Genomic DNA, 129,212 nt, shown 5'->3' with positions numbered 1-129,212 from the left:
AGTCCTTCTGTCATACAACAGTTCCACTGGCCTTGATTCACAGAATCAGGGTAACAAAACTTTATTCTTCCTGCCCCAATAACAGAGAAAACTGGGGATCCCACACCAGCCAAAGTAACCACTTTGAGTTGCTGTTGTCTCATGCCAGGCGAGTGGGTGTGCCTATGCAAACAAGATCAGCCCCTGGAGTTCTTTTCCACACTCGCCATAATTTACCACCAGATGTCATCCTGACTCTGCTTATATGTAAAGGAACTTTAGTGCAAAGAGGAATCAGACTTAGCAAATCAGAATGGTAGCACATTTTATACCAACTTTGCAAAAGCATAAGTGACTAAACAAACAGTAGGCAGTGGAGACTCTGGTTCTTCATTTTAATTATTGTGGTGCTAATAATTCAAGAAATATGTTGACAAATTGATAGGGTTCAGAGAAGATCTGTGAGAATGATTAAAGGTTTTGAAAGCTTGCCTTGTAGTAAGAGACTCAAGGAGCTCAATCTTGTTTAATTTAACAGGGTTAAGGGATGACTTGATCACAGTTTAGACTACCTACATGGGAACAGAAATTTGATATAGAAGATTCTTCAATTTAGCAGACAAAGGTATAACAAGATCCTATAGCTGGAAGCTGAAGATAGACTAAAAATAAAATTCAAAATTTTAACATGTGGATAATTAACTAATGGAACAACCTACCAAAGAGTTGTGTTGGATTCTCCATTGCTGGACATTTTAAAATCGAGGTTGGATGTCTTGCTAAAAAAAAAAAAAAAAAAAAAAAAAAAGCCCTATTGCAAAAAGGAATTAAATTAGGTAAGTGTTATCTTGGAGGTCAGATAGGATGATCATGGTGGTCCTCCCTGGCTTTATAATCTGTGAATATTAATAGTCTGAGCCAATGTGTATATATACCTCAAGGAGCATATGGGTACACACATCTCTTGCTAGTAAATTTGTTAGTCTCTAAGGTGCCACAAGTACTCCTGTTCTTTTTGCGGATACAGACTAACACGGCTGCTACTCTGAAACATCTCTTGCTAGTGTAACTTTAGCGCCCTCATGGCCAAGATGGAGTCTGCTCTGCAGGCAGCTCTGGCCAAGAGAAGGCACGCACAGGAATGCAGCAGGAAAAATCCCTTCCACCCCAGGGGCACCTGTTCCAAACCCCCCAGAGTGAACACCCACACCCACAGGAAAAGTACAATGGATATAAGAAAGGGAAATATTTATTTACAGAGGGTTGAGAGGAGAAAAATAACAAGGGGAAATATAGGGGGAACAGTAAAACAGGGCTGCATCCAAGCCAAGGCCCCACGGGCCCAGTGATAGCACAGTCTGGGAGGTCAGACACTGAGCAATGTGTCTGCACACAGAGTTCAGGAATCCCGAGCAAAGTTCCAGTCCAGTGGTGAGTCTTGGGTGTTCCTGGTCGTCTTCGGCGCCAGTGAAATTTCCCCCAACAAACCCCTCCGGTGTCCTCTTCTGCCGCTCTCTACAAAGCCACACAAAGCGACCACCTCCCCACTTAACTATCTAGCAACCTCCCTCCTTGTTCCCAATGCAGAGTTACAAGCCCCAGTACTCATAGCCCCATGCAGCTTTGGGCAGCAGTCATACTGGGTCTAGCTCCGGCCTGTCCTTCTTGGGCGATTCCTCCCTGGCATAGTGCTCCTTCTGGGTCCTGTCCTGGGCTGTCCCCGAATGGCCGCCCTGTCCTTCTCAGGCTTCAGGCAGGTACTCTGTTGCTTCACTTTTCGAGGGCCTGCGGGCTGCCCCTCTCTCTCCCTCGGAGCTCCAGTGCCACCCCCTGGAGTTTCCCTCCTTTTTTCTTACTCTCTCCCTCCCCACTAGGAAAAAGATTTAAAGGGGCCATGCTCTCTAAACCCCAAAGGGGTTACACTAGCATTAATGGGAGTTAGTCACCTTTTTCAAGATATACCCATTTTTCTAAATTAAAATATGACAAGACAGAAGACCTCTTAGTAAATTGTACAGGCAATTGGTTGATCACAGTTTGGTTCATTATGAAATATATTCAAGAGATCAAATAACAAGTGGCAGTCAGGTTTATTGCTCTAAGCCAATAATAATATAGTACAGGAAAATGGTTCTATATGATACCAGTCTCCCTGAGAAGCCATCTTGTGCAGCGATGTTATATTCATCTTGTGAGGAAGGCATGATCCCAAAGTTACACATTTCAGAAGGTATTATTTATATGATGATTTTACAAGTTACACATCTCTTTACATGTCACTGAAATCCAACCCATCAGTTTGTCCCAATTTCCTAACTTGTTCTGTTCCTTGTCTTTTTGTTTTGGATACTAGCATTCCAGGTACTGGTTCTAACTTACATTTGTTCTAGAACTTAATCCATCTTGACTCTGATAAGTTTCCTATCTGCTTATTCCAATGCTTACATCAGCCAATGCAAGGAGTTATGGGATATTTAGCATAAATGAACAGGATTATGGTATAGGCCATTTTAGGCTATATTATAATATTTGTGCTTAATACATCTCTCTCTATATATAAATATATGAGAGGATAATACATAATATGATTGATATATGCTGGCTAATATATATTTTATATATATGTCAACAAACATAAGATAATAAATCAGGATAGGGAAGGCCAGGAGGTTATTGTTAAGTATAAGGGAAGAGTGTTTGAAGGAGGGGAGAGGATGATGCCTGGCAGAGGAACACAGTAAACAAAGTTTTGATACTGTAACATTTCAGTTATATTTAATAGCATAACTGAACAGAAGGAAAAGTGAATACTCTACCTTGTATTAGTGATTAGCTTACGTGATTGCTCAATTCTGCTCCTGGTAAAGTCGAGTCAATGGAAAACTCCCACTGACTTTCAGTGGGTGCACTTTAAAAGTTCATTCCAGGTCTGGTGATATTACCAGATGTAGCAGTAACCATGATTTTAAATGTAGGGAATGTTACTGGAACCAGTAACATAACTAAAGCCAGAATGAACTTTTAAGTGCATGCGCTGTAGGTGAAGTAGGGTTGGGGGCCCTACATGAAAGTCCTTAATAGGATTCACTACGAAAGTATATTTTCATTAACACTGGTTTCCTGGAGTAATTGCCAACAAAACTTAAAGCTGTACCATGAAGATATGATTATGCTACCCCCATGAAGAGGTTAACCAGTTATTGTAAGTTGCTAGACAACAGTATGCACACTAATCGGAGCTAATGGGATTTTTTTTCCTTAACATAATATCCTTGCTCATGCTTTTGTTGGTGTAGCTCTGTAAAGGCTGGTTTAAACGGGTTCTAGCTAGTTCACAAGGAATACTCGTGTCTTTCCTGCTTATGAGATTGAACAAATCTCTCTTTAAAGCTCTTACTGTTTGTATAATTGATCACTAGACTCTTCGGTAACTTTGCTGGCAACAAGCTCCTTTTGGTACATGCAACAGGGAAGTATTTGATCCTCACTTCCATCAAAACATAGGGACAGACTCTGAAAGCAGAGATTACCTACAGGTTTAGGTACCCAGGGCCCAGTTCTCTGATGCATTAGGGCTCCTTAGTGGCACACCAGCGCATAAGGCAGACCTAGACATGATTTAGCTGACCAGTGGAGGACTTCCCCTGTGCAGGAGAAACTTCTAGTGTGATAAAGCCACTGTAGCTGTTCCAGTCTTCCTCCTCTGTGTAGGGGACACAGCTGGATTTAAGGATACAGACTGTGTAATTGCTGCCTCATTAACCCTGGCGGATCCCTGGTCACTGGAAAAGCCCTCAGACTGGGACCATTGCTAGTTGGTATGCCCTGATGACTCCATGAATGGGGGAGTGCAAAAATATCTTAAAGCCACCTTTGAACCTCTCCTGACCTTGAGCTGCTACAAGTCCTCCTACAACACAACACAGGATCTAGGTCGTAGTTTTCAAGACACTAAACATTTTGTTAAAGGCAGCATTTCCATATTAAACACTGAATTCCTGCCACTGTGTAAGATTATTATAAATGACATCTCTTTGCTCCTTTACTTTGCTCACCCACCTTGCTTCTGAAATAGAGGGGTAACTGTGTCGCACGCCGAGTAATATTTTTCTCATTCTCAGGCAGTGTTGTTGTCAATCATGTCTGATTATTTGTGAGCACCCCTTTTATGTGAAATGTCCTTTGTATAATGGAAAAACGTACAGCAGTGAATCCCATTATCAAGAGGCATATCTATTGCCATTGGGAGTCCTGTGTATGCTAGAGTTTTCTGCTAGGAAAGTGGAAGCATAATAGTCCTCATACATGTTTGTGACAGACCGATCATTTCCTGCAATATCCTGATTAAACTTCACTGAATTAAATCAAACTTTACTGAACTAAGTTTAACACATTTGGAGTTCATTGTATTAAATGTAGAAGAGATGTTGAAAGAGGCACCTAAGCTTTAACTAGGGCACTTCACCTTCTTTAATTTATTGATTTCTGAACATTTTACTACATCATCCTGTGCTTTAGTTGCATAGAAAGATGTTTTATTTTTAATAGATTTTTTTTTTCTGCACCATGGTCAGCTCAGTCTGAATTTGACCTGTTGGTGCTCAGTTTCTTTTCCTGATAACTCTATTAGCATGGGTGGCAGATATCATAGGCTGAGGGAGGCTGTGCCTCCCCAAAACAGCCAGGCATGGCCCCACTTATGCTCCACCACCAGGGCCCCTCCTGCTTCCCACTCTGCAGCTCACACTGTGAGGTGGCCCCAGCTCAAGCTGGAGCCACGCAATCTGCCTTCCCAGCACTCTAGGGCGAGGGGGTTGGGATTGTGCCACGTGGCACTCAGGGCTGGGGGCACTAGCTTAGGGCAAAGGCTGGTGGCCATGGGGGGGGGCCTCTGGGCTCTGGCGGGGGGTGGTCATGGAAGGGGCAGGGCCTCAGGCAGAAGGGGTGGGGCTGAGGCTAGCCTCCCCGAGCCAGCAGTTCACACGCTGCCCATGTCTATTAGCGTATTTGGTTTAAATTAACGTAAGAAAGAATCAGAGCCAAATCTTCATCTGCTGTAAATTGCCACTGACTTCAAAAGAGCTATACCCAGTTGATATCCATTGTAGATCTGACCCAGCTGTTTTCACGTATCTTTTATTATGCAGTTGGCTACTATAAATGAGTTTCAACTGTGCTTTTTGTTTAATAGTTTGAGCCAAAGGAGATAATCCTGTCAAACACCATGGCTAGATATTTAAAGAGGCAGGATAATTTTATGACAAAAAATAATGTGTTCTTATGCAAGTTAAGGTTAATCAGATTTCATGCTTCAGATCCAGCATGTAAGCAGGTTTCCTGAAAGGGTCAAGGAGGGTTTTTTCCCTCAATGTACAGAATCTAAGTTTGGCTGGAAGGCAAAAATGCCCTTTGTTGAGAACTTTTGAGATTTCAAAAACTTTTCATTCCACACTGGAACAAAATCAAAACTTTCTGAACATTTTTCACAACATGGAGTTATGCTCTCTCTCTCTCTCTCTCTCTAATGAGAAGTGTCCAGAGAATCCACCTTGGACCTCAGACACCTTGACATCAAAAACATTGTCAAAATCAATACATCTTTTCAAAACATTCTGACTTCAGCAAAACAGCATATTGCTACAGAAAAGCATTCAGATGGAACCTACCAGCTCGGACAGAACCACACCAGCGAGATGCTACGATCAGGGCCGGCTCTAGGATTTTTGCCGCCCAAAGCGAAAACAATTTTGGCTGCCCCTCCCCGTTCTTTAATTACCCCATCCCCGGCCCCGCCTCAACTCCGCCCCTTCCCCATATCCCCAGCCCTACCTCCTCCCCCCAGGCTCTCAAGCCTGGGAGGGAGAGGGAGAAGCGGCGCCGCGCCGCGGCCACTCAGAGTCTCCCCCCGCTCCCAGGTTTGAGAGCCTGGGAGGAAGGGAGGGAGAGACTCCGAGTGGCCGCGGCATGGGCGCCACTTCTCCTCCTCCCTCCCAGGCTCCCAGGCCTGGGAGGGAGGGGGAGCAGCAGCGCGCGAAATGGCCGCTCGGGATCTCCCCCTCCCTCCCAGGTTTGAGAGCCTGGGAGGGAGGGCGAGTAGCGGCGCGCGAATCAGCTGTTTTGCGCGCCGTGGCAGCAGCAGTGGAGGTGAGCTAGGGCGGCCGGGGCACATTTTTAGGGGCGGCATTCTGGCGCCAGCCATGCCGCCCCTAAAAATGTGCCGCCCCAAGCACCAGCTTGTTTTGCTGGTGCCTAGAGCTGGCCCTGGCTATGATGTGGAGAGAGGGAAAGGCTTTGCTTTGCTCTGAGCATGAAGGCGTAGGCAAGTGTTTGATGTCAGATATCAAACTTGACAGGCCAGCGGTCTCCTCTGTTCCCATGAAACTTGCATTTCTACTATCTGGCTTTGAAAACCGATTCAATCTTCATCCAGAAGTCGGTAATGTGACAGTCACTTTCAAATCTGTAATCGAAGCCAAACGAGAATAGAAGTGTTCTATGCCATGCATAGTGCACTGCTGTAGTGTGCATGTACTCAGAATGGAATTGGGTTTCATTTTGGATCTCACACTGACATGTAGTGCACAACACCATACCAAAGTCTAACTTGGTAGGGATTAAAACAAAATGTTGTCCCTCCCTGCCCAGGGTGGATGCAAACCTTTTGGATCCCAGGTAGGGGTGAAGCTCACAAGAGGGAGCACAGTCTTCCCTGTATCATCCTCTCCTTCCCCCAACCCCTTGGAAACTCCTCCATACAACTCAAACTGCATGGTTAGGGATAGGGGAGGCTGAGCACCAGCCCAGGAGGACTACCATTCTCTACAGAATAGGCCATGCCGTGCTGTAAAGCTCCCCTCACATATGAAGAGAGATTCCTGACCCAGTGATGGGAGTTGCTGGCAGAATGGCTCTCTGTAGAAACCATGCTTCCAAGGGGCTTGATGGGATTCAGGGAGATCTGGAACCTGTAAAAAGATACAGACTTCATGAGGGTGGCCTGTGTGTCTGTGGATTTCAAGATCCACTGGTTTTAGGTAGTGAACCCTTGTTAGTTCTATGGGGCCGGGGGGAACCATGCCCCTCCCCTCAATGGGAGATTACATTGGAAACTTTCAGAGTGTAAATGTTTGGCATTTCCTATCTCCCGTGGGGCACAGCTTGCAGAGGGAATGGTGCTGCACAAGTACACTATTATGTTCTTCCTTCCTTTCAGATGAAATAGCATGAAAGAGTTGGTGGAAAAATCAACATTTCAGTGCAGCCGCCTTTGTCAAAGTGCAGTCAAATATCTGTAAGTAGTGACGGTGTTATAAAAGGAAGAATTGGCTTTGTGGTTAACATATAAGACTGGACATAAAATCTGAGTTGGGCAACTTCAGCAAGGTGAAATTCACCCCTGCACCGAAAGCTGTCACAGACTACATGTCTTTGTCTCAGTTTCCCCACATGTAAAACGAGGCTAAAACTTCTCTGCTTCACAGGGGTATTGTGTGGCTAAATTCATTGTTTTGTGAGGCACTCAGATACTGCCCTAATGAGGCACCTGGTAATTATTAAAAATGAAATCAATGTAGGAGTTCATGTATGCTTCGATTGTGTCATTTTAATGACACAGCTTGATTTTTTTTTTCTCTTATCATTTACATCAGTGTAATTAGATTTACTCCAGTGTGAGTGAAAAGAGAATCAGGCCCCCAAATAAAGTAAAACCCACCATCAGCGAATGGGCTTCTTGGTGACTTTGCACCAAAACAGAACAAGGAAGCAAAGAGGAAAAGTTTTATCCGTGTTACATTTTATAGAGAAGAGAATGCCGTGCTTACAAAATATTCTTTCTACACAAAGGTGACATTTGAAACTGGTGGCCAGGTAATGCTATCTCACTGGGGGAATATTTATAGACAAAGGCTCAGATTTTTCAAAGGTAGTTAGATGCCTAACTTTCATAGGAGTTAGGCCTTTGAGGATCTAAGCCAAAGTACTTTTGAGATGTGAATGAAATTGTACAGCCTTGGGAGTAGACTAAGCACTGCTTAACAGAACTGTTGTTGTCTGGACGATTCTAATGAGCTTGCAGAATCAGCAAAGCATCAATTATTATCACTTGGAAATGCAGCTATACTGCTTCAATTCCTTTCTTTGTGTATGCTATTGATATTATTGTCCAGATAAATTAATTACACTATATGCATATCACTTTTCTGGCCTGTTGATATTAGAATAGGCAGGAAACTTAATCCAGTGTCTAAGGCACGAGACTTTGAGCCAACAGAAATGGGTTCCAGTCCTTGCTCTGCTGTTGATGGGCTGGGTGACCTTGAGCAAGTCAGTTAAAGTGACATTATGAAAGCCAAGGAAGGAGTCTACTTCAGTGGGGTTTGAATTGTGCTCTTAGTCTTAGTGCCTCGGTTTCCCCATCTGTAAAATGAGGTTTATAATGCTTCCCTTACAGGCTGATTTAAAACAATTTGTTTGTGGATTATGTAGTTTTGCATTTAACTTCTGGAAGACAAGTCTGAGATTTTTACTGCTGTGAGGCTCTATTTCAGTCAAAGAAGTTAGCAACTGCAGTATGTATAAAAATGACCATACGACTCTTGACTACCTACCTTTGTGATAGATTGTCACTATTACAGAAGGCAAAGTCAACCTCAGTTTATGTAAATGGTAAAAAATAATCCAGTTTAACTGATAGCTTCAATCCTGTTCACTCTGTCTGAGCCTACTCTACCTCGCAAATATATTTATAATACAATATTTCCTGTTGTGGGCTTGACTGAGCCATTCACTGTGTTGGGGTGGGGTGGAGCTGCACTGTCCCAAAGAGAGTACCTTGAGGTATTCTAGTGTGCTTGTGTGCACACTCTGCTACACCCGATGCCAGATATTTGCCCCCATTTCTGCTGATTGGGCTGTAGTAGGGGCTGATCACAGAGTTTCACCTGCACTCCGTTCCCCCGACTCCTGTGAGGCACCATGCACCCCTCAGGGCATCAAAAGTGGTCAGTCTCTGCACTCCACTAAATGCAGGCACTGTAATTTTACCTAGCATTCACACAATCCACACTTAGCCAGAGACTAACAATTTTTTCTGCTTCCTACATTCCTACATCCCTTTCTCTGTAACCCGTGTAAACCCTTCCACAGGAATAGTATCAGAATTGTGAACGTGTGTGTATATGATACTTTCATCAAGAGATCTCAAAATGTTTACAAAAGAGGTGATCTCTAACAGATAGAGATGTGTGTGTATATAACTATCTCTGCTAATTAGAAAGGTTTTCATCACCGATTGGGCAGTATGTGCCACTACACCGGGATCTGAATTCAACGCTTGAGCTCTCCTACTTGTTCTTTAGGCTAGCTGAGACTGGGAGCACTGCAAGGAGAATACACTCTGCCCTTTGTGGTGGGGTTTGTATGTGTGCCTTGGCACTCTGTAGCAACTTCTCTGACCAGCTGAGAAGCAGTGTACAGGGGAGCCCCATCCAATTCTTTCCATGCCAGCAGGAGAGTTAACTCATCATGAGGGCTCTTAGGTCGGGAATGCAGTTGATAAAGGAGAGAAAAGGGAAGAGATCAAAGAAGCTCTTTAAGTAGCATATGATACCATTCAGCTGCTGGTTGCATGCACAGTACATCATGAGATGCAGTGACAGCTATAGCAACCCTTCTCTTGTAATGAGGCACTACAACAAGACAAAAGGTACATACATGCCCATCTTGAAACTTGTGCTTGCCTGAGGCATGTCCAGTTTATGAATTGGCCTTTCAGAAAATGTTCTCTTTTTTTCCCCCTCCCCCTAATAACTAAGATAAACTAGGTCATTTGAGTTGGTATGCTTCTATTTCCTGTGTTGTCCTTTACATTTCTGGTTTGTACATCTGAGAAGCATTCAAGAAACATGGATTCGAGGATTAATTGAACATTTTCCACCACCTTCTATTCAGTGGTGTTGTGAATTTAGTGTTCATGGAAGAGAGCACTGATAATGCTACAGGCTTCTAGATCTAGCTGTACCAAGGCATTTCATTACTGGAGTGCAGTAAGCCTGCTCTTCTCACCCTGTGCCTCCCCTGTGTGGAAGGAGAGACATGCTGAATTGTGTGGTGACTGACAAAATGGGGACTAGAGTGAGACCCAGCACCTGTTTCCAACTCCTGGAAACATTAGTTCAGCCTTAGGCACGAGAAAAGTATCCACAAAGTTGCATTTATCTTTCTGCAAGAAAAATAAGAGGACAACTGAATAACAAGTTTCATCCCATCCTGGCCTCTATGCAATTTATTAGATTATAAGGGGCCTTCAGATTGAAAAGAATACCTTCTATAGCACTTAATTAGTCTAATGTGCTCATATCCTTCCCCCCGCACACACACATATATACGTGCTTTGTAATAATCTGACTAAAATTATGTTAACAAACATGTATGATGTAAATTACTATCTGGTAATAGAAATATATAGTGATAAAGTTCCAAAATTTCAAGTGTTGGTACCTGAAGTTAGGTGCCTACATTTGGATTTAGGCACTTTAAGAAACCCAATAGGTACTGAGCACCCACAAATCCCATTGAAGTCTGTAGGACTACTCACATGTTTAAATTTGCTTAAGTATCTTGCTGAATCAGGGCCATATGACAGCTGAGAATGTGCAAAAGATAGTAGATGGGATTCTTTTTAAAATGCTAAACTAATCACTAAAATGTGCATTTAGCATCATGACACTAATATACCATATTGCTATTGTGAGACCACTAAAATTACAAATGTTTAATTACCAGTTATTGTGCTACTTAGTATTGGCAACAAATACCTTCATTTTAATTCTAAATAGATTTATTAGAAAGTAATTTAATTTAGTATTTTTTTAATCCAGTGACTATAATTGTAATTTCTCTTGCCTCTTAAATTTGCTGACAGTATTAACCTTAGTTCATAGTACCAGAACCACTTAACATGATTGTGTAGCTAGTAATATTTTTATTTTAGCAGTAATGTACTATTTGTAAAAAGTTCAAAGAAGTCTCACTACGTAAAAAAGAGCAAATACACGCACAAAAACATTTAGCAACATATGAACCGAAGCCTCTTGAACAGCCATTCTGCAGAAAAGTCTGCCATCTCTGATCCAGATTTCCTATGACTCACACAGCTGGAGTTATGTAACTGTGTTACTAACATTAGAAATGATGAACGGTGGGATTATTTTTTTAAAAAAAATCTGCCTAGTTGTTTCCCGTTTTACATAAACAATAATCCCTGTCAGTGCAGGTTTTATCCCAGATTGTGAGGAAGCACAACTCCTCTCTAACCCAAGGCAAGGGGCATTGTGCGATTCTAGGGCCTGCAATAAAAACCAGTCTTTAGCGCTTAGAAAATATATCCATTATTACATATAAATCTTGGTACAAAGCCCGGTGAAATCAATAGAAACCTTCCAACTAACCTCAATGGCCTTTGGGTACACCTATAGTGCTCATTTCCCAAGAAAACTGGGAGTTTTGCCTGAGTAAGGACTGTGCATGAAATCTTTGTTGTCTTAATATATTTCTTCCAGAGTTATGTTTCATGAAGTATACTGTAGAATACTTTGTGTCTATTTACACAACAATTAGTGTACACAAGTTTAGACTCCTGATGGATACATATTACAGTGGCTGCTATCAGATACCCAAGAGAGATAAGATTTGGGTTAGCACTAATAGTACTTATAAATTAGGGTTACCATATTTTAAGTGTCCAAAAAGAGGACACTTCATGGGCCCCCGGCCCCGCCCCAACTCCGCCCCTTTCCCAAAGTCCTTGCCCCAACTCCGCCCCCTCCCCTGAACACTTCGCCCCCCTGCTCCTCCCCCTCCCTTGCTTCCCGCAAACATTTGATTCGCGGGAAGCCTGAAGCAGGCAGGCAGCAGGTAAGCTGGGGCTGGAGGGGAGACGCGAGGAGGCGCGGCCCAGTCCGGCCCCCCCAGCCAAGTGGTCCCTCCGGCGGTCGGCGCCGGCCAAGAGGCTCTGGCCCCAGCATCTCCGGCCCAGCTCGGCTCGGGCCCTGGGGCACCGGCCCCGGCCTTGGGTGAGCGGCGCTGGCCGGCGGCCGAGCAGCCACAGTCCCAGCAGCTCTGGCCGGCTCGGCTCGGGCCCCGGTTCCGGCTGAACAGCTTCGGCCCGGCCCTGGCCTTGGGTGAGCAGTGCCGGCCGGCGGCTGAGCAGCCACAGTCCCAGCTGCTCTGGCCGGCTCGGCTTGGACCCCGGTTCCGGCCGAGCGGCTCCAGCCCAGCCCCGGCACCAGAGTGAGCGACGCCGGCCGGCAGCCGAGCACCCACCAGCCCCAGCAGCTCCGGCTCCAGCCCAGACCCAAGCCCCATGACCCCTCCCTCCCTATTTTCCCGGACATGTCCGACTTTTTGGCAATTCCCCCCGGACAGGGATTTGAGGACCAAAAAGCCGGACATGTCCGGGAAAATCCGGACGTATGGTAACCCTATTATAAATCAGCCAGTGCACATCATGGAACATGTTTACTTTATTATTTATTTGTTGAAGCAAATTCATGATAATACTAGAGTGCTTCATGGACATTTGGCCCCAAAGTCACGATTTTGAATTAATCATAATGGTTGGAACTGTTTTAATAGTCAACAAATGCATCTCATAGTTTAAATTCAGAATGAAACTATGCTTGGAGGTTAGTCTAGATGATTACAATTGTCCCTTCTGTCCTTGGAATCTATGAATTTATGAATTTGCCTCAGTGATAATATTTGAAATAATATGTAGTAGACAGTTTTAGAATCATACCGGTATAGAAATGTAGGACTTCATGGAAATTGATTTTATAACAAAATATATGGTATTTTAATAATATTTTAAATGTTTCATATACTCTGACATAAGTGTTAAATACATTCATGTAGTGCAGGGATCAGCAACCTTTGGCAGGCGGCCCATCAGGGAAATCCACTGATGGGCCGGGACAGTTTGTTTACCTGCAGCGTCCACAGGTTCGGCTGATCGCAGCTCCCACTGGCCGCAGTTCTCCGTTCCAGGCCAATGAGGGCTGCGGGTAGTGGCATGGACCAAGGGATGTGCTGGCTTCTGCTTCCTGCAGCCTCCATTGGGCTAGCATGGTGAACCGCGGCCAGTGGGAGCTGCGATCGGCTGAACCTGTGGACGCTGCAGGTAAACAGCGGATTTCCCTGATGGGATGCATGCCAAAAGTTGCCAATCCCTGATGTACTATATAAGAGATACGTGGAAAATACGTCATATGTTTGTTTCTATGTGGAGTATGTGTGTGGAATAGCCTGCAGAGTAGCATCAAAAACGTTTCACACCAGTACAAGAAACTCGGAAAGATAATATCAAAACTTTTGGGAAGAATTTTAGGAAATTAGATGAATCCCAGGTCTGTGCCCAGGACTCGTGCTCCTGGGTGCTACACCGCACTTAATAGTGCTAATACTAAAACGATGCAAGATGCAGCAACCCTTTACCTACTGGTGTGTTCCTGGTTCTCAGTAGAAATCAATGTGAACCGCAGCTACAAATCCAACCCCCCTGAACTTTCAGGAAGTTTGGATATGCGTCTGAAATGTTGCAGCTATGCTCCATTTCTCTAATCAAGCCAAACCAAAATCTGGACAGGATACAAATACCAATAAACTTTGGGGTGGTTCAGATCCAGATTTGAACTTTGAGGTTTCCAGACAGATTCTGCCCATTTCAGGTATATAGAGTTAGAGTAAAAAGGATCTGAGTGCACCTCAGTGTTACAGCCTTCAATTCTGACCAAGAGGAGAGAGCCATCAAACAATTATTTTTCAAGGGAATTTAAATTAAACTGAAATGCTGCTTTTACTGACCAAGCCTTGGAATTTAACAGACTGTGCTCTTACCCCAAGCATTGTTGCTAGTAGCAGAGCCACCTGTCTTTTACTACATGATTTTTTTAAAGTATTTATAAAACAAGTAATTATATTTGCGCTTTTTAAAGGGTTCCAATTTTCCGTTCTGATTTGTGGCAAGAAAACACTAAGGCATGAAAGCATGATAAAGTATATCCCCCTACTCCTTCTAATGAAGTGCATCTCTCCTGCAGGAAATTAGACATTTTTAAGTCTTTACCACACTGGAAGCAGAATCATCCTAGCTGCAAGTTGTGCTCAGAAAGAATTCTTGTTCACATTTCAAAGAACTCCAAGTTACTCTTGGTCATTGACAAAATGGCAGCAAGACAAGACAGGGAAATGAAATAGGGCAAAAGGGTGGGGAATGCACATCCTCATTCAGTAAGGGTTGATGATAGCCTGTAGGATTATGCGGATGTTTTATGTTTATGTTTAAGTGCTCAGGATTCAGATTAATTTTCTGAGCTCACTCAGTACATGTTGTAGAGTTGCTTGCCTTGACAGGGGAATGGTAAGAACTTTGATAACTGAGTGGAAAGGGTGGGCAGTTTCAGTGCAAGTCCTGAAGTGCCTCGTTGACACTGCTGTAACTAGGTAACAATTTCATTCAGAGAATTACAACACAGGAGAGATGGGCCAAAACAGGGAGACCTAATCCAAACCCCTTACCACTTTAGGTGGAGGGAGGTGACACTGCAATCCCTGGATCCAAACCTGCTCCTATGGTTTTGATTTTATGTCTGATCCAAAACCAGAAGAGACCTAACTACTGGTTCTGGTTTCTAATCTTCTGAGGCAAGCCAACAATTAATTATTGGTATGGTCCCCAAAGGTGCGAAGCACTTTGATAGACCTATTCAAAGAGAGGGCTGCCCAGAAGCTTGCAATCTAATTTCAGAAGTGACACAAGATTTCCACTAAATTGGGGCCAAAATCTCCAGAGAACAGTTCACAAGATTTCAGTCCCATCATATCCAAGCCTAAGGCTCCAGATTTGGATCTGATCACCACTTCCTTGGATCATTGGATCTATTTTACACTAGTACCAATAGGTTTTGCTCTCAAAGGTCCCAGCATATCACCCATGTTGGCAAGTCTAAAGTTTAAACAGTCTTCTCCTAACTATTACATTACTTTTAAATATACCTTTGATACTGGAAATCTATGCAGCCTTCCAAACTGAGGCATGTGACAAAAAAATCTCTGCTTTAGTGCTTAGTAACTCATCTGGGCACTGAGGAGATCTCCAGTTTATTCTTCTCTATGTATATTGGCTTCCAAACTTTTTCTTTAACTGATTTATTTTGTGAACATATGATAGATGAGTTATGTAATACATAAGACCTTTCTACATATTGGTCCTAGCTCCTTTGTTTTATTATTTTAAATTTTTTCAGATACTTTCCATAAAAATGTTTGATCACCTATTAAAAGATCCGACCATGAGTTATTTGCATACAAAAATACACCGTTCTGAAAGCAAATGGATGTTCTTGCTTCCCATGAACAAAATAAACCCTTAAATAGAGTTCCTGTGATTTGAAGCCTGTAACCTTGTATATAATCTCTCTGCTAAAATGTAGCCTTGACATTTTCTCTCTTTCTGCTGGTGCTGCAGAGGTTATAACCATCTGTAAGAGAAGTTTCCCAAGTTGGTTACTTAGTTGTATTACTCTACTGCTTAGGGACTGTCAGCATTCAGTTCCTTTGCAGAGGTGGTGCATTCAAGTTATGGGAGTGTAGAAAGAAATGTTGTTTATGACAGTGGTCTCTTTTTTTCTAAATGATGTTGCAGCATAGATGGCAGACTACATTTCTATTGTGTCATCCTGGCAATTGTTGTGCGTAGCTTGGAAGAAATGGGGGAAATCAGAGCCCAGAAGTCTTAGAGTAAACTATAAGGTTAGAATCTAGTCCTATATTACTTTGGCAAGACCTGCTCAGTCTTGCCAAAGTAATATAGGACTAGATTCTAACCTTATAGTCTACTCTAAGTGCACAGCTGCACTACCCAAGGGAGTAGCCCAAGGAACAAATTCTGACTCAGACTCACAATTCCTCCCTGGCTCCTCTTTGCTCTGGGGGAGAAGTAAGTTATTTCACCACTTTTTGTGAGCAGCTTATTCCTCCTGATGTGTCCACAAACTACTTTGGCTGGTAAATCTAGTCATGGAGTTGGGCCTTATCACACTACCCGCCACCATCTGCAGCCTCTGTCTGCCCCCTTGTTCACAATGGGGAAAAAAGCAGGTGAGAGGCCCCTATTCTCATCTGTATTTCTGGAGTCACCATCTGAGCAGGGAAGTAAGAAAGGGACTTACTCCCCATCACTTAGGGTGGAATTTCCTATAAGGCTGATCCACATAAGAGGATACTGGCCTACTACTGCTACCATCTAATGGAGTTACTATTTTAGCTCAAGCACTAGAAGCTCTTGGCTTATAGCACTGAAGAGCTGAAGTTCAAACCCTGCTGATAAGCGAAGTGAGAGTCATCATAAATAGTAATTCTGATTGGTTGCATTTTATACCCACTTTGCACAGCTGTAAATAACTACAGAAGATGCAAGGCAATGAAGAATCAGAACCATTTTGACTGTATCTCCTTAAAAAATGTTTAAAGCAAAAATCTTTATTAATATACACCTGACCAGTGTCTGTGACTGTTCTAATTAAAGGCTTGCATTAAGACTTGGGTACACCTGGAACCCGTGTGCAGAGTGTTCATTCTGGTTACTTGACCTATTGCCAAATGAATCATTACTGCTTAACCTAAAATCAGACACTGTATGATAATAACTTCATAATTACCAATGTGAGAAAAGTTGTTCTGTTCCATACCATGCGCTTTCACATTTCACTTCTCTAGAACTTAGAGGTGGCGAAGACTTCTTAGTTCATCTACTTTATCTGCCTGTGAGTGAAAATTTGCATCCTATACTAAATATTGTTTTGCTAGTTTTTAATGCATTTGAGCATGGGGTCTCCACCATTTCTCATGGAAGACTATGCCACAACATTACAGATCTCGCCATCGGGCAGTTTTCTGCTATAACAACAAGCTTTTCATGTTCTTCATCTCATCAAATTACTTCTGGATATAGCCACTTATACAACCCTAAATAATTCTTCTCTTTATAATTGAGTATTTATACCCTTCAAATATGTATAGACAATATATTTAAACCTGTGAATTTCTGCCCCATTAGTCATGGCTAAGCTATACATACTATTTTTAATTTATATTGCTATTATAGCAGGTCTTAACAGAACAAGGATGCCAGTCTTTAAAGCTCACAAGTGCTTCCCCAGTTTAGACTTTGGTTTGTATGGTGACATCTGTTACACCCTTGTTAATGAGTATCCTTTTGGTTGTTAAGTATTCAGGGGCCTCGCCGCAGGATCTGTATACAGAGGCTCCCTCCATGAGCAGCTCACCCCCATACCTTGCAAAAGAGGGTCAGCCACCTCCATGGAACCATTCCTTCTTGTCCTTGGGCTACTGAGGAATTCCTCCCAGGCTCAAGGATCAGCAACATGTGTGGACGTGAAGGGGATTGGAGAATGAGTCTCCCACCTGGCCAGCAACCAATGGTAAAGGCAACCAAAAAGTTAATCAACCATAGCTTATGTTTCAGACTTGCTCCCTGTAGTGTTGGTAATATCACTACTTTTCCAGATGTCCAATGAATCCGCCGGCAAAAACAGACTGGTATTTCTCATGTAGAAAGCAGACTTGAAAATAAAACAAACCCAAATCATGACCACCTCTTAAATACACTATAAAGAATCTAAAAGAACACAATCACAATCTTCTTTTCTCTTTACTTTGTTTTCTTCAATATTTGCAAAAAACAGTTCTGAAGTTTCTTTTTTGTATAGACATATCCAAAGTGAGATCTAGCATCACAATAAATACATGATGGCCAAAATACACTTGTGCTCTGTATAAATACATTCCTCAAGATAAGCAACCTAATAGGTTTTTATCATCATTGTATCTAAGCATCTTCCATGAAAAATAAACACAAATATCTCCCATTTCCAGCCTTGTTTAAGTTGATACAAGTATACAAAGTGCAAGTATGTTGTGTTTCAGAGGGTTACTGTGTGGAAACTCAGTCTGAGATGAATGTTGCATTTAATTTGGATTGCACCAAGGGCTCACTCTTATTTTGTCTAGAAGTGAGTTCCAGAGACTTGGTTTGGATGCTTTGAAAGTTCTGTCATCAGAGGATACAAGTCTTCCCCTGTTTTGTTAACCACTTCTTTTTTTCAGTGGAGTGAAGCTATTGTATGAGGTCATAATCACAGAAGGACAGGGTGCTTCTCATGTAGCAATGGTCCATACCAAGCAGGGCTTTAAAAATTAGTACATTGACCTTGAACTGGACTTTGCGCTGAATGGGGAGTCAGTGTAGGAAGCAGCAAAAAAAGGTGATATGTTTCCAGTAACCTCTGAGCATAGGAGTTGCTGCATTCTAGACCAGTGGCTCTCAATCTTTCCAGACTACTGTACCCCTTTCAGGAGTCTGATTTGTCTTGTGTACCCCAAGTTTCATCTCACTGAAAAACCACTTGCTTACAAAATCAAACATAAAAATACAAAAGTGTCATAGCACACTGTTCCTGAAAAATTGCTTATTTTCTTATTTTTACTATATAATTATAAAATAAATCAACTGTAATATAAATATTGTACTTACATTTCAGTGTATAGTATATAGAGCAGTATAAACAAGTCATTGTATGAAATTTTAGTTTATACTGACTTCGCTCGTGTTTTTTATGTAGTCTGTTGTAAAACTAGGCAAATATCTAGATGAGTTGATATACCCCCTGGAAGACGTCTGTGTCCCCCCCAAGGGTATGCATACACTGTTGTAAACCATTGGTAGTTGTTTTTTCTCATAGATTCACCAATAAAAACTGTCTGAAAATAGTTTTTTTTTTAAATAGCTTTTAAATTCTAGCTATCATAAATTATTTACAAAGAAATTAATCAAATGACAATTCACATGCTGCATGCACTGCAATTGCAAATGAAATTTCAAGTACATAAAAATCTCTAACGCAAGATTCTGTTGCCTGTGAAACTTTGAACTTGGAGCAATAGAATTTAGAATATATTGTATCTGTTTTAAAACAACTAGCCTGTGTAGTACTGTTGGTCAAATGCAAAGCGTGCCATTATTTTTTTATTAAAAGGAGAGGATGAAACTGTCCATATAAAAATCATAACATCCCAGTGACTTTTGTGGGACCAAAACTTCACAGAATATTTTAATTGTATAAAAAATAAAGCACAGCACAAGGAAGAGGGAAGCAGCTGATGACTAGATACTGTGGAGTTGGGGAAATACAGATGGACTCAGGAATACACAGTAGAAACAAGGATTGAGAAACAAGAGAGGGATCACATTTTTCTTTCTTTCTAATTATATGGAATAATATAAATTATGGTTTGGGATTATCTTTATGCAATGCCCATGGCAGTGTACACTTTTTTCAGGTAATTATGTTTTTGGGACTGATTTTTTGCAACCACAGTGAATAGTGAGTACAAATATTAGCAGTTAGATGTCTAACTACTTGACTTTTGGGTACAAATTGATAGTTATACACCTATACCATGAGTCTGCTTTGTCTCTATTTTTGTGAATGCAATCAAATGGGGATGCAAAATTGTATTGGTAAAAGTAAAGGCTAGGTTGAGAACTGGCTAAAAAACAGACTCTACATATTTTAATGAAGTTTTTGTGTGATATGTTTGAATATTCATTATATTTTCATGCATATTTTTCTGCAATCATTTTGTTGTCATATAATGGTGAAATTCAAGCAGGCACAGTTCACAGGCATGTATCAAAGCACTACCTCCAGCAGTAGCAGCACAGAGAGTAGTTGACTTCCTCTGGCCTTTCTGAAATGCCATGGAGAAGCCCTCCATAATAGCAATTTTTGAGGGGTGTTATGGTTGTGGTCTACAGGTCAGGGGACATAAACAACATGCTTGTGCCCATGTGCTTGCTGACTTAACAATGGCCTCTGTAGGAATATATTTCCCAAGTAGGCTGCACAGGGGACTGATCTCTTCCAGACTAGATACAGACATTGATGCTTTTGCAGCATATGTGTACACTCACTTGGGAATACATTACACGTATTTCCAGCCAAAAGTCAGAATTAGACTTGATATCTATTTTCTACATTGCATATTGATTTAATAATACTGTATCATGTGGTTATTGGACTGTACTGCCTGTAGCTCTTGTTTTCTGGTGTTACAGTAAATTTCTCAATTTCTCTACCTATGTTGGGGGTTATCATACAGTTAAAATTTGATGGTCCCCCGGCTGTTGGAAGACTAAATTCATAGTGGTATTTCATTGGGAACCTTCTCATCGGGGCTGTGTGTGTGTGTGTGTGTGTGAATTAAATTTGCATACTTGTCATAAGCACTTCCATTTGCAGAGCTCTAGTGGAAAACATATTACAATGGGACTCCATTTGTCTTCTTCCCTCATCCCCCAGGGTCACTAAAAGGACAATGAGCAAAGGCTTGCAGGATTGGTAGTGCCATCCAACATTACAGTTTTACATTTTTGCATGTTTGGCCACATGTGGAGTAAGGAATTTGGGAAATAAGAAATGTAAATCTGTAGCTAAGCCAGGAACTTACAATAATGCAGCCTGTTTCTCTGCTTTTGCCGTGAGAGGCTGGCACAAGAGCAGCTGCGGCTAGCATTTGCTGCCACTCTGCACAGTCAGTAAATTTCCATTCTTTAGCAGCATGAAACTTGCATTTCTGCCTTCAGAAGCAGGAACTTGATAGCACCGTGTGAATTGGATTGCTGCAGTCAAAAGGGCTGAAACTGAGATTGAGTGACAGTGACTAATACTCAGTAAAACAAAATACTTGGAGTTGAAGAAATTAAACACACATATTAAAGGGAAAATAGTTTCACTTATCAAGGTGCTAGGACATGTTTTTTATTAGCTGAGAAAAGGGAAACATTGTCAGATCCAGGAGTATTCTATAGGTCAGAGATTCATTCAGAACTGTAGTGCCTTTTTTAAGGCCAGAAAGCTTCATTTATGAGATTAAACTGAAATTAAGTTGGAGAAGTGATGCTAAACCTGGGCTCCTGTGTTTCATTCTGTACTGCAGCATGAGAGTACTGAACATTTTATATAAGCTCAGAATCTCTGAAAAGCTGTCCAATCCACTTATCAACTCTTTAGGGACCAGGATTAATAATGATCAAAATGCAGCCAGGGGCTCCAGTTAACTTCAGTATAAAACCAAACAAATGGCTAGCCTCTCTCCTGTATAAGACTGTAGAACCTTGTTTTTTTCCACCCTAGAACTCAAAAAGGCTTTTAGATTTTTTTTTTTTAAATCTAATATGGTGTCCCTGCATACAGTTGAGTCCACAGGTGCTGACTCCGTGGGTGTTCCAGGGCTGCAGTACCCAGGATAAAATTAGGGGGTGCTTAGCACCCACCAGCAGCCAGTCTCCCTCCCACCCACCCACCCACCAGTGCCTCCCCCGCTCCCACCCAGTAAACCTACTGATCAACTTCTCACCCTCCCTCCCAGCACCTCCCTCCTGCTGCGGAGCAGCTGTTCCATGGCATGCAGGAGGCACTGGGAGGAAGAAGGAGGAGCGGGGACAGGGCATGCTTGGGGAAGGGGGCAGGAAGAGGCAGGGTGGGGGAAGGGGTGGAGTGGGGGTGGGGCCAGGGGCAGAGGGAGGGCAGGAAGATGCAGGGTGGGGGTGGGCACTTGGGGGAAGGGTTGGAGTGGGGGCGGTGCCTGGGGCAGAGTTGGGGTCGAGCACACCCCGGGTATAGAGGAAGTCGGCGCCTACGGTCGAGTCTGTCCCTCAACCGTCAGTACAGAGGTTCATAAATGTTATGCTTCCAGGTCACCTTGGTATATAGAAGAGCTTTGGCAAACTAAATCCATGAGAGGAAGTTGGTGGCAATTGTACGCTGAGGCCAAAGATTTTAATGAATTTTTCTTCCTATCCATAACCGCATGCACAAAGTCTTGTCTAGCAGAACTGTTCCAGATGGCAGACAGCTTGGAGAGTATGGGCTGCCATCATCTGGGAGGAAGGGCAAATATTTGTTGCTGTGGTTCTTTCTTGTAGATAAGACTGATCGGCTGTGAATTAGAGTGGTTGAATCTCCTGGGGCAGATCCGTATCTGGAGGGAATAAATATCACATTTCAAGTTAAGTTTTGGCCCATTTCACGTAATGAGTTCCTGGATGTGTGTGGGGAACTTTGGACTGCTACATGTGAGCTGGACTTTATGCTTAGTAAAATCAAGTGGAAAGGTGTTGAATTCAGTGTTTGTCAATATTATTAATTCTTCCTAAAGGCCTGCTGCAAGCTTCCCTCATAACTGGCTCTTGTTACTCTACAGAAATGGTTTCTTGAACAATCTCATTAATTCTCTCTCTCTCTCTCTCTCTGTCTCTGTCACGCTGCCTGCCATTTTTGTGTAACATTACTGAGAAGATGACAAGTTTGGCATTTATGGGAGTCTGTAGATTTCCTTGAACCCTATCTATCAGATTTTCAGGCTGTGATAATGGTACAAAGACTACACTGGTTGTCTTGGTTGATTATTTCCTAGTGATGGGACAAAGAATAACTGGGCATGCTAGTTATCTGAGGCCAGTCAGCAACCTTTAATACTTTGTCCCATTAAGTGTTATTGACTTGACTAAAATCATTGGTAAGGATGGATAGTATCACAGTTGACTCACGTGGTTTCTATTTTTAAGAGATATCCCAGAAGGTGGTGCTAGGAAATTACTTTCTCAATGGCAGAGATTGTGAGATGATTTTGTTGTAATGCCAACACCAGCTGTATGTCTCTCTTTAATTGAGTCTGGATGCTTGAGTGTCTTATTTTTGTGATTAAAATAGGGACTCAAGTGGCAACAAGCTAGCTGAGACTCAATTCAGAGAAGATACATGTTACAAAGTCTGTATTAGGGAAAACTCTAGAGCAGTGGTGGGCAACCACTGCTCTAGAGAGAAAGGCAGGTGTGGTTTCTGGTCCCTTTGATAGAGAGAGCTTGTCAAAACTGCTTTATATCCTCTGCATTTAGATGACTGGAAGTGTTTGCTTCTGATCTGGATCTAGACGTGATTATCAATGCACTTGGACTCAAGATTGAATTCCTATATTACACTTTATATTGGGCTATGTAGCAGGGTGGACACCCACTCCTGCCCTAAGGGGTTGGAAAAGCCCTGCAGATGGCTGGGGCTGGGCAAGTTAAAACCCTGGCTGATTGGGGGAAGTTGCTGCAGCTGGGCTAAACCCTAATCAGAGCCCAGATGGCCAGTATAAAGAGGCTGGGAGCCAGGAACCCAAGAGTCTCTTTCTGTCTTCAGAGACAGAAGGGTCTGGCTGCAAGGAGCTAGACAGAGTACCTGAGTGGAGCAGGGCTGGGGAAAGGCTGGGGAGCTCCAGCCTGGATACCTCCAGGCTGTGGCCTGGTAATAGGCTAAAGAGTACTGGGGGTTGCAGAGGGCAGCCCAGGGCTAGGCCACGGCAGCAGGTCCAAACCCAACCTTGCTGATGAGTGGCCTATACTGCAGTTTGCCCTAGAGAGTGGGGGCTAGATGGGGACTGGCAATGGCCTTATCCTGAGGTGAGGTGGGGTTAGTGGGTGGGGGTTCCCCAGGGAGGGGATACCCAGCCTGTGGGTATTGCCAGGGGGCAGCACCCAGAGCAAGGGGCACCGGGGTCCTGGGAGGGACACGGGGCCAGTGCAGAGGACAAGGCGGATCACCGGCCTGCAGAGGGCGCTCCAGAGGCTGGTGAGCTAATTCCCTGGATGACCAGCAGGAGGTGCCGCAGGGGTGAGTCCGGACTGTCTACAGGCTACTATTGAAGACCTCTTGTAAACTCTAAGTGCTGACAATAGATCAGGCTTCTTCAGCATTCAGGTTCCCATATTTTCAATAATTATTTATTTCTGAGTTGTACTAATTTCTATCTCATATGAGTTCCCAGTGGCAGAACCCACTCCACTGCAGTATCTTGAAAAAAAAACTACAGAAATGTTGATAGTCTAATGGGGTTGAGCATCTGCAGCCCTTCCTGACTTCAGCTGGAGTGGTGGGAGTTCGACGTTTCTGAAGATCAGACCCCTATTGAGCATATGTGCAAACTCTGCACAGCTTCAAGGCAATGGCTGTGAATCATATGGGAGAGCTAAAAAACAAAATTTGAATAACACACATGATTCATTCTAAAGGAGTATAATTTTGCACCTTGCCTGGATGTTAATAAAATTTAATGTTTATGTCCCCCAATGATCTTATTAATATTCATTCTAAAAACCACTATTAAATTATTGTAGTGCTCCCTGGGAAGGAAAGCTCTATAATTAAGGTTGTAAACACTATTTTCCACCTGTAAACCCCTGTTTTCAGACACAAATTAACTTCTTAGATTTCTCCCATTAGACAAAATTTCCATGTTTGGTTTCAGCACAGGGTTTTTTGGACATTTTGAAGAAATATCTGGCAACCATTTCTATATTCTGACCACCAATTTTAGGGGTTGGGGACAGATTTACAAATAACTTCAAAAGGTCTCTGAGAGGCTGATTCACTATTGTACTATTCCAGTTTTATGCTGGTATAATTCAACTGATTTCAGCGGAGTTACACCAAGATGAAGTTGGAGTGACATGGTGGTGAAACAGACAGCATCCTTGAGGGGGAGTTATGCCTTAGCTTAGGTTAGGTGGGGAGAGGGACCAAAAAATAAAGTTACAACTAAAAAATCTGAGCAGCGGTTAAACTTTCAATCCAACCCTAATGACTACTGTCCCTTTTAAACATCACATAGGGTTAGATGGTCTCACTCTCAGGATTGTCCCATTGCCCTATAGATGTGCCCAATGCCCTGTCTATTGCTGGCTGGTGCCTGAGGGTTATTAGAATCATTGTCAGACAGCTGCTACTTGATTCCATTCTATTGAGCAGGCAGGAGGATAGCTAGTGATTGCTTAATGCTCTCCCTTCCTCAGCTGCTCTTCTGTGCTCCAGTTGGTTGTCCCAATGTAGAGATGTGCATGGCTCAGAAGCAGGAGATGAAACAGTTAGCGCTTGCCTGCTCAGCAGAGAAGCAGCCCCAGTCCCGTGCATACCCCTATTGCAATGTGTGAAAGAGAAGGTAGCATATCTTTCCACACTGACACTTCCCAGGAACTGGGAGGCAGAGCCACCATCGGTTCTTGGGGATGTGGGGGCGGCAAAGCCATCATTCCTTAGAAGAGAAAGGACACAGAAATGGAAAACTGAAAAGAAGGGAACCCAGATTGCTGAATTCAGAACTTGCTTTCCATAAACATCCTCCAATATTAATTTAGCATTTGCTGTTCTGTGAACATTCCTGCCAGTAAACTGGTTCAGTAGGCAATATGCAGAAAGGAAACACAAAATGAGATACTAATACAGTCAAAGTGAATTCATTTAAAAATCCAAACACCTCTTTTGTGGATAACTTTAAGTATTTCATTCAGCTCTAGATCTTTATTGCAATCTTATATTGAGGTGTGGCCACACATGGTAGCTCTGACTAACTTGTCTTGCATCTGGCTGTGACCTCTTGGGTACACTTTGTATCATAAGTGTTGCAGAAATCAGTGATCACTCATCTAGTTGACAGATTAATATTTTTGCCCAGTTTTGTGGTCTGGTGTCCACCTATATCTTGTGGACATCTGCTTCAGCACAGACATATATGCTGTTTCAGAAACACATCTTTCAGTACCGATGCAGTGTTAGAGCTCCCTGTAAGTTTTTCCATCACAGATCAGACAGAAGTGTTTGCCTTTAGGAATACTGAAATGTGCAAGAGCCAGCCACCACTCTGTCTCCTGAACAATCCTTCCACCAACCTGCTTCCCTTGTCATTGGACATTCTGGTTTTCAGTGGATGAGTTACTTATTAAACTTTACTGATTTACACCAATGCCACCCCAAACAGCACAATCACATCATAGTACTGTAGGCCTTATCACTTGAGATTCCTAGGATGGAAAAAACGCTAGAAAACTATGGGAGTGAGGGGAGTAGGGGAGAAGGATAGAACCAAGTTCCCTTTCTCCTTCCGCATCAGGCAGTAGACTTAGAGTGCACTGTTCTAAATGCAGCTGCACAGCAGGGATCTTTAGCTCATGAAACAGAATTTTTCTTGGAGCTCTAATAGAGATGGGCTGTCTCTGCACCATCCCCAAGAAAGGTCTGTGGCTAAATGTTGCATATTAGGCCTATGGAAGGAATTGATGTTGTTGAGAATGACGCTGAGGAGAAAATGTATTTGTCCCATTTCAGATTTAAATTCCAAACAACTGAAAATAACATCACACGGGTGACTGTTTAAAGGTTTACAGTAGAATCTCAGAGTTACAGACACCTCGGGAATGGACGTTGTCCATAACTGTGAAATGTCTGCAACTCTGAACAAGAGGTTATGGACTTCAGCCACAGGTGGGGGATTGGGGCTGGGGGGCTTGGGTCTGCAGCAGTGGGAAGCCCTGAGCCCCGGTGCACCCTATGGGGCTGAAGCCCTGACTCTCCTCCCCTGCCTGGAGCCCTGACACCCCTCACCATGCGGCTGCAGCCCTAACCCCTTCCCTCCCCACTGAAGCTCTGAGCCCTTGGGCTAAAGCCCTGAGGTAGTAAAGTATTTGCTGGGTTTTTTTTAACCCTGTGCCTCTGCTGCTGCCTGATTACTTCCCATTCCAGAGGGTGTCCAGTTGACTGATAAATACGTAACTCTGGCGTTTGTATCTTTGAGGTTCTACTGTATGTGAAAAGAAATGGTTTTGGTCCACCTACTAATGCATGCATCACCCAAAAAAAAAAAAAAAATCTTGGGCATGTGAATCTTGGCAGAGACCCCAAAAAGTAAATGAGATTGAAGTCTGAACTGCCCTATTACCCCTCTGGTTCCTCTAGGGCTAAAGCACATTGGCAGGACATTGTGAGGAAGTTTGCATTGACAATTCCTGTGCTGAACTGGTTCTATGCATAAATGGGGGGCTTCAATGACTACTAGAACTATCAATCTGGCACTTAATACCAGTGCTAAAGTCACTATTCCATTTTAGAAAGGAAAAGGACCTCACACTATCAGACTGGGGGGGGAACCCAGATGTTTACCCTGCTTTCAACTGATATCTCAGTTATTTGACCTCTCAAAAAGACCAAGGCAAACACCACAGTACACATTTGTGATTTTCCTAATCTCTTCCTAGCCACACTGGTTTATTGACACTGAACTCTGATTAAATTCAATGTGGGAAGTTGTGTATATAGTCTAACTTTGAACATAAGGCCTGGTCCCAAGCCCATGAAAATCAATCGACGTCAGGCCCCTAGTGTGTTTTGCAACCTGAAACTCAATTGCTAGAAGTTAGATCTCAGAAATTACAGTCAGAGTAATGGATTATGTTTCTTTCATCAAGATCAAACAAACATTTGGGAGAATGTCATTTAATCAGCTAATGATTTTCTTGTATTGATTGCTATGCAATTGCATAAGGTTTATATCATGGTATATGTTCCTTTGAGATGGTATACACTTTGCTTAAAAAGCCACTGATTTCTAATAAAATATAAATATACTGTTTAGCAACAATTCTAATATATTGTAATTTCTATATTTCTTTTCCCTTTTTCTAGTAGTGACATATGAATGAAATTCAGATCTATATTTCTGAAGGATTCCTCTGTTTGTTACTTATACCTTTCCTGAATTATCCTTTATCCTCTGTTTTTACCATCACAGTAATGTCCATATTGGCCAGTACTGATACTACAGAAATAAGATTATATATATTTCTGGTGAGAAATAAGCAGCAGATTATGCAGGAGAATTATTCAGAAATAAAAATCTAAATCCTGAGACTCTGAGCCACCCTCTGTAAGACAGGCACCCAAAAATTAAGTAATCAAATATCACTAGTCACTTCTGAAAATTTAGGCCCTTGTTTTACAAATATCACTTAAATGCAGAGGGATGAAAAATTTGGAAAGTATTTAAGTAGGATAGTTTCTATATCTCTCAAAGTTTGCCATGAAGTATCAGCAGCTCCTTATTAGTTCATTGATCATGTATGCATTGTGCTAGAGCAGAGGTGGGCAAACTACGGCCCGCATCCAGCCCGTGGGACCGTCCTGCCTGGTCTGTGAGCTCCTTGCTGGGAAGGCTAGCCCCCGGTCCCTACCCTGCTGCCCCTCCTCCCCCACAGTCACACCGCCACACGAGCAGCACTCTGGGTGGCGGGGTTGTGTGCTCCTGCTGAGCAGCGCGGCAGTGTGTCTGGCTTTGGCCAGGTGGCACAGCTGCTAGACATGCTGCTCTGAGCGGCATGGTAAGGGGACCATGGGGTTGGATAAGGGGCGGGGAGTCCCGGGGGGGGCAGTCAGGGGACTTGGGGTGGAGGTTCTGGGTGGTGGTCAGGGAACGGGGGGGTGGGTTGGATAAGTGCGGGAGTCCCATGGGGAGGCCCTGAAGGGGGTGGGGGTGTGGATACGGGTCAAGGGATGGGGAACAAGGTCTTTTGGATAGGCGTGGGGTCACGGGGGGCCTGTCAAGGGTGGGGGTGTGGCTAGGGGCAGGACTGGCTCCAGGCACCAGCTTACCAAGCAGGTACTTGGGGCGGCCACTTCGGCAGCATTTAGGCAGACGGGTCCCTCACTCCGACTCTGAGCGAAGGACCTCCCGCTGAATTGCCGCCACAGATTGCGATCGCGGCTTTTTTGTTTTTGTTTGGCTGCTTGGGGCGGCCAAAACTCTGCAGCCGGCCCTGCTAGGGGTCAGAGCAGTCAGGGGACTGGGAGCAGGGGGGTTGGATGGGGGTGAGGTCCTGGGAGGGGGCAGTGAGGGGACAATGAGTGGGGGAGTGGATGGGTCAGAGGTTCTGAGGAGGGCAGTCAGGGGGTGGGAAGTGGGAGGGGGCTGATAGAGGGTGGGGGCCAGGCTGGTTGGGGAGGCACAGCCTTTCCTACCCGGCCCTCCATACAGTTTTGCAACCCCAATGTGGCGCTCAGGCCAAAAAGTTTGCCCACCCCTATGCTAGAGGGTGATATAGAATTGTTTAATGGGATAAGTTTTTGAACATTCAAGCTTGTTACTGCTATTTTGTTACATAATGGTTTTATATGTATAGCCCTATGCTAAGGAACTAGTTGAGTAAAGAAGACCCAGAAAACTTTCATATCCTCAGCATCACCAAAAGGTCTCCTAATCTTCTTGTGAGATCTGGCAAGCTCAAAGCCACAATGATATAGTGGAGTTGTATTAACTTTTGTCCTGAAAAGGACATTAAATTTGTATCACTTTGAATTACTGTATCCAATGCTAATATAAAATAAAGCTTTGTGTTATAAATAGCCCTACTCAAAACTAGAGCAGATCAAAACACGGAATTTCCATTTTGTGGCAAACTTTGACACTGAAATTTTCCACAAAACTGAATTTCAGTAAAATATTGTTCCTGATACACAAACACATAGTATTTGCAAATCATGCTCCCTGGAATCCCCAGGAGCTGCTGGCTGAAATTGACATGATTCTTGTCAATCGCTGTTGCCCACCACTGAATAGCAGTCCTGAAACTGAGTTCAGCCCACAAGGTGGGACAACCACAGAGCTGCAGGCTCTGGAAGCTCTGGGGTCCCTGACACTGGGGTAATCCACATAGCAGGGTTGCCCATGAATCATGAACCCTGGAAGTCTGTCCTAGAATTTCTAGGCTCCTAGCTCTGCAGCAGGGAGCCTGGAAGCCACAGCTAAGGCGAGAGCCTGGGAGTTGGTACTTCCAGGCTCTTGGCTGTGTAGCGGCAAATCTGGAAGCTGTAGGATACTGACTCCAGAGCAGTACTTCAGGCAAGCTGCTGAGGAGCCAGGCTAGTGAGCAGGCAAGTTTTGAAACCTGCCTGGCAGACAGACAGGCTTGTGTCATCCCCCGACCTATGTTTTGATGGAAGATTCCTCAAAAGCAAAAGATTTCCACAAAACAAATACTTTCTGATTGGAAAATTGTTCCACTGGAAACTTTCCAACCAGCTCTACTCAAAAGAACTTGAAACGTGGGTTAACATTGCTGTGTACATGGGCTGACATACTGGAGCTGTATTTGAAAATATTCCTTTTTATTCTTTGTGTATAATAATAGCCTCTGAAGTCAGTGGATACTCACACCTTTCATGTGACAAGAAGGTAATTTTTTGTAGCTCTCAGCTAGGGCCGGCGCTTCCATTTAGGTGACCTAGGTGGTCACCTAGGGCACCAGGATTTGGGGGGGTGGCAATTCGGCGGCGGGGGGCTTCCGCGCTCCGGGTCTTCGGTAGCAATTCTGCGGCGGGTCTTTCACTCGCTCCGGGACCCGCCGCTGAAGTGCCCCGAAGACTGGGAGCGCGGAAGGACCCCGCCCCCCCGCCGCAGAATTGCCGATGACAACCGGGAGCGCAGAAGGAGCCCTGCCTACGGCGCCAAAAACCCTGGTGCCGCTCCTGCCCTCAGTCATGTCAGTTGACTGGGGCCAGGAACAAGGATTATATCATTAGTAATTTAAAGTGCCTCAATATTTTAGGTGCCTGACTGGACACACCTTTTAGGAAACTATTTTGCAGGGGGTGGATAGACATAAGTTTCTGAAAATTAGGCCCCTCTAGGGAATCTCCAGTTAGACAACCGCTAATTGTGACACTCGAAATCACAAGTCACTTCTGAAAATCTTGGCCCAGTCTCCTACCTGTACTGCTGTATGTCACGTCTTTATTTTACAGTGTCTTCTTTCCCTTGTAAGGATGAATGGATGGAATGCTCTAATCAGAACCCAATTTATATGAATTGTTACTTTTCTTAAATAAAAAAAACTAATATGGCAGAAGTAAGAGACCAGAAGTTACAATAGAGCAATCATTCTCTTTTGCCCTACACTTCATGTAAAGCTGTACATTTAATGTACATTTAATCCATGTACATTTAATAATTTCTGATTTATATTCTACTACAAGTAAAATATTATAGCAAACAATGAATCAAGCTCTTCTCCTATTATCCTTTGTATAACATAACTCAGTACATAACTGAATAAACTAAATTAATATAGTATGCACACTGCAGTATATTGTTGAATTCTGGCTGTACTTTAAGAACATTTGTGTTCTATTTGGAGATATTTGAAGCACATGCAAGTTATACAATCACATATAGACTCTGATCTGTTATCCGATAATAGATTGCTGCTTCTGCTCACATGACAGGATAAAATTAAGATAATATCCAGATATGACTGAAAGTTCATTGTTTTGAAAGGATAAAGAATGCATTCTTAGCAGGGAATTCTAAGGCTCTCTCTTCTACCAAAAACTACTGTCAATAAGATTTAAGGAGAGATGACTCACCTCACAATAGGGTTTAGTTTTTCTGAAATTCAGATCCATAAATTGTGCTGAACTTGTTTTCTCACTGCATTTTTGATCATTGATCTTGAAGAAAAATTAGCAGTTTCTCTCTCTCTCTCTCTCACTCATTCTCTCTCTCTCTCTCACACACACACACACACACACACACACACACACACACACACACACACACACACACACACAGTTTTACTCATCTCCCAGAGCTTTCAAGCCACACACCTGAGTATCAAAAACTTGTATAATAGATGACAGATCCTCCTAGCTAGCTCTCTTGAGAGGAGCAAAGCCTCTTTTATACAGACCATTAGTTCACTCATTAAGAATGGGGATCACCTTCCCAGCCTACAACAGAGTCAGCAAGCTACTTTCTCTCCTCTTGACATGCTACAGAAGAAGGAACTCCAGCCCCACGCCCAACTCAGGAGTTCCTCTCCCAGGGAATCACAAGACCTGCACTGGAAGTTAATATTAACCCACACATGTAGTGCACCATGGGATCAGCAAGGTATTAGCAGCTGTAACCTGTACTCAGGAGTGGGTAGAGCAGGGGTAGGCAACCTATGGCATGCATGCCGAAGGCGGCACGCGAGCTGATTTTTAGTGGCACTCGCACTGCCCAGGTCCTGGCCACTGGTCCGGGGGTCTCTGTATTTTAATTTAATTTTAAATGTAGCTTCTTAAACCTTATTTACTTTACATACAACAATAGTTTAGTTATATATTATAGACTTATAGAAAGAGACCTTCTAAAAAGGTTAAAATGTATTACTGGCATGCGAAACCTTAAATTAGAGTGAATAAATGAAGACTCAGCACACCACTTCTGAAAGGTTGCTGACCCCTGGGGTGGATGAGGAGGAGGATTCCCTTTTTAGTATTTGCTGGTCTAATGTTAATTTGTACTAATGCTAATATTACTGGAATCATTACTATTTACAGTAAAGTCATTTTTATTTGTAATGGTGGGTCTGGAAAATATGGTATGAAACTTTCTCCCTGATCTTCACTCTATGAAACGTAATAGAACAATACTTAGAATGGCAATGGCAACTCTACATAAATTTCATAGACTTTGAGAAGACTTTTGATAGCATTCACAGGACCAGCCTATGGTGCATTCTGTGGCCATATGGAGTTCCTCTCCATATAATCAACATCATCAAAAACTTTTATTTCAACTTTTCATGCGGTGTTGATCACAGTGAGCTTAGTTTTGAAGTCAAAACAGGAGTATGTCGGGGTGTGTCATGTCTGCCATCCTCTTCAACATTGCCATTGACAGGGTAATGCAGCGTGCAACAGAAGACATCCAAAGAGGCATTAAATGGACACCTTTCTCATCCCTTGAAGACCTGGACTTCGCAGATGATCTTGCTCTCCTATCACATACCCAACACCATATACAAGAAAAACCAACTCAACAATGCATTCAGCCTGCAAATTGGACTGAAAATCAACCACAATAAGACAGATATTATGATCTTTAATATTGCCTCACCATCACAAGTATGGGTAGAGGATTATGTTCTCACCAGTGTAGAAACATTCACAGACTTGGGCAGCACCATCAGCCAGGATGGTGGAACAAGCCAGGACATCCGGAACAAAATCAATAAAGCCAGGAACACCTTCAGGAGCTTAAATACAGTCTGGAAATTATCAACATATAAAACCAAAACCAAACTCAAGATTTATCAGAGCTGTGTACTTTCAACATTACTTTTATAGTCAGAATGGTGGGGAATGAGAAAGTATGACATGTCCAAACTGTCTTCATTCCATACAACCTGCCTTAGAAAAATCCTCCGTATCTTTTGGCCCAGGACAATCTCAAACCAAGATCTATTGACACAGTGCAGCCAAGAGGATATGAGCACCATCATTGCCAGGACGCGTTGGAGATGGATTGGCCATGTGCTTCAGATGGAAACTGATTCCATCACTGGAGGAGCAATAAGATGGACACCTGAAGGAAAGTGAAAATGAGGCTGCCCAAAAACAACTTGGTGAAGAGCTGTGGAAGTCTAGCTGAAAAACCTGGGGCACAGCTGGGGAACCATTGAAAGACTGTCTGTTTCTGGCAAGGAGTGGAGGAGGTTTGTCACTGTCCTAAATGCCAGAGGCATAATGGGAACATGATGCTGATGACATCCGATTCATTGGTCTCTGGTCAGGTTATCCAACGGGTGATTGGAGAAGTCAACAGTTAACTGTGATGTAGGGTATACCCTTTGGGCATGTTTGCTCAAATACTATAAATAATGGAGAAGTGAGTGGGAAGATTCTTGTTCCAGGATATTGTGATAACTTCATGTTACTGCATGATATTTTACAACTAAAATCTGTCTCATTCAGTCAAGAAGTGGGTGTAATAGAAATAACATGCATGAAAACACTATTGCTAAATACTGTGGGTGGTTGCAATAATGGGGATGGATTGCCTCAATCTGCAATAAAACGTATGAGGGAATTTAGAGAAAGGAAAACTGTGATGATGCCCTATGGAATGTCTCTCCAATTGCTCTGTTGCAGGGGGTGAGCTTTGATCCCCTGCCGAACATGCTGAGAAAACGAACCTCCCAAACTCTCTGGTGATTTTCAGAAAGTCAGGGTCAATTGCACAGAAGTCCCATGCATCTGTGCCCTTACCAATTCTGCCCCCTCTACCACAACTGATGGATAAGCTTTCTTTTGTAAACTCCACTTGATATGCATCTCTCACTCCAACTTGTTAATTGTTCCCCTCTCTCTAAGGTGCCACAAGTACTCCTGTTCTTTTTGTGGATACAGACTAACATGGCTGCAACTCTGAAACCTCTCTCACCCAATCCTTCCTGCCTCCATGCAGCACTGAGGCCTCAGTGGTATGAAACTGAGTTAGAGCCCCAGCTCTGCAGGGAATAGGGGAGATCACATACATTTTGGGATAGGATAGCCCCCATAGTGTGCAATCTGTCCATACTCAAGGATTGGTTTATATATGGGTTGAGAAACCATGTCCTGAGCAGTTAATATATGGATTGAAAAACAATCTGGTGACATTCCAAGTCAAATGGCTGGATTTCTAGAAATAAAAATAATTTCAACAGGGGAGAAAATGAAGTTATAGCCCATAATTTCGTGAATAGTTTCCTTTCATCCATCTTCTTCCAAATTATCTTAAAACACTTTCTTTACTTTTCTCATTATTTTTAAAAATAGCTTCTTAGACTTGAATCACGAGTCTTCATAAATCTTAATTCCACACATACATTATTCAGTCCTGAATAAACTGGTTTCAAAATGTACCATTTTAGAAGATCTCAGCTGCTTGTTGATTGGCACTGGTACTAGGAAGAGAGAGAGCAAGAAGCAAGGTACAGGTGAGGGTCATCTGAAGAGGGGGAAGAAAAGAAGGAGCTAAAGAATATGTGTATGGCACATTTATTTGTAATAATCTCCAATAAACAGCATTTTAATAAATTTAAAAAGAGAGTGAAGCCTTGTTAAGAGATGGACAGAATGCTGTGTCCTAAAGATTCCATAGCAGTTGGAAAGAGATAAAGGAGAACCAAGGAAATGGAGTAATTAGGGGCTTCCTTACAGTCCCTGCCACTAAGTGCTAATGAGGGCAGGGAATCAGCAATCTTGTGAGAAGAGAGGAAAAACCATGGGTGACATCCTGGCCCCACAGAAGTCACTGGGAGTTTTGCCATTGGCTTCACTGGGGCCTGGATTTCATCCCAGGGGCTGTGAACAGTAAAGGGAGTGAGTTTATTAATTTAGTGGAAACAGCAATCTTTACATAAAGAAGACCCCCCTCACAAGAAGGTGAGAATGGGCGACAGGCGAGGGATCACTCGATTACCTGTTCTGTTTATTCCCTCAGAAGCACCTGGCATTGGCCACTGCCAGAAGACAGAATACTGGCCTAGATGGACCTTTGGTTTGACCCTGTATGGCCATTCTTATGTTCTTAAGAGTCAGTTAGAGATTGAAGGGATAACCCCATTGACACCCAGAACCTTTCAAAGATAGGGATTAGTCCTCCAATATCTTATCCTGGCAGGAATTGAGGGATTAACCCCAGCATTCCCCAGAGTCTGAGGTTAACTCCAGGACTCCCAAGGGTTTGTCAGAGACTGAAAGTTTAATTCTATACCTGCCCCACCCCCCATACAGAGACAGGAATTTACCCACCCACCCCACATAAGAATTTAACACTAATGGAGAATTTAAACTCCCCTCACCCCTAAACCTGACAGGGATAAACAATTTTATCCCAGAAACAGAGGAATTTTGTAGATGCAAAGAGAAATGGATTAAAATAGTTCAGAATCAAACTTTCAGTAAACTGAAACTGTAATCTGTTCTATAATGTTTGTGTGTGTTTGACCAGGGAAAGGAATAATGTGTCACTTAGATAAGTGGGTTGTCTGAGAATGTTAAATATTTCTCTTTTTAAATAGATTTAATATAAATATTATTACAAAGGGAAACAGCTAACCTTGGGGGCTGGCAAAAGATAGCAAAGGATATTTTGGAATGAATGTTTCGTGCAATGGTAAGCAAAGCCATGATTACAATAAGTCCATGATTCACATTTGGAGGCTTCTTCTCCCCTCTTTTCCACCTAGTGTGGTCTTTTTTTAGTTTGTGCAAGCAATGTTGCCAACCCTTTCCATTGGAAAATCATGAGTCAGACCCTAAAAATAACAAGATTGGCCTGAAAATCATGAGCGTTTTTTTTTAAATGAAATATGTGTTCTCTTTATTTCCCTTCTGGTTTCTGAGCCTTTAATGTGTTCTCAGGTCACATTTTCAACCTTTCCTCTGTAACCACACAGGCTAGAAACATACCTTTCTAGTACAGTGGGAGCCCTGGCCACCCTGGGGCTGGCTGACAGGGGAAGCCCCAGCAACCCCAGGGCCGACTGACTGATTTCTAAGGGTATGTCTACACTGGCAAGTTTCTGTGCCACAAGTTATATCACTTTTATTAAAACACTAGAATTAAACTGCTGTTGCGTGTCCATACTGTGCTCCTTGTAATACTGGAGTGCATCCACTTTAGCAGCTCTTGCCACGGCAATGACATCAGTGCATTGTGGTAGCTATCCCACTGTGCAACTGGACGCAGGGTGCTTTGAGAAGGGTTTGCAATGCCTCATGGGGCAGGCACAGCATCACACTATGCAAGTTTCCCCAATCCCCTTGTACCATGGGCATCCTACTACATTGCCAGCTGCTTTTCAACTGAAGTGGGGCGGGGAGAGGAAGTGTGTGACAGAAAGTGTGTCAGCATGCTGTCTTGTAAATTCAGACAACAGCAGAAAGCAACCAGTCCTGAGGCAGGGGGAAACTCTATCAGCCCCTGCCTCCCTCCCTGGGCTCTCTGCGCGCACACACACACCTTCCCCCCCCCCCCCCACACCCTGCCTTTGTGTTCAAGAGCACGAGCATTCCACATTAATGGTTTGCTTTGTGTTCCGGAACAGAACAGCATGCAAGGGCTGTCAGAAATGGTGCTTTGAAAGGGGCAGGGCACATGTCTCCAGGACAGCCAAGCTCAAAACAATGAGCAGAGCGGTCACTTGAGGCATAATGGGACAGCTTCAGAGGCCAATTACAGCGCAGAAAGCAATCAAGTGTCTACACTGGCAATAGAGCGCTGGAGCCTCTGTCCGAATACCCTTACGAGTCTCGTTGAGGTGGTTTTTTTGCAGCACTGCAACTGAGGAGTTTCTGCACACAAAGTGGCTTGGCAGTGTGTACACTTCTGCAGTTTGAGTGCAAAAAACTGCTTTACTGTGCAGAAACTTCCCAGTGTAGAAAAGCTCTAAGTAAAATTAAGCCTCACTCATGATCTTGTGAAAGAACTCTCAAATGTCAGGATTTTTTTTTTTCCAGCCACTTGACGGGGAAAAAAAAAATTCTGACATTTGAGAATTCTATCCCGAGGTCATGAGTGAGGTTTAGTTTTACTTAAAAATCATGTATTTTGTGATAAATTTGCGTGAGTTGGCACATCTGAAACCACTACCTCATCAGCAAGTGTGGATGCTCTGTAACCACATAGAGAGAGAGTATGAAGCACCAGCGCAGAATGCCATGGGCCCACACAGTCTTCAGGAGCCCAAATAAAATAAGAGAGTCTGTAGACAAGAGCAACATGAATTTTGCTGAATGGAGAAACATGCTATTATCCCACACTGGGTGGATGAGGTAGTGTGGCCTCCTATGTGTAGGAGGTCAGACTAGAAAGATGATCATGAGGGTCCCTTCTGACCTTAAAGTCTATAACTGCCAGAGAAGAGCAAGAAAAACTAGCCAGCTCTACCTAGGGCCATGAGAAAGATGGAAGCAACTGAAAGAGTGTTTCTGCTACTCCTTCTGACATGAAAAGCAGTTAGCAGGACAGAAAAGCTGCTGACTAAGTTAGGGACAGAGACAAAAGTGGCTTCTGGTCAGGGCCGGCTCTAGGATTTTTGCCGCCCCAAGCAAAGTCAATTTTGGCCGCCCTCCCCCCCGCACCGTTTTTTCTTACCCCACCCCCTGGCCCCGCCTCAACGCTGCCCCTTCCCCAAATCCCCAGCCCTGCCTCCTCCCCCCAGGCTCTCAAGCCTAGGAGGGAGGGTGAGCAGTGGCGCACGAATCAGCTGTTTCGTGCACCGTGGCCGATCGGGATCTCCCCCTCCCTCCCAGGCTCTCAAACCTGGGAGGGAGGGTGAGCAGCGGTGCGCGAATCAGCTGTTTCGCGTGCCGGCAGCAGCGGAGGTGAGCTAGGGCGGCCAGGACACATTTTTAGGGGCGGCAGGGGCGGCATTCTGCTGCCGGCCATGCCGCCCCTAAAAATGTGCCGCCCCAAGCACCAGCTTGTTTTGCTGGTGCCTAGAGCCAGCCCTGCTTCTGGTCAGAGGCTGCAAGAGAAAAGTCCAGCAAGGAGGAGAAGCAGGTGGAATCCTGAGAGCTTCCAACCTAGAGAACATGGGAACAAAGGAACTAGTTTTCTCTCACAAATTTTTAGACCAATTAAACTTTTCTGGCTTCAATTACCTAACTCCTCATTTACTCCACTGCAAGCAGGGCCGGCTCTAGGCATCAGCAAACCAAGCACGTGCTTGGGGCGGCACATTTTCAAGGGCGGCATTCTGCCCGTCTTTTTTTTTTTTTTTTTTTTTTTTTCTTTTTTTGCTTTTTTTGCTTCGGGCGGCAAAAGCCTAGAGCTGGCCCTGGCAGCAGCAGCAGTGCGTTGCCCTGGGGCCGTTGCGGTTTGTGCCGTGGGGGAGCAGCGCCTGCACCTTGTGGCCGGGCCAGGCAGGCTCCTAGCAGGGGACACTCTGGCTGGGGGCTGCCCCTCGGGGCACATGGAGCTGCCTGCAGATGCTGCAGGGCGGCCGCCCCTCACCCCCAGCGCTGCAGCCGGGGCTGGGTGAAGTGGCCCGAGCTGTCCAGGGACTGCGGCAGGGCAGCCAGAAGCAGCAGCGGGGCCATAGAGGGCAGGGCACTGCCATGCGGGCCCCGCGTCCCGCTCTCTGGGGCTCTCCTCCCTCTGGGGCTACCTTGCCCCGGCTCCTCAGCCCGCCGCCGGGGCGGTCGCTGGCTCTGCCCTCCCAGGTCCCAGCCAGTCCTGGCGGCGGGATCCCTGGCTGGAGGGACCCTGGGCTGAGACGCGGCCAGGGAGCCCCGCTGCTTACCTCGACCCTGCCAGTGCCGGACCGGCCAGAGACGAGGGGGGAACGGGCGGAGTCAGCACTGGTGGGGTGGAGCTCAGGGCTAGGGCGGCAGGGGGTGCGGGTGGGGTGGGGGAGAGAGCCCAGCGCTGGGGCGGCAGGGGGTGTGGGTGGGGTGGGCGGGAGAGCCCAGAGCTGGAGCACCAGGGGGTGCGGGTGGGGTGGGGGGACGGCCAAAATTTTTTTTGCTTGGAGCGGCAGAAAACCTAGAGCCAGCCCTGACTGCAAGAGAAGTATAAGTCCCAAAGAGTCTTAGTAATACAAATAAGAAAGACCATCACCTACTGCAATTGCTTGACAATCCTGATATCCAGATATAAGACTCAGCAGGAGGGTTAGCCAGGTTTAATAGTAAGTGTGGGGAAGAACGCACCTTACAAAGGCTGGCAGGTTAGTGAGGGGGTATGGTAAACCTGAATGAACTGCCTCTGTTAGACTTTATGGTCTCACGCTGACTTCAGGTTTACTTGCAGGGAAGTTACTTTATTTCCCTGTCTTATGTAATTCACTGTGTTACTATGGTGAGGAGGGGCCTATAAGTAAGTACTTGAAAGATATAGTCTGCCTTCTCCTTTCCCTTTGCCTCCTTCAGTTCCATGCATACATATGGCCATAGAGACTAGGCTATTGCTCTCCTCCCATACCCAGGATTTTCATTATACATAGGAGGATAGGAAGGGGCTAGCTATATACAGATTACTCTTAAAGGACCCAGAAGTAAAAACCTGCTAGTTAGGTACTGGTAGGAGTGTGGGTGAGATGCAGCCTGCATCAAAAATAAGGACAGATTAGGACTGTGGGCCAGTTAATGGGCTTTAGCAAGTGTTAGGATCAAATAGTCCTAAATATTTTACCTGAATATATCTTAAAATAAATTTACAAATAGAGCTGGTTGAAAAATAGTGTTTTTTCCCCACAGAAAATTTCAACATAAAAAGATTTTTTTTTTTCATTTAAATTTAATGTGAAAAACTTTAGCTTTTTGGTGAAATATCAAAACAAAAATATTCAATTGAAAACCAAAATAGTGCAATCCAAAATGGTGCTGCAGTGCCTCACTGGAGCTGTAGTTCTGGTGCCTTATGCTATTATTCTCCTCTGTGTGCTGTTCTCTCTGACTAGATTACATCTCCCAGGATGCACCACTCTTACCTTTGTTGTGAGGGGGGTAGTGCCTCATAAGAATCCATTGCTGTGGTGTATTATGAGAGATCCAATCCAGCGAGACAACCCTGCCCATCGAGGAGAATGGGAACCTAAGCCATGTAGCACCATTTTGACTCAAAATATTCAGGTTTTGGATGAAAACCAATTTTTTTTCAATTTTGGGGCATTCGATTTTTTTGATTAAAATATCAAAAATTTCTGTGTAACATAGACACTTTATATGGAAAAATGTTTAGTCAAAGACCCAATTTTTCTGTCAAAGAGTTTCAATGGAAAAATGTTGACCACGCCTACTTTCAATCCTTTCAACAAACATCCACATCACCTAATGTCATTTTTAATTTGCCAGTGTCTAAGCCAAAAGTACAACATGCAGCTATCCGTTTCCAGTTTAGGAGTTCATCTAAGAAGGGGCAGTATTGAGCAAAAGTGTCTTTGTCATGCCTTCCTAGATTTTTAATTTTCTTTTGAGTTCCTTGGGATATGTGCTTAATGGTCAATGTCACATGGCCCTTTGAAAACCATCTTCTGTTCCTCCTAACTGTAGATGGAAAAACTTGAACTCATGTGACTCTGGAGTATGCATCTGACATATGCATCCTTCATGCAGCATTTAATGAAATCACTGGTTAATGAAAACACTTTTCGAACAATTCCAAATTAATTTAACTGTTATTACTTTCAGCAAATGTAATGATCTTTTCTTGTTTGACACCTGATGCCAAACTGCACATGATCCCCTCCTGCCTCTAGACCTGCCAAGTCTTACTCATCTGGAGAAGAAAAACTCTCTCAATGGGTTTCATTTTAAGGTACTTTTGAAAGTCTTGCCATTTTGTTATGAAAGATTTAGCTCTATGTTTCAAAAAGAAATTTCAAATCTCCCTCATTTTCATGCTGTCCCATCTTGAGAGACATTGTTCTATTTCCCCTATATGCTGTATACAGTAAAAATATATTATATCATGTGTTATATAATTTGTAAAAAAACATTGTCCATATCATCTTTCGTCTCAACTACTGTAACTTCTGTCCTTCTGCATCTTAAATGCTACTGCTTCAACCATCTTCATTTCCCACCCGTCTAACCATTTCACTTTCCTCTTCGAATCATTCCACTGGCTTACTCATGCCTTTCACATCAAACTCAAACTTCTCATCCTCATCATATGTGTCCATGTAGTTTAATAGGAAAAATGTATAACTATCAAATATGGGAAATTATTTATGTATAGCCTTGCATTTTAAACTGATGCATATGTGTAATTTGTGTGTACCTTAATGTTGCTTTTTCAGAAGGATTTTGTGTTGTGTTTATATTTTGAGATTACTCATAGGCGAACAGTATTTACTTTGGATCTACTATTGTGATAAATGTGCATCTCAAAGTTGTACCATTGTCATAATTATATGCATTTCCTTTATAGTTGATATGGATAGAATTTGCTTATTATATAGGCATCATAAAATTTATGATGTCCTTAACTATTCTTTTCCTTGCTTTCAAGTGCCTGGGTTCTGAAAATGTTGAGTTATGCCACAATTTTATTATCATTTAGCAACCTTAATGGGTTTTTGAAGCAAAAATCTTGGATTTGGGAATTTATCAAAGGTATTTTATTTTTTTAAACTAATTTTTTTCTTTTGTATAAGAAAATACAGAAATAGATTTTAAAATTTTCAATTAATGCAATGGAAAGTTCATCTGATTATTAAATCAACAAAGCGAGCAGCACTATTGAAGCTAACGAACCTCCTATGGAGCCCTGCTTCTTTCAATGCACAGTTGACATGATGCACTGATTCATAAGGCCCTGATCCTGCAAAGATTTATGCATATACTTAATATTATGCATATGGTTAATTCTATTGAAGCCCAATCTTAGCAGGATCATGAGCAAGGCATGCATGCATAGCACAGCCTACCTTCAGTTTGAATCCTGAAAATCTGTATGGGTATTAGTAAAATATTTTAAGCTACATTAGCTATAAGTAAAAAAATAAAATCAGGGTAATTTTAAATGGCCTATAATTCAAAACCTAATTTGTTAATTTTCTTCATGCTTTGAAGAAAAACACCCTTTTGCCTTCAGACTAAATGTGGCAATTTTCAGGCATAACACATTTTCATAACCAAAGTTATAGATGTGCTAGAATAAAGTTTTATCATAGAGCTGTTCACTACCTTAATATATGGAGAGACTATCATCTCTCCGTACTATTATTTCAATCTTTCCACAGACTCGGGAAGACACCATTGCACTAGTTTATGTTTGGTTCACATTTGGAAGTTTTTCCAACCATAAGAGATATTTAAAAAAAAAAAAAAACAAAAAAAAAAAACCGAATTAAAGTTTAGATTCTGCAGAATCAGATGGGTCCACTTGAAATGTACTGATGCTGTGTACTGCATGTTACTAACTTAATTAAAGCTGATCCTTGCATTCTTAATATACAGGGCTAGACCCTCAACTAGTATAAATTAAGGGCAGAAGGGACCATCATGATCATCTAGTCTGACCTCCCACACTCTTGTAATAGGTCTATAACTGAGTTATTCATGTCCTCAAATTCTGATTTAAAAGACTTCACGTTGCAGAGAGTTCACTATTTACTCTAGTTCAAACCTGCAGCACTTGCTGAGGAGACTGAAAATCCCCTAGGGTGGTCTGCCAGTCTGACCTAAGCCAAAATTCCTTTCTGACCCTAAATAAGATCAGTTAGACCCGGAGCATGTGGACAAGACCCACCAGCCAAATACCTTCATGGAAGAAGACATGTAGGCAAGGATGGAAGAACAAAAAGTATGATCAGTTATCTGGCTTTGCCAGAAGACAGGAGCCAAGGAGAGGAATACAATACATGCAAAACAAACTTATACTCTGCCTTGCACACCCCAGAATGCCATCTGGCAGTGAAACATTATCATCATGTCTTGCATGACCTTCTCATAACCAAACTAAGGAAATACAACCTAGATGGAGCTACTATAAGGTGGGTGCATAACTGGTTGGAAAATCATTGCCTGAGAGTAGTTATCTGTGGTTCACAGTCATGCTGGAAAGGCATAATGAGTGGGGTCCCACAGGGATCTGTTCTGGGTCTGGTTCTGTTCAATGTCAATATCAATTATTTAAATAATGGCATAGAGAGTACACTTATAAAGTTTGCGGACAATACCAAGATGGAAGGGGTTGCAAGTGTTTTGGAGGATAGGATTAAATTCAAAATGGTCTGGACAAACTGGAGAAATGATCTGAAGTAAATAGGATGAAATTCAATAAGGACAAATACAAAGTACTCCACTTAGGAAGGAACAACCAGTTGCACACATACAAAATGGGAAATGACTGCATAGGAAGGAATACTGCAGAAAGGGATCTGGGAGTCATAGTGGATCACAAGCTAAATATGAGTCAACAGTGTAACACTGTTGCAAAAAAAATACCCTCCCCTCCCCCCGCATCATTCTGGGATGTATTAGCAGGAGTATTGTAAGGAAAACATGAAAATTCTTCGGCTCTACTTCACTCTGATTAGGCCTCAAATGGAGTATTGTGTCCAGTTCTGGGCACCACATGTCAGGAAAGATGTGGACAAATTGGAGAAAGTCCAGAGAAGAGCAACAAAAATGATTAAAGGTCTAGAAAACATCACCTATGAGGGAAGATTGAAAAAAAAAATGGGTTTGGTGGTTTGTTTAGTCTGGAGAAGAGAAGACTGAGAGGGGACATGATAACAGTTTTCAAGTACATAAAAAGTTACAAGGAGGAGGGAGAAAAATTGTTCTTCTTAACCCCTGAGGATAGGACAAGAAGCAATGGGCTTAAATTGCAGCAAGGGCAGTTTAGGTTGGATATTAGGAAAAACTTCCTAGCTGTCAGAGTGGTTAAGCGCTGGAATAAATTGCCTAGGGAGGTTGTGGAATCTCCATCATTGGGGAGTTTTAAGAGCAGGTTGAACAAACACCTGTCAGGGATGGTCTAGATAATACTTGGTCCTGCCTTGAGTGCAGGGGCCTGGACTACATGACCTCTCAAGGTCTCTTCCAGTTCTATGATTATGTGATCATCATCATCATCACTCCCATAACTGCATTGGTCATTGGGGCACCAACATTGATGAGCAATCAACCAATTGTCTCCACCCCAGACGATTGTATGTCGGTGCTCAATTCTCCATGAAGCCCATTCCTGTCCACTCTTTTATGTTGTCACTCTATCTCTTCTTCTTCTCCTCTTCCCTTGTATTGTCCCTTGGAGGATGATCTTGGATAGGCCACATGATCTTGTTACATGGTCATACCACTTCGGCTTGTGCTTCTTCATGGTTGAGTGAGACATTATATCACATGCCAAATGTTATCATGCAATCATGTTATTAGGCATGCCATAGGGTACTGTATAATAATAATAATATGCTGTCTTGTATGCCATATGGTACCACAAGACAGTGATACATTTTCTTATACATCAAAAGGATACCATATAATAGTGATAATACTGTCTCACACACCACAGATAGTACTATACAATAGTGTTATGCCTTCTCCCATACTGTAGGTAACATACTATAGCAGGGGTCGGCAATGTTTGGCACGCGGCTCGCCAGGGTAAGCACCCTACCGGGCTGGGCCAGATTATTTACCTGCTGACACGACAGGTTCGGCCGATCGCGGCCCCCACTGGCTGTGGTTCGCCATCCTGGGCCAATGGGGGCGGCGGGAAGCCGCGGCCAGCACATCCCTCGCCCGCGCCGCTTCTCGCTGCCCCCCTTGGCCCGGGACGGCGAACCACGGCGAGCGGGGGCCGCGATTGGCCAAACCTGCTGCGTCAACAGGTAAATAAACTGGCCCGGCCCGCAGGGTGCTTACCCTGGCGAGCCGCATGCCAAACGTTGCCGACCCCAGTACTATAGGGATGCAGTATTTCCCATGATGAATGGTATACTGATGTACTATATTGCATGCTGTAAAACACTACATGATAGCAATATGCTATCCCCTATGCTGTATGGTGTCCTATGGTATCTTGTATGCTTTACAGCAGGGGTCGGCAACCTATGGCACGAGCGCCAAAGACAGCACATGGGAGAATTTTTAATGGCATGCTGCTGCCTGCCGGGGTCCCGCTCAGTCCGCTGCCGGGGTTCGGCAGCGGGCTGAGCGGGACCCCGGCAGTCAGCAGCGTGCCATTAAAAATCCTGCCGGACCCCGCCTGCTCTTCTCCACCCCCCGCCTACCGCTCTTTCTGGTGGGGGAAGGGGGCAGAAGCAAGCGTGGTCCTGCCGGTTGCTGCTGTATGGCAGGCTCCGCCGGCAGCCAAGCTTCCCCCTCCCCCGCCTCTTCCCCCAGCGTGCTGCGTCGAGCCCCGCCTCCTCTCCCTCCCGGCCACCGATAGCCCTTGGGAGGGAGGGGAGAAGAGCAGCCCCAGCGCCCTCGCTGTTCAAGACTGGTCTGCCTTAATGACTGGTCTGCCTTCGTAGCCAGGTCCATGTCTTCCGCCTCCAGGCCCTGCAGAGGCTCCTTTATGGTGCAGGTAGTCCGGCATGGAGCACGTTAGTGCACGCCTTCCTCCGCCGCCTCCGAGGGCTCCGATACGACCGGCAGCTCCTTTTTCTTCACCCGAGAGGTCTTCCGTGAGACCTCTCGGAGCTGCCGGTCTTCTACCAGGACCTTCTCCGGACCTGGAAGCTTTTCTCGGCGACCAGGTCCACTGTGGCCACCGAGGGCACGGATCTCCTCGCAGAGCCCCTGCTGCACAATCCCGATCTCCGTGTGCAGGTGGCGGAGTCACCCTCGGTGAGCCGGAGGTTGGTCCTGGCGGAAACCACCAGAGTCGGAGACCTCCTGGACTACACCAGGGGGGAGTGGGTGGATCCCCGCGCGCTTGGGCGGCGCATGGGGCTCTCCACCCTCGCGACCCCTCTGCGTGTACTCCAGGAGGTGGGCGCTGCATTGTCTCCTCCTGCTCTCGGCTTCCTGTGGCGGGCCCTGCGGGAGGGCGCTCCCCGCCCACCCATTACCCCGGGCCCTCCGAATCTTTTTATCGGGCCCCTGTTCCGTGAGCCCCCCCGGCTCCCCCGTTCCCATAATCCGAGCCGGCTACACGCTCTGCAGCCGGCCCAGTTTCGAACCGTGCCCAGAGACCACCTGTACACACTCGTGCTCCACATGTTGCATCACCTCACCCTCGTGTCCCGCCCCGACACCAAGTGGAGGGACTATCTGCTACCTGTGGAGGGTGAGGAGCCCCGGTGGGCCAGCCTTTATGCCACCTTAGTTCCAAGCCCGCCGGGGACATTGGCTGGCGGCTCCTTCACGGAGCCGTGAGCACGGGCGTGTACTTGGCGTGGTTCACCCCTATTCCTGAGGCCTGCCCATTCTGCGGCGTCAGGGAGACCCTGGCGCACGCTTACCTCGAGTGCGCCAGGCTGCAACCCCTTTTCCAGCTCCTCCAGAACCTCTTGTTGAGGTTCTGGCTGCACTTTTCCCCACACTTGTTCATTTATGCACACCCTATCCATGGCCCCACTAAGTCACGGGACCTCCTCGTCAACCTCTTCCTGGCCCTGGCCAAACTTACCATCTATAATACCAGGGAGAGGATGTTGGACGGGGGGGGGTGCTCTGCGACTGTGGGGCCTACTTCCGTACCTCTTTGGTCTCACGTCTCTGGGCGGAGTTCCACTGGGCAGCGTCCGCTGGCTCCCTTGCCACCTTCGAGGAGCAGTGGCCGCTGTCCGGGGTTCTCTGCTCGGTGTCCCCATCCGGTTCCCTGATTTTGAACCTTTGACCGTCACCTCGTTCCCTGTTTTTTTATTAGTTGTCCCAAGTAATTATTTGGTACTGGGTCCAGTGGTCCCTCCCGCTAGGCTGGGGGAGGGGCCTTTAGTAGTAGGCGGGTGAGCCTGCCCGGTTCACCAATACCGCCCTCGCTGTTCAAACCGGTAAGGAGGTGGAGAAGAGGCAGGGGGAAGGGGGCTAGGAACGGGGCGTATCCATCCAGCCCCCTGCCATGAGCCGCTCAGGGGGCTGGGAGCAGCCCCTGATCCCAGCCCACCCACCCAGCCCTCTACCCTGACCCCTGCACCCCAGCCCCCTGTATGTGCCCCCACAACCCCATCCCTGACTCCTGCACTCTCCACCCATACCCAGCCTCCCACACCACATGCCCTGACTCCTGCACCCCCTCACATGCCCCCTGCACCCCCTCACATGCCCCCAGCCCCGACTCCTGCACTCCCCACACCCCCCTTCCCTGACTCCTGCACTCCCCACGCATACCCAGTCCCCCCCATGCCCTGACTCCTGCACTCCCCCCGCATACCCAGCCCCCCCCACACCCCATGCCTTGACTCTTGCACCCCCCACCCTGAGCACCAGGTTGGCAGTGGGCTGAGCAGGCCGGCGGCTTAAGATCAGCATTTTAATGTAATTTTAAATGAAGCTTCTTAAATATTTTGAAAACCTTGTTTACTTTACATACAACAGTAGTTTACAGAGTAGCATACTTCTTATCAAACTGTACTGGGCTATCTTGATTATCACTTCAAAAGTTTTTTTCTCTTAATTGGCCTCTCAGAGTTGGTAAGACAACTCCCACCTTTTCATGCTCTCTATATGTGTATTTATATCTCCTCAATATATGTTCCATTCTATGCATCCGAAGAAGTGGGCTGTAGCCCACAAAAGCTTATGCTCAAATAAATTTGTTAGTCTCTAAGGTGCCACAAGTACTCCTGGTCTTTTAACAGTAGTTTAGTTATATTATACATAGATTTATAGAGAGAGATGTTCTAAAAAATGTTAAATGTATTACCGGCACGTGAAACCTTAAATTAAAGTGAATAAATGAAGACTCGGCACACTTCTGAAAGGTTGCCGACCCCTGCTTTACAGGATTGTGCAACTGCGTTAAGCTGCTAGCTGTACATTAGTTATACACTATAGCCCCACTTCTCTCTCCAGACAGCCCAGCCTCCTCCCCACCACCCTTAGCTCTTTCATTGAAGAATTTGCGAGTCACGTGAAAGGAGCCTGCTGGAGCTGGGCCTGGGCGGTGATGTCACATCCTCCTGTGGGCCAATGGCAGGGTCTGTTTATGTTGGGCCTAGTTTCATATTCATAAGCGAAGGCCTGTGGGGGCATTGGCTTTGCTGCGGATGGTTGCCGTCGCTGGAGGATTCAGCAGCAGCTGTGATCGAGGCTGCTGTTCTCTCCGCGGGAGGAGGGAAGGACCCGGCGCTTGGTGGCACGTTCGCTCTCAGCAGGAAGCAGCTCTGACTCCGTGTCTGTTCGTTCAGCGCCCAGAGGAGTGAACGGGCAGAGAGCAGAGCGGAAGCGCCCATCACCTCCTCCCTCCCGTCTGCAGCGGACGAGAATGAGAGAGAATGAGCCAGAGAGATACCCTGGTGCATCTGTTTGCTGGAGGGTAGGTGCAGCCACTAATTATTACTCTGGCCTCACCTCGTGCCTCACTGGCGTGTGCATGTGCAAACCCTTTGCAAGTGATCACGCAGGGGAGAGGTCTGAAGGAAATGGGGCCTGTCAAGGAATAGAAGGAGGTCGGGGAGGTAGAAGGGAAAGCAATTCGCTAGCGTTTCTCAGAGAGATCCCTTTTGTGCGAGATGTTTCCCCATTCCTGGGTGTCAGCGAGGCCTGTACATGCAAAGCAGCACCTCTCCTCGCTCCTCCTCATTGCTGCAGCCACCAGGGAAATGGCTTCCAGATCTGCAGTCTGGTGCAGCCGCTGCTGTTGTGTGGGGTGGGATTGCTGGCGAGGCAAATCCCCCTTTGCTCTTTGGAGGAGATAAGTGGTTGGGCCTCGACAGCCCTCACTGTGGAGGGCCGAAGAGATTGAAGTGAGTGGGGTAGTGGCAGCAGGGACACTTGTCTGGAGAGTGGATGGGAGGAGGCCAGCCACTGCAGTGTCTGCAGGCTCTAGGGACTAGGGAATGATCTGCTGGGCGGTTGGGTGGGTGGGTGTGTGGTGGTGGGGGGGGGAGGGGGGTCTCAACTAATTGTCTCCGGGGGAGGTGGCGTGTGGGAGGGTGGGCAAAGGGTTGAGATGCTTGGGCGGAGAGTGACTTGCTTGGCGTTTGGGGGTGAACGAGCTGGCTGGCGATGCGGAGGGAGGGTTGGGATGGGGACCGTGGAAACCTCGGGGACAGCTTGGAGGGAGGGAATGGGGTTTCAGGGCACTGTAGGTGGAAACTGGCGAGCGGGGATGTAAAAGGGTGTCTTGGGGTGGTGGCGGCGTTTCAGGAGGAGGTATCTGGGCTGCATGGCAGCAGGGGCTGTTTGCAGTGGGGAACGCGGCTGTCATGGTGCGAGGTAGCCGGGCACTTTCGGGCAATGTCTTGCAGATATAGACGAGCAAGCGGGTGTCTGGGCCGAGGATGGCATTGTTTGCGCAGCTACCAGGGTTAAACACTTTCTCCCATCTCCCGCTTTCCTGTAAGGCAGCCCAGTTTATTCTGCAAGCGGGTGGATTCCCCTCTCCTCCCCCCAGCCCTTCCCTGCAATACCCAGCCCCTGCCCGGAGTCCTCCGGCCCTAGCGGCACAAACAGAAACCCTCCCCTTCTGCAACTACTTGTAGTTTCCGCCACGCAAACGTGACTATCTTGGCTACTGCGCCGGACTTGGCTACCGCGTCGTCAGACCGGCGGTCGCGAAGGTGGCCTGAGCCTGCTGCATTTTCCTTTCCCATCTCCACGGCGGTGTGGCTGCCTCAGCTCCGCATCCTGCTCACTACTACCCCTCCCCCGTCGTCGTATGCTGCTCTCTCCGGGACCAGACGCCGAGCCGGGACCGCATCAGTGCCCACCCCCGCAGAACGAGGATCAGCCCTCAGTCCCTCCATTAGTTCCGCTCCTGGTCGCTCCGGGGAGGAGCTGTCACACAACAGAGACCACTTGGGTCTTTGAGAGCTTCAAAACAGAGACCACAGGGTCTCCTGCCCCTCCACGAAGGGAACCCCCTTTTTTAGCACTCCCGGGGAGGGAAACTCTTCTGCCCTTCCCTGAAAGAGGACCCACCTTTCCCTGCTGGCTGCACGGCTCTGGCTGCAGCCGCAGGGAGCAGTAGGGGTGGTGGGGAGGCTGCAAAGGTAGGATCATCCCCCTCCCCCCCATTACAGCTTGTGATTATCTAGACACAGAAATGCTCTCTCAGCAGCCGCCGCTCCTGCGGGATTTCCCGGAAATCCCTCTCCCACCTATGCTAAGAAATCTCCCCCAGGGAACACCCTACTGCAGCCCCTTCTCCACCTCCCCCTTGCCGTGATCCAGCCTTTCCTTTCCCTTCCCGCTTCTGAATGTGGAGGCAGGAGAGGAGGCTGTAGGAGGATCCCCCGCCCCCCCAGCCGCCTGAGTTAACTCCCCTCTCTGCACCGCTTCTCTCCAGCCTCTCCTCTCCCAGTGCTGCGGCGCTGGTCATGTGAACGGGGCCAGCTGGAGCGGGGCGGCAATGTCACGTCCTGCCGGGGGCCAGTGACGGTGTCTGTTGATGTTGGGCCCAGCTGCGTGTTCATAAGTCCAGGTTCCTGGTTTGCTGTGGCTGCAGCCGCGGGAGCAACAACCCCGGCTGCCGTTATCTGTGGCCGGGAGGAGAGGGTGTGGGTTCGCTCTCCACGCGGGACGCAGCCTTCTCTGCCGCCGGACAGCTCCATGGTCAGCAGCAGTGAGCGACCTGGCTGAGCACAGGCGCCCATCACCTCCTGTCTGCAGGGGCCAAGCATGAGAGAGGATGAGCCAGAGACACAGCCTGGTGCATCTCTTTGCTGGAGGGTAGGTGGAGCCACTAGTTTTTCTCTCTAGCCCCCCACTCCTTATACTGCCACATGGTATGGGGGCCTGGCAGGGGAGAGAGGCTCTGATGGTGGGGGTGACTCTCTCTGTTTTTATGTGGTCTCTTAGTGGAAATTGGAGATGTGCCTTGGGGGCGTAGATGGCCTTTGGGGTATTTTATAGTTTGTTTAATGGTATGTTTCTCAGGAGAGGAATGTGTCATGCACACACCTCCCTCTACCCCAAAGGCAGAAGAGATTGGAGAAGTGCTGCATGCAGAAGCATGTATTTGGCTGGCAGCAAGGCCTGTTGGCTGGGATGGTTTTTGAGCTGTTTACTGCATCATTGTATATCCTTGAATAGCGAATGATCTCGTCACTCTTGTTCTGCTGGAGGAGTTGGGTGCCAGGGGGTTGTCTTAATCTTCTCAGGATCTGTAACCTGAGGAACTTCTTTAGATGGCCTGTCCCTTGTAGTGTTGTTTGCAGGGCCTTCAGACAGTTCCCAGGGTGGGAAGAGGGACCAGGTGTATAGGTGGAGGGGGAGGAGAGGAGAAGGTTCATCTAGACAGATCTTATAGAAAAGAAGGGCGACTTAACTGGGCTGTGTGTGTGTATGTATGTACATCTGCATGTATGTGTGTGTACGTACAGCTGTGTGTGTTTGTGTGTACATATGTGCAGATGCAAAGGTGGGGGGAGGAGGTGGGAATGGATTCTCAGGGTTAGTCATTTGGGCTTGGTGTTCTGGTACAGCTGGGCGAGGATACCTTAGCTGTGCTCTGTGAAGAATCATGAGGGTGGTCTATCTAGTTGCCCTGGTTTTTGATGATTGGGAGTATGGTCTTGGGGGAGGGCAGGTCTCTCTGATAGGAGATTGCAGTTTCAGGCTGAACCAAACTATAGGATTTGGGTGTGAGTAGACACTCTAGGATCTTAATGAGCAGAATGTGTGTCTGATCCCCAGCACTTTCCTTGTAACAGTGCCTGGGCAGGTACAATTACTTCCAGTTTCTGCCCTCCAGATGTACAAGTGGAAGGAGAGAAGTAATGCAGCAGCAGGGCCCAGGACAGCGCCTCCTGGGTTTCAGCTCCTTGTAAATCTTCAGAAAAACGAGAGAGAGAGTCCCTGCTGCCTCTAACATTTTGAACCCTCATCTCAGCACCCTGACTTGACAGCTCTACAAAAGGAAGGCCAAGGGAGTGAGAGAAGCTTGCTTGAGAGTAAACACAAGGTTCAGGTCTGTAAACTGAATCAAGTCCAGATGCAGATTATTAATCTCTGCAGCTAATGAATTTTCCTGCCCTTGATAAGAGGTCTGATCTGTAAACTTTCTGGTCTGGCTACCAGGCCCTTCAAATGAGTCAAAGGCTATGTTGTGCAGAAGGTGCTGAGACCCCTTATATTACCTTTTCACTGGGTGCTAGCCACAGATTTATTTCTAATCCTGTCTCAGCAAAACCAAAGGTATATATTCATTCATTTAGCAGTGTGAAAGTTATTTAGGGTAACTGAAAAACCCCTATGTCACTTTAGTTTATAGCATGAAGAGTGATCTTTCCTTGAATGATTCCTTTATTTTAGATTTTGCTGAAGAATATAGAAGAGCACTTTAAAATATTACTTTATATCAGGACAGTTACCATATCTAATGCTCTACTCAAATCGTGTGTGGTGGGAATAATATGGGAAGGTAGGAAAACAGGATTTTATTCATCTTATTGGGGTGAATGTAATGCTTATGAAATGTTCCAGATATGGGACCAAAATAGAAAACTTCAACATCACTTCCTTTAGGGGTGAGGGGGACTAGCTTTAGGGGTGAGGGGGCAGTTCTGTCTTCATTTCTATTTAATTGTTGGTCTCTGTATTGAGACTACCGCTGAAGAAGTCGGTTGTAGTGACTTAATGGTGCAGACACATCTTCTTAGAACTGAATTGTGATCACTAGCTCATTTCATAACAGGCACCAAACAAATATCTGATTGTAACAGCTCATGGCTACTACCAGGTTGGTCTGGATTTTAAATTAAAGAACTAGAGTTGAAAGGATCCACATTCTATTTCTGATTGCCTTCCTCTCCCCACCCTCACCCCCATGTACATGCCCCATACTCACATAGCTCCCTTTATAGCAGGCTTGATTGATTTTTGTAGCATACTGAACTTTGAAAAATTATGTAACAACTACAACCTGTTTACTGTTTTTAAATATTAAAGCCATTTTACTTTGGCAGTTTCATTTTATGAAAAATAAGCAAGTAAAGATGATGGTAACTATTATCAGTGTTTTATGACATCCAACTTAAAATAGAAATAATATTCAGTTATCTAAAAATAATAAACAATTAGGTACCTCTTCTTACATGGGATTAGGTCCATTGAAATACCCTGGGTATATTGAAGTAACACAAACTTTTTCCTAGTAAACATTCAAGTTTTACTACATATTTCTGCTGGAGTAATTGGACCGCCAGTACATTTCTGCTCCCTCAATAGCTTTATGAAAGTGTCACTATTGTTATGTGAAATTTTTATTACTAGTGTCCCAGCAAAATTTACCTTTTAGACAACTATAGCTTCCAAAGATGAGAATCTTTCAAAAATATATCAAAATATGGTAGAAGTCACTTTTGGAGCTAGAAAGTCAATAGTGCAGGGAAACATCAAATAAGCATTGGCTCATTTTGATGTGTAGAAGACAGATGAGTAGGAGATTCAAAGGTGTTATTAAAACAAGAACTTTGCATTTTGTTCATTTGGTAACAGAGAACTTTGCAAATCATTTTTCTGCTATTGGAACATCTGGTCTTAAAAAAGAAAAGCAATTTTAATCAGTAATAACTTGCAAGGAAGTATTGTTTTAAATAGCAAACACTTTTGGCCACTTTATGAATCCTTGCTTTACTATCTATATACTGAAATACCAGTATTCAGACTTTTTTTATTGCAAAATAAGTTACACAGTAGAACCATAATTCATAGATTGATAGATTCCAAGGCCAGAAGGGACAATTGGGATCATCTTGTCTGATCCAAAATAGAACTTCCCCAAAATAATTCCTACAGCAGATCTCTTACAAAAACATCCAATCTTGATTTAAAAATTGCCAGCAATGGAGAATCCACCATGATCCTTCGTAAGTTGTTCCAAAGGTTTATTACTCTCTCTGTTAAAAAATTATGCCTTATTTCCAGTCTGAATCTGTCTAGATTCAACTTCCAGCCATTGGATCATGTTATACCTTTTTCTGTTAGACTGAAAAGCCTATTATGAATATTTGTTTACCATGTAGTGACTTATAGACTGTAATCAAGTCACTCCTTAACCTTCTCTTTGCTAAGATAAATAGATTGAGCTCCTTGAGTCTGTCATTATAAAGCATGGTTTCTAGTCCTTTAATCTTTCTTGTGGCTCTTCTCTGAACCATCTCCAATTTATCAACATCCTTCTTGAATTGTGGGCACCAGAATTTGATACAGAATTCCAGCAGTGGTCATACCAAGGCTGAATACAGAAGTAAAATAACCTCTCTACTCCTACTCAAGATTCCCCTGTTTATGCATCCAAGGATTACATTAGCTGTTTTGGCCACAGTGTTGCACTGGGAGCTCATGTTCAGAAGATTATCTGTCATGACCCCCAATTTTTTTTCAGAGTTCTCCATGATGTCAATATGGCCTACAGTCTGTTCCTAGGTGTATACATCGACATTTAGCCATATTAAAACACACATTTTCTGCTTTCACCCAGTTTACCACACTTAATCAGAAGCTCTTTTTAATATTCTACATCAGAAGCACCGAAAGTTGATTAAAAGGATTTATACTTTTAGATATACTGTCAAGCCTGGGTAGGTGTTGCATTATGCTTGTGCAATCACTGATATTGCTCACTTTCAACACAGCCAAAGTACTATATTAATACTATATTATTATATTAGTACTGTATTCTAGCCATACATCAGGAGCCACAGCCACAAACCCATGTGCCCATGTAGAGTCCCACTAACTTCAAGCACCTTGCATTGGGGATTAGAAATCTTCACTACTGGATCTTGATCTAGGATCAGTGCCTTATGCTAGATTTCCAGTCACCCGAAGAATAGTTTGGTTGCACTTCTTAGAACTCTTTTTTTTTTAAGAACTACACAATTAACCAGGGGTTAGCATGGGCCCTCTGTCTTCTGACTTCTGGATGAGTCCATGCATTTGTATTCCCATGTAGTCTGGTGATGGGTGGGTGCTAGATCGGGCATATTAACCCAGGCCAGGAAGGGAAAGGTACAGAAGATTTAAAATTTTAAGATTGGAGAATCATGTTAATAGATCTCTGTACTGGATAGCATCTAGATTAATATTTTAGTCCAGTCCAAGCATGTACATTAAATAAATAATCTGTTGATTATAGGACCTTCTGTGAAAAGGTTTGTAGCAGGAATCATTTAAAAAAAAATCTATACAGAAAAGAATGATGCACCTTAGTAATTGGTTTTGGAATTCATGGGAGGGGGGGCATCTTAGTAATTGACTTTGGAATTTGTGGTGCGGGAAGGGGTACTAGAAATTGGAGAGTCACAAATGAAAATTAGTTTAGTAACTAGCATCTGTGTTGGAGTGACTTCCTTTCTGTTCCAGAAATGCCAAGGGCCTTGGGGTTGCACAGACTGAGTTTATCCTTAAAACAGTAGGAACTCAGGCTGTGTGCTCTCAGGGACCAGTCAAGGATATTACATTACTACATAGGAGGTTGGAAATTTTTTTGCATGTGTGGCTAAGCTGTGCAGTTTCTTGACTTTCACTTTTTTTTTTTTTTAAGTTCTTTGGTTCCCTGCAGCAAGTTGACCTTTCTCCTGAATAGGTAAACGTGCTGCAATAATAGTCTCCAGGGCATTCTGCAATCTGTACAGCTAACCAGAAATCTTTGGAATCCTAAAAATAACTGAAGTCTTGCAGCTGTTTGTCTGCTTGTAGTTTTTAGTGAATCTCTGCAAAATACTGAAACAGAGTTAAGTCTTTATAATTCGTAGGATGAAGGTACACCGCACAGATTAACAATGTTAGTGTCTGAAAGGGAGGATTCATGCACTGATAGTTTCCTGTGTTCAGTTTAAGATGTTAACTGGTAGCTAATTTAGGTGTGTGTTTGTTTTTTTTTTAAGTTGTACAGGGCCTGTATAGTTAAACTATTGGGAGGTAATTCATAACAATAAGGCAAAAAGTACTGTCAGCTTTACTTCAGTTGTCCTAACCACTGGACCAAACCCACTTTCCCAAACTTAAGACTCTTGGCACAAATTAATATACTTCGATATATTTCAGATTTAGTCCTGATCCTCTTCCTTTCCTAGGCCATCCCAATGCCTTCCCTCCTGCAGCTTCCCCTTCCTCTTTTGCCCAAATAATCCTCTCAGAAAAACCCAATGTTTGTTTAAAATTGAGACCGTGTAATTTGCTCCATGAATTGGGTTTTGCTACTTTGAACTTCTGTGCCCGTGGTAAAAATAGTTAATGATATTTTGAGAATTGTGGCATATCTAGAATTTTCTATTAGAAAGCTGATGTTATTTAAAGGGCCACTGTCAACATAAAGATGAAGTTATAAACAAATTTATTTACTTCTGTTAATAATAGAAACTCCAAAAACCAAGCATAAAGAGTAACACATAAATTGTTTTCTTTTCGTGTTTTTGCAGTTCTCTTAACTTGGATAATGAAAATCAGTTCAGTGTCGCTGCCAGATTCTTAGTTTGAAACTCAAACACTACAACACAATCAGAATTTTTTTTTAAATTAATTTAATTGGGATTTTATTTTTAAGCGGTGGAAATATTCCTTTGGGTCTTAGGTTTTTAAAAGAAGGTGTTGGCTTTGTGTCAATTTTTGTATAAAAAAAAAAGTTTTGAACTTTTTAAATAAACCAGTAAAACCTGAACAGCTAAATAATGAGCCTTTCTGCTTGTTAATATTGTTAGATCCCTTGCTATATTTTGTGGGTCAAGTGCATTCCCTGGATGCTTTGCTGTTCTTAACTAGGGTGCCAGGTGTCCATTTTTCGACTGGAACACCTGGCTGTTAAAGGTCCGGTCGGCAGCGGAGCAGGGCTAAGGCAGGCTCCCTGCCTGGTATGGCTCTGCGTGGGTCCTGGAAGCAGAGGTATGTCCCCTCTCCGGCTCCGACATGTAGGGGCAGCCAGGGGGCTTTGCACGCTGCCCAAGCGCCAGCTTCGCAGCTCCTATTGGCCGGGAACCATGGCCAATGGGAGCTGCGGGGGCAGCGCACACAGCGGCCTGGCCGCGCCTCTGCGTAGGAGCCAGGTGGGAGGGGGGACATGCTGCTGCTGCTGCTGCTGCTGCTGATGATGATGATGATGATGCTTCCAGGAGCTGCTTGAGGAAAGTGCCGCCCACAGCCTGCACCCCTGACCTCCTCCCATGCCCCAACCTCCTGCCCCAGCCCTGATCCCCCTCCCACATTCCAAACCCCTTGATCCCAGTCTGGAGCACTCTTCTGCATCCCAAACCCCTCATCCCCAGCCCACCACAGAGTCCACACCCCCAGCCAGAGCCCTCACCCCCCCCACACACCCCAACCCCCTGCCCCAGCCCTGATCCTCTTCTCACCCTCTAAACCCCTTGGTTCCAGCCTGGAGCACCCTCCTGTACCCCAAATCCCTTATCCCCAGCCACACCCCAGAGTCTGCACCCCCAGCTGGAGCCCCCTCCTGCACCCTGAACCCCTCATTTCTGGCCCCACCTCAGAGCCCGCACCCCCAGTCCAGAGCCCATACCCCAACCCCCTGTCTCAGCTCGGAGCCCCCTCACATACTCCAAACTCCTTTGCTCCATCCCCTAGCCCGGAGCCTCCTCCTGCACCCCAAATCCCTCATCCCTGGCCACTCCCCCAGCCGGGGCCCCCTCCCGCACCCTGAACCCCTCATTTCTGGCCCCATCCCAGAGCCCTCATCCCCTCCCACACCCCAGCCCCCTGAGCCAGCCCAGTGAAAATCAGCAAGTGAGTGAGGGTCGGGAGAGCGAGTGACAGAGGGAGGGTGGGATGAAGTGAGTGGGGGGCAGGGCTTCATAAAAGGGGTAGGGCCTCAAGGGCAGGGCAAGGTGTTTGGTTTTGTGGGAGTAGAAAGTTGGCAACCCTATTCTGAACTAGTAACTCCCATCGACTTCAAAAATCTTTTTTTGGTCTGAAAATTGTTTACCTATTGCTGTCCCAAGTAACACCCAAGGCCCTACTCCTGAGAATACTTCCATGCACATGCTAGCTTTAAGCATGTGACTAATCCCATTCACATTAACGCAACTCCTCATGTATTTATAATTGACGTGCATGAAACTGTTTAGAGAATCGGGGCTTAAGAGTTCAATAGCTGAAAAAAAGAGTAGGGAAAAAATCTAGTTTATTTACTGTGTTCTTTTGACAGCACTTTGTGTTTAGTCAGTTTCCCTTGTGCAGTCAGTCAATTCCTTTTGTTTTTGTGGGTTTTTCATATATTCTAAGGGAGAAGGAGATTTTAGAAAATAGATAAATGATAGTAAAATTGCAAAATGGTCAGGTGGACTTGTGGTTGTGTGATATTTTAAGCGATTTTTCATCCTTTTTTTTTTTTTACTAGATTTCAAATCTACTGTTTAATGTACAATGCTGCTCTGAAAAGTGACTAAAAATGGCTGTCTTTCTGGCCTTGTTTGCACTCTAGCCCTAGGCCTGTAGCTCTCTCTTCAATGCAGCAGTGGACGTGCTAATCCTGCTTGGGGCATATCTGGATGGCACAGTGGTTGAAACGCCAATATCCTGTATACATTGGGTGCAGGTCCACTAGTGGTAGCACATAGTGGGAGATTTTAATAAAAATGGTAAAGTAGACAAGTCCAGCTATTCCTTATCAAATGTAGTAGGTTTGCAAGTAAAAAGGCATCTTCTTTAGCTGCTGGCTCTACAAACTCAACCTGCAATCTGAAAATCAAGCTAGTGGTTTTTTTTTTTTTTTTTTTTTCCCTTCTTGCACATCATGGGTAATAAAGTAGCTGCAGGACAAATTAGGCCCTCAACTACTTCTATGCAACTTCATTACCTTTATTGAAATCGTCACTGTCTTAACTGCCCTGGTTTTGTGGTGCTAATGATAATTAAAAACACAAACAAAGCCATACTCGTTTTCTGTTACTAAAGTAAGCGGATAGCCCTTTGAATGCACACAGGGATCAGATCTGTTGTCATGAAGGTGCCATTTTTACACACTCCTTTTTTTTTTTTTTTTTTTTTTTTTTTTAAGAGTAGAACCACGGTTTAGAAAAGATGGATACATCTCCTCTGTTGAAACTTAGCAGAAACAGGCTGCAGAAGTGACAATTACTTGTTTTGTTCTTGTTATAAGTATACCTAATTGATTACCTCTAGTTTTGTTTTGTAAAATCTAGGCCTCAGTCCTACAAATTACAGTGTATGGACAGAGGAGCTTCTCTTCGTCTCAGGAGTCTGCCTGTGCCCCATAATTTGCAGGTTTATGGCCATAATTTGTATATTAGGAAGAATAGTGATAGTCTTTCATCTTCATTTTTTACTTATTTATTTTAAATATCTTCCTATCAGTTTTTGTTTTGAGCTTCAGTGAATTTATAGCAAGGTGCCAATTGTGCAGTCCTTAAATCATCGGGGCTCTCTGTGGGCACAGGAGTCCACTTGTGCAGATCAAATTGTGGTTCAGAACCCAAGATATAACACAAAATTACTAATGAGAGGCAAAGTTATAGTCTATAAGAGGAACATGCCACACAACACTTGCTAAAGCTGATAAGGCTTGTGATAAATATACATTTAAAAATACCTGCCAGATTTAGGCCTTAATCTTGTGAATTGCTCTGTGTGAACGCTGGGTTCAGCCTATGCAAAGCAGCTTTTAGATTGGGGGTGTATGTGTTAAACTCTCTAATTAGAAACCATTGGTTTTGATTTGCATTGTGACATGTTGGTAAGGTTCTGAACTAGTACCTGATCCCTTCAGAAAGTTACACACGAGCAGCTTTACTCACCTGTGTCACAGTCACTGGGACTTTTGACTGGAGTAAAATTACAGGCATGAGTGTTTGCAGGATCAGGCCTTGAAATAATTAGCAAAATACTGACTGTTCTGTTACAGAGAAGTAAGTGTATTTCTTTATTTTCATATTAGCTATCTAAATCATGACTTATGATTTGTGATAATAAACAAAACAAAAAGCCTCCACTCCCATCCCCTCAAAAAGAAGTTTAGTCTATGGGGAGGGTTTAGGGAGGGGAATGATGAAGTTATAGAGCGGGGGTTCTCAAACTGGGGGTCATGAGGTTATTACATGGGGGGTCACGAGCTGTCAGCCTCCACCCCAAACCCCGCTTTGCCTCCAGCATTTATAATGGTATTAAAAAGCCGGTTCGTTCATAAGCTGACCTCCACAAGATGGATAAGTAAAAATGGAAAATTTTTATGACCCGTTCATAAGCCGACCCTATAAATCAGGAGTCAGCAAACTTTGGCTTTCAGGTCATCAGGATAAGCCGCTGGCAGGCCGAAATGGTTTGTTTACCTTGAGCGTCTGTAGGCATGGAGGTAAACCTAAGGAAACAAAGTGACGGGCCAGGACAGCAACTGGTGGGGAAATTTTTTTGGGGGGAGAAACTGGGGGTCAGGACCACTCCCCCCACATGACCCCACCCCTAGCCCGGGACCCCCAGACTCTCCCCATCCCTTCCCTTCCCACCTTATCTCGGGAGGGCCATATCTCTGGCCTGGCTGGAGGTGATCCAGCAGGTTGGGCGGCGTGGCCGCAGCATGTTCCAGCAGGCTGGGCCAGGCAGCACAGGCGCAGTGTGCTCCGGCAGGCTGGGCGGCTTGGCCATAGCCTGCTCTGGGGGGGCAGGGCCGATCGGCACGGCTGCAGCCTGCTAGCCCTGGAGCTGCAGCTGCTTCGGAGGCTGGGGGGAGAGCAGTGTGGCCAGAAGCAGAGAGACTCTGGCCCCGCCTCTTCCCTTCTGGCTCTGCTGGCTGTGCTGCCTCTCCTTACTCCCTCTGTTGTGGGGAGGGACTGTGTCCCACCTCTCCCTCCCTATACTGTTCATAAGCCGACCCCCTTCTCTGATGCTTCCCTTTTTTACTAAAAAAAATTCGGCTTATGAACGAGTATATGCGGTATATAAAAAAGTGTTTTTAATGTTTCAAGGAGGGTCGCCCTCAAAGGCTTGCTATGTGAAAGAGGTCACCAATACAAAAGTTTGAGAACCACTGTTGTAGAGGAAGCTGTGGTGAAAGTTATAGTAGTGATACTCAGACCTCAGTGGTTCAGGAGCCAAATTAGCAATCAGCATTACCCAAAAAAGCCACAATGGTGTGAATTCATTTTTTTTATATAGAAAAATCAGGATACTTTTATTATGTTGTTAACCAATTGTAATTGATAAATACTAGTAATATTATTCTCACCGTGAAATGGCTGAGCAGGTATTATTATTAGGGACAAAATTAGAAAGGCCAAGTCACAAAATGAGATCAGACTAGCTAGAGACATAAAGGGTAACAAGAAAATTTTCTACAAATACATTAGAAGCAAGAGGAAGACCAAGAGGGTGGGCCCGTTACTCAATGAGGAGGGGGAAAAACAATAGCAGAAAATGTGGAAATGGCAGAAGTGCTTCATAACTTCTTTGTTTCGGTTTTCACCAGGAAGGTTGGTGGTGATTGGACATCTGATATACTGAATACCAGTGAAAATGAGGTAGGATCAGAAGAGGCTAAAATAGGGAAAGAAGTTAAAAGTCTCTTAGACATATTAGATGTCTTCAAGTCACCAGGGCCCGATAAAATGCATCCTAGAATACTCAAGGAGCTGACTGAGGAGATATCTGAACCATTAGTGATTATCTTTGAAAAGTCATGGAAGATGGGAGAGATTTCAGAGGATTGGAAAATGGCACTATATTTGCCCATCTATAAAAAGGGAAATAAGGACTACCCAGGAAATTACAGACCAGTCAGCTTAACTTCTGTACCGGGAAAGATAATGGAGCAAATAATTAAGCAATCAGTTTGCAAACATCTAGAACAGTGGTCTCCAAAGAGGGTGCGCGGCAGGAGGAGCGCTTTTTTTGTTTTTTGCTTCGGCACGGCAGGGAGTGCATGCTCAAAAATTTTTTACTGATAGGGGTGCGCGATCAAAAAAGTTTGGAGACCACTGATCTAGAAGATAATAAGGTGATAAGTAACAGTCAGCATGGATTTGTCAAGAACAAATCGTGTCAAACCAACCCGATAGCTTTCTTTGATAGGGTAGCAAGTCTTGTGGATGGGGGGGAAGTGGTAGACGTGGTATATCTTGACTTTAGTAAAGCTCTTGATACTGTCTTACGCGACCTTTTCATAAACAAACTAGGGAAATGCAACCTAGATCGAGCTACATTAAGGTGGGTGCAAAACTAGTTAGAAAGTGGTTCCCAGAAAGTAGTTTTCAGTGGGGTCCCGCAGGAATGAGTTGTGGGTCCGGTACTGTTCAATATCTTCATCAGTGATTTAGATAATGGCATAGAGAGTACACTTATAAAGTTTGCGGATGATACCAAGCTGGGAGGGGTCATAAGTGTTTTGGAGGATACGATTTAAAATTCAAAATGTACTGGACAAACTGGAGAAATTATCTGCAGTAAATAGATTGAAATTCAATAAGGACAAATACAAAGTACTCCATTTAAGAAGGAACAATTAATTGCACACATGCAAAATGGGAAATGACTGTCTAGGAAGGAGTATTGCGGAAAGGGATCTGGGGGTCATAGTGGATCACAAGCTAAATGTGAGTCAACAGTGTAACACTGTTGCAAAAAAAGCAAACATCCTTCTGGGATGTATTAGCAGGAGTGCTGTAAATAAGACATGAGAAGTAATTCTTCCGCTCTACTCTACGCTGATTAGGCCTCAACTGGAGTATTTTGTCCAATTCTGGGTGCCACATTTCAGGAAGGATGTGGACAAATTGGAGAGAGTCCAGAGAAGAGCAACAAAAGTGATTAAAGGTCTAGAAAACATGACCTATGAGGGAAGATTGAAAAAAATTGGGTTTGTTTAGTCTGGTAAAGAGAAAACTGAGGATATAGAAGTTTTCAAGTACGTAAAAGGTTGTTACAAGGAAGTTTTCTTAAATTCTGAGATTAGGACAAGAAGCAATGATCTTACATTGCAGCAAGGGAGGTGTAGGTTGGACATGAGGAAAAGCTTCCTAACTGTCAGAGTGGTTAAGCACTGGAATAAATTGCCTAGGGAAGTTATGGAATCTCCATCATTGGAGATTTTTAAGAGCAGGTTAGACAAACTCCTGTCAGGAATGTCTAGATAATATTCAGTCCTGTCTTGAGTGCAGGAGAGTGGACTAGATAACCTCTCAAGTCCACCTGTCCAGTCCTATGATTCTATGATTTTATCAACTACAATTGGTTAATAACATAGTAAAAGTGTCCTGATTGGTTAATAACTAAGATTATTAATTAAATTGCATAGTGTTCTAATATCATGTGTTGCAAAGAGTCACAGGAGATACCTTAAAGCAGGGGTCGGCAACCTTTCAGAAGTGGTGTGCCGAGTCTTCATTTATTCTCTCTAATTTAAGGTTTCGCGTGCCAGTAATACATTTTAACGTTTTTAGAAGGTCTCTTTCTATAAGTCTATAATATATAACTAAACTGTTGTTGTAAAGTAAATAAGGTAAACTTTAAAGTAAACTGTAAAGTAAATAAGGTTTTTTAAATGTTTAAGAAGCTTCATTTAAAATTAAATTAAAATGCAGAGTCCCCCGGACCGGTGGCCAGGACACGGGCAGTGTGAGTGCCACTGAAAATCAGCTCGCGTGCCATAGGTTGCCTACCCCTGCCTTAAAGAGCTGTTTGCGAGCTTCAGCCTGTGTAACACTGGGTTACAGAATCTCTTTTTAGTAAACTGTAGTAGTTTGGCCATCTATTAATGGTGTGCCAGAATTATGAACCCAAAGAAGTGGGTGTTTCTTTCTATGTATTTTTGGCGTCAGTCTTACTAAATAAACTGTGTGTGCAACAAATATTGAAGACTAATATTAGGAATTGACTGATACACAGGGATAATACGTGTTTCCTATTAAAATGCACTTTGATCTCGTTTATGCTACTGTCAGTTACTGACCTATTTGTAAATAACCTGTATAGACATACAAGGAACTTTATGTTTAGCAGTGTGTCTGATATTTTAGTTATTTACCCACAGATTCTGTCTGTTGAATTGCAGTGGAGGGACATGCACAGATTGATTTTTGTCAGTACTAACGATTCAAGTTAAAATTCAATTTTTATTTTATATATTTTTTTACAATACATTCCTTTTCAAGATCAGGGCTTCACTTAGTATTTCAGTGCCAGTTCAGCAAGTCTTGTGACTACAGTTAATCACTGCATAGTATTCAGTTCCTCAACGTTTGGGAATTTTCCTTCTAGCCAGACAAGTAAACAGCTGATGCATTATTACAAATCTCTATTGAACCTTCCCCTCCCTACACCATTCTCTAATCTGGCAGGTTAAGTGCAAATTCTAGAGAAGTTGATTGTGTGTGGTGGTGTTTTTTTGTTTTGTTTAAAAATACTAAAATAAATATTTTTCACATTTTTTATTTATTTATTTGCTTGCTTTTACTTTTCCCTGGAAGTAGTGATTTTGTTGGGGTGCAAATGTTCCCTTGCAATTGAGAGATTAGAACGTTGTGCTAGTGTGTGAGAAATGAAAATAGGTAGTCTCTTCCCATCACCAAAGCTAAATGAAATACAAAAAGTAAACAAGCTAAATGATGAAGAGGGCGGGGGAGACATAAGGTACTGGTAACTACACAAGGACCATTGTGTTAATGTAACTTTTTACGTTAAAATAGCCTTTTGAACTACCAGCTGGAGTAAGAGTCCTGTGCCAAGGAAAAACTCGTGGTGTACATAAGATCACTGCTTTGATGGCAGAGCAAAAAGTAGGGAAAGAGTATCCAAAGCATAAAGGGCTACTGTAGTGGTTGGCTTTCCACTGTAAATTGTACCTACCCATTAGTACATATTCTTTCTGCTTATACTTACATTTTTAATAAGGTTGTAGTATGTGTCATTAAACAGTGTCTGCTACAGTCTCCAGGCATTTGGTGACCAGTTGTTGACAGCAGGCATATTACTCCTGGGGGGATGCTGTGTCAAAAAATTAAAAATTCTGCATATTCTATTTGTCAAAATAATGCAGTATAATCACACCAGTTTCAATTGTTTTGGTAATTTTATTTAAACTACAATACAGAAAAAAGTCACAGTAACTATTCAGTATTTCCTAAACACATGAAAGTTAAGTTACAAACACTAGGTAACTAATACCTTGCAATCGAATTATAATCCTGGATTTTGATTTAAATTACATTACAGATCACCAAACTGCCCCCCCTCCCAAAAAGTAGAATGTCATTTTAAATTGCTCAGACTTTCACACATAAAAGGCATACAGTTTTGCTAATCATTGTCCTGGACCTGGGGGGTACTTTGGTAAGTGCTTGGTTTTGATTGTCCTGACATTTTATTGACTGCTTGGTAAATGTTTTATTTGCCCTCAGTCTTTTTTTTTTCTTTCTCCCCCTTCTTTATAATATGTAAGTAAAATAAATCCTGAGCTGTAATCTAACTCCATTGTGCCACTATGGCACAGGAGAAAAGTGAGAAAGCACATAGATATTCCTCACTGATTTCCGTAAAGTCATTTATAAGGCTTTACGTCACTCTGGCAATGTAGGGGCCTTAAAACTCTTACAGGTTTTGTGCTCCTGCAGGAATTGACTGAGAATGGGAACAGTTAACTAACAATAGGAATATTAACAATGTTACTAAGCAGGCAGGCTGCTACATTTCTGCCTGGGAGAAAGAGCTATCCTTGTGCATAATAAAAAAAACCTACTCCTCCATGCCCCCGGCAAGCCACAGTAGCAAGCGAGAGGGACAGAGTCTCTCTCGCACTTGTTGGCAGGCACGCATGCCCAGCCCCACCCTCTGACTGTGATCAAGGTCTCCCCGGAGGCACACATGCATGCCCAGCCCCCCACAGTGACTTGCGTTTTTGAGGGTGCCTGGGCTGCCAGGGAAGAGGCACATGTCCCACTGCAGATTTCTTTTGCACTTTTCTCTGCGGGGGGCACAGAAATATGCAGGACGTATGAATTGTGGGGGCGCAGAATTCTGTCAGGAGTAGCATATGCATAGGAAGTGAGCTTCTTATCTCCATATACCTGTACTCTCAGCTACTGTAAGCAGGTGGTTAAATGAAATATTATAATCCGAACAGATGGGCTGTACTGGTACTTTTTTTCTTAATATAGTGAAACATGTTTCACACTGGTTCAGGTGTTGCTGGAGGGAAATGGAAATGCTGCAAGAATCAAGCCCAAAGAGAGTTCATTTTGAACTCTACAAAATTATCCCACTCAGAGTAAGTGGGGAACGGGTGGAAATAAGGACACCAAATGTAAGCCCCAATGAAAGGAATGTCTTTTTTTTTTTTTTTTAATTGAAAGCAATGGCTGAAACTCCATCTCTAAGTGTCTTGTTGGATATCAGTGTCACAGCTTGCATTATGGTATCACATAGCTTGCTACTAACAAGGGTCACTTTCAGGTGGCCGCAAATCACCTCTAACACCAGCCAAAGAATGAGGTGACGATTTTAGCCTTAACTTTGTCTGTTTCCTTTTTAAATGTATTTGTACCTTAAGATGAGAGATGGTGGGAATGAATGTCTTCTGTGAATGTGTATTGAGACCTCTTTTAACATGCCATTAGCTTATTTATCAGTGCAGCTGGCACATCTGTATACTAAGAGTGTTAGTGTTTGTACAAAGAAAATTGTACACAGTTGCTGTTTATTTGTAGCTTTCATAAGACATACAGCCCTCTCTTTGTTATGTACTTCTGTGTACACAACATTCAAAAATATGTTGGCAGCTGTGGAGGAGAACTCTTAATGTGATGCAAAATAGAAGTTTTCAGTTCAAAGATCCTCCTCCTATTCCACGGGACTAAAAAGAGAGAGAGAGGATAGTCTTGTGACTAAAGCACAGTCTGTGAGTCAGGAAATCACGGCTCTGTTTCTAGCTGTGTCATGTACTTCTGGTATGATCTTGGCTCTTCAACTAATACCTCCATGCCTCAGTTTTCCTGTCTATAGAAGTTAATACTTGCATCTCTCCTAGTGGTGCTGAGACTTAACGGTTGTATAGTTCTTTGACTGATAAAGAATAGCATGCCCTGCATCAGCAATAATTCATATGCAGAGTGTTTAAAAATCTACACTGCAGACTATAGCACAGGTTATATGAGTTTATTATGCCAAGCATTCATCTTATATGCTATAATTTTAGAAATGAGGCAGTCTACAAATTTTTTTATCCTACATCCATGTAACTGTGAGAGGAGAAAATATTTATATCTGTCTCATTAATGAGTAAAATTCAAAAAGCCTCTTAAAATAATTCACTGTAATAGTTCTTGTCTGTTCCCCTTTCCTGTACCCACTTCTACATTTCTAAAAACATTCACCTACTCTGCATTTAAACGATTTGCCTGCATAATTCCACTTAATCTAAAAAGAGGCACTTTTGCTGTATATTGCTTTAAAAAGAAAAAACACCTCAAACCACAATACCTAAATATTGAAATAGCTATATTTGTTTTCCCCCCTTATTTTGAAAATAACTTAATAGATCAGTGGTTCTCAACCTTTCCAGACGACTGTATTCCTTTCAGGAGTCTGATTTGTCTAGCATTCCCTCAGTTTCACCTCACTTAAAAACTTGGGCTTTGGCTTCAGCCCCATGCAGCAGGGCTTGGGCTTGGGCCTGGTGACCTATTAAAACAAACTTGCCCACGGTTTGAGAACCACTGATATAGAATATAGAACAGTATAAAAATCATTGTGTGAAATTTTATTTTGTACTGAGTTTGCTAGTGCTTTTTATGTAGCCTGTTGTAAAACCAGGCAAATAGCTAGATGAGTTGATGTACCCCCCTGGAAGACCTCTACGTACGCCCAGGGGTACATGTACCCCTGCTTGAGAACCACTGGAATAGATTATTTAAACGGGGGATAAAAGATTTTCTAGGCAGGTGCTTTGAATACCAAATTTCATTCCATTTAATTTCTTTTCCCCTTCAGCAAATAATTAAAAAAAAAAATTGAATCAACATAGTCTAAACTTATTTGAACAAATATGTGTACTAGTTCCTAATTTAAATTACTGAAACCTTCACAGATTAATTACTTGAACTTGATAAAGTTCATAGTAACAATAAAGAATCCTTTGTAGTTTTGAATTTTCTAAAGCCTGCTACTTTAACTTTTTGGGAAAAATCTTTTTAAAAAACCTTACTTCAAATGTGTACTGCAAGCTATTTTTGAAAACCTTGTTAAAAATCACTGCACAAATTTTAAAAGGTAAGACAGGATGTTTTACAGCTAACCTTTGGTTGGGAGTGGGGGCTGGCACAGATTTTCAAATTTACCCCTTTTCCAGATTTTTAATTGATTAAGCAGTGAAAAGACAAATAATTTCTCCAATCTTGTAAAACTGTGAAAGTTTTACATAGTTAACAAAAAGATTGGGCAAAAATAGTATGAAGTTGGTGGCAGCCAAACATTACAATCACTATAGCAGCCTTACAAAATCCCAGGGATAGCAAATAATGCTTAATACTGTTTGGAGGAAAGGCTGCCAGACTTTCAGATGTCATCACATAACATCCCCAGGTGAACTACAGAAATTGTTTACATGTAGAAGTAGTATTAGCTACAAATATATTAAATATTTTCCTAATACTATTTCTACATGTAAACAACTTCTGTAGTTCACACAGAATGAGTGACAAATGACAAATGGGATAGGGGTCCTCCATATGATTGTGGATGAGAGGGGAAGGGATTCAGAAGACAGTCTCCTAATGTGATCCACAAAAGGAAAGTCTGACAATGCCTGGTGTACAGCCCTGGTGCATGCTCTAAATTTGTGAAATAACCAACAGTAAAACCAGGCTGGAATGAAGTTTGTGTGGGAGAGATCAAGATGGCTTCTGATTAGTGTGATTTTTTTTTTTTTTTTTTTTTTAATATTTGGTATCTTAAGGACCAACCAGTGTGGAATCAAATGCTGTATTACCAGCTTAGTTTTCTATTGGTGAATAATATTCATAGGTAGCCTTTGTGGTTGATAAGGTAATGAATCTGTGTTTGAACCTGGGCCACTATTTAGCAAAGCAAATCCCAGACTTTGGACCTGCAAAACATTTGCTCCCTGAAAGTATAGCCCTGTTCTTTTACTCATTTGCATCTTAATATTCTGCCCCTCTTCTGCATACAAGAAAATGCTATGTTTCTTTTCCGTACAAATTGAAAGTACCCAGTGAGCATATGGGATAGAAAGCATAAGTACTCATTCCTTTGTCCTGGCAACGTGAATCTGAAGCCAGTGTTAGAACTAAATTTATTACTATGACTGTAATGAACATTGTATCTTTAGTATTCTAATACTTTGCCCTAGCTAATGGTGTGTACATACCACAAATGGAAAAAACAATTCAGGCATTAATTGTATAAGTCTTTTTTTAACACGGTAAAAGCAGCAGTTTCATATATTCTTGATAACTTGATTGTATATCGCTTTGCATATAAAGCATTTAAAATATATTCAGACTACGGATGGAAAATGTTCCAAATGGCATGAAGTAGAGAGTCAGTGCAAAATAAATTACACCTCCTTTTGTAAAGCGCTTTGAAATCTAATTATGAAAAGCGAATATAAGAGCTAGGATAGAACAGGTCTGTTAATGTGTATATATTTGTATGGCTGTAAATAAGAAGTTTTAGTTTTAGAATTACTTTCACTACCAAATGAAGATATGTGAAGTTAATTTAGTAAGCTAATATTCTATCGTACTTCCCTAGGCCAGTGGTTTTCAACCTGTGGTCCGTGGACCACTGGGGGTCTGCAGAGTGTCTAAGATTCCCAAAGGGGTCCACATCTCCATTCCAAATATTAGGGGCCCACAAATGAAAAAAGGTTAAAAACCACTGCCCTAGGCTATTTTAACTTTTCTATGCATGAAAGTGCTTATATGGCCCCATCACTATATTATTTGAACTCCAATTTTGGAATCTATGTAGTATTTAATACACAGACACTCTTTGTTAGTATGTTGACTCCTAATCCCTTAGTGACTGTGTAGTGACTCAGGGTGCTGAGAATAGACATGATCAAGAAAAATGTGCTTCTATTTAAAACTTGGAAGTGAATTCACTTTAGAGTAATCTTTAAGTTGGAGAAGAGACTGATTGGCTCTAGGGATTGGTAATGAGATACTCATTTAAATATAGTATGGGTGAAGATGACCAAACTTTTATTATTCCCTGTATAGCTGTTTGTGAATTGAGTCTAGTGGGATGCAATACACAAACCATAATCCTAATTGGCATGAATTTTGTGGCCTTCTGTGCAACAGAAAAGGATTGAGGATTCATACAGAAGCTAAACTATGTTTGGGTGGGAAGTATGTCAGTACTGCGGCATAGTGGTGGGTGAAGAAACTCTCACTGTTATCTGTTCTTTGGATCGAGTGGATTTCGTTCTTCTGGGTTCTGGCACCTTTCATGAGCATTACATTATTTTTTTTAGAATCACTGTCTAGTACAGAAAAGTTTTAACTCCTAACGTGAAATCCTGGCCCTATTGAACTCAATGGGGCCAGGTGTTCACCCCTAATCATTAAGTGGAACACTATATGATAATATTAGCAGGTAGATGAAAAGAGCTGTTAAATCAGCAGAATTTTTAAACAATAAAAATTACCAGTTTTGAGACTTTCCTAGTCTTTCAACACAAAATATTTGATGGTTAGAATCTTATTCTGAAACTGTTTAAATTCCAAACAATGCCCCCAGTTCTGTCTTCAATAAGCAAGCACCACTTCTATTGAATTCAGTGGGAGTTCCACAAGTCTAGCTGCAAGTAGAATTGGGATCATTATATTTAATTAACAGTAAGGTTCTGACTTAAAGCTTCAAAAATTAGAATGATCAGAGTGAAGTCTAGAACTCTGGATTTATCAATTGGGGGATTGTTTATATAAACTCATCTGGGAAGTGGAATAGTATTTAATCCTTTTTTGACATTCTGAGGCATGTACTTTTTCAGCAGTGGTAGCAGTAAAGAAACATTGGTGTTCTTCATGCCCTTATCATGATTCATGGACTTTCTATTTTTACTTATTTTCCCTGAGAGGTTTTTTTGTGTGCAGTGTGCAATGAGCAGATGGGTATGTAGATATTAGTTAAAGCAATTATTAGCACCACACACTAGGATGACTCCTTTGACAAAACTGTCAAAATATCATTTACTTGGCTCTGTTGTGCTGTGGAAGGGAGGAGGCGGAGTGGTGCACCACTTCTCAAAGCTGATTGGCAGGACTGTACAGTGAAACTTGAAAAGACCATGTTTCTTTTCATTTCTAACCAGATAAGAAGACTTTCAGTTTTCCAGATTCGGGTCCATTGTGGTCTGTTCTCTGAACAGTAAATCTACTTCCTTGCCTTGAAGAAGTGAGCCAGTAAATTGTCAGAAGACTATTGCTTTTCCTGCTACCATTGCCAAAATTTAAAGCAGAGTTTTGAAATAATCTGGAAAAACATAGCTCTTAACATTTTGCCTTACTACTTTCTTTACCTCCCCTCCCATTATCTGTGTATAGTGCTAATGTATTGTGTACATATCCTCATATACACACCCCAGTTTTTCACATTGGGAATGTTAACAGCTTTGTTTTGATCAGGAATGCAACAAAAATTAGGAAGAGAAGCTTAAGTTTCAACCATAAGAAGCTAAACATTTTAGACATCTTCCAGAGCCGAGTTGAACTGCATGCACTAAAGGTAGTGCACTTTTGCACCAATCTGAGTTATTTGTTTTGGCAGTTAAAATTTTCACTCTTAGTTGTGGGATTAACAAAGAGAAGTTGATTAACTGGTGTCACTAGTTCAAGGGCACGTAGTAATAATTACACTACTATCATGAATTCAGATCACTGTTAACTTCTCCATCACCATGATCCTGAGCCATCTTCTGTTTAGCTAATATAATGACCTTTCTAGTTCCTTCAAGGTTTAGAATCTTACTTCTTTTTGCAGATGTGGGGGTACTGTTGGTGCAATTCTGACATGTCCACTAGAAGTTGTGAAAACACGGCTGCAGTCCTCCTCTGTTACTCTCTACATCTCTGAAGTTCATCTCAGCACTGTGAATGGTGCTAGTGTCAATCGAGTAACTAGAGTATCTCCTGGACCTCTCCATTGTTTGAAGTGAGTACTATCTGCATGTTCCTGTTCTTCTGATCCTTTTTAATTTTTATGGGGTATTATTGTATTTTCTTTAGAGATAATGTCAGACAACCCCTAACTTTTTGCCGTCTAAAACAGTTGATTTGTGCACTGAGGTTTTTGAATGTAAGTTCTTTACAATGTAGTCAGGCTACAGTCTCCGCTCCATAAATGGTTATCTAAATGTAACATTTGGTCACGCTGTGAGAGAATAAGATCAGACTGGAACTTCAGCCCCAGAAGAGCTGATTCTTATACCTAAGGAATGCCAAACATACAGAATGCTCCTAAATATGCATTTTATTTTCATGACATTATGTTCGCACAAGAATGTTTTCAATGACCTTGCTAGCCAGTCAGGACCCTTGTTTCCATGTAATTTTTCAGATGATTTTGATAGCCAAAGAGCTTCTGACCCAGTGGGGAGTCCAGGACCCTAATACAACATGACTTGGAAACATGGTTATCCCTTGTCCTTTCTCCTCTGCTTATCTCTGATAACCAAAAACTTCATGGTGGTTAGAGAGCAGCTGAAGAATCTCTACCCTGCTTCTACCAAGATCTGGAAAGCTGCTATTCAGTTTCCCCAACACTTTCTGTTACAGGTGTATTATTGAGGTTGCCTGACGCTTCCCTTTCTATGATCCTGTTTTCACTTGCTTGCAACTTTGCAAAATTTTAACTACTTGTGCTGAAATTTTCCACACTTGGGTGTCTGTCTCAGGCTGGGAAAAATATGTTGTTTTGCACACATTAAAAAAAAATCTGGTGAACTTTTCTAGCGACCTCACATTGTGGAGCAAGAACTTCAAATTTGGTAGGGAATGGGTGGCATTTGTGTCAAGGATGTGCCTTAAATTTATTACTTTAAATTTCAGAATAGCAGTAATTTTGTATTCCTGCCTACAAATCAGTTTATCAAAAGATGGCTATATGTACCTGAAAGGGATCATACCCGGAAGGTTCCACTCTTTTTTAGCAAGAAAGCCCAAGTTCTGAATGAACAAATAGGGTGAAACAACATAGGACCCAAACCCTGAATCTAACCGCTCGGTAAGCAGACTAGGCTCCACCATCAAGTGATGGTGCTGCTGCTATTGGATGGATAATAGCAATGTTCCAGTTTGATAGACTGGGCCTCTGATACTGTCTAGTCGTTAATTATTTTATAAATGAATGATGTTCCTTCTCTGATTGTTGGTCTACACGTTACAGGTGAAACTCTAGCTTCATTGAAGACCATGGGAGTCTTGCCACTGACTTCAGTAAGGCCAGAATTTCACCCTTCATGTCCTAGGCTAGTAACAGATAGGCTGCATCTAAATCTTACTCCTGGGGACATTCTGTGCCAAAAAATTAAAAATTCGGCACACTGTATTTTAAAATTCTGCAAATCTTATTTGTCAAAATAACACTATATGTAATCAAACCAGTTTCAGTTTATTTTGGTGATTTATTTCAAAATATCTGTCAGCAAGTATGTCTTTAACAATACACTCTAATTTCCCCAGAAATAGAGAGTTAAAAGCACGACAACCCAGTTCCTGTTTCTCTGCTCCCTTTCTCCCTGCCGCCCCCCAGCCCAGCTACGGTGCCCCCCCCCCCAGCCAGTACATCCACACACCTCTCTTCCCCCAGAGCTCAGCCATGGGGTCCCCCTTTGCCCAGATACCCGCACCCCCTCCCCCCCGCAGCCCCCCCCGGCCCCCCCCCCCCCAGCCCAGACACTCATGCCCAGGGATCCAGAAGGAGAAACAGCCAGATGCTTGGTCCCAGGCTTGCATGGAGTTTCCTGCACACCGCCAGCTCCTTCTCTGTGTGTGCTGGGAACTACAGCTTCCAGGAATCCTCTAGCTCCCTCCCCATCCCACCTGCAGTGTCCTCTATGTGTGAGCTGGGCTCTGCTGGATCCAGTGGCCCTAGTGGTGGCCAGCAGCACTGCAGCCCGTTTCTGTGGGGGAAAGGAAATTCTGCACACACAGAATTCTGCAAAATTCTTCATTGCACAGTGGTGCAGAATTCCTCCAGGAGTAAAATCTAGAGCTTTCAGCTTCTTAGGTGGGTTATGTGGCAGAGTCTCAATTTAAGGATAATTCCATGGAAAAGTTGTAATTGACGCTAATGTTCATAAGTTGCATAGAAAGAACAATTCTGGGACTGGGAAGCGATGAACTGCTGTCCTCTGTAAAGCCTTGCAACCTGACCTGAACCCAATGGTATCCGACTATTAGTATTGTGATTGGGTTGGGTCAGGTCATCTCTGATCCTTTGCTCCTGCCTGTGAGCTCACCATAGTGGCAGCTGCATGCCCCACTCCTGCCAGCCGCCACTAGCTCATTGTGCTCTACATGTGCTGTGGAGTGAGTGGCTCTCACTCCGTAGCGCACACACGGTGCAGTGACGTGTCCGTGGCAGCCAGGAGCAAAGCACACACTATGTCAACCCCCCAGGCAGGAGGTGTTTGGAGACAGACTGTGGCCTTAAGGTGTGGGGAGAGGGAAGGCCCCAGCCAGGCTGAGCCCCAAGGTCGTGCAGGTTCGGGGGAAGGCTATTGAGTTGGGGTTGGTCTGAAAATGACTCGACACTCTTGGATCAGGTATGGGTTGGTTGTGCTCAGGTCAGTGTTTGGGTCCAGCTTGGGCTTTAAAATTAGGCTTGTGCAGAGCTCTAGTGCTGTAGTCTTTTCTCTTAGCAGCTTGAGAAGGTGGGCAAAGGAGTGTTAAGTGGGAGACCCACAAAAGATTGTTCTTGTCTTGTACCTCTGAGATATTTCAACAAACCCGTTTCTGACAATATAGTACATCTGAAGTCTCATGAGTCTGAGATGTCAATCCTAGAGCATCCATCAGTAGAAGGAATTATATAAAATATATACATAGCCAAGCTAAGAATATGGTTAAATTTAATTTAGTTCACTCTGTCAAGCAATATGACAATATTTACAAATTACTCAGCTTAATTTTCAAAAGAACCTCCATGTCTAATGCGTACTTTTAAATAGTTTAGTATCTGCATGTATACAGCTGATAGATTCTACATGTCCATAACCCATTTCTCCCAATGAGTTTTGTGGATGTGACAAACTGTATCATAGGCAAACTACTTTTTGACTATCAATTGCATAGCTATTAGCAATGCAGTTTTTTTCACATTGTCGTTCAGAGTTAGCCTCCTCTTTTGTTTGCTGTCAGCAATTAAGTTAATGCAATAGTTCTTATGTGCTTTACATGAGCTTGCTTCTCTTTAGAACAGTGGTTCTCGACCAAAGGTCTGAGCAGGTTTCAAGGGATCCTCCAAGCAGGGCCAGTGTTAGAATCGCTGGGGGCCAGGGCAGAAAGCCAAAGCCCCACCTTATGGGGCTGAAGCCTGGGGCCCTGAGGCCCGTCACCTGGGGCTGAAGCCAAAGCCTGAGCATCTTAGCTTCACAGTTCCCCCTGTGGCAAGGGGCCCCGGGCAATTGCCCTGCTTGTACCCTTTAACGCCAGCCCTGGCTTTTATATACAGAAAATCAGTTGTCATGGCACAGCTGATCCGTGGAGTTTTTATAGCACGTTTAGGGGAGGGGGCTCAGAAAGAAAAAGGTTGAGAACCCCTGCTTTAGAACTTGTTGGAACTTATCCTGATCTATATGGAATAAAATGTAAAAATTGTTGCCAAAGTTAAAATGGATAATTGCAGATTTTTAAAGGGTACCTTAAAGTGCAATCAGTACTGGAATAATTTGGGTTACATTTTATAGATATATCAATTCAATTTAGCATACTTAGTTTCTTTTTGTGCCTGACACACACAGCTAGTGAACTTGGAGCCTCACTTGTGATTTCATATATTTAATAAACCTAGGTATTTTTGTTCTTGAGCCTGATTGCCCCAAGAAAGCACCAATGTATACTGGAGCTTGTTTATGTGTTGTCAGAAGTCTTCAGACATTAAAATATTTATCATGTGGTTACTTTTCTTTTATTTAAAATTTCCTTCTAGTTTTAGGGGTTGATTTCTGTCTTCTGTTCTGCTAGCATGCTATGTCTGGCAGACATAAAGTCTGATTATTATCTGACACCTGTGGGGAAAAAAACTGGTGTAACGCACTTGCTCAATACAGTTACTTGTGAGTTAAGTGACATCAGATGCAGATTACTCTTGGGGGAATTCTTCACCACTGCACATGTGCAGAATTTTTATGTCCCCTGCAGATTTCTTTGCTTCCCCGCAGAAAAAGGGAATCCACAAGAGCAGTCATACGACCCTTCCCAGCAATATGTTTCAGGTGCCCAGGGCAGCCGGCAGAGAGGTAAATCACTGTGGGGAAGGGGGCTGGACTGGGGAAGACCCAGCTGGTGACTTCAGCTCTGCCCCGGGCTCAGCTGCTAGTCCCAGCTGAGCTGGGGAGGACAGGACTTCCTCTTCCCCTGCATGACATCTGGGGCCATGTCAGACCCACTTCCAGATTTCTTCCCCAGCTGTAGGAAGCTCTTCAAACTCCTTCCCCCTCCCTTCTGCACGTTTCTTACACCCATCGCTCCTCAGCTGCATGGGGAGGGATCATTGTACAAGGAGCTGCTGCCCCATCTGCCCAACCCCCATGCATCCAGACCTCCTCAAACCCAGACCCTCCTGCCTAGCCTCACTCCCTCTTCCCACACTCAGAACCCCCCGACGAGCCCCACTCCCCCTGCATCTGGATCCCCCCACTGTGGCCCTCACACCCAGACCCCCTGCTGAGCTCTATTCCCTCCCCCCCCCGAGCCCCAATCACCTTCATCTGGAACCCCCTGCAAAGTAACATTACCATTGCACCCAGAACCCCCCCAACAAGTCCCTGTGCACCCAGAACCCCCACACAGAACCCTCTCAATCCACATCTGGACACCCCCAACACTAAGCCCCCTCACACTTGGATCCTGCCTTGCTGAGCCTGCCTGCCCATACCTGGTGCACCTGGCACAGAGGGGCAGGGCCCTGGAGTGTTTCTGAGGCAGGCCCTGTCCTTGCACTGTGTCAGGGTTGGGTGGAGCTCACTGCTGACTCTGTGTCCCGGGGGGCGGGGTGGGAGGTGCACAGTGATTTCCCACCTCTGTGCAGCCAGTGGCCTGTGCTTCCCAATGCCATGCTGGAGCCTCCACATTTATTTCACAAATTTTGCAGAATTTTAAAATACTGTGTGCAGAATTTTTAATTTTTTGGCACAGAATGCCCTCCGGAGTAGCAGATGCATAGGTTGTGATGTCAAGAAGTTCTGTGCACCCTCAATGTTCATTGACTTCTGTACTTTACAGCAGTTGTTCTCAACCTTTTTTTTTTTTTTTTTTTTTTCTTTTGCCGACCCTTAAAAAATTTCGATTGGAGGTGTGGACCATGTTGGAAATCTGTTATCTGTATATATCGTTGAATTCTTCCATCAGTTTTCAGTCTGTCTTTTGCACACACCCCTTAGAAATGGTCCGTGGGCCACAGGTTGAGAACCGCTGCCTTACATAATGAGCCCATAGTGCCACAGTTACTCAGGGTCTCTGCTAAAATTTGAAAGTGCTATAAATATTGAAACTTTGCCTTTAGCTTTAGTTTTGCTAGTAACTCAATTGTTCTCTCTGCTTTTGTAAACCTCATCTGGCTGGATGTTAAGAGATACAGTCAACTTGAAATCTAATCAATTTTTTTTAAATTGGGTTACAAGTAGTTTAAGTTATTATAACTGTCCCTGAGTATCCTTGCCACTTTTACCTTTTGTCTTCCAATTTTAAGTTTTTTGTTGTTGTTGTTTTTTATTTTTTGGGTTTTGTTTTTTTCTCTCTCCCCAATTGCTATGTGAAAAGCCCACACAAACAATGGGGAAAACTGACAAACTGTGTTCAAGGAAACAGTAAAACTGACTAGATACAATGTGATGTCAATTGCATAAGTTAAACAACAAATAATAGTGAAATATTTCCTTCCCCCCATTTCAATGATTATCATCTTAGGGTTACAAATAACTGTAGCGAGTAGTTAAAAATTTCAGAAAGAAATGTGAGTTAAGTTGACAATATTCCTTAAAGGTCATCCCTGATGTAGCTCTCTAAAATTTGCTTTTTACCAAAATATTTTAAGCTGATTTTTATCAATGGATGATGAGCAATTTGAATCTAGCTTTAGTTATTGTTTGTTCAAATGCAACCTTTTCCCACTGGGTGTGTGTATATGTGTATATATAAGTAATTGAATTTAGACTCCCAGGATAGCTCTCCAGAGATTCTATTGTTGCTCTCCTCAGATGAAAACCTGAGTAAAAACCACAGAAGCACTACTGAGTGGAAATTTAAAGAGAGATTGTCAACTTTATTAATTTTTTTAAATTAACCAAAAAAAAATTCAGTTTCTGATGAGACATCCTTTTAAAATAATATGCTGTTCTTGATTTGTATTCAAGTAGTATCTACACACACAGTGAGGCAGTCCCTGTCCTACAGAGCTGACAGTTTTAAATGGATAAAGGATAGGAAGGGAATAGAGGCACAGAGAGGTAAAGTGACTTACCCAAGGTTACAGAGCAAGTTGATGGAAGTCATTGAACCCAGGTCTCCTGATTCCCCATCTTATGCTATATCCACTAAACTATTCTGCCTACCAACGTGCTATGTGGTAGGATTTTTTTTTAAATAATCCTGTTGCCAGTTTATAGTGGATTTCTTGTTAATATTTATAAGGGTCCCTTATGCAGAGGAACGACGAAGGCCCTGATTCTGCATTTTGCTCTTTGGGCAGACCCCTGCACCTGTGCAGTGCCCCATTGGCTTCAGTGGGACTCTCTACAGGAGTAAGGGTCTGTCTGTACAGATGAGATTGCAGAACCTGGTCCTGAGTATACAGGCAAAACCATGACTTGCTCAAATGCATGAAGTAAACAAACTAAAAAAAGAGAGAAATGTGTATAGTCTTTTTCTTTTAGCGGCTATAACCTATTCAGACAGAAGTATGTTTTTCTCAAATTCATGATGTCCTTTAAATGCAACTAGCATGGCTGACCTTGTGTTGTGAAAAAATTAATCAGAATCATGTACAAACTAATCTTATATCTACACCCGTGCCTGACACTCTACAGATCTTCCCAGGCTGCTGCTGCTGTAAGAGGCAGCCATAGAGGCCAATGCATATGTGCCTCTTCTCCCTGAGGTTCCAGGTTATCTCATCAGCAAGGATGGCGCTTCCTATTAGAACCTAGAGGGGGCAGGGGGAGAACATGGCCTCATCTCACAGATGAGATTAAAATAAAATAGTTTATGTATTGATTTTAAATAACTGGTTAACTACCTTGTGACTATCTTTCAGCAAGTGAGGCCAATCATGCTGTAGGCTAAGATCTTGCCATCTGTCCTTTACTGATGAATGTGTGCAGAGCCACTTCATGGGGACTTTGCATGACCACAAGTGTTGGTCCATGAAGATCATCTTGTAGGAATAGAAACTTGGAATAAATCCTTCAGTGTATTTGGAAATTCTTTTAACATGGCAAATTTGTTTAAGTATATGTTGTTGTAGTGGTTTGCAAAGTATTTTTGGAAAGTGGCTAGCACTCCACTCATTTCAGTTGAGCACTTAAGAGATTGTGAAATCACATCTAACCTACTCCTGGGGAAATTCTGTGGAACACCCCCCGCCCACCCCGGCAGAATGCCTATGTTTCCCTGCAGAAAACATCAGGAAAGCACAATTGCCCCTCCTAACAGGCGAGGCACACAGGGTTACCTGCCACTCTCCCTGCCCCCCTTCATTTCTGCAAGTGCACAGTTGCCCAGCTGAAGGAGGCTGTGTCTGCGCTCTGCTGACTCTGCAGCTGAACGCTGCCTCCTGGGTCCTAGTGTCAGTCGTGTTCCGCTTCTGGGTGCTGGGAGCCTTCCTGTTTTCTGTGCAACAGTGAGTGCCCATGGTGGGGCTAGGTAAGGGGGTGGGGGAGGAGGAGGAAGTGTGGAGAAGAGGCAGTGGGGAAGGAAGAGGGGGGTGAAATGGGGCAGGAGGAGGCGAATGTGGGAGTGAGGGGAGGGGATGGGGCATGAGGCAGTGGGGGAGGGGAATGAGATGGGGAAGAAAAGGAGATGGCAATCGCGGGGGGAAGCAGGAACCCGGCATGCAGTGTCCCCTCGGCAGCAGCTGGGGTCTCCCCGTTAAGAGGCCCATTGAACAGTCACCCTGACAAACCCTATCCCCCTACACCTGGATCCCCTGGATGAATCCTGCACACCCTGACCCACACCCCACTAAGCTTCAACCAGCTGCACCTGGACCCCCACCCCATCAAGTCCTACTTCCCTAGCACCCAGACCCCTCCACTGAGCCCCCCAGACTCCTTGCCAGTCCCCACGACCCCACACCCAGACCCCCCCACTGAGCCCACATACCCACATCGCCCCTGCTGAACCCCATCTCCCCACACCAGATCCCCCTCAAGCCCCAACCACTCTCACCTGGCTCCCCTGCAGAGACCCATTGTCCCTGGACCTTCAACCCCCTCAATGAGCACTTGTGCACCCAGACCCCACAACGAGCCACCCGCACTGAGAGAGCCCACACAGGAACCTCTCACACCGCACCTGTATCCCCCCACACTTGGATCCTACTGGGTTGAGCCTGCCCACCCACACCTAATTTGCCTGGATTTGCAGAATTTTAAAATACTGTGTGCGTAATTTTTATTTTTTTGGCACAGAAATTTAAATTTTTTGGTGCAGAATTTCCACAGGAGTACTAACTGTTTTGGGCATGAAGCTGAAATGTTGTCAAACATCTAGGAATGCTCATACCTCATAACCAAGAGGTATTGTGGTTATGTAGTGCCATTATAACTTTATGGAACACAGATGCTTATTTTTATAAACTTTTTATCTAAATTTTGGGTTCTGTTCTGCAGCAGAAGTTGGGTGATTAGATAGCAAGGGTGAAAAATTGGGAAAGGGGGTGGCGGGTAATAGGCACCTATATAAGACAAAGCCCTAAGTATTGGGACGGTCCCCATAAAATCGGGACATCTGGTCACCGTAACCAGAAGAGTGTGATGGAGTGGACACACTTGCTCAGAATTTGACTGTTTTCCAATGTTGGTATTCAGAATACATTTGAAATCCTCTTGAGCATTATACTTAGTCTTACCGTGCACATTCAACTAATCTTTTGAAACCTTTCCAGACAGGGGCATTTTACGCAACAGTTGAGTTTGCAGAATTGACTAATTCTCTTGTTGTTAACCTGGATGTCAGTTTTGAACAGGAAATGTGCCTGAAAAGTGTTGTCTATATTGAACGGCATATCTAAACTGATAAGATTGATGTCCTATATTGCAACATCGAGTTGGCGGTTAAAAAAAATATTTTAAAATGTGAACCTCCAGGGGTGGTTGCAGTGGCTCTGAGGTTATACTTGCATCTTCCCTGCTTTTTTTAAAGCAAACCCTGTAATTAGCATCAAGGTTTAGGCTTAAATAGTTTTGGTATGGTCAACAATGTGATAGTTCAGAGCTATATTACCGTATCAAGAGATCAGAACAAATCCTGTGCTGCCATACACCCTGTGTCATTTGGCCTGCCTTAAAAGTCACAATCCTATGGGACAAGTATTCAAAATTCTTATATATTGACATGAATTAATTTAAAGTATTACTTTATTGCTCAGTATTTTTTGTCCATTCCTTTACAAGTCCCTCAAAAAAGTGTGATGGTCTCCCTCCACCAACACTATTCCCAGAGCCATGCTGATAATGGGCTCAATCCTGCAAGATGCTGAATGCCTTGTTCCCAATCTAATAAAACTCTTATGCCTCTGGTTAACTTTAAACCTGAATAGTCCCATTGCAGTCATTGTGATTACCCATGTGATTAAAGTTTAGTACAGGGGTAGGCAACCTATGGCACGTGTGCCAAAGGAAGCACACAAGCTGATTTTCAGTGGCACTCACGGTCCTGGCCACCTGTCCGGGGGGGCGCTGCATTTTAATTTAATTTTTAAAAGAAGCTTCTTAAACATTTTAAAAACCTTATTTACTTTACATACAACAGTAGTTTAGTTATATATTATAGACTGATAGAAAGAGACCTTCTAAAAAGGTTAAAATGTATTACTGGCACGCGAAACCTTAAATTAGAGAGAATAAATGAAGACTCGGCACCCCACTTCTGAAAGGTTGCCGACCCTTGCTTTAGTACATGCCAAAAGGCTTTCCTGGGTTGGGGTCAAAATGCTGAGCATTGTGTAGGAATGATCCAAATGGTAGGAGAAATGGCTCCTATTTAACCTGGCTTTACACCCCAGTAACTTCATTGGGAATAGTTAGGATATACAAATCAAAGAAGAATCTGGCCCCACAGATGCTGAGCCTTAACCCTGCAGTATGGTAGGAGACTGAGGGAAGGGAATAGGGTACGCAGAAGAGCTGTATGCTTTCCAACATATCTGCCCTATCTGTCTCTGTTCATATTATGGTAGGGGAGCCTCAGGCCCAAAATTAGTACTTGTCATTTTCCAAACACAAAGTTAAGTTAAAAATAGGCTGAAGACTGAACACTCAGTTGAACATCTGACAGCTCTGTGAATCTTTTGAGCATGAACAATATTTTTTTCACACTTTAGAAGACTTGTATTTTGCTAGAAATCCCGTTGTGCTAATGAAACATATAATACATTTTTTAAAAATACTAATTTAAGTTGTATGCTGGAGGGAAGGAGGTGTTAGTATTTTTGTATGTAATGTGGTATTTTCCTGTAAATTTCAGCATATATTTTAAATTTATAGTTTAAACATACTATGCTGTTGTGTGTCTTGTAAAATTGAAGAAATTTTGTTGAAATAACCAGAGATGGTATGTTGGTGTTTGCTTGTTTTTGTGGTGAGTTGTTTGTTTTCATTTGTTTGAGGAGCAGGGAGTGGCTTGCATCTGATTTTTGCCTTCGTTAGATTGGTGATATTAACTAGAGTTAATTTATCCCTAAAATCAGAACCTTTTGGATGTTGGGAATTGCCATGTCCAACTCTTCTAGAGTATATTTTTCTCAAGAACCTCCCCAGGTGTAGTATTTTATTTGGGGATAGGGGTTCGTGGGAGAAAAGAACAATAAAATTAAATGTTTGGTCCCACATTCTGAAAACGATACACAGGAATCTACAGCAAGGTGAATAGTCCAGGAGTAATAGACGGTAGACATTTGGATTCATTTACTAAAAGGACCCTTTTGTAGCTAGAAGAAAACATGTATATGTTGCTGAGCCTCTAGGATGATCTGTGTTCTTTACACATGAAACTGAGAAGTGTGTGTGTAATATAGCAATGATGGTATAAAGAATTGAATTCACTTTTTGTGCCTATTTTAGGAAAATTTGGTTCTTTGCAGTTACAGTATTAACTTGTTAAAAAGAATAATTAGTTTGTACGTAAAAGATGAGCAAAGCTTAAATTTAACTAAACTGTAGCACTAATATGTAGGCCAGTTATACACTTCTAATGTATATTTAATGTTTCAAAATCACTTTTTGTTTTCCAGGATGATCTTGCAAAAGGAAGGTCCTCGTTCTCTGTTTAGAGGGCTAGGTCCTAATTTGGTAGGCGTTGCTCCTTCCAGGTAAAATCTAATAATGTGTTCAATAAGTGAAATAATTTTAGTCTAGTGTTAAACATGTGTATGTCAAGATTTAAGGCATGGGGGGGGCTTGCTTCAAGTGAACTGTTACATCTGTTGTGGAAATATTTAGTAGTAAGGCCACTTTTTTTCCCCCTTTGTATAATTTTTAAATTTGAGAGAAACCGGTTAGGCCATTCCTCTACAGAGCAACCTCCAAACCCTACCGAGCAACTTCCAGATGTGCATCTCTGTATCCACAGCAATATTTGATAGTGCCCGTTTCTGAACTTTTCTGATGTCCAGTTTTGTACACAGTGAGTTATACAGTATTCTCACCTCCAGTTTACAGGGTTGTATGTGTGCATTATGATGAGATAAAAACAAGGCCACCATTTCCTATGATGTAAGGTAGTAACTAAATATACATTTGAAATCTTCAGTTAACCTATCCTCTTCAAGAGAACAATGGGGAAGAATACTCCTAATACATTGGGCCTGACTCACTCCCTGAGATCTGCTAGCAAAACACAGGTTTTGGGCAATGAAAGTCCACTGGGGGAAAGGCACAGTAATGCAAGCTGTCTGCAACCCCCATTTCACCTGGTCCAAGAGCCAGCTAAAGCAACCAAGGAATTGGTGGGACCTGCCAGTGCAGGAGCAGTGTCAGGGCACATAGCCGAAACATGTTGAGCCCCTGTAGGAACTTAAATCTACCCTATCCATTGGAATCTGATGAGAGGGCAGTAATGATGCTGACATTTGCCTTCTTCAGGGGTGAATGCTTCTGCTGATGTACCTGTCTTGGTAGTCACAGCATTGTGCAGTTGCACCTGCTGGAGAGACTCAAGCCTCATATTTTGAGCAAGCTTAAGCAGAAGCTGAGATTCTTTTAAAATGTTTATTAATAATAATTAATGGATGGAAAAGACCCTAATATCACTTCAAAATAGATGGTAGGCTGTGTGGTTAACCCATATGGCTGCTTTCAGTATTTGTACCCTATGTATTTACAATTACATCTTCCTAGTGCTGTTTTATAGTCCATTCCACATATTAATTCCCCTTTGCATAAAGATGCTTCTCCTAAACTCCATTCATTCTTAGCTTCAGCTCATCTCCTCTGTCTATTCTTGAGCCTGCTAACCTCCTGTAGTTTATGGAGTCCCCTTTTTTTGTATTCTTTCCAAAATTTTAGGGGAAGATTTCCAAAAGTCAAAATGATCCCAGATGAATAAGCTATTCTTTCTAATTCACTATTTAGTATAGCTAAGGATCATAATACTGCTGTAAATGTGTTAGGTAAAATTTATCCTTTGTGTGACTTCATGCTTTTACCCTAAGAATAAACTTAGAACATTGTGCTAATTTGGCTTCCATTTTGAGTTACTAGTTCCCAAAATCCTCTTAGGGACTTTGTCATGCAGTCTGCTGGAACAAGAAGTTAAAAGAGCAATTCATTTCCTACTCTTCTGATTTTTTTAATTTGTTTAACTTTAGAGGACACTTTGTAATATATATTTTGCTTAATAGCTATTAAAATGACTTAAAACATTTTGAAAACTTGCAGAAAAAAGTCTGTTTAATGCAGAATACTATGTTTTTTGTTCTGATCACAAATTCAGCACCAGTGCTTGCAAAGGTTTACTAATCCCGCAAGTACTCTTACTGGTCTTTGCATTCCTTATCCAGACATGTTGTGAGATACTGGAATGTAAAATTGCATCATTCTGATTATGACCTTGATTGCCCTCACTTAATTTCTGACAAGATTATTGAGAGCAGAATTCTCTTCATCTGCTCGGGTATAAACTTTTAGCTAATAAGTTTTTAGCTCCAGCTGTTTTCAAGATACCAACTGCTAAAATTTGTATAAGAATTCAAAAGAGGGGAGAATGAAGATTTGTAATTAGAATTGTACAAACTGGAGATTGAAAGTCTCTTTAAGTCCTTAAGTCACTCTGAAAATGTTGGGGAGGTTGTCTTGTCCCTAAGCACTCACTCGTGCCTCATGAGAAAGCTTTGGATGTCATTCTGTTACCAAACTGATGTATGGGAACAGTTAACTTTATTTCCTTTTACTTTATTTTGTTGTTGTTGGGTATCTGTACAAGAACAGAATCTGTTCTGTTGCTTATTTCTCCACTTGATGTCATGAATGACAGTGTAATTGGCTTCCGTTGTCATGAGCGATGTCCTAATCAGCTACAGGAGTAGATCAGCATTGCAGAAACAGACTCTGTTTTCATGCAAATATCCCTCATAAGAATTGAGAAATTAAAACTTGAAAATGTCACACATACAGGAAAGAATTGTTTCTAAATAGAATTTTTTCATCAAGTTTTCATGAGACATTAGCAATTCTTTGAAGGTACTCTGTTCTTATAATTTTAATTAAATGCTTAGATTTTGCTTGAATAGCTTAATTCTTTCACGCTTTCAAAAATGTCCCTTCACAGATGGACCTAATTAAAAAGTTTTTGCTCTACCCAGTAGGAATCTCTACTTCATAGCTATTGCACACTGTAGAGTAAATGGCTGATCACCTCACAATCCTTAATGGAATTATCCTCACAACACCACTGTGTTTTAGGGAAATGCTATAAACCAATATTATAGATGAGGAATTGAGACACAACTCTCTGCCCAACATTACTCAAGAAGTCTGTGATAGAGACTTGAATTCAATTCTCTACTCTAAGTCTCAGGCTGGCATCCCAACCCATGGGCTGTCCTTCCCTGCACAATTTTTAGTGGCATATTTTTGATCTGACCTTGTTGTACAGACCCAACACGTACACCACTCATATACCATAAATTTTGTTAGGTAGTAATGGAGCCTGTAGTGTTAATTACTTTCACGTACCAACCTGAAAACTATCATAAAACTATTTCATGTGTTCACAAAATTAATTCTAAATGCATCTCTGCTGTACATTAATTTTGTTACATGGGTTACTTTGCAATGTTCTCTTTTTCAAAAAGAGGCTCAAATACGGTCATTTGTTTTTTCCAGTGCTCTCGCTAGAATTGTCCACTTGGTAATGTGTTTAGCTTTATAAATTAGCACATCATGTTTTTTTCCAGTCATCAGCTTTGTTCAAATACTGTTTGTTTCAATTAAGCATTTGGTAAGTGGCTTTAACAGCAGTTCTTTGTTTGAATAAGCTGTAAAGAAGCTTGTTTCATAACATATACAGCATACTCAACTGGGTTCAAATCCCATTTAAAAAAATTACACAGCATAAAGCAAGCACTTTATCATTTTGCTGGGAAGAAAAACATGTTTGCATAACTAATGAGGTTAAATTAATGTTTATATTTTCACTCCTGTAGATTTTATGTATGTATTTAAAAATGCACAAGCCTTATCACCAACCTAAAAATGTCACTAAGCATGTATGTTTTCTATTCTTTTACAAAATAAGTTTTGTAGTTGTAACAAGCGAACAGTAACTTTTTAATTGATAAAGAAATTAATTTTAGATGCTAATAAACACAGTTTTATATAACTTTGTATTTGATGCAAATTTACAAAAAATCGTTGCTACTCTTCATTTCTTTTACACGTATTCAGTTAGAAAGTTAAAACACTTATTCTGAAAGGTTAAAACAAAACTGAACAAGGAGAGAAGACTGGAAGCTGGAAAGGTGGTATTTCCAGTTTACCATGTAAAATTCATGTGTTTAATAAAGTAACTCAGAAGCCAGAAATAAACTTATATTTTGCCACCCTGAGGCAGATCTTACATGTCAATTACAAACGTTTTACTTGTTCTGTCATTTGGTAATGCCATTAAAATGAGTTTACGGACAGCACTGCTTGACACTGCATTGTTAGACGTGTCTGCAGTAACAACTCCATATGAAAATTAAGCAAAGCATTGCCACTCAGCATGACCCAGAGACATTAGTACTCCAGGTCCACAATCTCCTCTTATGCACACACACCTCCTCTCTCTTTGAGGTCCATGGGGATTGGATGCATTACAGAGATAATGAGATATGAAGATTGTAAATTGACCCCATTCCTTTAATTTTTTTCTTAATTCTGTTTCATCATTCCTAAATATTCCAACTGCTTTGCAGAATTATAGTTTGAACAGCTTTTTGTATAGCAAGTATATTTTAGTGATTAGCTAACATCTGCTTGCAGTACAGTAGTATAATGAAGCCAGTGTGTCTCATACATTAGCACTACTTGTAGGTACATCTGAGCATAAGATACAATAATATAACTTGAATCTTATTCTAATTTTAGAGCAATATACTTTGCTGCTTACTCAAATTGCAAGGAAAAGTTGAACAGTATTTTTGAGCCAGACTCTACCCAGGTACACATGATTTCAGCTGGAGTGGCAGGTGAGGATCTGTAACTTTTTGCCCTCTTTATTCTAGAGGCTTGCTAATGATTGAGAGGCTGTGATGAATGTGAAATTGTAAAAATAAGTGCCTGAATGATTCTGGATGTAGTAGCTAGATATCTGTGTAGGTGCTTCTTTCCTCTCCTCCCCCCAATGTTAAATAGGGAAGCCAGCTTGAGACCGAATGCATAAAACTTACCCTTTATGTTAATGGGTGTCTGTAACTGTGTATGCGTGAACAAGCTTCTCTAGGAAAACGGGCATGCATTTAGTAATTATTTTTGCTTAGCAAACTAGAAACAATGTTGTCTACATTACTGTAAAATTATGGAGACAAAAATGTATTCTTTCCCCCTTCCCTTGTTTTTTTTGTTACAACTTTTTTTTATATGCTACATGTTTTGGCTTCTCTGAAATATGCTGATAGGTCTTGGTAAAGTGTACCTCTGTCCCATGTTCAAATGCTAAAATATTTCAAGTTTTCTTTAGTGTTAAGTAACCTAGATTGTGGCTTGGAAGAGGGATTACAAATTAGTTTGCAGAGTACATTAATATATTGGCCTAGCACCTCTGAAACTATAGAATCAGACTTGGATAGATCCAGAATGAAATGGATCCGTCATTTAAATGTAGTCCCTAAAGTATTTCCACCAGCGCAACAGAGCTGCCACTCAATGATACTTGGTTCGTAATCTCTATTTGGGGGAGGTAAACCAGGGGTATGAAAAGTCAGGTTGGCAAAATTGTGTTAAGGAAAAACAAATATCACCTGCCAGACCATACCTGCTGCTCATGGGGGGGGGGGGGGAAATATTTTAAAAATACCTTTTATTCTATCCATATTTTAGGGCTGAACTTTGGCCGCTTAAGCATAACAGAAATGAAATTGGCTAACTCACACCAGATTATGTAATCAATATATGATACTGCTTGTCTATGTTTTGGGCTTTAAGAATAGCAAATGTGCAGTTAAATATGTAGTTAATAGACCAGTGGATCAATGTGGAAAACCCTGGAATGTCCTAAAGCAGATAATTGACTGTGGCACACAGAATTCAGTATCTAGGTGGGAGACCAAAGTGGCATTAGATCTGTGCTTATGTAATACAGTGATGGGTGCCACAGAGAAATCCAAGAGAGATAAATAGTGGTGAAGTTTAATCATTCCATGATAGAATGAGGTGCCCCCTAAGGCCAGTAGTTTGAGGTTTTTTAAAAATAGAAAAGGCATGGAACTAATGCCTTCCTGGAGGTAATAAAGTATCTCTGCATCACATGGCTGTGGGTTTTATGGGTGAGAAGGATTGAAGAGGAAGAGAGAACAAAGAAAACTTAACTTAATTACAATTCATCCCACTCAATTAACTGCTTCAGAGACCCTGCTTATGTTAAAGCTTTTTCGATTACCTGTGTTCTTTTTTTCTTCAGAATTTTAAAGAAATGTTATTTTTCTCTTGACAAGGAGCTGAAGACATGAAACTGGATTAGCAATCTTTTTTTCTTTTTAATTGAAGACCACATATATAATGTATGCAATCCTGCAAATAAATGTAGGTTCTGAATATCCCTTATCTTTGGATGGTCTTGTACTCATTGCTTCCTGATGAAAAGAACCTCTGTAAATATATACAGAAGCGATTTTCCCAATCCACATGCAGATACTGATTCTGGGTTTGTCAGTTAATTTTGTATCTGTTCATTGACTTTGTTTCCTACCCCAAAGGCTGATACTGTGATTTGCCTTCATGATTATCGGGTGCTGGATGAACATCCTTGAGCCTAAGTAGCCGTCCGCCTCTTTGTGGTTACGTTTGGAGGTGCATGTTGTACACCAGTTTAATTACTGAGAACACTTTCTCCCATTTCTGTGGCTGTCTTCTTGACATTATTGTATCAGAGTACTCATGCAGTACTGATGAGCATTAACATTTAGCTTTGCAGTTATGCACCTAAACCCCATGGTTGGTGAAACTGAATGCCCCATGCAGATTCACACTGAAGGTAGCAAATTTTCTTTCTTTCTTGAAATAGCCTAGTTCAGTATGCTCTAGAAATTCTCTAGAAGCCATGTAAAACAAAGTTCTGTGCTAAATCTGAATAATCTCTTGATTCTTAGTACATTAGGCATTAGTCTGATAACTACTATAAAGGACCATAGTTAAAATTTAATATAGCTTCTAGAAAAATGCTAACCTTGTCATTTTGTAATTCTAATAATGTCTTTGAGAAAATGCACTAAAATCAGCTATTAACAATTTTGCCTGCAAGATTTGTATTGCCATACAATGCATAGTAACTTGAAAATTAAGAATGCAGTAAATCCTAGGGACAGAATTGTAAACCTCTAAGTACTAATTTGTTAGCCTCTTGAAATTGTCTCATATTAAAAACTTATGATTTGTTTTCTTACTTAAATTATATGATAATCAGAGAAATTACTTGTTCCACCAAATAGTAAAATTGATCAACTTAGATATATATTTTTGTAGCTGTCATTGGTTTCAGTAGTAAAGTGAATTAAGCAATTTCACATACAGTAACTCCTCACTTAACGTTATGTTCCAGAAAAATGCTACTTTAAGTGAAATGATGTTAAGCAAATTCAATTTCCCCATAAGAATTAATGTAAATGGAAGGGTTAGGTTCCAAGGATTTTTTTTTTGCCAGACAAATGATATTTTTTTCATATATATATATATATATATATATATACACACATACACACACACACACAGAGGATAAGTTTTAAACAAACAATTTAATACTGTACACAGCAATGATGATTGTGAAGCTTGGTTGAGGTGGAAGTCAGAGGGTGGGCTATTTCCCAGGGAATGCCTTACTGCTAAATGATGAACTAGTACTTGTCTGAGCCCTCAAGGGTCAACACGTTGTTAATGCAGCCTCACACTCTCTATAAGGTAGCAGGAATGAAGGAGGGAGGGAGGAAGACAGCATGGCAGAGAGAGACAGAGACACCCCCCAGTGAGTGTGTGTGTGTGTGTGTGTGTATGAGAGAGAGAGAGAGAGACACGTGTTGCCCCTTTAAGTACACTGACCCTACTCTAAGTACATTGCCTTTTTAAGTAGATTAGCAAATTGAGAAAGCATCTACTGCCAGCACGCGCCCCCTGTCCCGGGCCCTGTGGTTTCCCCCCTCCCCCCCCCCCCCCCCCCCCCCCGCAGTGGAGATAAGATACAGGAGATGGGGATACAGGAGCGGAGGGAGGGGGACACCCTGACATTAGCAGCTCTTCCTCTCTTCTCCCCCCCCCCCCTTCTGCACAGCAAGCAGGAGGCTCCTGGGAGCAGCTCCAAGGCAGAGGACAGGAGCAGCACACAGCAGTGTGGGGAAGGACAGCTGAGCTGCCCAGCAATTGATAGCCTGCTGGGCGGCTGCCCCACAGGGAACTTAGGGGAGCAGGGAGCTGATAGTGTGGCTGCCTGTCCACCCTGGTTCCAAGCCCCCACCAGCTAGCTCCAATGGGCTGCTCTTTGTGCAACCAGTGGACAAAGCAGGCAAACAACTTTATAAGGGAGCATTGCGCAACTTTAAATGAGCATGTTCTCTAATTGATCAGCAACGAAACAACGTTAACCGGGACGACTTTAAGTGAGGAGTTACTGTAGTACACTTTTTCTGTTCTGGTGGTACTTTTTGGTACAAAAAGCTTCTAAAATTTAAAGACCATATGCTGCTTTTGTACCATGCAGCTTGTCTTCTGAAATGATGATGTATCCATTGATTTGTCATAGATAGTAATGATTAATAATAAAACAATGGTTTGGCATAGATACCCTCCTTTAAGGAGAATTCAAGACACTTGTCTTTTAATTTTCCTTGAATATAACCTCTAGTTGTAGCTTAAGAAAAGAACTTTATTCGTTGCTTAACAGTATACTGTGCAGTACACAATTTAAGTACCTATATCTTTTAATTATGGGACTTACGATGATTTCTGTGAAGCCCTTTGTCTGACCAGGGCCTAGAGTCTTGATTTGGCAAAGCATGTAAGCATGTGTTTATGTTCCAGTGATTTCAAATAAAGTTGTGTGCAGGTAGCTGAGGTTAGAATTTGATCCTAAAAGTTTAAACGAGTGGAAGAATTGTCCTCTGTACGTGATATTTTAGGAGCAAGAAGAAGTTAAGGTACCTTCTTCACTCTTTAAGAAAATGTTCAATGTAACTTAAGGCTTATGATTCCTAGGCCTGACTCTCCCTTTACAAGATACAAGTAACTCACTGAAATCAACAGCAGTCACTTTTATTCTGTGGCAGATAAATTGTGCTACTGGCCTCTATTAGTAATGGAAATAGTATACAAGTGGAAATTGACACATGTTTAGGCTTTCAGGAAGATCCTCCTTGTTACTGTATACAGGCTTCCAACATACAGTTCACATCACTTTCATTCCTAAAATGTTACACTTCTCTATGAACAAAGATTTTTATAACATACAACTGTACTGCATTCTTTCCAGTCCAGTGGATCATGAGGTGTTTTTTTTCATACTTAGACTGTGACCATATAGAAAACATTCCTTAATGGAAACAAAATAAGGATATTTTTGTGTCTGTAAAGATGTTTGTTTGTTCCAAAGTTAGTTCCTTCTCTGTTCCAAGGTTGTACCTAAGGATTTAGCACACCATATAAATTCTGCTCTCGGTTACACTTGTGCAACCCTGTTGATGTAACTGAGGCTAGAATCCTCCTTGGGTTTTGTCTGTCTGTCTGTCTTGCATTTTTTTATTTTAAAAATGATCCACAAGTTAGTTTTAAATGGAGTACAATTGCAAATCTTGGCACAGTTGAGGAACAGAGTCAGTAAACCTTGTTTGAGCCTGGAATGCAGGAGCAAAATGCAGTTTGTAATACATTTTTGTGTCCAATTGGATATTAATTGACTATAGTTGGGAAACATTTTGGTTTTGTGATTTAAACTAATCAGTATGGACAGAGTATTGTTGAATGAATAGCAAATAAATAAATATATTTGTGGGTCATTAACCCATTGATGTCAGTGACTTCTGGCAATACGAAGCCTGGCCCTGATGTCGAAATACATCTAACTATGTTTTCTCAGCTCGATGTGACAAGGTTAGCATTTTTTAACTGAATTTTTGTTTTTGTTTTTTTTTTAAGTATGTGATTATAGGTAAGTATTTACAAGCTGTAAATTTGAACTGCTGCAAATGGCAGAAATTTCAGTACTCAGTGCATTTTACAAAAATATTTTAATATCTGTGGCCTGTCTGATTTTTTTTTCTTTTTTTTCCTCTAAACTTTTAACCTGAAAAAGTTAGATCTCACAGTAACTAATTCACAAATCCTTCCAATGGGATTCAATTTGTACACATGTGTCTGATGAGGTCACTGCTTGTTGTTATGATACAGAAAAGCCTGTGTCTATTTTAGGCATTTACTGTACATTTCTCCCGTGAAAAGAGTGAGATCGTGTCATCTCATGCTCCCCATCCGCAGGTCACTTCCTGCAGAAATATGGACTAACTTAAACCTCGTGAGTACTGAACTGAGCGTCTCTTGCAGCCTCTAGTGTAAGAACCACACTTTGGGTTTGTAATATCTATTAAATACACAAAATAAGGGGAATGCACTTTTGTTATCTGAATTCCAATTTATGTGCACTAAGCGAAAACATTACTTCTCTTTAACTCTGGAGTAGAGTTAATTTTTTTTCAGTGCAGTTCAGGGAAAGGTAGAAAATACCTTTCACTGATAGCTGCGATTTACTTAGCCATGTTGGCTAATTAAAGGTCCCTTGTTGACTATAGCCAGGACATTCGATTTTTCAAAGTATTTCATAGCTGCATTTAAAATGCTGCAGCTGATATCCTATGTTGCCATAATGTATCAAAAACATCCTCCTCTTTTACCTCTTTCTTTTTTGGTTGGTTGGTTTGTTTTATTTTACTACTTTGGATTTTTAATCCAGCATTACATATTCACGTGCATCTGTGTCAATTGCAATTGTCTTATGAATAAAGCCAAACTTTCAAAGATGATGCAGAATAGGAATACCTGGGATCTTACCTGTTTTTAGTTCTTGGTCAATTGTTTGGCTCCAGAGATAAACTTAAATAATTGTTTCAATCTGAAATTCAGATATAATTTGCAAAAGGCACTAGGCAGCAGGCAACAAAATGTAAGAGTGTTATGTTGATCAGCACCTCTGATCTGTCCATTTAGTATTCTCTTACAAAACTCACATAAAACTAAAATATAGGATATTTTATCAAGCGACAACATTCACTTGTTGCTAACTTATGAATTACTCAGTTAAAACTTTGATACTCTAACATTTCATACTGTTTACATTTTGAGAGTAAAAGCCACATGAGAGAATGGAGGACACTAGGCCTAGGGAGCCATACACAACATGCTCACCTACTCACCTACCTTACTCTGGCACAAAGGGGGAGTTGTAACTGTCTTGTTCTTAACAGAAGCTCTGCCACAGGCTTCCTTTGTTACATAAGACAAATTATTTAGGGGTGTATTATCAAGTGTCCAATAATTTTGAATGCTTCCATTTTTGAGTGCTTTACTTGAGGCCTACAGGGTCTGATTTTTCAGAAGTACCCCCTACCCTCAGTACCTTGTGAAAATCAGGCCTCAAATTGGATACCCACAATTATTGGACACTGATTGCAAGGTTGGGCCTTTAACCTCTCTGTACCTCAATTTCCCAGCCTTTAAAATAGGAATAATGCTTCCTTACCGCACAGGGCTGTTGTAAGGCTAAGTTAATTAATTATTTGAGGTGCTCTAATACTGTGGTGAGTATAGGAAAGCCCATAAGTTAAATACGACAAAGAACATTTCACAGAACAGCTTAGAATGGGCATTCCTAGACAGGATGGGACCTAGCTATGTCTCATCTCAGCCTGCATGTATTGACAATGGACAGAGGTCAGCAGTGGATGGAGTTAAACTGCATCTTTTCCAAATGACTAACAAGGGCCATGCCTGCTTCTGTCCTAGGGGGAGGGACAGTGATTCCAGCCCCTCCTACTCAGATATTGCACCTCCATCTCCACTACCTCCTCCATATGGGTCTGGGGCCAAGAGCTTTACCTGAACCCAGTGAGATTGATCGTCTTGGTTCACTAGGACAGGAGCAGCCTTGGGGGGAGTAAATAATTATTACAAATACAATCTAGTGGTAACACAGGCATATCCTTTTTATTATAGAAGCATTTAATTAAATAGGAAAGTAAATAAATACCAGGTGCAAGTGAAATACCTTTGTCTTGCTGTCCGATTTTAAAATTTAGTGTGTAAGTGAAAGTTTATAAATCTGAGTCACTGGACCAGAATCTGCTCTCACATTAGTAGGGCCCTACCAATTTCACGACCATGAAAAACAGTCATGGATCATGAAATAAGCCCTTCCCATGAAATCTGATCTCCCTGAAATCAGCCAGGCTGGGGAGGAACAGGACTTGTCCTTCCCCTGCATGGCTGTTATGAGGGGAGATCAGACTCCCCTCCACAGGCAGCGTAGAAATGAGGGTGATACACTTCTGCGCTGCAGCAGCCCCAGAGCTGGGCTCTAGGCTGCTGCCTCCCACCCCCCCGCGGCTCTTGCTGGAGCTCGGGATGCCCGGATTTGGGGCTGTCACTCCCTGTGTTTCCTGCTATGGCTCAGGGCATCCTAGTGCTGGGGCTTCCACCTGCTACTGCCTCCATGCCCCCCCCCATCCCCATTCCCCGTGTGGCTCCTGCTGGGGCTCTGGGTGCTCAGGCTGCTTCTGCCACCTGTGGCTTCTGCTGGAGCTGGGGGTGTAGTGGCTGCGGCTCCTGCCCAGGCTCAGGACCTGGACTGGGAGCTGCCAGCCCCCCCAGACTCCTGCCTGGCTATGGGTGCCTGGGCTTGGAGCTGCTGCCCCCCCAACACCGTGGCTCCTGCTGGGGGTGTAATGACTGAGGTTCCTGCTCAGGGACCTGGGCTGGGGGCTGCCATTCTCCACGGTTCCAGCTGGGACTTGGGGCTTTCACCCTCCGCAGCTCCTGTCCGAGCTCCAGGCTTCCCTGCCCCCCACCCAACCCCTGGTGGCTCCAGATGGGGTTCAGGGTGCCTGGACTCAGGGCTGCTGCCCCCCATGGCTCCTGCCTGGGCTGCCCGAGCTTGGGGCTTCAGCTCCTGCCAGGGCTGTGGCAACCTTTTTCCAATTGTCCAGGGCCCCCTGGGCCCATACGTTAATCCACCACTGCCCTGACTGGCAGCTAGGAGCCCCTGGGTGGGGCACTCCCAGCAGCACTGGTTAGATGAGACCTACCTCCACCTTCAGGAGCCTCCTCCAGCTACAGGAAACTCTGATATGAGTATGGCAATCCTGCAACCCCCCTACAACAGCTTTGGGACACCCCTCCACGATTCCCTTTTGAATCAGGACCCCCACGATTACAACACCATGAAATTTCAGATATAAACTGAATTTTAAGACCTTGTAGCCATGAAATTGACTGACATGAACTGTGAATTTGGTAGGGCTCTACACATTCATGTAAATCTCCTATTTTTAGTGCCTATACTTCAGATTAATGGTGGTATAACTAAGAGCAGAATTTGGCCCTGTGTTTTACTGTTTAGTGTTCCTTTTAACTGAAAGTATTTTTCTGGAAAAGAGAAACCTTTTTTTCCTGAAAGTTCACATGCCCCTCGTCTTATTTCTCCATCTTAAATCAAAATCTTTGGCTTAAAAATGAATTCCTTTCAACCACGACCCATTGTGATGTTCTTGTGGAAGGATTATGATTTAAGGTAGTGAATAAGCAAATTCTGTTAGTGATAATAAATAGTGTTATAGAAATTTAAGAATATATAAAGGGATTGGTTACCCTCCACTTCTTACATTAGCATGAGGAGTAACTCTAGTGAAATGGGTAAAGTTGCACTTGTGTAAAATTGGTATAAGAGGGACATACTCTTGTAATAAGAGTTGTTTCTAAGGGGATTTTCTTTTTACAGATATTTTACACCATGCCCTTTTAGGGCCATTCTGACCCATCACTAAAGCTAACTGGGTCTAATTCTCCATTTCCTTCTATATTGTGTAGTTATTTACAGATGTGCAAACTGGGTGTAAAATACTACCATTCTGTTTTGATAACATTTTACACTTCCTGCACAGGTTTAAAGTACTGTGCATACAGCAACCCCAAGGCACTTGCGCTTGTTTAGTTAAACAGAAAATCAAATTATCCTCATAAAAGTACTCTTATGATCTACGTTTTAGGTGTATGCACTAGTAACTTTCAAAATGCAAGTTAATATGAAGATATTTAATGGGGAGGGCATTGAAGGAGTTTGTTTAAGCACATTGACTTGTAAGAGAGACATTAAATTGTGTTTATTAGTTTTCTACAACTTTGGCACAGCTCTGCAGCTATATCTTTGGAGGTATTTGAATGAACTTAGTAGCTGTTAAGAAGCATAGATAGTTAAGGTTATTTTTGTAGTGTAATTTGAGATCTCAAATTAGGATTTAATAATCTATTTTTAAAAATGTAAAAAACTCCAAAATAAATTTTTAAAACAGTTAAGATCCTTTGGCATTTCTATTTTTGAGTACTTCAGTCATTTGTGTACAAGTTTTCAGTGTAAACATAGATGGTGATTGAACAGAAGTAACTGGTATGCAAGCAGTTCTGCTTAAATATGTGTAATTGTAAATGATCTTAAACTTATCAAAGCCCTGTTTTGTGTAGCTGAGGTGTGCATCAGAAATGCACTGAACAAGATACTCTTTGACACTTTCCCGGGCCCTTGAGCCCATCTGCTTGCAGGCAGGCAGGAGACTGTATAGTGATATGCAAGTAGTGTGTGTCACTCAGGAAGCACAAAGTATCAAAATTATCTTTTGCTGCTTGGCAAATGTCCAGCTCTTGCCTTGCTCTGTTCCCTCCTGCAGACATGTCACCTGATTAATGGTGCATGTATGGTACTACAAAAGTAAATTTATCCAGAGTTGCATTTGACTCTGCTTGGTTGTGCAGGAGCAAGAGAAGCTCTTCCTTTTTTCTTTTTTCTTTTTTCTTCTTTTTTTTTTTTTAAAGTGGACAGAAAACAAAATCTTTTAGAATTAGCCCTAATGCAAACCCAAATAGTTGCTGTCTGACTAGTTAGTAGTAGATATGCAATCCATTTTTTTTTTTAAACAATTTTAACGTTTGTATGCTTGTACAAGTATTCCTGGGGCCAACCAACAATCCTTGTTTTTGAATTCTAAATAAAACATTGGACTATTAATAAACTCTCCAATTTAAGTATTTGTTATAGTTCAATATTAAAATGTCTTTAATATACAGTAATTCTGTGCCTTTTAGCTGCATCGTAGTAGACATTCAGTTTGCATGCTTTTAAACTCAGATTGTATTTCAGGTAGTAAATTAAATCTGCAGAGAATGTTTTTATACTATTTCAATTCACTTCAGTTACATTTTCAATGTGTTTTTATTAAAACGTTTCCAAATTAATTGACTAATATCAGTTTAGCTAGCTAGTCTTGCTGTTCAAAGGTGTCAAAAAGGGATGTGTATAAATAGATTGGCAGAGAAATATGTACAATTGGGAAATTTTTTTATATGGAGAACTTTTTTGCTAAGAATTGAACGTATGAAATGTCAGTGTAAAATAAAAAAGCGGGGAGGAGTTTATTGGCTCTGTGCACTTGTAAAAGTAATAAAATATCAGTAGAGGCCTACAATAGAAACATTTTTAAAAATCAGTATAGTCTGAGGTTTTTTTTTTTTTTTTTCTCATGGACTGTACCTTATTGTGTACATTTAACTTTTAACTAAGTTTGTGTTTTTCACGACATTATCAAACCTAATTTTCTTTTAAATATTTGTTTAGGTTTTACTGCAATCACAGCGACCAATCCTATTTGGCTAATAAAGACGCGATTACAGCTCGATGCAAGGTAAAGAACCCTTTTCGTACTAGGATTGCTTACCAATTTTATTGTCTAATAATTGAAATAGAAGGATGCTATAAAATTGATTCTCTCCTCTAAACTGAGAGTGGTTTTTCTAGTCAGGATTTCAGTTGGTAAGGCCACACGTTAACCTGATTCTGAGATGCACACTGTCCTTTTCCCAGTAGTTTAATTGGATGGTGGTATGATGTTGCCTGGAGGTACTACAGTATTCTAGTGGCTAACACTCTTTGACCATTTCCAAAACTAACAGTGCTTTAAACAATCTCAATCTCATTAATGAAACGTTTGCTTACTTAATTGAATCCCTGAAGCAGGTAGTTTTGTATTCTTTTTATTAATCTTCTGTATCGTGAGCTTGCTTATAAAAGGGAAAAATTGGTTTCACTGATCCAGAAGCGGTTCTATAGCAGACTGCTCAATCGAAATTGGCTGGATTCTGGTTTATATCATAAATAGATACTGTGATAAAGGATGGCTTATTTTATATTATTTAGTTAGGCTGGAAAATAACACGCATCACTTTCCTGACCCATATCCACTTAGAACATCTGGGAGAGACTTGGCTTGATCTGATATGACATTCTCTCTCCAGCCACTTTGACTTGTTTACAATCCCTCCTTTTTCTATAAACTTCACACCACTATCATGCCCTTCTTTCCATACCCTCATGCAAACACATTCAACAAACTGCTCCGCAGAGTAGCAAAGAACACCAAATATAGTTGGTTTTCACTTGTAGCACAGGAGAGTAAGGAGAGCATAGAAATGAATGAATCATTCATCCTTTTCTTTCTGATATAGTTTACTGGTAAAGCACCTAAAATACTTAGGAAACCTAATAAATGGACTTAGACTCCTAAGGGACATAGGCACTCTGCTTCCTTCCCCTGGCCTGAAGAAGAGCTCTTTGTGGCTCGAAAGCTTGTTCCTTCCACCAACAGAAATTGGTCCAATAAAAAATATTACCTCACCTACTTTGTCTCTCTCCTAGGCACTTACAAACATTTTACCCAGTATCTTTATCTTTCTTTGAATTGGAAATGTAAGAAACATTAATGTTATCACTCTTTGCGAGAAGGATCAGTGCAGTAACAAAGTACAAGACCTAGAGTAAATATCAGCACAAGTCCACGAAGTCGCCTGCAGCAGCCAACTTCAAATAAAAGCAAAATCTGTAAGATCAAATCAACTTTGGTCCTCTGTTTCTATAGAAGTCTCTTCACATTAAAATTGTAGAATAGTTGGATTATGGTGGATGGTGCTTTGGGTAGATGTATTTTAATCCCCTTTACCTCTTGTGGCTGAGGTTCCAAATTTGTCTACTCTCATATTTGAAAACTTGTTTAGTGCCTTTATTCTAGTATCAATGTGGCATTTTAGTCCCAAACCTATCACTAAAATGCCAAGTGAATTGCTTGGTTTTGCTCAGATGTACAATGTATAGGACATTGGTGTACCTGTATGAGACTCTTGTGTTTACATGGGGAAAGGGATGCTAAAAGGGGTGCAACTTAAATGTGACTTATTCTTTGACAGTCACAGTATTTAAGCAGGTGCCTTAATGTTTTGTCCTTCCCCTTACATTTCCAATCATTACAATCCAGTGATTATTTCAGGCAGAGAATACAACCCTTCAAATCAGTGGCTGCTATGATGGGCCTGATGATGCTTCCACTGAAGTCAATGATAAAACTCCCATTGATTTCAGTCGGAGCAAGAGTTGACTCAGTGTTTGCGGTGCACAAAAGGAAATTGTTCTGGTCTTCCAAGGTGATATTGCAGAGTAGATACATAGAGTAAAATACGCTATCCACATTTATGCACTTGTGCATCTTGCACATTGAAAGGACAATTTCTTCTTCAAGTATTTGTCTGTGTGGATCTCCACTTCAGGTGCGTATGTACATCATGCATGTGGGATCAGAATCTTTAAATGACAGTGTCCCTTGGGACCATGTCTGTACCATTCATGTCCTTATCTCCGTCCTCCCTCCATCCCTATCCAACGGTATAAAAGCAGAGCAGACACAACCATCCCCTAGTTTCACTTATTGTCTGTGGCAGCAGGGTGGAATCAGCGGTGTCCACCACCTCACTATAGCATTTCCCTAGCTTAGCTCAGCCAGGGTTCGATTCCCTACTGTATATTCTCTCCCTTTTTGTTTCTATTTACTCAAAAACCCACCCCCAAACCCTTTTACAACTTTGACTTGGCACACTGTGCCACTGCCACACAGGTGCAAAACCATTGGGCTGTAAGTTCTCCCCTCATTTCCCTGCTCCCTGCAGTTTGAAGACAGTTCATCCCCTTCAGCCAGTGATATACATTTTAAACCACTGGCTTCCTCACAATGGCCTAATCAGCCATGTATACCACATTCGCCGTATTGGGCATACTGAGGCCTGCTGTCCAGAACTTCCAGTACTAGATATCTCTCTTGCTCATCATGCAAATGCAGATATTCTCATTCTCCTTCCACATCAACTTTAAAGACCTTCTGTAGAACTGGAAAGACAAAGCACAAGAGGAAGAGACAGCTCTGGATCAATAGCATACATCTTCTCCCAGAGACCCCCTCATCGTTGCCTCCTGAGGAGGCGCTCTCATTAGCCCCGGTGATGACTTTCAAATCTTTCAGGAAATGCTCTTGTATAGCTGAAATTCAGGCACCAGTAATCGAAGAAAAGGCCCATAAGCTGCTCGATGTCTTGTACTCCACTTGTCCAAGCGGGTTAGCACTGTCCGTAAACGAGGGCACCCTAGAATCAATTAAAAGTCTGTAGTAGAACCCTGTTACCCTTGCCCATATAGCAAAGAGAATGGAGAAAATATATGTTTCCCGAAAGGAGTTTCAAATAATTCTGTACTCTTTTGGTACAAGAGACAGCTAGCAGCTAGATCCTGTCAGAGCAATTCACAAGGGTAAAGATCCCCAAAAGATCAGTTTCTTTGGTAGGAAAGCCTATTCTTTTGCCTCTGTTCAATAACTGTATAACAAATTACCCAGAGTTATCCCTGAAGTAGGAATCCTGAGGTGGGACAAGGTATCTCCCTTTCTCAACAAACTCCTTCAAGGGAGAGTTAAAATCCATAATCAGAGGGACAACTAGTAGTGAAAACTGCTCTTCAGGCAGTCAGATGCTTCAGATGGGATACTGCAGCTTGGTCCATGGCCTCTGCAATAACAATGTGAAGGGTGTCGTGGCTGCAAGCCTCAGGTATTCCAAGGAAGGTACAGAATATGATTGAGAATTTCCCTTTGCTTTGTTCAGCACTTTGACTGAACACACATTGCATTCACTAAAAGCTTCCAGGGCTGTGTTAACATCAATGGGGATCTATACCTCAGCCTCAGACCACCTAGCTACACCCAGCAGTGACCTATGGATTACCCTCCGAGATTCTCCTGTAGGAAACCACCACCTTCTACAGGTGCCAGCCCTTCTGCACAGTCATCTAGGCAGCAGATTAGATAAAGGTTCAGAGTCACAACCAAACCAGACTGAGCTGTCCCTGAAACTGTCTTTGGATGTTCTGTTCTCTCTTTTATCTGGACATCACCAGGGCCCTATTACATTATCTGGATAAAATGAGAACTTTTAAAGTATCTCTGCGCTGCAACTGGGAATGTGCCTCCCCGCGTGAGTAGACAGACTTACACTAGTTTCGCTTGATCCTGCACTGAATAGTCTCTATGGTGACGGAGAGCTGGGTTAGGGCTGGCAACTTTCTAATCGCAGAAAACTGAACACCCTTGCCCCGCCCCTTCCCCAAGGCCCCACCCTGCTCACTCCATCCCCCCTCACTCACTCATTTTCACCAGGCTAGGACAGGGAATTGGGGTGTGTTGTGGGGGGGGGGAGCTGGGGATGAGGGGCTTGGGGTGCAGGAGGGGGCTCTGGGCTGGAAAGTGGGGCCACGGGGTTCGGAAGGTGGGAGGGAGCTCCAGGATGGTGCAGGGGTTTGAGGAGTGGAAGGGGGCATGGGCTCTGGGCTGAGGGTGCAGGTTCCAGGGTGGGGCCAGGGATGAGGGATTTGGGTTGCAGGAGGGGTTCTAGGCTTGGGCCGAGGTGTGTCCAAGCTGGGATGGCTAGACCAAGCTGCCACCCATGCTGCAATGTCCACACTGATATTTTTAGTCTGTCTGCCCAGGCTGGGATGCTGGCTCCTTGCTTTAGTGTAGCTGTACACTTAGACAATGTCCTCACCTCTTTATGACATTAAGCCAGGTAGTTCAAAGACAAGCCTATCTAAATGGATTACACCGTGTATTTCTGTCTGACACCAAATGGCAGGAGGACATCAAGACTAACATCAAGACTCACTCCACTAAAGCCCAGGCTGCAGCCTCTATATGTTTCAGAAATATCCCTGCATCTGAAACATGCAAAGCAGCCACCTGGAGTAATCCTCTTGTTTTTATTAAACATCATTGACCTGGCCTCCAGATCAGAAGCAAAATTTGGGTCATCAGTTTTACATTAAGTCTTTAGCTAGTGGCAGTTAAATTCAACCTTGCATGTGGGCCCTGCTTGCTAGCCTCCTGAAGTGGGGATCCACACAGACAAAACCTCTGGAAGAATCACAGTTACTGTAAGATAAGGAACTGTTCTATATAGGCCAGAGTTCATATGCCTTAATTCAGAAAGGCGTCGGGACAACATAAAACAAAATATAGTCCCAAATGTCTCTAGCAGTAGTTAAAAGGCAATGTCCTGCATTATTTTGTATAATTTACTCAATCCTACAAGAGACCTCTGGTGGCAGAATCTATTTAAGTGATGCAGGTAGCCAGTGAATTGTGGATTCATACTCATTCTGTATAACTCCATATTAAGTGTGAAACATAGCAAGTGGGAACAAGTTTATTAAATTCATTATTAACTGATCCATGTGGTATATACACATGCACACTGTTTTATTTTCTAATATAAATGATCAGCTGAACTTACATTTGCAAGTTGGGGATGTTGAGGACTAAAACTTTTTTGTCCTACAAGTACAAAATCTGCTCGACCCAATGTGCACAATTATTTGACCTCAGTTGTGGCTTAGTGGGATCAGTTTATATAATGAACTACTGTTTAGTGGTTTGTTTGCTCCCTTTGAACATTAAGCTATTGTCCTGTAATAAGTAACATACTGTAGGTAACTGGGGTTTTCAGTTCCTTAGTCTTAACTTTCTAATGGTCACGCATTTATATATCTTGATTGTCTCTGGTTTAGGCTGATTTTCGAACCTTGAAGGTGAGGAGGGCTGGAGACTTGTCTGAGACTCCACAATCATTTGTGTTCAGTACATCCTTTGGCCCTGATTCAGCAGAGTACTTAAGCATGTGTAATACTGAAGTCAATGAAACAATTTGTGTTCTGAAATTGTGCATGTTCTTAAAACACTTTTGAATTGGAACATCTTTGCATTGATTTGCCAGCTATTTCCAAAGGACTCGTGTTTATAGCAAAACATTGTGTAATTAATCATTTAAAATGATTATTGTGAACCAGTTCAATGTTCCTTCTCTTTCAGGAATCGTGGAGAAAAGCGAATGAGTGCGTTCGAATGTGTCCGAAAAGTCTATCATTCAGATGGAATTAAAGGCTTTTACAGAGGAATGTCGGCCTCCTACGCAGGCATATCTGAAACTGTTATTCATTTTGTTATTTACGAGAGTATTAAGCGAAAACTACTGGAATTTAAGACTGCTTCTAGCATGGACAGTGAGGATGAATCTGTAAAAGAAGCTTCAGACTTTGTTGGAATGATGATGGCTGCTGCCACTTCCAAAACCTGTGCCACATCTATAGCATATCCACATGGTAAGGGCAAGCGTGTTCCTTAAGAGCCTGAGCCAAAGCCCAAAGAAGTCAGCAGGAGCCTTTTGATTGATTTCTATCATTCTCTGGATCAGGTCCCAGTAAAGGAATACTTTGTTTTAGCTACACTTCTGTCTATTGTTCGATTTAGAAAATTGGCATGGCCAATTTCTGATTCAGCAAGTCAACCAGAGGCTACAGTATTTCTAAACAGATATTTAGTCTGACCCCTTTGAGCAATAACATTAATGTATACCAGGGAACTGCTGTAATCCAGTCCATTCAGGTTCAGGGACATATGGCTTCATTTGGACCCCTATATTATGCTCATTATTTGTGTAAGTTTCAAGTAAGTAACCACCCGAGCTCTTGCTTTTCCTTTTTAATGTTTAGGGAGATATGTCAGCAAGATCTCCTCCAATCTTTCACAGTGCTGTTCTTTTGCTCAGTTTTCCCCAGTAATGCTGCTTACTATGTCTCAGTCTAGCAAAGTACTTAAGAATATGCTTAATTTTAAGGTGAAACAAGTGTGATTACTCACATGCTTAAGTGGTTTGTTGGACCTGGGCCACTCAAAGCACCATCACTTCACCTCATTAACTGGGCATCTGGAAATAGCTAAACTTTTAGGTTATTTTGCTCTTGTAAGGACATGGCTTGTCTTTTTTCTTCCAGATTCCCAGCCCCAGTAATTGCCATGTTGGCTTTTTTACCGACTATCTAAAGAGTGTTCGATGTTGAGGGTTTTATGCTTGTTTAGTCTGTCGGCTAAATTGATTAATTTGTTTTCATTACATTTTTTGCAATGTGATGACCAAAATAACCAAGTGTTACTTTCTTTACACAGAGGTGGTACGAACAAGACTACGTGAAGAGGGAACAAAATACAGAGCTTTCTTCCAGACACTATCTTTGCTTGTGCGAGAAGAAGGGTATGGATCCCTCTACCGTGGTCTAACTACACATCTGGTCAGACAGATTCCAAACACAGCTATAATGATGTCAACCTATGAAGTGGTAGTCTACTTACTGAATGGATAGCAAAGTTACAAGGCTATCTCTAGGAAGATGGAAGACCAAAAGATTGCAGTGGACCACCAAATATCAATGCTAACGTGGTGGGCAGAAGAAAATTATCTATCAGGAACAGGCAGCTATGGACGAAATAGAAGATTGATTATAGGCAACCATGAGCAATTTGCTGCCTTATTGTATGATTCTTTTGTGACCATGTGACAAAGGAGCTGCCCCCAGGGGAATGCCTTTAAACACATCTTACTTCAAAATTGCTATTTTCTCTCCAGGTGTTAATTTACATGATGCAAAACCATGAGCTTCAGTGATTTAGAAGGAGGGGGTTATATATTGTATTCTATTGCAAGGGATAGCCTTGTTCCGCTCATAATGTTTGGTCTTCAATACATTTTGTTTCAATGTACAATATCCTATTAGGGTGAGGACGATGAAAGCATAGATTCATAACTTTGTATGTCTGAAACTTCTATTCAACTCCATCTGAAGTCTCAAATGATGAGACCGAGGTAGTAGTTGCAGCATGCAACTCCCGTGTTACTATCTCAAGGAATGTGGCACAGGGACCTAAAATAGAATGTACTTCAATCTCACCTTTTGTAGCGACAGAACAGTTCAAAGTTGTGTGAGAAGCTCTCATTGGTTAACTCTGCAGGATACCGGTCTCTTAGCAGGACTGGAAATCCAAGCATGCCAATACTGAGTCCTCTTGCTTTCATTATCATAGATCTCTGCTCCCTTTTTAGAATCTAAGGAAGACCATAAGATGTACTGTTACAACAGATCATGGAGTCTCCTCACCTGATCTGTAATGTGACCCACACTACTAACACTGGAATTGCAGAACAGTCTTTAAGGAGTCTTAATGAAGTGTTAAATTCTAACAAGTGAACCTGCTTTACATGATGCAGGATATATAATGTTCAATCAAACACAGCTTTATGCAAGCTAGTGACTAGAGTACCAAGACTTCTCCTGGATTAAAGGAGGAGGGCACATACTTCACCATGTGTAAAGCTATAGGAAAGCACATAGATAAATTCCTGTGTAGTAACAAGTTGGGAGTTGCTGTAGATCATTTTCAGTGAAACCCCAGCCACTTGCAGAGTGATGGAGAAGATGGTAATTGAGAATATTTTGTTTAAACATTCCCCTTAAAAGTTGCTTATCCCTTGTTTTTCAACCTAAAGCTGGGTGCAAAACTGCAGATAACCGTACAACTCTGTCCTTTCAGTTATCTGAATATTCAGGCATTGGTTTTAATTGATATTTTGTAATACTAGTAACAGAATAATGCATTATGTTTGACAGCATATCTTAGCTAGTTCGGTTACTTGTTCTGCCATAACTTACCAAGTTTTCCAGATCCAGAGTATGAGAAATAAGTTTCAAACTCACACGTAGACCTTGAATACTACCAGGATTAAATCTGCTGCCCTTCGGAGGAGATGTTCACAGTGATTTTTGCGGCAGTAGCTTTCTATCTATAAATGCCACTACACTGGTATAACAAAGCAGTGCAATTAACTCCTCTGGTGTGGTACTTCAGTAAACATTAAACTGTGTGTTTGTGTGCAATGGCTTTATCTTACAAATGACTCCTTATGCACTTTGTGGCCTTTTTTGGCTTGTGATTTTTCTCCCGTTTAAGATTTTCGATATTGGTCATGTGCAGTTAGAAACAGTGTTCAGTGCACACAGATTCTTTTGAAGCTAAGTGTATGGTTTGATTTCCAAACACCTGTGCAGAAAAAGACATTGTTTGCAGTAGATCGCTAGGATCGATGTTCAGATTTTTTTGGAGACTTTTATACATAAAAGTTTGATGCATACTGAACAACCAGTTTGTCTTGTTTTATTTTCCTTTGAGCATTGTAGTGTCCATCATACTACGGCAGAAATCTTTTAATATAGACTTGCAAGCCTTGGTGTTAGTAATACTCCATAATAACTGCCTCTCCTTTTAAGGGCCACCGTAGAGCACAAAGCACCACTGCTATGCCCATTCAGTAGGGGCTTGGCTGCATTGATGTGCTTTCCGTAGAAACTGAGTATTCTTACCTGTTTTTTAATACTAGAAGTATTCTCAGTATAGCCTGTGTTGCGCACATTTAGACTAACCTTGGCAATCTTTGTATTCTTATTAGTACAAGGAGATTATTTTAAAAAAAACCTCAGTTCAGAGGTTTTCCCAGTGACCTCGCTGGGAAATCTGCTAATGCTGTATTACTCACAACTAGCCTTCCTGCTTCAAAACATTAGTGGCCAGACTTCTCAGATCTTGCTGCTGGCACCAGCATTTAACTAACAGCAAAAGTTTAAGCGCAGTAATGTGAAAGCCAAAAGTGGTTATAAAGTAAAAGTTATGTTACAATAGCTAATTATGGGGAATGAGTTACATTGAAAACATATTTCTCTTCAGGAGATATCCAGGCAATTCAGCTATCGCTGAATTTTAGATTTAGGAAGCACACAGGCCCAAATTCATCCCTGGAGTTAATGGATATAATTCCCAGTTTCGATGGGAATTGTACCTGCGTATTCCTCACTTTGGCTCACTAGATCCGGTCTGCTTTCAGTGCACATGCATCACTTCCGTTACCCTATGAGGTTGTGCGTGCATGCCTCTCAGGGAGAAGCACTGAATCTTGCTTCCAAAGGCGAGATATCTCAGTAGAAAGTTCTGTCTTTTATGCTTTACTCTCCTTGTCATCGGCTGAAGAGAGACAATCAACCTCTTGTTCCAATTCTTCATGGAGTTTTAATCCTTCAAAGACAAAACCTTTTAAATTTCTTCAGGGGTGAACTTTTTCTGTAACAAAGAAACAGTTAAACCAAATTGTGTGTTTTGTTTGTTTATAAAGCTACCACAGTATACAAAGATACCTCTGAATTATTTCCCAAAGATATTGAAATTCTTTACATAGTTTTCTTGGTATCTATTTTGAAAGCATACAGAGGCAAACAGAAGATGCATCATTCAATAATACCATTTATTACAAAGTTGAAAGAGGAGTGTACTTTGATGTTTTGGGTCATCATCTCTTACTTGATTCTTTTAATGTAGTTTACATTAAGTTATACCACCATGATTTCTATCTAACAGAGTTTAAATCTAAGTTTTATGGAAAGGATAACATTTGAGAATGACTTTACATATCCATCTAATTTATATATAAACCAACATCTTATTTAAATATGATATATTTTATTTGACTTTACTCAACAGCTGGTTAGAAGTCAAGGAACGTTGTATAATACCGCAGATGTCCACTTTAGCCAGAAGGTGGCACTATAGTGTGATATGCTCACAGCAGAAGTGGATCCATGTTCCACTTAAACTTGTATCTGGTCTTAAACAATTCTCAGTCTTTCTACAGTATACTATATAACAAGAATATAAAATAATGGCTTATCACTGTACGTTTTTGTGGCTGGAACTTGGAAAGCCATGACAGAAAGTCTTCAATGGATAGGTCTGTATTTTATATCCCTCTCCATCAATATCCTGGATTTAGAAATCCTAATGTGCAATGTGAAATGTTACAAAGCAAGGTGAGTTTTGGTGTACCAACTGGAAAGTTCTTCCTAACCTTAAACTGACTGCAAGATCTGTTGTTTATTTTTCCCTAATCTTTGATTTGTTAGCATACATTGTTCTTTGTAGGATCACACTAGTGATTTATGATGGGTTTTTATTTTTCTTTATAACGAATGACTGAAACATCAGCCTATCCATAGGTCTCTTGACATTGTACCTATATAGTTCTCCAATTACATGAGACACTCCACATATTTACTCTTTATTCAAAGACATTCAAGAATGACAGTTTGTGCTTTATTGCTATTTTTATTTTTGCCTCCTGATAGTCACATTTGAAACATTCCTTAGATTGTAGCATTTAAAAAAAATTACTTGCAGAGAATTCAGATTGGAGACACTTTAAAAAATATTGCTTCCTAAGTGTTTTTTATTCTAGAAAAAAGCAAAATACTGAAGTGTGCTAGTAAAATTTCCATTTTTTGTAATACAGTTCTCACTCTGTAAAAACTGAAGTCATGTTTTCAATTGCTCTCTTTAAGAGAGTCTGCAAACCCTGCATATGTGAACATAATTATGCCGTAGGAGTTGTAGCTAAACACTCACAAATGACCATCTGAGAATCTTTTAACGTTCATGTGAGGTTTGCTATTATTCTTGCATACATGTAGTTGGCTGTAAACTATGTGCGTTTACTCTGTATTTATATTATATGGCTAACTTTTTTTGTTTGGACTATTTTAAACTTAAAAAATAAAATGATGTGCTTATATTCAAAGATGGCTGTCTGTGGTGTTGGACAAAGATTTAAAAAAAATAAATAAATAAAATCTGAGACTTGATACCTACCTGAAGAACTCAGGTTAAAAATAAGAGACTAGCTGGGAAATCCCCATGAATCGTTTCATCGTGTGTCAGTATTAGGGTTACCATACGTCCGGATTTTCCCGGACATGTCCGGCTTTTGGGGGCTCAAATCCCTGTCCGGGGGGAAATCCCCAAAAGCCGGGCATGTCCGGGAAAATCGGGAGGGCTCTTTGGCCGGGGCCGGGGGCATGGTGCCGAGCCCGGCCGGGCGCGTGGTGCCGGGCCGGGGTCGCAGTGCCGGTCCGGGGTGGGCGCGGGGCCGGGTAGGGAGCCGGGGGCGCGGCCGGGAGCCAGTCCGGGGCCGCGAGCCGGGGGGGGCCGGGGGCTCCGCTGGGCCGCGGGGCTGGGAGCCGGGGGGGTCTGTGGGGCTGGGAGCCGGGGGGTCCGCGGGGCCGCCGGGGGCCGGCAGTGCTGGGCGGGCCGGGGGTGGTGGGCCGGGGCCGGCACCCCAGGGCCCGAGCCGACCCAGGCTGGAGCCGCGAGGGGGCCAGCCTGGGCCGCGCCTCCTCCCCCCACACCGCCCCTTGCCTGCTACAGGCTTCCCGCGACTCAAATGTTCGCGGGAAGCAGGGGAGGGGGCGGAGTTGGGGCGTGGGCGGGGCTGGGGGCGGGGGCGGGGCCCCCGGGGGTGTCCTCCATTTGGAGGCACAAAATATGGTAACCCTAGTCAGTATAAATATAGTTGAAAGCTACAATGCATTTAAATTGTGATCTCTCTGAAAATGTCTTGGTTCTGCCTAGTTACTGCTAAGTGGAGCTTTTGGATGAGATTTAGATAAGACCCGAGCTCTTGTCTAATCTACATGGACATTAAAGTTCTTTATAGCACTTTTTGAAGAGCAATCATTTGACCTGGAATCCTTGGTCAACATTTCCTCATCCTCCACTGTTTTGCAGCATGCTGGCTGTCCATTTAGACAGTTTTCCATACCACACATGGCTGCAATTCCCTGGTGCAATGTGTGCCATCTATAGTATATAAAACTATCTGAGATCCTAAAAGATAATATGTACTATAAGAGAGTGCTCTAGCAATATAAGCTGTTATCATTTATCTAGTGGATAGCTTATGCACAGCAATGCTACAATACAGCCATCTACAATTCTATAACATAGAACATTACAAAAGCTTAGAACTAATAGAAATGTAAAGGCCATAATTTACTTGGTACATAAAATATTTTCTATCTGAGTCTGTAACTTGACTCCTGCAGCAAGTGTGTAGTTACAAAACCTGATGGTGCAAATCTCTCTTGCTTAGTCCATCACATTAACCCAGCACAACATATTTAGTGCCAGGTTGTGTCCAGATGCTTCCTAGCTTTATGGGATAGGAAGGGTCACCCATTATGAAACACGGTAACTGCTCCCTACACATGACCCTTGGAGTGCAAGACAGCCCAAAAGAGGCAAAGAAGATTGTGTGGGTTTGGCTCTTTACCCCTATGCTCCAGCCAACTCTGTCAGAGACTATGTTGTATTCCCTGAAGAGTTGTAGAAGTGAGTGTACTTCCTCTTCAGAGTTCATTCTGGGGCTTTTCACCACTGCCAATGTGGAGTGATACTTAATTGGCTTGACTGAGCCTTTTAACACCCCCCTACCCCATGTATACCAAAAACTTGTAATAAGGCTGACAGCACATTTAAAATAAACTGTGTTTGATGGTATATTAGTGTTTATTGGTAACAGGGCTCTATACTGCCCTCTGCTACGCTGTTCAGAAGAGGGTGGGATTTAATGGAAATGAGTGACAACATGCAGAAGGGAAGGGGAAGCAGGGGCTTTTGTGGCATGATCTGCTTTCCCCAACCTCTCATTTCTGGGAAGATCCCTCCACAGGTATACATCTTTGGCTCAAGGCTTCATCCCTTTCCCTGCAGCAAATGATGCAATTCAAATACTGGAGTGGGAGGAAGGATTGTTGAAGAGGGAATGGTGGAACAAAGTAGTTATCGGAAGTGCCCCAAAGTTGATCACCCCTGTATGTAGCCCATCTGTAGTACCATATGTAACTATGCCAAAGCCTATGCTCAGGGAGGCTAGGTACAAATACATGAAGTGCTCTATAGATTTCAAGTAAATGAAAGGAATGGGCTCCAAAGTGTTCTGCATCTGGCCAAAATACCAACCAGCTTATCCAAATTCTCTCAAAGAGCTAATACATCCCATTGTGTTAGGAAGCTCCTAAGTCCCATCCGCAAATGTGACTCGGGTGCTTAGGAATGACAATTGCACTGAAAGGCCCTGGGCGTGGTGGCTGTTCAGGCACTGGTCAAATCATTCCTGTTCATCTCTTTGAGTTTGCCTTGAAGACTTGCATTTCATTTTGGATGCTTCCTTCTTGCCCTCTGTTAGGAACTGCCAGATCTCTGCACAATCCAAGTGCTTTTTTTATGCCCTGATCTTTCCTGGAGTGGTCACACAAAGCATTAGCCCCAGTACATCTTCATGGCAGGAGAGCAGCAGAATAGTGACTGCACAAGTGCGGATTAGGCTTTATTAAAAGGTTGCTAAATGGACTGAATTAGTGTTAATGCCAGTAGGTAACTCTGCAAGGAAATCTCAGTCAAGAGCTGCCTGGACTAGAAGTCCGATCTACTAGTGTTGTCATGCCCTCACACCTTAATTTGAACCAGCTCTTGAGGATATGGCAGACTCCTACCACTGGTAAAATAAATAAAAATAAAAATAAAAGATGCCCCGGGAGGAGGATGCTGGCTATGTATCCCACCGCGCACCTGAGAATTTAGTGGTCCTGGGGGCCAGAACACAGATCAGCCAAATACACAACAGTGCACCCCAGAACTTGCACATGGATACTTTTTTTTTGTTTTTATGGCCAATGTGTTCACTAGTCTGCAACTGCAGCCACTGGGGCAGGGCCAGTGCAAGGAAGTTTCGTGCCCTAGGTGAAACTTCCACCTTGCGCGCATGCCCCCACAGCCCTGCAGCAGCTCCCCGCCCCTCCTCCACCCTGAGGTCCCCCCCGCGGCAGCTCCCCCCTCCGGGGAGCCGTGCAGCAGCTCCACACCCCAGCTCACCTCTGCTCCGCCTCCTCCCCAAGCATGCCACCCCCTCTAATTCTCCTCCCCTCCCAGGCTTGTAGCACCAAACAGCTGATTGGTGCCAGCCTGGGAGGCAGGAGAAGTGGAGCAGCGACGGCATGCTCGGGGAGGGGGCGTAGCAGAAGTGAGCTGGGGTGGGGAGCCCTGGGGCAACTCCCCAACCCCCCCAGCTCGGGGAGCTGTGCGGCAGCTCCTCACCCCAGCTCACCTCTGCTCCGCCTCCTCCCCGAGCACGCCGCCCCCCGCTCTAATTCTCCTCCCCTCCCAGGCTTGCGGCGCCAAACAGCTGATTGGCGCTGCAAGCCTGGGAGGTGGGAGAAGTGGAGCGGCGATCGCGCACTCGGGGAGGGGGCGTAGGAAGGCTGTAAAAAAAAAAATTGGGGGCACCATTTTTTAGTGCCCCCAAATCTTGGCACCCTAAGCAACCGCCTAGTTTGCCTTAATGGTAGCACCGGCGCCGCACTGGGGGCAGGGAGGGGTGGCCTGCCAGGCCTTACTGTGCAAACAGCAATTCCATATGGAAATTCTGTATCGGTCCAAACTCTTCTCAAAGCAAGGCCAAGAAACAAAGAGAGGATGCACAGGTAATCCATTGCATGCAGATGTACACCAATGGTATAACAGCCACTGGACAAAGTCTGAGCAGGTATACAGTGTGCTCCTATTAAAACCTAAACAAAGGTTACAGTGTTAATTTACTTGTTAATATGAACTCAAGTGTACATCATAAAATAATACAGCTTTGACCTAGATAGGTGTAAACATCTCTATTTTTAATATCTTATTTCTTTCTTACAGGTATGAATTAAATTTGTATGTCACTTTTCACAAAAGAAAGTTCTTGAATTTGGTACCCTGATTTTTTATCAGTTATTTTTTTGCTAAAAGATTGCTTTTGCTGCTATCAAGGAGGGCTGCATGCTTGGTGCAGACACCAGGAGATCAATCATTTTAATAAACAGCTTTTAAATGTCAACATTTTCCCCCTCTCCAAACAAACCTCTTCAGCTGATCTTTTATACACTATTGCCAGCAAACTTAATTTGTGCTGACTCAGACCATCATTATCCTTAAACACGTTTTCTGTCAATGGAGAGTGGTTGTGTCACAAGAGGACAGCACTATTTCATAGATATAATTGAGATTATTCAATATCAGAGGGGCAGAAAGTGGTTCAAAGTGAACTGATAAGATGAGAGCATTAGGGATGCAGGTACAGAGGAGAGATTCAGTGGTGAAGTCTGGCACTTTAGAAAAATAAATAAACAGCACTGACGCTGTACAAAATGTTCAGATGTGACCAAACAGCAACACCTATCATATGGATAGGAGTTTATTTTCAGCTGGTCTTTTTCATAGTGACTGAATGGAACTTCTCCATTGAACAAGGATGCAGGATATATTGAGGCAGGAGTAGGCAAGTCATGATATTTATTTTGAAAACTGAATCTTTAGCTTGAAAAGTCATCTTCTTCATTTTAATATTTGACAATCTCTGCTACAGCAGGAAAACCTGAAAGTGAAATTGACTAACCTGAGTAGATGAGCAAAAGTAAAACAGACTAGTGTATTGTCCTTTTCCTAATGGAAAAAAATTCAAAATATAAAACAATACAGAATAGAAGTAAATTAGATTTATAAATATCCGATCTAAGGTCATATTAATATTAGTAAGGACATTTAAAAATAATATGGGGTCAAATAATTCTCTGTGTATTAGTCCCATGAAGGAGAGTTAAAAACTCTGAATGAGTATTCAAAGAGTTTTCTCCTTATTGATTCATCAGGAATTTTGCCACAGCATGGACTGCACTAGCAGTTTAACTCAAAGAACTATGGATCCTTCATGGCCTGCATATTTCATGGGAGATTCTCATGAGATCCTGCACCATAGTGCCTCTTGGGAAACAAGGCTCCTGTACAAACCATGCTACCTGAAAGTCCCCCTCTAGCCCTTCTCCTGGTTTCTCCCCAGTGTAATCATCACACGGGGGAAAACCATAAGAAGTGAATGCTGTGATTGTATCATTTGTTTGGGAAATCCCACAGTGCTATTGTCAAGAATATGCTGTGGAAAGAGGTCCCCTCTCCCTGTCTGTGAGGGGCTTTGGTGGAGAAGTCATGGATTCATGAGGACATGACATTCCCTCTTTTCGTGTGACTATCCCTTCCCATGCTCCTCCATGTAATTCCACGAGCCCACCCCTCTTCCTATGGACATAGTCCATGTTTTCTGAACCTGTCAGTTTCTCTTTAACACAGCTTGGCAAAATTCTACTCATCCACCAGCAGTAATTGACATGCAAGTAAAATATAATTAATATTTCTTTATGATCATCATCATATGTTAAGGGCAGTCAAGTAGATTTTTTTTCCGTGGCTGGTAAATTTTTATGACAATTGTGCTCAACTACTTCCACAGTTATTAAAGTTAAACCAGCTGATCTGTCATTCCCTGGCATGTTTCTTTCTTCCCAACTCCAGAAAAAATAAGTATCAATAAAAGACTGTAGGTGGCCCCTATATATATATGTGTGTGTGTGTATGTGAGTGTGTATACACACAAACATTCACTCTCTCTTCCACTAGTAACACTAGCATGTCCTCACAGTGATTACCTAATTCACAAATTACTTAAGAGACTTCCAGTCTGATTGATACTGGATATGTTTAAAGGCTTGGGAGTGTAGTTTAAATTACCGATTAACAAAAATGATCCATTATCACTCACTCATTTCCCTAAGAGAGCAGTTGAAGGCAAATGGTGAAAGATGACTGTGCAGTTATGCTTGCACTAATTCAGCAAAGCAATGAATAAAGATTTGAAGTGCTTTTCTTGCCATGATAAAAAAAAACTAGAATCAGTAGAAAAATATTGATTATTTGTTATGAGAGAGACTAATAGCTACCAAAGCCTCAGCTATTGTAACTGAGAAACCCATTGCCAAATCCTTTTAGCTCAGCTGCAGGTGGAATAGTAGTCAGCCTCACCTCAGTTCTGGAAAAATCATGGAGCAGGTCCTCAAGGAATCAATTCTGAAGCACTCAGAGGAGAGGAAAGTGATCAGGAACAGTCAGCATGGATTCACCAAGGGCAAGTTGTGCCTGACTAACCTAATTGCCTTCTATGACTAGATAACTGGCTCTGTGGATGAGGGGAAAGCAGTGGACATGTTATTCCTTGACTTTAGCAAAGCCTTTGATATGGTCTCCCACAGTATTCTTGCTGCCAAGTTAAAGAAGTATGGGCTGGATGAATGGACTATACAGTGGATAGAAAGCTGGCTAGTTCATCGGGCTCAACAGGTAGTGATCAATGGCTCCATGTCTAGTTGGCAGCCGGTATCAAACGGCGTGCCCCAAGGGTTGGTCCTGTGCCCTTGTTGCCAAGAAGGCAAGTGGTCTGAATGATCACTCTCCTGCCATCTATTGATGAACTGGAGGAAAACACCTTCTGAACAGACTTTATTTGCATGGACACATCTACTTCCCCAAAGTAATCAACTTTGGTTGTTTAGGTAAAATTCATTTAAGTCTTGAATGCAGCAGTAATTTAATGTCCTTATCCTTACTATATGACCAAAGGGAAGCAGAGCTCTACTTCATATGGCCTAACTGAAGAGTCACCATAGCTGATACCTCATTTGCTAACCATAGGGTAGAGAGCCAATGCCAAGTGAAAGACAATGATGAGACAGATGTTGGTGAGGATTTTGTGTAAGGGCACAAGTGCTATGTGATCTTCTACCTCCAATGAAATATACTCAATTGGAGTGTCCTTGTTTCTTCCTAGTGACCACTACTGTTAAAAATCACTGATAAGTTGGACTAGGGGCTGAGCTTTAAAGCTGGGGTGGAGAAAGAGAAAGCAGTAGCCGTGAAGTTCTCCACTCCCTCCCTCCCCCAGTGAAATCATCAGAGCTGAAATCACTAAGAACTGGGCTAGGTGGGGAACCTCAGAACATGGCATCACAGCTACAGGCAGCATGGTGACAGACACAGCAGCAAAGGCAACCCCTACCCAGCAAATCCTACAGCTGTGATTACTAATAGCTGGGCTAATGGTGGTTGTGGTGCTGTGGGACTGGGCTAGATTAGGCTGCACAAAGCACCCAGCAGAATGGCAGTGAGAAGCAGCTGTGGCGAAAGGCAGCAAAGCAGTGACAGAGGTAACAGGGACAAGAGGCAGCAGCAGTGGAGGTATCTGTCCTCATTCTCCACCCAAGGGGGTGAAGTCGAACCCACCTGAATGCACTCCTGGATGCTGGGACTTTGCTCACCTCAGACAACAAACTGTAAGTGGGAGGCAGCAAAGGGAAAGGGGGAGGGGCATGTGTAACCGTGCCTTTGTGGGTCACAACTGAGAATACCAAATTCAGGACAAACTGCCGAGAAATAGGGTAGATACACCCCAAACTGATGATTATTCTTCCATAAGATATATCAAACCAGCAACAAAAGTAAACTTCTGTTTCACCACACTGGCTAACAAGAAGTTATACAAGCAGTTTCCTTGGGTATTCCAGTCCTTGTATCACCCCCAAAAACATTGGATTTAAAGATGAGTGGTTCTTTAAAAACCAATCTCTTCAAATAAAAGGTTCTTCTAATCCCAAAGGACCAGCCACACACCCTGGTCAATATATAATTTAGATCTTACCCAAAAATGCCCATCCTTTAGTATCTAAAGGTTTATTCATAAAAAGAAAGAGAGGTGAGTTAAAATTGGTTAAAGGAATCAAATACACACAGTAATTGCAAAGTTCTTGGTTCAGGCTTGTAGCAGTGATGGAATAAACTGCTGGCTTGATAAGTCTCTGGTTGATTACAAATCATTGGAAGGTCCTCAGTCCTGTGGTTAGAATGTTCCCATTAGTATAAGTCCAGAGGTTTGAGCAGGAAAGTGGCAAAATGGAGGTGTTTCCAGGGCCTTTTATAGCTTCTGACATGTGGAGGGAAAACCATTGTTTCAAACAAAGCCCTCAGCACAGCTAATGGAAAATCACAGGTGACAAGATGGGGTTTGGTATCACATGGGCAAGTTGGATGTCCATGCATATTTTTGCTTAGACACAACAGGAAAGTCCATTATCTGTAGATAAGCATCTCCCATGGTCCATTGTGAGTTAAGTGTCCTTTTGATGGGCCACTCAATTTGAATAGTCCCTCCAAGTTGTGCTGGCTAACTACCTTGTGAGCATTACCCCAGGAGCAAACATTTGAAATCCAGGTTTAGAGCCAATATTCGTAACTTCAAATAAAAAAATGATACATGCATCCAGATAGCAAAATCATAACCTTTTCATAGACATCTTACATGCCACATTTTGTACAAGATTTGTTGCAAATACATAACAGTGGTTGCAACAATGATCTATATGGTCAGATTTTAATCAGATAACGTCACCGCATGTTAAAAGGACATTTGTTCATTGGACTTTCATATTAAGGTAGAAAATAGAGGCAAAGGGCCTAGTGCCCAAGATATTATAGGATGGGTATTTTACTTATTATTTGCATATTTTTGAATCATTGTAGCTGAGTTGTCCCAATTAATGCTGTGTTCCCTCTCCCCTTGACTCAGCACTTGTGAGTGGGGAAAGTATCACTTCAGCAGCACATGGGATTATTTAGTTTTTTCCCAGATTTCTGGATGAGGGCTCAAACTGGTTTTGTAATTTTAAGAGGAACACCTTGAGGTAGTCAATTCTTTTTGGTCAAGGTCCAAATTTCTTGGTCAAGGCCTAGTCAAGGTACAGACTCCACAGAACATAATAAAAGAACCCCAAAAATAATAATAATTAAATTAAAAGATTTCAGGGTCTGTTCAAAAGCATCTAGCAGTCCAGATTTGGCCCATGGGCTGCCTATTGACTACCCCTGCCCTAAATATTGACGTTGGCCCTTGTTACTGCCGACACTACCTGGCAGAGAGGTCACAAGTGGATAAAACCAGCATGCCACTGCTTCATTTTCTTTTCACACGGTAATTACAATAGTAACAGTCTTTGCTCTGAGGCTTTGCAAATGAGATGTTCACTGTAATGCAAAAATATGAAGGCCAGGATTTTTAAAAATTGATTTTTAAAGTTAGACTTCTAAAACCTGATTTCCCAAAGTGCTGAGTAATGAACAGTTCCCATTGACCTCTGCCTGTTTACCCATATAATTTGTATGCATTCCATTGGGTATGTACTGGTTCATTAGACTTGAATACTTTAGGGAAGGTGTGGCAACTGTTAAATTGTTACAAGACTATTAAAAAAGGTTCCAGCATATTTAAATTAATTTGCAACTGATAACAAGTACTATTGCCATACAAATGCAATCTGAAATCCTGTAAAATGTACAGTTTGTGGGAGATGGGTGTCATTAGTTAATATATTCCAACCGAGAGCTATCCAGAGGAAGACAAGTTCATTTCATGGAAACTTTTGAGTTTCAAAACTTTTTTTTTGTTCTGAATTCAGAGGAAAATTGTCCACCCCAGATTACTCTGAATAAGGCAGAACAGGGACTGGAACATGGGTGTCTAACATCCCAGGCTAGTACCCTAACCGAGAGGCTAAAAGGTGTCTCTCTCTTGCCCCTCTCCTCTCAAATTAAAATTTTGTCAAATCTGATACGTCTCTGAAACATTTCAGTTCCGACAAAATTTCAGTTAGCCAAAAATGTTCTGACCCGCTCTCATCCAAACCCAGACTGATCACAGTTAATGTTAGCTTTGGAAAAAACAAGTAACAGTTAAACGCCAAGATTTAGAGCAAAGCGTTAGTCGTGCTAAGTGTGCCCCAAGGTAGCAGTCATTTTGAACAAAAGGTCAAGACAGTGACACCACGGCTCTATCATCATATACAAGCTTTCCAGAGGCAAGTGTGAAGTCGTTACCACTTGTCTGGACATGTTTGTTTTTGTGAGTAACAGAGGCAGCAAAGGAATTGCCATTTAGAACTCCTTTATAGTGAACAAAGAAGGGGGCAGACTCCTCATACTTTTCTGAGTTATATGTTGTGGAAGGTGGACAGTGAAGCCAAGCTGGAACCCAAAAGCTAGGCAGGATATCTTCACTTTCTCTGGTTAAAATATTAACAGAATGATTTGTCTGATACATTTTTGGAATTTTACTTTAAATTATTTATTTTATTTGCCCAGCTCTACAGATGGTCAGCTAGTATTCTGTGAATAATTAAAAACTAAAATTTATTCACAAACCTTTCCCACCACCCCGCATTGTTCACCCAACTGTAATTTACTTGTAAGCCAAGCAACCGTCTTTAATTTCATCACGCTGGGTGGGGGAGCTGGGGTTTTCTTCATTATTCTTTTAGTCATACCAAGATGTATGATGTTATCACCAGATAACACTGGGTTTGCAAGAAGGTGGTTTTGAATACCCACATCACATTTTGTGAGGAAATTGAAAGTGGTTTGGTAGGGATGACAGGACTCAAGCCCAGCTAGACCCAGAGCTGTAGAAATTTGAACCACTCATTAACAATGGTAATCATCGGCTCCAGGGAAACCAGTAAGGCAGCAATAACCATTTCCTTTTCAAAATCCTGGGTGGGCAATACAACATAGGTATTTCCTTTACACTGAACACTACTTCTCTGTTGGCTGTACTGAGGAGGCTCGTCTTCTACAAAATCTTCATGAGGTAGTCAGGTTGCACTCAGTCAAGCTGAAATAAAGCATGGAGGGCACATGCCTCGTAAACGGGCACTAAGTGGTTGATATCATCATCTGTGTCCTGCATGTAGAGGCCCATGGGGATGTTATTACCTGGATATACCCTTACACCACTCCCAAACTACTGAAGGTCTGAGACATGATTGTGGTTATATTCGCCCAGTAGGTAAGGGTTGAGGGGTGACATAGAGCTACTGCCTATCTTCTCAATGTCACCCCAATTGAAGATGACATATTGTGTTATGTACCAGAAGGCCATATTGTCCCCATCTTGAGCCTCATCCTTTATGTAATTATCCCATCCTCACACATGGGTTCCTGGTACCATTGCACAGCGGAGGGAAAAACAAATATGGGGAGCATCCTCCTTAGTGAAACTGGCCTTGCACACACCAGAACTATTGTCAGTCCCCAGCACTGTGAGTTCTCCATTATCCCTTTTGATTTAGCTGCACGAGGGGGGTCACTTGGATGGCTTGGACAGTTGAGTAATCTCTCTCCCATCCCCAAATGAGTATTCAAGGGTGAGAACTCACCCACCCACTCTCTCCTATTTCAGAGAAATCTGCAAGCCCATTGGATCATAGTTACCCTTAAAGCTAAGACATCTTGGTCCTCCATTTGTCCTTCTTCTTCCTTTCCCTTCTCCCCTCTCTAGCAAGAAAGGGAAGGGAGTCTAATAATGCTAGGGACACTGAGGCTTTTTGTTCACTATTTTCTCACATATATATAATTTGGTTAGTCTAGGGATATGGCTGTTGGTGACATTCTGGAGATAACCACTGGCAGTACATCTGCCTGAATAATGGCTGGGTCACTACAAAAAATAATTTTCCCTTTGTTGATACTCACACCTTCTTGTCAACTGTTGGGAATGGGCCACATCCACCATGATTGAATTGGCCCTGTTAGCACTACAAAAAGTAATTTTCTTTCTGTTCATATTCACCTCTTCTTGTCAACTGTTTGGAATAGGGCACATCCACCCTAATTGAATTGGCCTCGTTAGCACTGATCCCCCACTCCCATCTTTTCATGTGCTGTATATTTATACCTCCTTACTGTATTTTTCACTCCATGCATCTGGTGAAGTGGGTTATAGCCCACGAAAGCTTATGCCCAAATAAATTTTTTAGTCTCTAAGGTACCACAAGGGCTCCTTGTTGTTTTTACTGAAAGGACCTAGGTTGCCGTCTCGTGACTGGTCTGTTTTTGTGCCAATAGGATTGTTTCCTATTTTCCATCTTGTAATGGTTTGTCAAGTCAGGTTTTAAATGTCACCATCACATTATAGAGTTTGATTGGGAAATTGCAACACTGTCTTTCTTCTTCTTTATAATAAAGTTTTTATAATTGTTTCTCCATTATATGTAGTGAACTTTAACATGTCCCCATGGAGGGAAAAATATTATACTGCAATGGGCGAGATGAGTCCCTGGTGTAAATCCACTGTGCTAGGCCGTCTACAAACAAATGGTAAAAAGCTAAGCACTTCCAGTGCTGGTACATGACATGGGGAGGAAACAAACAAATGGGGACAGGGTTAATATACAAGTTAGCCTTGTGCACAGTCTAATTTGCTTCCTACCTAGTTGTTGTTGACTGGCACAGTGTAGATTAAAACTTGTTGCAGAAGGCAGGGGAGCAATTGGATAGCTGCCCTGTCTATATAAACAAATAATCATTTACCACCCAAAGTGGCAAGGCCTAAAATGCCATTGGCCAAGAAAGTTCAGGATATCTCATATGGTTCCAGGACATAGCATGCCTGTTAATAATTGCAGCTACAGAGGAGCACTAAATCAAAAATCAAACGGAAACAGATGCATTCAAGTGCATTATAGCCAGTAATGATTTCATCCAAAGCCAGTTGAAGTCAATGGGAGACTTTCTACTAAGTTTTTCAGGCTCTAGTTGAGACAAAAAAAAAAAATTACTCCTTTTTTTCAAAAACATTTATCAAGTGACAGAAAATATAAATATTTACCGTGCGTCAAGGATCGGATCCACAGCCGATTGAATTCAACTGAAATCGTACTATTAACCTACATGGGCTTTGGATAGGTTCCTGGTTTTCTTTTTAGGTATAGTAGACAGTTCTTCTTCTGTTAGGGAACTGGAGGTCCCCCTACTAGCCCACACCTTTAGATGCTCCTGTGTTACCGGTGTGTGGCACCTTTAGCCTTCTTGTTTTAATGTTTATCTTCGTAGAATGTGTTTTACATTTTCCAGCAATAGGGGGAGCTGTGGTTGGGCTTGTCTGGGCACATGACTATCATAAGGTGCATGCATAACATGAGAGATATAAGTGTGGTGAACTTCTCTGTGTGGAGAGGTGACAGACTCTGAACAGAAAGAAAGGTTTGTCTGCCTACAACTGGTGTGCCTTGCGAGACCACCCAGCAAGGAGTGAGATTGTTTACTTTACTTGCTGTACTGTAGCGTAGGATCATTCATTTGGATTCTGTTGTGGTTTTCAATAAATGGTTAAAATCCACCTGGTCTCTCGAACTTAACTGAATTGCTCTAGGGGAAGGGCAGTTTGTAACACAGTGGACCACAATCAAGGCAGAATCATGCAGGTTACTGGTAATTAGAACTTACAAATAACAGGTGTTTTGGTTTGCTGGAAGTTAAAACAAAATTGGTCTGTGTTGATCCAAAACAAGAAATTTCAAAAATTTTGGAGAATCAAAAATTGGGAAAAAAATTATTTAGAATCAAACAAAATGTTTCATTCAATCCAAAACAAAACATTTCATTTTGCTTTTAAGCTTCATTACTATTTCAATTTTTAAAAAATAAAATTGAAGGAAATTACAAAATAAAAAGTTGTTTTGAATAAAAAATTGAAATGTGTTGAAAAGACTAAATCAAAACATTTTGATTTTCTTCAGATTTTTTAAAAGTTTCTTGGGGTATTTTTTTTTTTTTTTGTCAGAAACAATTCAATGAAATGTTTTGGTTGACTCAAATCAGCATTTTTTTGCCCCCAAAAAATTATCAGTTGAAAAATGTCAACCCACTCTACTGGTAATAGACACACAGATCAATGTTCTAGCATTCTCACTAAGCAAAGGTTCACTCAAGTGCATAAGCCAGTCAAACTACTTTGTGATTTAACTTCCACACATCACATTTCAAAATGTGATAAAATTTAGTAGGAGGTAAAAAATGTCCACTTGCAGTATTTGACTTTATGTAACAGAGCGACTCAAGTGACAATCTCAAGTGACAGAGCTGTTATTTGCCCTTTTAATCTGAAGTGTTACAATACAGCTCACTAGACCAAGAGAGACCAGTGTCAGATGGCTATTTTTGTAAAATGTCATTGTGAACTTTTGACACTGAAACCTGGGCTTGCTGTTGACCTTGGGATTTCTGGTCATGGAAGGGGTGGAGATCAGGAATACTGAAAACAGAGCTATGTCAAACCGCTCCTTTTAACTTTGTGAGAAAACTGATAGTTTTGCTAGTAAATGTGTGAATTTGATCTGGTTCACAACTTGCTATTTCTGCCAGCCAACACTGCTTTTCACTGTCTAAATGACTGAAATTCTACCCTGGGCAAAATGGTGAATTTGTCCAGGCACAAGTATATCCTTTCATGGAGAAATTTCATCCCTTTTATATAAAAAAATAGCTTAGAAACATAGTTTTTCCACTGTTTTTTCTAGTCCTAGGAATTTGTCAGCAGAAATGGTGCTATGGTCTTTTGGGAGTAGGATGCCAACTGAAGTACTCATATGGTTCACTAAGCAATGTTTATGTACTCCTTCTTGGGGGGTGCCAGCTTAACAGCAAGTTAGTAGGACGAGATGAATTGAGGTAAAATTGCATTAGAAGCTGGCCTAAAATGACATGTTCAGCAGAACATAACCCAAAGTAAAATAAAATAATCATTACTCAAAGGCATTCCTGGTCTTTATCAAAGGTTTCTTAGAAGTCAGCTTCATCAACAGGGAAGAATAAAAATGCAACCATGCTTTTATGATATTGGAAGATAACAGAGGTGTCTACTGAAATGAGGACATATAAAACATAGAGAACATTGAGCATATGCTAAAAGCATAAAGGTACAGATTTATGAGTGCCTTCGGACTTGGGGATTATGTGATGTAATTCAAAAGGTAATGTGAAAAATCAGACGCTCTCAAGGACTGATGTGTTAGAGTGATGTCAAGGACAGCAAGGAAAACAATAACGTACAACTATAGTACCAGAGATACAACTTGAATAACTGGGGCTCAGTCTGTAAATACCTATGTCCTTATCCATAGGCCAGCCTGACTCAAACTGAGTAGTACCTTCTGCAAGAAGTCCCATGATTCCAGTGGGAGTACTCATGTGAGAAAGGCATCACGTAAGGTGCTAAGGTTGGAGACTTGAGCCCCAAACTTACAGTTCTGCTGGAATCTCACTTGAGAAGATGTTTGGTGACAGGATGTTTGCAAGAAAGCTAGATTAGTCTCTTGAGACTATTTTAAATTGTTCTTGTTGAAGCCTGTAGTTTACATGTGCACTGTCTTGTACTTTCATACCATTTGTTTATAGACAATTAAACATCTCTTCACAACTTTGACATAAAAGCACATAGCAGTAAGGAAAGCCCCAACACATTTTGTAAGAAGCTTCTTGAACTTAATGTTGATATTACCATCATAGTCTTTTATCATTAAAGTGTTAGCAGCAGCACTGTTGGGGTCATTGAACAATAAATAATGAAAGTGTCATATCATTTATAGATTATGAGTTTTGGATAATTTTGCACAAATGAACTGAATTCTTCCTGTCCCACAGAACTGAAGGGAGGTTATGGTTCAGATTTTTTTCATACTTTTAGTTAGTTTATAAAACTAACTATATGGGCTCTTTCTGATCTAAAGTGACAAAATGAAAAAATATTTATATGCACATTTTAAAGAGAAAAAAAAACTAGAATCTAGGGGCTGGATTTTATCTATTTGTTGGAAATTGTTCTGTACTGTGGAAAATTCATTAGGTCTGGCTTCATATTTACCATTACTGATTGTCAACTAAACTGACTAAAACACGCATAAGTGCTTGACCCACACCATTACCCTTAACAAACAAACCAAAAAACAAACAAACAGACAAAAAGACTCAAGAAGAGCTAAAGATGTTTAATTTATGAGCATGATCCAGACTGGAGATTTTTACTTGGGTTCTCTGTGAAGTTGAAATATCATAACAGCATTATGTTACATGCTAACTCAGAGGTTCTCAAACTGGGGGTTGTGACCACTCTGGGGGGTCACAAGGTGGTTACATAGGGGTCACGAGCTGTCAGCCCTGGCCCCTGAAGCCCCATTAAATTACCCCCCCCATTTTAAATTTATAATGGGGGGTCACACTCAGAGGCTTGCTGTGTAAAAGGGGTCACCAATACAAACAGTTTGAAAACCACTGAAGCATGAATCATTCCTTGCCAGTGCATGAGGCCTGCTGTTCCTAAAAACGTTTAGGGCCAGATCTGCAGATTATGGAAAGATTTCCATTAACTTAACTGGGCCTTGGCTTAGGCCCTTAGAGCTAAGTTCTATATAAGTATGTACTTAAAATTAAACATCTGCATAAGTGCTTTGTTGAATAGGGGTGTTAGGGTATGTCTACACTACGGAATTTACAGAATTCGATTTTTGGCAACCGATTGTATAAAGTCGAGTGCATGCGACCACACTAAGCACATTAATTCGGCGATGTGCGTCCATGTACCGAGGCTAGCGTCGACTTTCGGAATGTTGCACTGTGGGTAGCTATCCCATAGTTCCCGCAGTCTCCCCTGCCCATTGGAATTCTGGGTTGAGATCCCAATGCCTGATGGGGCCAAAAATTTGTCACGGGTGGTTATCGGTAAATGTTGTCAGCCAATCCTCCCTCCGTGAAAGCAACAGCAGACAATCATTTCGCGCCCTTTTCCCTGGATTGCCTGGGCAGACACCATAGCACGGCAACCATGGAGCCCGTTCAGCCTTTTTTCACTGTCACCATATGTCTACTGGATGCTGCTAACAGACGCGGTACTGCAGCGCTACACAGCAGCATCCCCTTGCCTTTGCAAGTTGGCAAAAACGGTTACCAGTCATACTGTACCGTCTGCTGCTATCATGAGTGCTCCTGGCTGGCCGCGGTGAGGTCGGTCGGGGGCGCCTGGACAAAAATGGGAATGACTCCCCAGGTCATTCTCTTCTTTAAGTTTTGTCTAATGGAGAGTCAGTCCTGCCTAGAATATCAGGCGAGCCTACTAAAGAACCATAGAGGCAAACGGCTGCTCCGGGTCAGAGCCCCAGACATCCCGCAGAAATGATGAGCTGCATGCCATTCTAGGGGGTGCCCCTACAACAACCCCACCCATTGCTTCCCTCCTCCCCCATCCCTCCCGGGCTACCTTGGCAGTTATCCCCCCTTTTGTGTGATGAAGTAATAAAGAATGCATGAATTTGAAACAACACTGACTTTATTGTCTCTGCAAGCAGAGATCAAAGGGGGGTGGGAGAGGGCGGTTGGCTTACAGTGAAGTCGAGTGAACCACCATTCTGCACTTGCTCAGCCCATAGCTGAAAATGGGAATCTGTGATAAGCACTAGGATAGAAGCACAGGCAGGACTGAATCTCCATTTGTGTGTGGGCCTTTGGTTGACACTGATAAAATACAAAGTGTCCCAGGATATGTATGTTGGGGGACAGTTCTAAACGGCAGCTTAATTTTTTTATTTGCAGCAAAATGTAGAGGTCTAAGTATCTGATTGTGAGCCCTGGGAGCAAGGGGTAAGCTGGGGTAGGTTTGACCGCGTGGTGCTGCCGACTGGGAGAGCAGCTTGAGGCAGAAGCCTCCAGCTGGCATGATATTCCAGGCAGGACTGAATCTACATTACATAAAACTTAAAGAAGAGAATGACCTGGCATCATTCCCTTTTTTGTCCAGCGCCCCCGACCGACCTCACCAAGGCCAGTCAGGAGCACCCATGTCTGCCCAGGCGCCCCCAACCGATCTCACCGAGGCCAGTCAGGAGCACCCATGGGACGACGATGATGGTTACCTACCAGTCATACTGCACCGTCTGCCATCCGCAAGGCAAGGCAAGGGGATGCTGCTGTGTAGTGCTGTAGCACTGGGTCTGCCAGCAGCATCCAGTAGACATACGGTGACAGTGAAAAAAGGCGAGAAATGATTTTTTTCCCTTTGCTTTCACGGGGGGAGGGGGGGAAGGGAGGGCTGATGACATATATCCTGAACCACCCGCGACAATGTTTTTGACCCTTTAGGCATTGGGAGCTCAACCCAGAATTCAAATGGTTTTCGGAGAGTGTGGGAACTGTGGGATAGCTACAGTCGTCAGTCGTCCTCCCTCCGTGAACGTCCATTTGATTCTTTGGCTTTCTGGTACGCTTGTCTCAGCTCCTTAAGTTTCACGCAGCACTGTGTTGAGTCCCTGTTGTGGCCTCTGTGTCCATCATGGCCTTGGAGATTTTTTCAAATGTTTTGGCATTTCGTCTTTTGGAACGGACAGGGCTGGCTTTAGGAAGTGCGGGGCCCAATTTGAACATTTTAGGCGGGGCCCCGACAGGGATGACTAAAAAAAAAAACACGTAAAAAACACCCTTTTATTTCTTCCATGTATTATTTACTTTCCATAACTATATAAATAAAATAAAAATTGTATATTACATACATTGCTAGCTGGAGGCAGGGCAGGGGCTGACTGGAGGTAGGGTCTGCCTGGAGGCAGGGCAAGGGGTGTGGGGCTGGCTGCGGGCAGGGCAGGGGGTGCGGCGCTGGAGGCAGGGCAGGGAGTGCAGCAGGGGCTG

At 42.7% G+C, this 129,212-nt stretch overlaps 1 protein-coding gene across 2 annotated transcripts; it reads left to right on the top strand.

The window, feature by feature from the left end:
- Window positions 1–48,352: 48,352 nt before the first annotated feature.
- Window positions 48,353–110,538, top strand: SLC25A36 (solute carrier family 25 member 36). Of its 2 annotated transcripts, none has more exons than XM_034780819.1 (7): window positions 48,353–48,681; window positions 72,276–72,446; window positions 83,967–84,044; window positions 88,303–88,403; window positions 99,287–99,353; window positions 104,901–105,190; window positions 106,035–110,538. In XM_034780819.1, exons 1-7 carry the CDS (start codon window positions 48,641–48,643, stop codon window positions 106,226–106,228), a joined length of 942 nt encoding a protein of 313 aa, XP_034636710.1. In that variant the 5' UTR covers window positions 48,353–48,640; the 3' UTR covers window positions 106,229–110,538. The 2 variants fall into 2 exon arrangements, with proteins under 2 accessions (XP_034636710.1, XP_034636711.1); XM_034780820.1 differs by lacking the exon at window positions 48,353–48,681 and adding an exon at window positions 50,639–51,038.
- Window positions 110,539–129,212: the final 18,674 nt, after the last annotated feature.

This window comes from Trachemys scripta, chromosome 9 (genome assembly GCF_013100865.1).
Source record: "Trachemys scripta elegans isolate TJP31775 chromosome 9, CAS_Tse_1.0, whole genome shotgun sequence".
Lineage (NCBI taxonomy): Eukaryota > Metazoa > Chordata > Testudines > Emydidae > Trachemys > Trachemys scripta.
This window is presented reverse-complemented; position numbering and strand designations above follow the sequence as displayed.

Coding starts and splice junctions, on each gene's coding strand:
- SLC25A36 (XM_034780819.1), top strand. CDS start 48,641: ATGAGCCAGAGAGATACCCTGGTGCATCTGTTTGCTGGAGG. Junction 84,045..88,302: donor GTAGGCGTTGCTCCTTCCAG/GTAAAATCTAAT, acceptor TTCTAATTTTAG/AGCAATATACTTTGCTGCTT. Junction 105,191..106,034: donor ATCTATAGCATATCCACATG/GTAAGGGCAAGC, acceptor TTCTTTACACAG/AGGTGGTACGAACAAGACTA.